This window comes from Sceloporus undulatus, chromosome 5 (genome assembly GCF_019175285.1).
Source record: "Sceloporus undulatus isolate JIND9_A2432 ecotype Alabama chromosome 5, SceUnd_v1.1, whole genome shotgun sequence".
Taxonomy (NCBI): Eukaryota; Metazoa; Chordata; class Lepidosauria; order Squamata; family Phrynosomatidae; genus Sceloporus; species Sceloporus undulatus.
The window spans coordinates 41084281-41223914 of NC_056526.1; the positions used below are offsets into that span (position 1 = coordinate 41084281).

Here is a 139634-nt window from a genome sequence, read left to right on the forward strand (position 1 = left end):
CAGATTCGGGGGTGACTCCTGGTTCAGCTATGCCAATTCACGTTATAACGCACATGTTTTATCACACCTGGTTGCCCTTCCGTTGCCCTTCCGAATCGATTCCAAGGCAAGTCACGTGATGCGGATTCACACAAAGCGGAGTGAATGCACATTGTATTACCACACCAGTGCATACCATGCGGATTCAACTATTCGAATTAGGATCCTTGCGCATGCTCAGTGCGCATCCTGAACCTTTTCACTTCCGGGGTGAACAAAGGAGCCTGGTTCCACTTTCACATGAATGCTAGCCTCACGTGAATGACTGCTTCATGTTTCTTCCTCCCTTCTATTTTCCCATCCCTGGCAGCCAAATTCAAATGGGGTCCTCCATGTCACAGCTCCCATCCATTTCAGCCACATGTACATCTATTCTCCTGTCATTCTCCTCATCCATTTCAGCCACATCTATATCTATCCTCTGTGTCAGAGCCCTCATCCATTTATTTTTATTATTAAGGAATTATTATTATTATTATTATTATTATTATTATTATTCACTGCAAAATAATCAATGTCGAAGCTGCAGGTTTACTTGGAAGTAAATCCTTTGGATCTGAAGGAGACCCATTTTGGAGGATTGAAGAAATGATTCGGTTTCCCTTATTCCCCATGCTCCCTAAAATACCACCTCCCTGAATCCAATCCACTCTCCTTCCCTTTGTAACAGTTGCCTTTTCTTAGGTTGCAGCCGCACTGGGGAGATAATCTGGTTTAACTCCACTTTAACTGTCCTGGCTCAGTGCTATGGAATTCTGAGAACTGTAGTGTCATGAGACATTGAGCCTTCTCTGCCAGAGAGCTCTTGTGCCTCACCAAACTAATAATTTATTGTTGTTGTTGTTGTTGTTGTTAAAATAATTTATTATTAATATTAATATTTTTAAAACATTTTTTTGTTTTTTTTAATTATAATTATTCTCCATGCTCCCTAATGTACCACCTCCCTGAATCCAATCCATTCTCCTTCCCTTTGTAACAGTTGCCTTCTCTTAGGTTGCATCCGCACTTGGGAAATAATCCGGTTTGACTCCACTTTCACTGTCCTGGCTCAGTGCTATGGAATTCTGGGAACTGGAGTTTGTTGCTCCCCCCAGCCTCTGATGGCCCCCTTCGTTGCTCGCATCTCTTCCCCCAGCCTCTTGTTTCATTCCCTCCATCCCTGTCATCTACCCTTCCGAGCAACAGAAGCAATTGGGGCAAAATTGCAGCACAGCATCATGGGAAATTTTGCCTCTTTGGAGGTTTGGGGGGCGGTGTACCAGGACGGAAGCAAAGTTGCATTCCACACCAAACCAGTTTGGAGTGAAATCGAAGTGAGCTTGAATGTGAATTCTGTGAATTCACTTTTTACCGAATTCACCAAAATGAGGAGTCACTTTGGATTCACTGCGGAAGCACCACGGAAGGAGCTCCCATAGAAAGGAATCACATGTGATAATACATCACGTTATCATGTGAATTCACATCATTGGACCCGCAGTCACATCAAATCTGAGCTGCAAAAAGCTGCAAAAACCTCAGTGTGATAAACATCTCTGTTCCTCCAGACCAAGGGGTATCCAGTGCCTCTCACAACAGAAGTACTTATGGGACTGGATAGGAATATGCAAAAGCTACAGACTCTCCAATGCTTCACTGAATAAAAATAGAGATACATTTGCATGCCAGCTACCCCCCTGTTCTCATGCCAACCAGGAATCACTGTCTGAGCGCTCCCACTTATCTTGCCAACACTCTTGGAGAAGGATGGGAGGGAACAGGGCCGTGAGTGAGAAGGAGGACAAGATAATATTTTAACTGTGTCTACATTACATGTTTATATTATTTTATACCAACTTATGATCATTGTGTCTTCCCAAAATTCACTGAATATGAAATTCAGTTGAAGGTAAATATTGTTTGTCAAAGCTCCAGGGATGGGCCAAAGACATTTTGCTGCCTGAAGCAAAGCAGTAAGTGGCAGCTCTTATTCATCCATATAAACCAAACAAGTTGCTTTGACATCATCATCATCATCACTACCACCACCACCACCATCACCACCACTACTATCATCTTCCTCAAGCAACTCTCTCCATCCCTGGCAGTAAAAATGAAACAGATACCTATCAGTTACCAGTTGGCTGCCCTTTCATGACACCTTATATCAGAAGCCATATCGTTCTATGTAATAAAAGGTCTGACCCTTGAAAGATCAGAACACAAACCCCTCAAAGAGCTGAACATCTTAGATTGCACCTGTGGGGGAATGACTATTAAGGCAATGTAAACCCAAGGTGTACCTTGAAATTTAGGTTAATATTGACCAGTGATTAGCTTCTTTGCATGAGACTGGAAACCATAAATATACTATCCCAAAGCAACTAACAGGAGAACTGATAATGATTTGATCTCCGTCCTGTTTACTGTGACCAGTGATGTAGTAGAGACAAAACTTGCAGAATCAAAACCCCAGGACCTTTTGATTAGCAGGAATTATTATATCAGAGCCAACATAGTGTATTGGTTTGAGCATTGGACTACGAATATGGAGACCAGGGTTCAAATCCCAGCTTGGCCAGGTAAACCCACTGGGTGACCTTGGACAAGCCACACTCTCTTAGCCATAAAGGATGGCAATGGCAACCCACCCCAAAGAAACTTGCCAAGAAACCCCTATGATAGGGTCACCACAAGTCAGGAATAATTTGAACACAAAACAACAACACAACAGTGATATCATACCCCCAAATCCCTTTAGATTTTCCTCTGAGTTCAGCTGCAGACCATAAAGCAACAGAAGTGAAAATCACACACACCCCCAACCCAGGCATTGCTATGAGCTATCTGTGTTGCAATCCAAAATATTTGGGGTTGGCTTCACCAGGATCTGGCAAGATCCATCGGCTTTGCAAAAAAATGACACACACACACACACACACAAACCTCTTCACAGTGGAGATTGACACTGCTGGAAAGTGTTTTAACACAATACAGCTGCCTACAGTTTTTTAATTCTCCTTGGGCCTACAGACATTGTCTAAGTGAGAGTTGCAACATCAGATCTCACTGACTGTGACATAAGGCAACATGGACCTATTCTAAACTGCCCTCCATAGAAACAGATGTCTCCATTAGTACAATAATAAGTAACTTTGACATAGACTATCTGAATGGAAGAAATATTCCATAATTATTCATTCCCAAGTTTAAAGGGGGGGGGGCATTTGTTGGGTAGAAAAAAATACCAGTGAGAATTTTGCAGATTTTTTTCTTCACTGGTAGTGTCCTGAAGTATTGCAGAGGAATTATTCTGTGGAGAAAAATTAGATATTTTTTTGCACATAAAACTGTGCAAGAAATGGGTTCATGTGCAGGAAACCTTTTTCTGCACAAAAAAGTTCATGTACTACCCCTCTTTCCACTTTTTTTTTTAAAAAACCAGAATAATTGCTCCTCAACACTTCAGGGTGTTTAAGTACAGGGAGAATACTATAGAAGAATATTCATTTTCTCCTGCAGTGTACTTTTGTGTGCATATTGAAAAAAATGGCAATTCCTGCTGCTGGTGGGTGGGATGGAAAGAGGAGAGCAGGGAGGGGAATGGCTGAATGAGTGGCGGGGGTGAAAGAAATAAAAATAGTAAGGAAAAATATAAGAGTATAAGATATAATTCCCATATTGTCAAGCTGGCTGGATTTTACTTGAATCTTAGCTAAGCTGTCTGGTACATGTTTATGCCATTAGCTAGCATATAGCATAGGTTCTCAGATGATATTTTTTAAAAAGTGTTTGTGAGAGATGAGTATACATTTGCACCACACACACACTATATACAAGAGATGCACTAAAAATTTATATCAGGTCCGTGCCACTTTCATTAGTATATCGGCATCCTAAGGCATAATGTGATTTGTAGTTTGATAAGATACCTAGAGGGTACAACTGTCAAAGGAGAGTATTACTGAACTAAATCAGTTTAATTGTATAGTGAAAGTAGCACTCAGCAGATCTTGTGAACTGTAGTTCAGGAGATTAGACTAGTCACAGATGTTTTGGGCTTTAGTTCTTCAAATCTTTGGCCATTAATCTAGTTGGCTGGGTATCCTGGGGTTTGAAGTGCAAAACATCTGGAGGACTAGCATTTGAGAATGAATGGAGTAAAGTCCTCCAGAGAAATATTGTACCTCACCAAGTACAGATCTCAAGATTCTTCAGAACAGGTCCATGACAATTCAAGTGGACTGAAAATTTTAACTATCAATACAAATAAACTTTATGTCTCTCTTCTTTGTAGAAGGCAAGATATGAAGGAAAATGGTTGCCCCTGTCATTCTGCAAGAAACAAACCAGATGCTTCCCCCAAAAGTTATTAATATTATTCCCACCATCCATGGAAAAAGCTCCAAACTTCCCTGTGTTATTTCCAACTCTCCCTTGACAGTTTTCTTTTACCTGGAAAAAAATCAATGTATTTTGCCATGCTAGGTCAGCCTCATTTGGGTCATCAATGCAATTTGACCCAAATAAAAAAAAACCACAAAAAGATATGATCTTGATGTTATCAAAAGGCCTGACTCCTACTAGCTATATCAAATTAAGTGGCATATTGCTTTTTCAAAGTTTCTTTTCTCAGCAGAATCCCAGTTTTAGAGCATTTGGTGTTTTATTTTGTGTTTCCTCTGATATCTGAATGCCACTTTCCAGCTGAAAAAGCAGCTTATGGTAAAGTACTATCAACAGAATCTTGTGGAATGCAAGATACTTATTTAAAAAGGGGGGAAATAGCTTCAGACCTCAACTGAATGTTTTATGCTGCCATTAATTCTCTTTAAGTTGCAGAACTAAAGCAATCAAGAGTTTATATTAGAAGTGCTTTTAAACTGAGACACATCACATTTTACAAAAGTGAAAATCCTGCTGCTTCTGTGACATCATTTGGAATGAATGAACCATGTTGGAAAGAACGAACCTATGGAGGAAGCTAAAAGTTGAGATTTTAAGTCTGTGAAATGCTTTATAAGGGAGAGCAGAGGATAACTGTTCTCACTTTTCACTTTCAAACTTGCACTTTTATGTGACACTTAAAAAGATACGAGGCCAAAATCTGCATATTTATGTAACTACCATTTTTAAGCATTGGAGTACCTTTCTCAAAATGTTCAGCATTTAGGGTTTCAAAGTTGGCCAGCCTCCTTGCCTGTCTGCCTTCCTTGACCTGTGTGATATCTTTTTCAAATAACAAAGCAGACATCTCTCTGTTATGGAACTCACTATAGGTTACTCATGGCACAGTTCAACATAACTGTCTCTTGCCTACTGCAATACATGTAGCAGTCATACAAGGCTTTTGCAATAAATAGTGCCTTTGGCTAATAAGTTCTGGGGCTTTCTAGTACCCATTAAAGTCATTTCCTATCTCAAAATCTCTGAAGCGGTTTGATATCTTTCATCCTATCAAATCTGTAAAACCCTAAAGCATTTCCCAATAAAATGTAGTTACAAACTAGTAATGCACATGTTTTCTGCCAAGGAAGAGCTAAAGAGCTAAATAAAGGTTACAATCTGAGCGGAATTACTTAGAGCTCAGGCAAACAAAAAGCAAAACAAAATCTGTCATTTGCAGCCTGTCACTGGCTTTGAGAGGTCTGGTGCTCTTGATCTTCATTGCACTAGAAGGATTCCTTCTTGCAGAAGCCAATGAGTCAAAGGACCATTTGAGGAATATTTTTACTCCAACAGGCAAGAAAAGAAGCTGTAGGCTGCAGGCAACAGGTATTGCATCAGATGAGCTGAGAAAACAGTACCTGGATAGGGTTGCAAGTCTGAGTTTCTCAGCTACTTTGTGACTTTTCCTGTTTGAACTTGGTATTTCTGTGGTTACGAAATATTCATTTACCTTTTTCCTGAGAATGCTGAAGAATCATTATCAAACCACTGGAGGAAACCTCATGTATACCTGAAAGGAGAACTGCATGAGGAGCTGTGAAGAACTGTGCCACCTTTGAGGTCCACAGGTTGAGTATTGTTCATCTTACATCCAGAGTCACAACTTGCCTAGGGTAGGAAATATGAGAAAATAGTACCCCAAATAGAAAAGATTCAATTGCAGGTTCAGCACCTTTCATCAGAGCATGGAAAAGTTCCCTTTTTGGACTAAAACTCACTGAATACCCCAGTCAGCATGGCTAGCAGCCATGCTAGCGGGAGAATTCTGCAAGTTGTAGTGGGGTTTTCCCCCATGTTCTGTATCTGAGATCTCCAGTATTCCTCAGAAGGAGGATCTCTGTCTGCCACATAAGCCATTAATTGAGATGACTGTCAAAATAATAGAGACTCTTCTGCAGAAGGGTTCTAGCTTCAGGAATGGGGAAAATTAGGGCATTGCCCCAACCTATAAGAATTCTGACCCCCCAAATTTCTAGAATTTCAAAGACTGAGATCCTGAAAACCATTCACACCTAGAACTCTTGTATTCACTTTATCTGCATTTCTGTGGTTAGTTTATCTGCCCCTTTTCATTTCATGCCTAAACTGGATTTCTAAATGCTCAAGTGAAGTTTTAAGTTATTGCAATGCTAAACATTTGGAGACTGAAGGAAAATTTCACTTTGGGGGCAGAATTCTTATGTGGGAGACAACGCTCTCATTTTCTTCACCCCATAGCTAGCTTGCCACCCTGTGTCTGCACAGCAGCTGTCTAACTACAGAAGAATGGTCTAAGGTAAAATACATCATATCACAGAGAAAAAATGACAGGGATATGGAAGAAATTTCTTTGATTCACATTGCCATGCCAATTATATAACCTTTTCCTTTTGGAGTCATGTGTGTACTGTATATGTGGTTTCAATTCACAAAATACAAAAGTTAAAAAGTGATCAGACTTTGAAAATATTAATTTGGTTAAAAATGAACCATAAAAAACACAACAGCACAATAAATAACAAATAGTTAATCCAGCACATTGGCGTTTATCACACCGGAGGAATTTCTCTTAATTTTGAATGAAAAGAAAGTGGGGCCAGAATGCGTTCACGTAAAGTTGCTAGTTTAGCAAAATTACATGAATGCTCATTGCATTCAAACTGGCTCCCCATTGCCCAAAAATAGCTTGCCATTGCCCGAATTTGTGTGTGGCAGTCTATCACGCAATAATGTTAAACCCCATGATTGCGCTCGGACTGACTTTCCATTGCCCGAATTTGTGTGTAGAGATCTATCACACAATAATGTTAAACCCCATGATTGCATTCAGATTGCCATTGGATTATACTTCCAATTTCCCTTGTCAGATAACTCCATTGTGCAAGTCTCATGTCACCTAACAATCAATCCTCAAACGTCTGTTTACAAGAGAGTAAGAAGGATGCCAGTCTTTGTGTAAGGCATTCCAGAGCCTGGAGGCAGCCACTGAGAAGGTACCCTCCATATATCTTTGAGGGTCGTGGGACAGAAAGAAAGGCCTCCTCGACAGATCTCAAAACACAAGTAAATTCATAAGGGAGTATACAGTCCTTCAAGCAAACCTGGACATGAGCTGTCCATAGGACTGGTTTCTGAGTAGGCATAAGTAGGATTGCTCTGTCAGTGGTGCAAAGAGTTTATGTTAAACTTTATTTCATAATTATTTCCTTTCATGGAGTTGACTTTCCAGTACAAACAGTTATCCATTCTTTTATTTAGTATGTAAATGAAGTAAGTCCACATGTTATAAATACAGTTGGCCCGCTGTATCCATAGATTTTTCATCCATGGAGTGAACCATCCATGCCTTGGAAAAAAAACATTTTTTTAAAAAAATCCAAGAGGGAAAACTTGATTTTTCTATTTTGTATAAGGGATACCATTTTACTATGACCTTGTATATAATGAGACTTGAACATCTATGGGGTTTGGTATCCATGGGGAATCCTGGAACCAAACTCAGTGGATATCAAGGGCCCACTGTAAATGATTATGCCCAATAGATACTTGAAAACATTTTCAATCCCATGTTGGGGGGGAGGGCATGATATAAATCAAAGGAAATGAGTGAATGAATGAATGAATGAATGTATACTAAGATTTAGTGTTGTAATTGCCTGTTTTTCCTCCAATATACCGAAGACTTTATCAAAATAAATTGCACACACACATACACACAAAAATGAATAAACTGTGTATTGATTTCCTGTTGAAATAAAGATTTTCATTAAGCCAGGGTTTTTTTCTTAGGAAGCAAAAGTAGCATTAAGTTTTGAAGCAATGGACTACTAGAAGGAGCTGGAATATATAAGATGTACACACAATAAACACTGAGGCTTTCTCTCCCCAAGAAAAGTGGAGAAATATAATTCTGTGGAGACTTTAAAAGTGGTTGAACAGAGCAAAAACAAGAAACAGTGTGCAAATATTTGCTAAGATGATCAGATGAGGAAGAGGAGCTTTTCTAGGTAATTAGTTTGGTGTTGCATTATTGTAGGTTGAAATTCTGGGGTGACTTATGACAGCTCTGCAACAGGGTGGAAAAGAGAGACCAAATTTGTTCAAGGAAGAAAATGATGGCAATATATTTGGGTTTTGTTTGTTTAAAAAATTAAAATACATGGAGGAGGTATTTTCTTTATCAGAGGAAGATAAAATAGGAGCAAGTCAATACCCATACTGTACCCCTCAAAAAATGGTTCTGAGGAAAGGTTGCCACCTCCTGTTGTGATAAACAACTGCTATCATTCAAGTTTGTTTTGTGTCTTTTTTAAAAAAAATACTGATTTTGAAGTCTTGACAATGACTTCCTTTGCTGCTGTTTTGAAAATGGTAGTAAGAATGAATGGCAGATATGTATGGTTAGGGGTGAGGTTAAAGTATGTTGTGGAGGGTGAGAGTATGTAGAAAATACATATGAGAATGTGGGGGAAGGGTCTGAAGAGATGGGGGATGTTAAGCAGAAGTGAGGGTAAGAAAAGAAGAAAATGTAGGAATGTAATAAAATGAGTTTGGATAAGAAAGAGTGAAGGAAATAAGATGGTACAAGGGAATAGAAGGAAGGGGGTGTGAAGATTGAAGACTAATGATGGATTGCAAGTTAAGGTTCACTGGAAGATTATTTAGTAAGTAATGTTAGAATAGAGTTAAAGTAGCAGAGAATAATTATTGTATGTTTATCAAACACTTACGGAATGTTTATAGATATGTTGATTATATTTGTGATGATGTATAATTGATAATATTTTAAATGTTCAATAAAAAAATAAAATACAAAAAAAGGTAGAGAGGGGGCATTATATAAATAATAAAGGGATTAGTGGTTGGGAATTCTGGATTACACCTGAGTCTTGAGATTCAAATCCTAATCTTTGAGCATCATGTTGTTGTTGTTGTTGTTGTTGTTGTTATGAGCCTTCAAGTTGGCTCATTTATGATGACACCATGACACCATCATAGAGTTTTCTTGGAAAGATTTATTCAGAGAAGATTTGCCATTGTTTCCCAATGATGCTGAGAGAGTGTGGCTCATCCAAGGTCATCCAGTGGGTTTCCATGGCTCAGCAGAGACTAGCCGTGTTCTTATTGTTAACTGACTTTGAGTTGGCTTCGACTTATCATGACCTCATGAATGAGACATCTCCAAGACATCCTAGCCTCAGTCATTCTGCTCAGGTCCTTCAGGCTCAGGGCCATGATCTCCTTGATTGAGTCTATCCATCTAGTATGCACTCTTCCTCTTTTTCTATTGCCTTCCACCTTTCCTAATATTATTGTGCTTTCTCCAGCAGTCATTTCAAGCCTCTGTCATTTTCTGCTAGTATTACAGTGTCATCTGCATATCTTAATTTGTTGATATTCTTTCCGTATGATGTTTCTGCATACAAATTGAACAGATAGGGTGACAGAATGAAGCCTTGTCTGACCCCCTTTCCAATTGGGATCAATTCTGTTTCTCCATATTCTGTTCTAATTAAGCCTTTCCCGATTTGAATTAGATAATATAGTTTTTATCTATGGATTTAGGGAATATAAGGATAAATTCTTTATGGGGGGTTGATTTTTTTATTTGTATCTATTTTGTATTTTCATTTACAACTTTGAAGTTGCTTACAATAACTGCTAAGGAGCAAGATTTCTGCAATCAAATCTTGCAGTGGTGCTTTGTAGGGAATATAAAATTTCAAGGGTATATATAAAATAGTTTCAGTATAAAATATGCAGTATTGTTGCTGCTTTTATGGTTTAAAGAAAAGTTTATAGAAATCTTTAAATCATTTAAACATTTGCAACTCAGTTTGTGATAATCATTTCTAAGTGGTCACATAGGACCCAATGAAGTGATACACTTTTTGATTTGTTTTTGTTAACATGGATGTCTCTACAATTAGATGTCTAATTAGACTTTAGCACTTTTAAGTCCCATTGATTTCAGTAATTATGTTTAGATTTTATCCATAAACAAGAAATATTGACCCATGTGAATTGACCCATTGGGCCCAGCCTCGATTAAGAAAAAGAGCCCTCACTCCAGTCCATCTGCCTTGGTCCAGGCCTCAGAGGGAGAGAGGAATGCTGGACCTGATCCCCCCCCCCCCCCCCTCCCTTCCCCTTTTGTGTCATGTCTTTTTAGATTGTAAGCCTGAGGGCAGGGAACAGTCTATTATCCCCTCTGTTGTAAGCCACCCGGATTCCCAGTGATTGGGCGTCATATAAATAAATCCTATTATTATTATTATTGGGCCACAGAAGGTGAGCCCCCATCCTCCCATCTGTTGAACCTATCCTTACTGTTTCAGACCTTCCCACACTGACAAGATAGATCTGAAGGGAGCTTCTATTCATATTGGCTTGAACATTCTGACAAAAAATCCATGCCAGATTCCCAGATCCCTAGACCTGGGTTTCAAGATCTGGCTTCTCTTCTTAGTTCCCCCATCTCATATTAAAAGCACTGCTATGAAACTTACATATACATTACATTGTGAAATCTTGACCCATCACCACATCTATCATTGCTCCCTTGGGCTGCTTTAGAGTAGCTACTGTAGATTATTTTCTTTCCAAAGCAAAGCTACAAGTCCCATGTGTTCTGAAAAGCATTGTTTGTAAAGGTGTTAAAATGTTTGCTTTTTCTGTTCAGTGGAGAACTTTATTTCTCATCCAAGATTATTTTTTTAATTGTTAGAGTTTATTTTAACTATTTCAATTACATGCTCTGGGGAATTGTGTTTACATTACATCATGTAATGTATCGTGATTAATGTCACTACCAATCCTTGCCCTTTTCTCACCTGACATCAACAAAGAGTGTCCCTAGGTGTAAGGTTTTGGCTCCTGGGATGCTCCTATCCTGGAACCTCTAAACCCACAACATTTGGCTTCCTGATGTAAAGGACAAGATGAATCCTTGGTTTCTCTCCTTCCACCAACACCCATACTTAGAAGCCAATTGGACTAGCCATTGAATCTTAGTTTATGACTGACAGTTGGACAGTGTCTTCCACCTCACATGAGACAGAAGGCTAGTTTAGAGAGTCCAGGAAAAGTTGTATGGCCTAGGCAGGTTTGTCTTTTAACAGAGAGAGCAGTCAGGAGACTTAGGGAGAAATCTAGAAAGTTTCTGCTGCTCACATCCATCATTTGAATCCTGAGATGATTGCCTCTTTTTGCCTAATGGCAGGATCAGCCCTGCTAACAAAGCTGGATTCCTGATTACATAGAACTTAGGCCCGAGACAGATGGGTCAAAAGGGATGTGGTGGCGGCCATACTAGGGTTCAGGAGCGTGCAGTAACTACATGCTCCCGAACTGTAGCACATGTGGGCGCCGCCATGATTGCATGGCCCTGCCCACGCAGCACATCACACAGGACATGTCATGACGCTGCTGGAGGGCACTTATCATGCCCTACCAGTGGTGCAAAAAGGAGCTCTGTTTCGGAGCTCCTTTTGGGCGTGTGCATAGTTGGTGCGGCAACCAAACGACTGCACCAGTGATGCAGAAGAGAAAGGGGCTGCCCCTTTCTCCTCTTTAGCGCCAGGGTGTCCGGAGGCATGAAGCCCCAAGGACACTCCTTTGCCGCTTCTCCATGGCCCAGAAAAACGCCGGATTGGGGCCACAGGGCTGCTGGAGAGCCTGCCCTGGCCCCAATCCAGTGCAAAAAGGGTGGGTGCAGGCTGCCCCTTTACAGAGAGAAAGACAGACAGGCACAGAAACAAAGATAAAGATGGAGTGGAAGTATTTCAAGGAAAGCAGTAAGCTGCTCTGATAGTATGAGAGCCCAGTAAATTAATCCATCCTTGAGTGAGCAAATTACAAAAACACTCCCTATTCCAGTTAGGCTGTTATGCAACTTATGAAGTGTACCTTAAGAACATTTTGATCCTGTGTAATCTAACATGAAACAGGCTCTCCAATCAAAATTTCTGTATTTTCTGGTCCCTGATTTAAGAACTGTCTTCCATTTCCATATTAGATTTTTTTAAAAAAAATTAAGGAAGTACTGTCAGGAATTTTAGGATGCTGGCATCCGGAAATCCCAAATCTTCACAGTACATATGGTGTAGCTTCTCTTGCTCTAAATGAAACAGTGGATACTTCCCAGGGAAGAACTAGCACTACCAACCCAAAGGCACTGTGCAATAGTTCTGTCATCCTTAATGGCTTTCCTTTCTGGCAATAAATAAAAAGAAAGCAACTTAAGGAAAAGACTGGAAGGTCAGAAAATGACAGAACCCCTTCCTCTGGCTCATATTTTATATTAGGAGCAATAAAAACAGCTGAAATGTTAAATTGGTGTATTGTGACAGGGCAGCAATGGAGACCAGGGTTTGAAGCATCACTCAGCCATGGAAATCCACTGTGTGACCTTAGGCAAGTCACATTCTCTCGGCCTCAGAGGAAGACAAAGGCAAACCCCCTCTGAACAAATCTTGTCAGGAAAATGTCATGATAGATTTGCCTTAGGGTCGCCATAAGTCAGAAACAACTTGAAGGCACACAACAATTGTGGAACTCCCTTCCTTTTGGGTAATCAAAACTGTCAGGCCTTTGGTTTTTAAAACTGTTTTTCATCTTCTTTTTTTAAAAGAATGCTTATTTTCTTTTTGTTTCTAAATTATTATTTTATTGCACATTGCCGGGGGGGGGGGGGACAGAAAAGTAATATTTAAATGCTGCTGTTAGTAGTAACTGCCACTGTTTTTACACTGTTTGCCCTTTCCATAAGGATTGAGACCAACAGCTTGTTCTGAACCTTTTGCCAGCTGAATTGCCACTGCACATGAATGACTGAAGTCGCCTCCTCTTGTTTTCCCTGAAACATCCCCCCACCCAGTGAATGGAGGTCACTTCTTATCCTTAATCCCAGCCTGCAACGCCAATCTTTCCCTCTTTAATCTGCTGGAACAGCTGTGCTGTGATTGCATTGTGGATTATGAAATGCCCATTTCCCACAAAAACAGCTGCTTACTGGATGGACGGCATTTAATAATCACAGAGGAGTTTGAAAGAAGTGGGGTGGGGGTCAAGGTAGTAAGAGACTGGGAGAAGACAGAGAGAGAAGTAGAAGGGGAGACAGAATGAGTTTACTTATCAGGAACCATAGCTGGAAGATGGGGGAAAGTGAAGGCTATGTCAGAGTCACACTTCCAATGCAGACTGAAGATTAAACAGCAGCAACTGTAGAAACCTCCAGAAAGGTAATTTGTACTATTGGTGCTATTTTGGAAGCTGACTATAATTCTGTAGGGTATTTGTGCCCTGTTGTAGTGAGAAGAGGAAGGCATTCAAAGAAGGAAGGAAGGAAGGAAGGAAGGAAGGAAGGAAGGAAGGAAGGAAGGAAGGAAGGAAAACAGACAGACAGACAGACAGACAGACAGACAAAAGCAGGGGTATGGTATATAGGGAGAATGAGAGCAATGCCTCATCCCAAATTAGACTTCTGCTCCCCAGGTAAAAAATTTCTTCAGCCCCCAAATTTCTAACATTGCAGTAACTTAACTTCAGATGATCATTTAGACACACAGTTTAGACAACCAAAGAAGGCACAAGGGGTATGAGAAGACAACAAATTAAGAATTCTATATTTGAAAGGTTTCAAATCTAGATTTCTACATTGCAGTGCTAGAAATTTGAAGACTGAAAGAACATTTCATTGGGGGCAGAATTCTTATTTGGGGCAGTGCCTTCATTTTGCCTTCTCTCCATAGCTGCATCCTATGGGAAGAAACGGGATCTCTTTCATATCTCCCCATCTGATCTTCCTGTCTTTCATTGTGAAGCCCAGCAACTTGTTCTGATTCTGAAATAATGTTCTTGCACAGGATGTCTGAAGAAAAAAATGTGAAAAGCTCTGGAGTGGAATGCAAAACCTTGTGGCTCTTGCAATAAAGATTAAATAGAATGTAGTATCATATTCTGCTCCAGTTACATTTTTTTTGCAGAATTTCTGCCTTGGGTCAAAAGATAAATTAATGTAATTAACCTAATGGAAGGAAAAATTGCTATCCTATTCTCCCCATAGCATCCCCCAATGCTGCAACAGTATTCAAGAAGACCGCAGTCCTCAGGAGAGACTTTCTGGAAGTTCTAGGTTACTGTAAGGAAAAACAAACATTTTCTTCACACAATGATCACTGTTTCTATTTCTGCATTTCATTTCCCTCTAATCTGTTTCCCATTTACTGCCCCATCCCAACCATATGTATGGCTGAATGTAACTCAGAATAAAACTTGTTGCATCTGATGAAGCTCTCACCATGATAAATTTGCTAGTCATTAAGGTGCAGGCAGGACTCTGTTGCTTTCACTGCCACAAAGTAAGATGGTCTTGAGATTGCTTAAATACATCTCTCTTTAGATCTAAACCACTGTGGGTTTTTTGTTTTGCCAGTTTACAAAGTGTATACGGGTATGGCTAATAAAAAGGCATGTGTATATATTCAAAGTTGCCCTGTCTCTTCTCTCTTTGTCCCCTTCATTTTTTGGTGGAATGGAAGGTAGGGTGAAATCTTCTTTTTTGTTACAATGAATTAAAAAGATCTTGAGTCTATGTGCTGGAAACTGTTGTTCTTTTCTAAAGGCACCCTCCTCCCCAAATCTCTTGCCACAGGCATAATTTCTCATCCGTGGATGCTTGACTCCGTGGATAAAGAATCAATGGGTATGAAGGGCTGACTGTACATTCAAATAGTGGTTTTATCTTCTGCTTGGAGGGGAAAATGCCTCTTTAAAAAGTATTAGTGTTAGTGTATCAACTATATACACAGCCATCTATGTATATGGGGTTTGACAAGACATTGGCCTCAAGGAGTTTCCAATTTCATTTAAGATGGCAGAGGAATCATGAAGAAAGACAGGCTGGGGTCACATAATGGCAACACAGTGCCATTTGAGCCTATTTCTAACCAATTTTGCATTAGTAACAGGAAGTGGCAGATGGATAATACAGGATTTTTGTTGTTTGTTGTTATCCACTCTCAAATCGATCTTGACCCATTGTGACCCTGTAGATGAGACATCTCCAAGACTCCCTGTCCTCCACTACTCTGCTTAGTTCCTGCGAGGTCATGCCCATAACCTCTTTTATAGAGCTCATCCATCTAGCATGCAGTCTTCCTCTTTTTCTGCTTCCCTCCACCTTTCCTAGCATTATCATTTTTTCCAATGAGTCGTGCCTTCTCATGATGTGGCCAAAGTACGACACCCTTTCTCTTGGCTTGCAGAGAGATTTCTGGTTTGAAGTATTCTAGGGCCCGTTTGTTTGATTTCTTGGCTGTCTATGATATCCTCAACACTCTCCTCCAACACCACATTTCAAATGAACTGATTTTCTTCCTTTCCACTTTCTTAACTGTCCAGTTCTCGCATTCATACATAGTAACAGGGAATACAATGGCTTGTATGATTCTAACTTTCATGCTCATTTCTATATCTTTACATCTTAGAATCTTTTCTAGTTCTTTCATAGTTGCCCTCCCCATTCTTAGTCTTCTTGTGGTTTCTTGACTGTAGTCCCCACTCCGATCAGTGTTTGATCCTAGGTATGAAAACTCATTTACTGTTTCTATTTTGTCATTGTCTAGTTTGAATATGTGTAAATTCTCCATAGTCATTATCTTTGTTTTCTTTATGTTCAACAATAAGCCTGCCTTTGCACTGTCTTCCTTGATCTTTCTTAGTAGGTGCTCTAGGCCTAGAAGCTGTCACTCTCTTACCAAAAAGAGAGGCAGGTGTTTTTTCAAGGGAGAGATGCATAACACAGGCATAAGCATTCAGTCCTCTGAAACCTTTTTCTTTACCATGGAACGTTGTCTTTCAAGACCCACTTGACAACCTCTTTTCCACCTTTGGGTGGTTCCTGTGGCATTATGAGACATTCTATGATTGCAAATTCTGCCTTGAGGCTACACACCTGTTTCATTGTTTCCACCATCATCCATGCTCTCTGTGTTTATCCTACTAGTCGAGGCATATTTAAAAAGAAAGCTTTTGTATCAGATTCTCTGTGTGTGTGTGTGTGTGTGTGCGCGCGCGTGTGTGTGTGTGTGTGTGTGTGTAAATGGAGCCAAAAGTACTACTGGAAGAGAGATCTCGTTGAATGAACCTGGAAAAATAGCTCAGTATCTCTTTTCTTTGTTTGTTTGCTTAATATTACTGGCTATGTGTGTCTATGACCATATTATTTGCAAGGGCCTGGTAGAGATAGTGCACAACTTTCTTCTCATGACAACTTCAGTGACTACCAATCTCTTTCTGGGAATAATTCAAAGTGCTGGTTATTATGTATTGGATTTTACAAGCTTGTGTACAAGTTATGTAAAAAACCAGCTGTCCTGAGTTTGAGATACACAGGGCAGGTTTTGTTTTTAGTCCCACTACCTTCACTAGAATATCTGCTTGGGACACAAGACAAGACCCTCTCAGTGGTTGCTCTTGGGTTTTCCCTTTCAAGTGCAGCTAGGATGTCCCCTGCCATGATTAGCTCCTGATAAAGGGCTTTGAATAGATGGTTGGTATATTTTTTGGTAAATGAAATGATTTTTAAAATTGCTTTTAATTCAGTTGTGCCTTAATATTATAATTAGTCTATTTTTAAAATATTTCAATGTAATTGCTTTTATTTATACTTTCCCCATATTGTAAGCCACATTAATTCTCTGTTCTGACAGAATATAAATACAGTCCGTCCTCGCCTTACGCAGGGGATCCGTTCCGGATCCCGTTGCGTAAGGCGAATTCCGCCTATGCTCGAGGAAAATGAGGCACCAGGGAAGGAGGGAATTGCTGGCACCTAGGTTCTATCTGAGAGATGGGTAAGTCAAATCTCTGTGTTAAAAGCTTTTAATAGGCACCTCACACTTTTCCATAGTGAACCCAGAAGTTCCTTTATTAGCCAGTGAGCAACTAACAAGGGGAGAGGAGAGCAGGTGGAACATGCTGCTGCTTCAATCTGGGACCATGGGCAAGAATCACAAGGGGGACAAGTACCCATATGAAGGGTACCTCCCTCCTCTCTTGCCACCTAAGGCTTACCAACAGGGATGTGAGCAGATGTGTCTGAGTCTGAGACTAAGACTGACATAGAGACTGAGACAGTGGAAGGTGGTGGTCACTCTCTGTCCCTTTCAAGTAAGGGGACAAGACAGTGAGAAGGTAGGAGGCCTCTCAATCCTTAGACTAAGGTTTGTTTTTTGGTGGAAAGGAGTTCTGAAGGAAAGGGGGGAGAAGAGAGGTGGTTTGACCCAACGTTCTCCATCACTCACACATGCACATGCACATGCACACACACACACACACACAGAGAGAGAGAGAGAGAGAGAGAGAGAGGAGAGGCTGTGGAAGTTTGCTTTTGCCTGAACCCTAGAAAGGGCAAAATTCAGCCCCTTGGACAGGTTCTTTAAATATTCACCACCAATATTCAGAGTGTATCCACCACCCCACTAACACTGGTGCCACTAGGTGAGAACCAAAGAACTGCTGCCGATCAGAGGAGACAATCCAGGGTCCCTTCCACATTAAACCATTATAGCACAATGATTCCACTTTACTGTCATGGCTGCATCCTGTGACTTAACTGAGTGCAAATTAAATTTGCACTTTGAATTCAGTTGGAGAAAGTGAAAGGAAGAGAAGAGAAACATATCATCATCATCCCACTTTTTAACTGCTTTTAAAATGTCATAGGACCTTATTGGACACTTTTTTCCTCATTATGGGCATGGGAAAGGGATGATCGAGGTCATGCGAGGCATTTTACTGCACACCAAAGTGTCCTCAAAATGGCCCCATTCCGTCACCTGGTGCCAAGCCATTCCCATTCAGGACTGAGGCACGTCCTTTGCCTCGGTCAGAAGTCTTCCGTTCAAGCCAAAAGATATGTCTCAGTACTGAATGGGAACAGCTTCGCTCTGGGTGACAGATTGGGGCCATTTTAAGGACAATTTGGTGTGCGGTAAAATGTGTTTTTTCTCAGCCTCATCCAGCTCCGAGCAGCCCCTTTCTGTACCCATAACGGGGGGAAAATGTGTCCGATAAGGTCCTATGACATTTTAAAAGCAATTAAAAAGTGTGATAATGATTAATCGGAACTGTCCCTGCCAAATTGGGGCTGTCACAAGTTGCATCTCTCCTATACTATGGTCTTTGGGCCCTATTCTTTAGCATTTCCTTCATTTATGTGTGTTTGCAGATATATATCCACACATATCTGTCTGTGTTTATATGTACAATAGCTTGTATACCCAAGACAGATCATATCTGTTTTTGGAAGCTAAGCAGGATCAGACCAGGAGTCTGCCAAAGAATACCAGATGTTGTAATCAACTGCTAAAAATATCTGGTGGCATTTTGTTTACCCACTAGCGTGCCAGTAATTGGCTCCATATTTTTACCTTTTGGAGTTTCCAGGTAAAGACTATCCCAGACCTCAAAATTTCAAGGCCAAAACCTGAGATCTCAGGATGACCTCTTGTGAGTCATCAGAGGTGGGCCCTGATGATGTAAATAAGGGTCAGTCCCGATGATGAAGCACAAAACATTAAGCATCAAACATGGTTACATAGAGTATGCCATTCAAATGTAGAGCACCAAGTTAAATGTGGAATACATAAATACACACACACACACACACACACACACACACACATCTTGGTGTGCAGCTCTGGCATTGTTGCTGTGGAGCATGAAGGGAGACCAATGCTTGCCCCCACCTGCCTGTTACATCCATATAAAAAAAAATTACTAAAGATTTTATGGAAGGACTGGTATGAAAGGAAGTCCCAGGGTTGACACTATGAGTTATTGCACTGTATGACACCCTAGTGATACCACTGCAGGGTAGAATGTTGGACTGGGTCCAGGGAGACCAGGTATTAAAATGCCTTAACAGCCATAAAGTTTTTTTTGAGTAGGAATGGAAAGTATATTCAAAAATACTGAGAAGAAGCCTTGACAAGAAGAAACTTCGCAGTTCAGGACCTCTGCACAAAATTCACCCATGATTGTTTTGCACAGAAAATAATGTCTGGAATTCATGAAGGCAGTTATGAATGCATAACCTAGAGTTCTGCATTTGTGATTGGTTTATATTCACAATACCTACATATTCACTAGTATGGGAGGGACCATGAAAGCCCCCAATCCTTACATGCCAGGCAGCAGTTGCTGCTAGCAACAGGGATCTGTTTCCCTGTCAGTTGAGAAGTGGCTGACTGGCATTTCCACCTCCTTTCTGCAAGCAAGCTCCAGGATGAGGGGGAACTGTGACAGAGACCCTGCTTCTGAATGTCGCACTAGATATTGCTCAGGGGAGGGGATAGAAAGATCAGTCAGCTGTTTTCCATTTGACAGGAAAGCAGATCCCTATTGCTCACAGCAGCCGTGGGAATTTGGGGTTGGGCTGGGAGACACACCCTAGCTAAAGTGGTTATGTAGCTAAGTACGTAATTCAGGATCACAGCCAGTATCTCTATACAGAAATATTATTTTCTGTACAGAAAATGTTGTTTCCTGCACTGAAAATGCTGTTCTCTGTGCAAAACAAGCACATGCAAATCATGCACAAAATAAATCCTGAATTGTGAATAGGCTTTGAAAACTGTTATGTGTGTTACTTCCTTTAAGAAGAAATTTAGGAAAGATTCACATCCCTATTGCTAAGTGAACTTGAACCAGTCACTATTTGGGTTGCTTTCAGAGTGAAGACAAGAGACAGAATGATGTAGTCATTTGACTATGACTCTGGAGAACAGGGTTTGATTCCCTGCTTGGCCATGGAAACCCGCTGGGTGACCTTGGGCAAGTCACACACTCTGATAGATTCACCTTAGAGTCACCATAAATTGGCAACAAATTGAAAGCACATAGCAACAACATGAATGAAAACTGGACAGAGTTTCTATACCTTTAATGGTTGTGTAGAAAAAGGAATTTCAGCAACTATTGCTTGTCATGCAACCAGGTAACAAACACCTTTAGTAATTCCTTCATCTCTGCAGCCATTAAATGTACAGAAACTGTCTCCAGTTTTCACTCTCACAACCCTAGTTTGTCAAGCTTATCTCACAAATTCGTGAGGTATTTTGAGAAATAATTTTGAGAAAGCAGAAAACCAGGTGTGATGTGTTGTATAGAAGGGGAGAATTGTCTAGAGGATGGCATAAGAGAAAGATCATGAAGGCTGGTGAAAGATTGGAAAGTTGGAAAAGTTTGGAAAACTCATGAGGGGAAAAAATGGGTAGTGGAAGAGAGAGTCATACTTGTAGGCCTTACTCTCTATATTCCCTCATTTCCTGATATCCCCAGATTGAGCAGGGAGGTATGAAAGGATGTTCAGCTTGTATGCATTTGTACATGGAAAGAATGCTTCACATAACCTCTGCTTCATCATGGTTCCCTGATCATATCTCCATTCCCATCTCACTGCTATTCATGCAGTTTGAGAAGCTTGCTCTATGTCAGTTCCTGATAATAGCAGGGGTTCTACTTGCTTTCAACCAAATAGAAGTAGAAGCCCCTTTCAGAACCTGCTGTTCAAGAAGAAAAGGTTGCAAACAGGGAGGATGAAGCCAATATATGCAGTGGTGTTGGGAGGCAAAGCTCGTATGTATTCTCACTACCCTCTTTGAAACATCACATGTGCCAGCTGAGTGCTTGCATTTTGCCTAGGCCAGGGCATAATGTATATGTAACTTTAAAAGACTTTCTTGTATTTTGAATTAACATTTCTTGGTACTACTTTCATTTCAGAGTTCTAAATCTCTTGGCTTCCTAAATGCCAAATGGCTCTCTTTCTGTATTACCCCCTTATTATACAATGCACCTGCATCCTACGCAGGTGCCTTTTACGTGGCTTTCAGCTTATGCTGAAAGCCATGTGACTGAAACACGTGACTGAAACACACACCGCACCACACTGCATGCACAGGCCCCATTATTGTCTATGGGGCTCAAGCATACACACTATTTGTTTTATGCCGGGGGGAGGGGGGCGGAACAGATCCCTGTGTAAAGCAAGGGCACACTGTATAGAGCCAATATTGTATTTTACTTTGTTTTGAATAATATAAAGTTTATACTGTACTCTACTGCATTATTTTTGCTGAATACAGTTACAAACGGGTGAAACAAGTGAATTTTTATTTTTCCTGAAAGCTGTAGTCTTTTTCTAAAAACAAACAAACAAACCCTTATAACTGCTCAAATCTCAAGCCAGTGGGGATTCAGGGACTTGTGGGCCAATTTTCCCCCCAAGCCCTGTCTCATATATGGTTTATTCTTAACTTTCCCTAGTTCTGAGTGGATCTCTCCTAATCAATAAGGGCAGCATGGGAGCACCTCTGGTGCTTGCCTGGAATCATAGAATCTGTCCAGGAAAGCAGCCAAGTAGCTGATAACGAGTCCAAATAAAGAAACCATCAACATGATTAACCAAGGAATTCCACACAGAGCTTGTGAAGTTCAAGCAAGCCTCAAAGAGCAGACTTACAAACTAGACAGAATCCAGTAACAAGGTCTGTGGTCAGTCAGGGTACCAGCCAAAGGGTCAAGCCAAGAGTGAAGTCAGGCAGTCAAGAAGGTCAAGGGTTACAGAAAAGCAGGTTCATCAGGTCAGTCCGTAGTCCAAAGGTTCAAACCGAGAAATCAATACCAAGAGTTAGGAAGCAATGTGCTTTCTCCAGAGAACTCAGATAGCTTCTGACAAAAGATTTGGTGTCATTCCCATGTTTTATCATCAGCCCTTATGAGTGCAGGTGGTCTTTGATGAGCTGGCATTTTGCATAAAGCCTCCTTGATTGCCAGAGGCACGCCCTTTCTTATCCTCTCTGGTTGAAGGTAGGTTATGTGATTCTTCCAGTTGTTCTCCTTGTCTTCCCTGCCTACAGTACTAGAAGGCTCTGCTGCCTGGAGGTTTGGCAGCTCAGTCTCTTTCAAGGCCACAGATTCTCAGGGCACAACTAGGTCCAGGCTGTGGCTTGGGTTTCAACTCAGAGTCCTCTTCTGTGTCATTAGCCAGGCTAGGCATGACAGAATCATAGAGTTGGAAGAGACCCCAAGGGCCATCCATCCAACCCCCTGCCATGCAGGAATATACAATCAAAGCACCCCTGGCAGATGGCCATCCAGCCTCTATTCAAAGACCTCCAAAGAAGAAAACTCTATCACTCTCCAAGGGAGTGTGTTCCACTGTTGAACAGCTCTTACTGTCAAGACGTTCTTGCCAATGTTTTGCTGGAATCTCCTTTCCTGTAGTTTGAATCCCTTGATCTGTGTCCAAGGACTTTATCGGACAAATTTTCCCCCGTTATGGGCAGGGGAAAGGGCCGCTTGAAAAAACATATTTTACTGCATCCCAAAGTGTCCTCAAAATGGTCCCAATCTGTTGCCTGGCACCAAGCTGTTCCCGTTTAGGGTAGAGGTGCGTCCTTTGCCTCAGCCCTGAATGGGAACGGCTTAGTGCTGGGTGATGGAATGGGGCCATTTTGAGGATACTTTGGGGTGGGGTAAAATGCATTTTTTCTTGGCCTTGCATGGCCCCATCATCCCCTTCCCATGCCCATAATGGGGGGACAATGTGTCCTATAAGGTCCCTAGTCTCTGAAGCTGCAGAAAACAAGCTTGTTCCATCCTCAACATGACATCCCTTCAAATATTTAAACAGGACTATCAAATCTCCTCTTGATCTTATCTTCTTCAGGCTAAATATACCCAGCTCTCTAAGTCAATCTTCATAGGGCATGCTTTCCAGACCTTTCCCTATTTTGGTTGCCCTTCTCTGGACATGCTCCCACTTGTCAGTAACTTTTTTGAATTGTGTTGCCCCAAACTGGACACAGTACTGTATTTCAGGTGAGGCCTGATGAAAGCAGAATAGAGTGGTACTGTTACTTCTGTCAATCTAGACACTGCCTGTTTCTTTCTTGCAGATGGAGCTTCAGAAGTTCCTTCCCTGGCGCCGTGCTCTTTTGGCTGTGTTTCTGAACCTGCTGGCCCTTGGCCTTTCTACCACATCCTTACTGGGCAGTTATTGGTGCGTTGGGACTCAGAAAGTTCCCAAGCCTTTATGTGAGAAGACAAAGAGCACCAACTGCATCGGTGTCCCCATGCCTCCTGAAGGTTTCATTGGCAATTCATCATTTCTGGCTCAAGATGTGGTGCACTATAGCTGGGAGACAGGAGATGATCGTTTTACTTTCCAGTACTTTCACACAGGGATGTGGCTTTCCTGCGAGGAGAACATAGAAGGCCCAGGTAATAGCTCCAGATGAGCAAAGCCAAGAGCCTTTTGGTCTTTTTGTTCATTTTTGTTGTTGAAATTTCATGTCACAATTTTATCAATAATGTCCACTTTATTCATAGGTTCCTCTTAGTGATGGGAAGGCTAAGAAAAAAATAGCGGGTATGGACCTATAAATTTGTATTAATATACATTTCTGTTCCCTCCACCCAAAGCTAATTGCCTAACTGGAAGACTTTTATATAAGAAAATGTACAGTACTGGATCACTGCAATTCCTAGAATTGGTATCCTTTTCTCATGTGTTATTATGGGAATGAATGCCTTTTATTTGCTTCTATGGAATGCTAGAACAGACAAAAATAATTTTCCCTATTTTAATCATGTTGATGGTTTCTCTTTCTTTCTTTTTATAAAATAGTTTTTGCCTGCTCCCTTTAAAGGCAAAACCAAAGGGATTCCTTACAGCTCTGGACCTTGTAGCTCCATTTGTTACAAAAAAATTAAAAAGTAAAAAGGAAATTCAGTCTGTAGTTATTATCTGACTGAACTGTACTTTTAATATACCAGACATGACGATTTTACTTCAAACAAAATTCTATATTATGGATATAATTCAGTCAGCAGACTTAAAGTAACAAAATGATACTCAGTCTGTAATGGATACTAATATCATTACTCTCTCTCTCTCCTTTCTTTTTTTAAAATTCCAAAACTCCCAATGGCTTCAAAACTTTCTGGAAATTTACACCTTTAATTCCTCTGACCTTTTCCTCTGTTTGGTAGTTGGCTGTTTGGGGAATCTGTTCTTTTGTGTTCATGAACTTTGATGGTTATGCAATTTTAGCTCCTTAGGATGGGTTTGGTGCCAATCCAATGATGAATCTGGTGGAATAAGCTTCCTACTGAAGGTTTTCTTTACCATGCAAAACTACCCTGTCCTATGGAGGGAAATCAGTCTGGAAAACCAGTATAGCTGCCATGTTGCTACAGCAGAATAAGTCTACATAAGAACACATTTCATATCTCAGTTTGGAATCTTTTTATTTTATTTTATTCTGCTTTATTCTACAGGCTTTCTGTATCATCTCTCAGCCCACAAGGGCCCCTGAGGCAGTGAACAAATGAAAATGAATTACTGTAAAACAATTGATTTTTTTAAAAAATTAAAATACTCTTTAAAAACTCCTAAAAACATTCTAAAAACAATCTTAGAACCTAGTTTGGAAATTGTTAAAAAAAATTCAGACCTTGAATGCTATGTGGAACAGCACTGTTTTGGCTGCCTGCCTGAAGCTTAAAAGAAATAGGGGCAGCCTAACTTTTACATCAGGCAGAGAAAAGAAAGCTCCCAGCCTTAAACATATTGCCATAGGGAAATATGGTATATAACAAAGACAGTAGGGTCTGAGCTGATTCTAAGGAAAGAATAGTTAATAATATATGAAAAATGATTGAAAAGTGTGTTTCTTTTGTGTCAGGGAATCTGCCATGGAGAATCATTGACTGATGAGAATCTTTGCATTTCCTTTCCAGGAAATAGCATTTCCTGCACACAACATAATAGAATACTTAGGCCAAAACTAACAAAATGAATTCCAACAGAGATAAATGTGAAGTACTTCATTTAGGCAAGAAAAATGAAATGTACATATACTGTATAGAATGGGTGACACTTGGCTTGAAAGGAGTACATCCAAAAAGGATCCTGGGGTCTTAGTAGACAACAAGCTAAACATGCAATTCTTGGCTGCATCAACAAGAGTGTAGTGTCTATGGCGGGTTACAGACTGCCCGTTTGGGGCGGCATGCACCTGCCCCTTTCCCCGCTGTATCGGGGCCTCAGCTGCCAGACCGACAGCCTCCGAGGCCCCGATCTGCCGCTTTCCAGGCTGCGGGGAAGCTGCAAAAGTCCGCTTCCCCGCGGCCTGGAAAGGGGTGTCCTTGGGGCTTCAAGCCCCAAGGACATCCGGCGATGGCGGGGAGGAGGAGAAAGGGGCCGCTGCGCCCAGCGACACAAACCCAGAAGGAGCTCCAAAACAGAGCTCCTTCCGGGGTCACGGAAAGGGCGCCTAGGGTGCGGCCCCAATATATCACAACCGTGCCGCCTCGTTTGGAGGCGGCGAGGTCGTGATGTAGTGATGGCGATGGCCGCGTGGAACGGCCGCCACCATTTTCTACGCGCAGAGCACATACTAGGGTTAGGGGTGTGTGGAAGCACTGCCCCTTCCTAGCCCTAGTACACGCTCGTTGCGTACTTTAAGGCCCATTTGTAACTGATCTGAGGCCCTGATCTGAGGCCAAGATCTGAGCTTGGAAATGTACGATTCTGGGAGTTGTAGTCCAGGGAAAGAACTTTTCCAAGCTCTGCTAAAGAGATGCCATTCTGTTTTTCACTAATGAAAAGGGATGATTTCATGCAATTTTTCTCGATTCAGTGGTGTTTTTTTGTTACACAGTGTAACATGGAACCCAAAGGTCTGACTATAGAACATTCTATAGTCTCTGACATCCATAGCAAAATATCTATAATATATCTAGAAAAGATCAGCCTATGAAACCCTAATGTGAAGTAATAATACTCTGGAAGCATTTCCACTGAAAGCAGCACAGTTCCCTAACAGGCATAAGATCAAAATATGAGTCAGCAGAGTCAGTTTTATCCAATCTCCCATGAAGTGGTACATAGGACTGTGCAGTTGTGGGTGAATGGGGAGGAATTCTGGATGCCAAAGACCTAAATAGAATGATACAAAGGGATTCAGAGAGATTAGTGTTGTAGGGAAAGTAAAGAAACACAACATTGTATTGGGCTAGAGAGGACAAAGTAACTTTAAAAAGCAAACCTTTATAATCTGTAGAGTCAAAGGCCTGAAGAGCAATGTAGTTAAGGAGGATTTTGCAACAGAGGATATGCAGGTCAGAAACGTCTTTATCAGCTGAGAGAAAATCATAAGTAGACTCGGCAATCATCTGCACTGCATATACTGGACTGTATACCCTCCAACACTTCATATATAAAAACCTGGACACATGTGGTTGAACAACATCAGAATTTGATCAAGATGGGGAAAATTATTAATGAAGAAGCACCCACAAATTACAAGATGCTGCAGCATTGCTTTCTAGAAAGCTATGGCACTACTTGCCCTTTGCATGGAGAGGGCAGTGAAAACAAGAGAGGAAGGCAGTGGAGGTATATGTCACCATTGCCTTTCAGAGCTTGAAAATTCTTTGGATTTGCACAGAAATTCATAGAATCTCCAAGCCAGCGTGGCCACTGATTGTACCAGCTGGGGGATTCTGGAAGCTGTAGTATAAAAGAATAACTTTGGCCCCACTGCCTTGCATGTAGAGCTTCTCATTTATGGTCCAGATGAGCCAAGAGCCTAGAAGAATTTCAGCAATACTAGATTCAAACATTTATGTTTCAACTTCACGCCATCTTTTTTTCCCCCTTTCAGATGAGACATGCCGCAGCTTCATTGAACTTTGCCCTCCAGTAGAAAGAGGTAAGAGTGAGAGTTTATGTTGGACTACAATGGGCCAATGCAAGCTTTAAGAATGGGCACAACTCTGCATCAAAAACCACATTGTGAATTAGTTGGACTTTTGCTGTTCCAAAATGTTATAGTCTGCATATGGAGGTGTCCCATTCCATGTCCAGATGCTAAATGAACTGGAAGTTGAATCTTTCTTCAAAACTGGTGATAGGATAGTATTTCCACCATGCCTGAAGGAAGTGCAGGATTAGGAGGGACAGTATAGGCAACTTGGCAGAGAGCATGTGCCTCCCAATGCATGCCACTAGGGCAATTGCCTCACTCTGCCTGATGACGATGAACTGTCTCATGATACACTTTTTTGATTGATTGATTGATTGATTGATTGATTTCACCTGAAAAAAAGATTCAAACTTCCTTCCCTATGCTAACCACCATTCCAATGGAAGTAAGTATTTGTCATTAAGAAAAACTGAGGCTGTTAAAATTCCCAGAGTACTTTCCAAGGCCAGGCAAATACTAAGGTATCCCTACTCAGCAGGGCACAAGTTCATCTCTTATGAGAAGCTGATGAAAACCTCTGGGCCATTAGGATGCCGAAAGGTCATCTAACCTGAATTTGAAAGCTTCTCCCTATCAGTCACCTTTCATTGCTCAGGGGAATGTGAGACTATTCGCTGTGAACAAAAACAGTCCTGCTCTGTTTCATACCATTCAACATTTCACAGATGATAAGCAAGACACATGTGGCCAAGTGGGACAACAGGGGATTAATTGGGACTATCCCTGCCAAATTGACATAGTTGGAAGGTCTGCAATTTGTGTGTCAGGAGGCAAATACAACATATCATCCATGTGTAGCAGACAACCTGGGGCCTTAGTACTGAACATCCAGGCTTTGCTGCCTGCTGGACTGTCAGATCAGGAAAGCATCTGTCAGGCAGCTGTGTGCAAATTCAGCAGGTTAATCTTTCACCTTTTATTCAGTGAGGACAGGAAGAAGAGAAGAGATTTCTGTGCTGTGTGGTTGTAACCCTGGCTGACTTGTGTCTTCTGCTTGCACACAACAGGCATCCTCTGGTTGTCCCTTGGCTCAGAGATAGTGTACATATGCTTACTGGTGATTAGCTTCATCCTCCTCCTGCTGGACATGTTGTACACAGGAAATCCAGTATGTGGCCTGAAACTCAATGCCTTTGCTGCCGTCTCCTCTGTATTGTCAGGTGAGAGCTTTCAATGGAGCATAGAGTGACCATTGGTCTTATTTCTCTTAATAGACCTTTACTTCATTGGCTGTCCAAGGATAATCCTATGTTTGAAGGTTTCCTTTACTTGAAGAGATTTCCAGACCAAATAAAAGAATCATAGGAAGGGGGAGAGAGAAGCCTTGAAGGCACATGTTTATAGGTCACTTTGTCACAGTTTTCTTCAGTACTGATAGATATATTGTAGATTTCATTTCTGGTAATTAATTTCCAGGGCCTAAGTAGATCCTATCCGATCTTAGATGCTAAGCAGGATCATCCCTGGTTGGTACTTGGATGAGAGATCACCAACAAATACCAAATGCTGTAGGGTATATTTCAAAGGAAGGAACTGGCGAAACCACCTCTTGAGTATTCCTTGCCTACAAAAACTGTCTGAAATTCATGGGGTCACCATAAGGTGACAGGCAACTTAAAGGCACATAGCCACACAATTAATTTCTACCTTTGCAATGTTACATTGTGTGTGCAAATTTTATGCAAATAAGTGTTCTCTCGGGGTGATATGCAAGTGCATTCGCCCAAATGTTGTGTGGATGAGGAAGGTGTTTTATGATGGAAACTGGAAGCAATCATTAAAGACAGCAAAGGCAGGCAGAGTCATATTTTCCAGAATAACAGCTGAAAATCAGAAGGCGATAGAAGTATGCAACTGTGATAGGTGAAATATAATGAAATAAAAAGAGAGGAAATGGGAAAGATGCCAGAAGATTAAAAGGGAAACAAGAATGACTTAGCGAGCTTCAAGTCATAGAAGCATTTCCTAAATCTTCAAATCTGGAAAAGACCTTCATTATGAATGGGGAGGCAGGGAGAGGCAATGTGTCTCTCCCATCTTAACTGTGATTTGAGGTGGGTTAATTTTTTTTTCTTTGCTTTCACTGTAGGCCTCCTTGGAATGGTGGCTCATATGATGTACAGTCAAGTTTTCCAGGCAACTGTTAGCCTGGGACCAGAAGACTGGAGACCTCACAACTGGGACTATGGTTGGGCTTTCTAGTATGTTCAATCTTTCTTATTTAAAATATGTCTATACTACTGCTCTTGAAATATTGTCATAAAGCTTGGGGAAAATTACATTTTTGGAATACAGCTTCCCAAATCCCTGGCCTTTGCTGGCTGGGTAATTCTGTGCATTTTGATCCAAAAAGTAACTTTTTACTCTAATTTTCTGTTCTGATTTTGTGCTTTTTCTGCTCTAATTATAGCCTCTTATCTGTTGGTCTGCCTGTGGTTTACCACTGCAGATGGTCTTCCAACATCTTGGATCTAGGCCCTGTACCTGAGCCATCCTCTACCTGGAGAAGGCAGGTGCATAATAGACCAAAGTCAACTGCTTTTATGAAGCAAATAAAAGGATGGTGCCTTTTCCCTTTCCATGCACAAATACTGATTAGACTGGAAGCTGAGTCTTAATTCATCACTGACACTTAGCCCTCTCTATTGCCTGAGACAACAGCCTCACTGTGCCTAATGTTAAGGCTCACCTTGACAAGGATCGAACATGGGGCCTTGTGCATATAATCTATTACCCTCCATTATGATTTTTTTGTCAAAACTGGTCTCGGGTAGTAGACCAGTCAAACCACTCATTAACAACATCCCCATGTTGTAAACTGTTTTGCAAAACAAAGTACCAGGACTTGGGAAGGGGAATCTTTTTTAACTGCAGCTCCTAGAACCCCCCACATAGTGATGATCAGGGGAGAGGCAGTGTGGCATAGTGGTTTCAGTGTTGGGACTATGACTCTGAGGACCAGAGTTCGATTGCCTGTTCAGACATGAAACCCACTGTGTGACCTTGGGCAAGTCACATGCTCCCAGCCTCAAACTTTCTCTGAACAAATCTAGCCAAGAAAACCCTCTGATAAGTTTATCTTAGGGTCCTGAAAAACTGCTTGAAGGCACACAACAACAAGGAACGACAGAAACTACCAAAAATAATTCTTCTAAATTCTACAAATTCTTGCATACTGAAGTTGGTTCATAGCCAGGGGCAATGTTTGTGCTTGTAAACCTCCCTTTGGTCACCTATATTCAAGGGACATAATCTACAACAGTTGTTGTATGACTTCAATCCCCTCTAGAAAATTCTATTTTGCTTACAAGTCTTCCATTCCAAGATGTTGGTTTTCCTGCAGTGTTTCTGTTCACTGTCATTCCATTGATGACTCATCCCTTGTCTGTTAATATGCTGTTAGGGACAAAGACCCTGAGGCTTTGCATTGGTTCTGTTTCTGTGCACTTCAGGGCTAGCAGCCAGGGCTGGCAATTTGCTTAATGTCTTGGGGCCATGGTTAATTTGTGGATTTACTTGCATGATTTGTTTCCCATTATTTTCACAAACCTGGAAGATGGCAAAATAGGAGATGAAAATGAGGGATGTGCAAAACTCTACACAGAGGTAGAATTTGTTACAGTGGTTACATCTTAGACATATTTCCTTGGGAAATGTTTAATTCTTTGGGTTTCTACTGATTTCAATGTGCCACCACCTCCTCCTTTACATCACCTTTTTCCCAGCTTTTGACATTATTCAAGCCCCACACTTCTTATGTATGCACACATGTATATATGTAAATATTTAAAGTATTTTTAACTCCAGGTGTGGCTTGCATATCATTAATGAAAGATGATCCCCGCTTGTCAATTTACAGTCTGAAAAAATATGGCACAAAAGGAAAAAGCAATGATGAGGAAGGAGGGGGGAAAGCAAGCCTTTTTTTAAAAAAAGCAGTGATAGTGGAATGTTTTTGCTTGAATGTTTCTCCCTTGTGCTTCAGGCTGTTAGAATGATGTCGATGGTAACAGGTAAGGCAGTAACCCAATGAAGTGTATCATCTATGCTTTGCTCACAGGCTTTGCTTTCTATATTTACTGAACTCATTACACTTGCCTCCCATTTTTCACCTAAGATATTGAAAGCTGCATAGTGGTTCTCCCACACACTGCTTTATCCCCCCCACAAAAGCCCTTTCTGGAAGGCTGGGTTAAGGGGTGGCGACTGGCCCAAAATCACCCAGTGAACTTCACAGTTGACTAGGAATTTGAACCTACAGGTCAACAGGCGTTGGGTTCAGGTGCCAATTTCTACACTGGGACCAGAGATGGGAAGGCCCAAAATAAAACTGGAAAAATTAGGGGGGAAATGGTTTTTTCTGTTTTTTTTTTCCTGAAGCCTCCCCCCCCCAAAAAAAAAATTGAAAAAATTGAAAAAATGAAGAAAACTTATTATGGAATGTTTCATTTTAGCATAATACCTTTAAGACAACATGTCTGTATATTCTGCAAATCATTTCTAAAACTAACTACAGTATCAGATTGTTCTAATTTCTGTGCACTGAATGAGGACAAGCAAATCCTAGGTTACAAACTGAACTCTCCAATGCAAGAGCAAGATGCATTTCTCCTTTTTGGGGGCACTGAAAGAATCTGGTCTATGTTTGGAAACACACTAAATCAAGAAATAAACATGTGTGAAAGGGTAGAGAAGCTTCTTTTAATCTAGGTACACCTTCTGTTTTTAGACATCCATTATAACTGTGATGATGACAAACATAACAAAGCAGAAGCAGAGACTGAAACTGATACTGATAACCAGGACTACATTCACACTGCAGAAATAATGCAGTTTGACACCACTTTAACTGCCATTGCTCAGTGCTATGGAATTCTGGGATTTGTAGTTTTATGAGACATTTAGCCTTCTGTGTCAGAGAGTTCTGGTGCCACATCAAACTACAATTCCCAGGATTTCCTAGCACTGAGCCATGACAGATAAAGTGGTCTCAAACTGGAATATTTCTGCAGTGCAGACGCAGCCCAGAGCTCGAAAAGTAATCTGATTAAATTCCATGTCTATTAATTGAGTCTTAGACCCTCCTCCATTTCAAACACTCCCCCCCCCCCCATTCTTTTAAGGGAATGGGTGCTTTATGTCTATTTGATACTGTGGCGATGAAATATAAATATTTTTTTCATTACTAATGTTTATTATTTCTTCTGTGGTTTAAGGTTTTTACTTTTATTTTTTTGCCTGTTCCACATAAACTAGCAAAACCAAAGTTCAGGAGATTATTACTCCATTTGTTACATTTTTTTTTAAATAAAAGTAAATTCTGTTTGTAATAATTGTTTGAAGACACATTATTTTAATATACCAATTGTAGTAATTTTATGACAAATCAATTTGTACATAGTAATATTTTATATTCCTAAAGTAACAGAGTGACTTGCAATTTGTATAAGTGCTAATGTTGCATTTTTTTCAATTTTTCCCAGAAAAAAAAACATGTATTTTTTCATGCCTCCAAATTTTCCAGAAATTTTACATCTCTAACTGGGATCCTCCCTGAACTGCATCGATTGCCAAAAAAAGAAACAGAAAAAACTAAAAATGGGACATTTGCAAAAAAAAAAAAAAAAGTTAAAGAGTGTGAAATGGATCTAAAAGGTGAATTTCCTCTCCTCCAGGATTCTTGGAGGGGTAAAGCACCTTTATTTTTAGCCGTGAAAAGGGCAGCCCAGCAATGATGGAGGGGGCTGAGGCCACAAAAACATCTGGGAAAGGGGCTGCACTTTGCCTGCCCATGCTCCAACCCTTATGTAACACTGCCTGTCCCATCGTGCCAAAATGGCCAAGCAGTAAGAATCTCCATCTTCATTGCTACATCCCCATAATGTATCAATGTGAATAGTCACCTCTCCATCTCTCATTCTCTATGCTTCTCTTTTTCAGTATGGCCTGGGCTTCATTTACTTGTTGCATGGCTTCTGCAGTCACAACTCTGAACACATATACCAAGACAGTGCTGGCATTCAAGCGCAACCATGAACTAGCCTGTGATGGGAGCTTCACAATAGACCAGGCCCAACACTGCCAATACTTCTTGCCACCTCAGTACCATCATCACCACAGAGAACAAACCAGTGGCTTCTACCCACACCGAGAAAAACCTCTCCACTCTATCTCTGAGGGTGTTGATTTTTACTCTGAGCTGCAGCAGAAGGTGCTACAGAGGGAGCCTGACCTGGAACTGAATGAGGTCTTGGGAAAGTCAGTTGGAGAAGATCCATGTTAGGGCTGACAGAAATGTTTAGCAAGGCAGTAAAAACGAAAATGACCTCTAAACAAAAACATTAGCCATATGTGAGCATCTGGCTTCTATTCACTCAGCCAGGGAACTGGAACTGGTGGCAAGTAGTCACTGTCATTGATGTACCTGGCCATAAGAACATAGGAAGCTGGCTTATACTTTGCAAATAACAAGAAGCCAGGATTCCCAACTTATCTTAATCTACTGTAAGAATGAGGCAACTAGCTTCATTCTTTGCTTCATTCAAATGGGCAAAACAAACAAATGAAACGAAACTGAGCTTCAGCAGACATCCAAACTTGGCCTTCTGGTTTATTGTTCCCAGGGAAGCCAGGATTTCTAAGCTAACAAGAGGTTGTAATTTGTTCCTGGTTTATGAACCTGACATGTTTGGGGACAACAAAACAAGACCCCAGCTGTAACTATCACACAAATCTTTCTCTACAGTTTGTTTAGTCAGCTTGTCTGAAGTAGGAATGAACAAGCTGTGTGCACCAGTAAACCAAGACAAGTCAATCATTCTGGTTTATTGTTATCTGCAGATGCAGCCACCAAGTCATATTACTGGTCTGTCTAGTTCAATATTATCCACATAGACTGGTAGCATCTCTCCAAAGGGAGCTTTCCTGCCATTATGAACAGCAGGTGGGATATACCCAATTTAGTTTGGTACTGTAACAAGAGCAAATATGCCTCCCCTCCCATATGTCATGGTCCCAATCCTATCTATCCCCATCCAGTGTTGGCTATTCAATTTTAATATATATCAGACAACAAGGGCTAAAGGTGTTTGGTTTGACCCTGCAATATAGCTCCAACCCATACCTACTGCATAGAAGAAACTGGTAGATAGGAAAACGGAGAAGTCACCCCAAGCAGATGCAAAGAAGACTATAATATGCACAGTAAATGAATGAATCAGAGTTGCACTTCATTTTCCTTCTTTAGAGAAATATACTGGATGGGAGAGGGGAAGGGAGATTACATCTGGATGCCAGAGGAATTCAAATAGGCGTTTCTGCCTTAGATTTGGAAAGGTCCACTCTGACTAGTTTGATTTGTTCAGACATCAATGAGTTCAGAATAAATCATGCATGTTTAATAAAAGACTGAGCCTTTGAATGAGATTGTACACTCTGCTGAATGATTCTTGGTTTATTTCACAGTTTCTAACCATAAAAGGTTTTGTGAGATTTACATCAGAGTTTGGCAAGGAGAGGAAAATGAAAAGCAAATGTATACCATAAACTTATCACAGGGCCCTTTCCAACTGTGCAATTATATCACTATGATTCAACTGACATGGCAATATGCTATGGAATTCTGGGATTTTAGGGCAAAGTATTTTACAATTTTCAACCAGAATGCTGTAGTTCCTCACAAAACTATAAACCCTAGGATTCTACAGGATGCAGTTATTATAATGGAATCATAACGCTATAATTGTGCAGTGTGAAAAGGCCCTTAGTTGGCATCAATCTAAAACATTCACGTAAACCCTCTGGTAAAGCAGGGCAGCTTCTAACTGAACAAAAGGAAGTGGGGAGGTCTCACCTGTGTAATTCTCCTACATTTTTCTTTAATCCAGTCTCATTGCAAAGGCAGCCAGACTCTTATCTCAACTCCCTTCCTCAAATTACTTCAATATCATTCAGTCCAGGTGTGCCTTTAAAAGGAAATAGGGCTACCACACTGCCTGCCATGTCACCAATCACCTTAAACTGAGTTTAAGTCTGGAGGTTAAGCCCTCTACAAATCAAGTCATGCAGAGCTCCGCGCTTTCTACCCTACATAGTTTATAGCCACAGAACTCTGCATGAGGTATCAAACTTGCTCTCCTTTTCCAAAGACCCTTTCAATTTGCTTGGTGGAGCTAGGAAAAATGAGACACACACCAGAGATATGCTATATACATGATATTTATTTGCACCATTATGGTTCACATTCAAACAATATACAGACAAGCTCTTAATTCAAACAATATACAGACAAGCTCTTAATTTAAAGTGCATACAGGATGTGGGGAAAGGATTCACATTATGGAGGGCTCACTGTCACCAAACAATGTAAGCCAAGTATATCAGTTAAAGGAAGAAACTCTGCGCACATCTAGGGCTGTGTAATACCAGAGTGTTTCCCTTCTGCGGAAACCTGAACAAATTAGTATTCCTTTACCTATTTTATTTTATTGTTTTATAAATGCAGACCAGGTCTAGAACACATTGGGGGAAGACAAGTGCTGTTTGTTTTGCTAGTATTTTATAGAGCTATTTACCCAAGCTTCTCTCTCAGCTATACGAACTCTCCAAAGGTCCAAGAATAAAACTGGGGTGGTCCTGATTTGAGGACTGGTTAGAGGATCAGTGTATGATGAAATGATATTTACAAGGGAAAAAAATTTATGGAGATAAATATTTCAAAAGACTAACATTCCCCTTAACATGGCCCTGATCCCATCGGAGTAAATGGAAAGGAATTAATAAACAGTCTTCATAGTGGAGACTTATGAAAAGTGGAATAACCTAAGGATTTGGCACTGAAAATAGATTTATTCATAAATGTTCTATAATTAGGGATGAGCAGTATGACAACCAAGTTTGTAGGCAACATCAATGAAAAAGCTTACAATGAACTCCCACAGGATTTCGCGCAAATATGCATGTCAGCATTAAATTGGCAAACGTACCTCAATGTAAACTTGACAATATAAAGCATAATGTATGTACAAATTATAATGTGAGGAAGTGCAAAGTGATATGCAGGGAGACAAAAAGTCCTAACTGCACCTACGATGGGGTCTAAGATACAAAATGGGATCTTAGGTTTGTATACCAATGGGGAAGTGGACCCAGAATGTAGCAGGCATGGAAAAGTTGAAACTCCATATTAGGGAGGCTTAGGAAAGGGAGCATAAATACACTTCCAAGGTTGGAATGTTTTTATATAAATCTGTGCTGCAACCATACCTTCAAAGGGTACCAGAAAGCTGCAGAAAGTACAAGGAGGAAAGCAATCAAAATGATGAAAGAATCAGAGCCTATAAGAAAGGGTTACTTTTGGGACTTTATAAAAAAAAAAAGCTAGGAGACATGATAGGAGCATATAAAGTTATACATGGACAGAAGTTTTAATCCCACTGTTATAGTACCTAGGGTCATCCAATGGTGAGAAACTAAGCACAAACAAAAGGAGGACTTCAACAGAGCACACAGTGATACTATGAAACTAACTACCTTGAGGTGTGCTGATGGGTTCCAGTTTCAATGACATGGCAGTATGGCTTTAAGTACAAGTTGGGAAGAACTACTTTAAGAAATGAAAAATTTGCAATGGTGAGGAGCTGAGTTTTCCCCAGTACCACAACTGACCTTATTTCACATAAAACAAATGGGACATGGTTCTCCCATGAGATGCGATGAACCTCACATCTGAAACTGCATATTGGGAAAGGTATCAAATCCCACACCCGCCAAAAAGATTGCCTACTCCCACTCAAAATCTCAGTAACTACTGTTCATTTGTGGCAAAAGCTGCAGCTAGGATATGGCCAGCACAACCCTCTGGAATAGCTGCTATGGCTGCGTATTCATCCTTCTAGAGGACCCGCAAATACCTCACTCTGAAGAGATGAGCTGGCTACTTCCCCACTACTGCAAATACCACAGCAGGCAAAAATCTGGTGCATTTGTTTACTTAGGCCCACAGCTCCCAGATGCCTTGCTTTGAGAGGCCTTTCCTCAGAGAACAGCACTGGACAGATGGCCATGGATTTTACCTGTGATACAGAAGCCACTCCTCCTACAATACCCCTTTCTGAGCAAAGATCCCTCAGAAGAAGGCAATAGGTTGAAGAACAGTGACAGTGGCAAGAGGGAAATGGTGAGGAGGTGAGAGCTGCAGGGTGCTGTGACAGAAGAAGGGCAACACTTTTCTTTCTGGTTTGCTGCCTCTTTCAGTCAATCATTGTGCTGTCTCTAACACAGCCTGGAACTGTGCTAAAATCTGGAAATGAGATGTGCTCCATATCCTTAGAGAATGAATGGACACAATTCAGTCAACACAGTAAAGTAAAAAAAAAAAGTGTCTGAATTCATTTGACAGGTGTAGAATGCAAAAACCACAAAATCTCTGTTGTATCTAAGAAAATGGCTTATTCTGGCTCAGAAGGGTAGGAGTTCTAATCAACATACCTGGGAGCCACCAGTTTGGAGAAGATGGCCCTGTATAGTCCAGCTGAGAACTGCAATTAGAAATCATTCCCAGAATAAATGCCCCAGTACTCCGATTTCCATCTATTACTTCCTTTTGCCAGAGGCAGAATTAGATGCTAGTTATGCATCTTTGTGATAATAACAGAGGTCTTCTTGCAAAGTCAGCACTACCCCCAGTTGTGTTGCACCAAAATATGGCAAGGCATTTTTCAGACACACACTAGCAATACACAAAAGCATTGCAATGAATGTTTTGTTATATGTTGACTGTTCAAAAGTATAGCAAACCACTGGGCATCTGGTTCCAGCATAATCAGGAGGGAGCAGATTTGAGGGAATGCAAGAGTATCAAATCCATCTAGATGGAGAGCATATGCAACACATTCTGTGTTACAACATACTGCATAATCCCATTTGGCCTTGATCAAACATTGGGGGGAAATGGGTGGGGGAGAACTGAATGGAACACAATGGTGACCCTAAAACAAAGAAAGTCAAAGAGATGAAGGAACCCAAAAGGTAAGAGTACAATAGGAAGAGATGCAAAATGCACAGAAATGTTCTAAGATACAAATAGGAGCTTCCTGAATAATTTCATAACTTAAAAATACAATATATATACATATACACATGTCATTATCTCTGCATTGATTTACATCTTCAGCCTACCTGGAAGGAATCACACAGGCAGGGAGTAGCAACAAAAGGGTCAAGCTGCATTCCTTCCAAGTCAATATGCCTGAGGAGTACTGGTACAGCCACTCCAGCATTACTCAGCTATTGGTAGCTGCATTTTCAGTCCACACTATTCACTGACTGAATGCGTCAGGAAGCCTGCCTGAGCAGGTTGTCTTGCTGATATCGAGAACCACATTTTTGTCCCATTGCTCCAAAAACCTGAGGAGTTCCATGGCTAGAACTTGGGGTGAGGGAAAAAAAGAGAAAGAAAGAGAGAGAAAGTCAGGCACACTAAAGCTGATAAAAGGCTTTTGCAGGACTCAGTCAAGAAAAACAGACACTCTAACTTCATGCAAGTCAGTGATAACATCAACAGTGTGTCAGGAATGAGGATGGGTTGGGCATGCTCTCACTTTGTGCCAGGCCCGACTCACATTAGCAAACAGAACCACGTAAGGTTAATCAGAAATAATGCATATAGATTCTCAACCGGATGGGTCCTTGTAAAGCAAGTGGCATCTTCCTCTCTTCCTACTGCCCCTAGCTTTCTAAGCATTATCGTCTTGTTTATTGAGCAATACCTTCTCATGATGTGGCCAAAGTACACAGCCTCAATTTAGTCATCTTGGCTTCTAAGGAGAGTTCAGGCTTGTTATAAGACCCATTTGTCTGACTTTTTTAGCTAGCAGAAGAACTCTTCTCCAGCACCACATCTCAAATGAGTTAGTTTTCTTTCTTACCATCCAGCTCTCACACCCTGACACAGTGATAGGAAATGTGAAGGTATGGATAATCCTTACGGTTTAGTTGTATAACTTTGTACTTCGGATCTTGTCTAGTTCTTTCATAGCTGCCCTTCCCAGTCCTTGTTTTCTTATTTCAGATTTCAAGCTCTATTCTGATCGAAGGTATGGGAAATCTTTCTTTCAATTTCCTCATCATCTACACTTCAGTTATGAAAAAAAAAACCTGTGGACTTCATTTTTGTTTTCTTAATGTTCAATAGTAACCCTGCCTTAACATTTTCTTCTTTGGCTTTCCTTAGTAATTGTTCCAAGTCTTTGTTATTTTCTGCTAGTAACATGGTGTAATCTGCATATTTTAGATTGCATATTTTCCCTACGATCTTTACTTCTCCTTCTTCCAAGTCTAAACCTATTCTGCATATGATATTTTCTTTTCAACAAGTTGAACAAACAGAGTGATAGAATGAAGCCAAGCCTGGCCTGGCCCTCTTTCTGATTGGGAACCATTCTGTTTTTTCATATTTCTGTTTTAATGGTAGTCTCATGTCTTGAGTACAGGTTACACATTAGATAAATCAAATGTAGTGGCACACTGATTTCTTTAAGAGTGATCCATAATTTTTCACAATCTATGCAGTCACAGGCTTTGCTATAGTCTATAAAGCCCATGCAATTTTTCTCTGGAATTCTCTGCTGTGCTCCATTCTCCAATGTATGTTTGCAATGCGATCCCTAATGCCTCTTCCTTTCCTGAACGCAGCTTGCACCTCTAGAATTTTACACTCCATATATGGTAGGAGTGGATATGCTGTAGAATTTTACACATTACTTTCTTTGTGTGAGAAATTAATGCAATGGTCCTATAGTTAATTTATATTAATTAAAGGAAAGAAGAAATATCTTCATTTGGTACAGGTGATCTGTACACTGCCTCTCTTTCAAGGAATGTAGGATCTTAATACATGACCTATGGCAAAAGGGTGAATTACTATGTGCTTCCTTGACAGACCACTAAATTGTGTCTCTTTGGAATTAGGTCAGCACTTCATGGTATAACTTGTTCACAAAAACCCACATAATCAATCATGGAAAGGGAATCAATTGAGGGAGTTATCTTGTACAGTACTGTATCAACAAAAAGGCACATGCCAACTAGCTCTAGGCTGCAGTGGCTTGAATGAGGCCTATTTTAATGTCTGCCTAGATTGCAAATAAACCACAGTTTAGGCAGGACTATCTAACCACCCACCTATCCAAGGGATCAGTTTAGGACTCTCAACTCTATTGCTCCCATACTTCTCTCAGTCCTTTACTTCTGTAATTTACTTGACATTCAAAACCAGTAATTCCTTTTTCTCCACAAAGAGGTCAGCCCTGTCACTTCTCCTTTGTCTTTTGTGAACACCTACCACTGTTGTAAAAGACATCTCACCTTGTGAGCAAAATCAGTGAATTTGATCCTAGAAAGAAAGCGCCTCAATTCCCCACGGCTGATTTTGGGATCTGTTTCCTTGAGGGGCACTTCTTGGCTCTGACTCATCAAGGCCCATCTCAGGCGGAGTTTGCTGACTGACAGAAAGCCCGGCTGGTGTTCAGAGGTGATGCTTGTTGTCACGGTGATATAAAATGCATCTTTTTGAAGATCATTGATTCCAACTAGCAGGCACAAAGGGTAGGGGGAAAATATGAGTGAGCATTAAGTAATTTGCCACATTCAGACTTGGCAGTCAGGCTAACTCCATTGGATGTTTCTAACTGTGCAAGGGCTTGGCTTCTAGTTACTGTACAGATAAAATCTAGGCACAGTGCTCAGTGGCCTGGAACTCTGCAATGAATACAAATGCCTGTGCAGATCTGCAGTCACAGCTGGCTTTTCAAACTTTGGCAAATGAAGCTAAAAACAAGGAAAAAAACCAATACTACGACAAAGAACTTTTGGTTCGGAAATTTTGGCATGCTTCACAAAAATAACCCAATGAGTTATAAATAGGATTTACATATAAAGCATTAAATGTGTGCACAAAAAAAGAAAGAAAGAGATTTCCTAAGACTCATACAAGCTGCCTAGAAAAACACAACTTGAACACCCTGAGAGTCTTCACAGCCTGTGTTATAAGGCATGACTGGAAATGTGCAAACAGAAAGTTCAGCAGCAGCTGGACGAGCAGCCGCTCCCAACTGGCTAGTTTTAATCCTGGCAGATTCAATCCATTTTCACTAGGACTTGCTATTTGACAGCAAACCTGGGAAAAGTTAGTTTTGGACAACTTCCAGAATCCCTCATCCAACATAGCCAGAGACCAGGAGATTCTGGGAACTGTAGTCTAAAACCTAGGTCCGTGATGGCGAACCCATGGCACGTGTGCCAGAGATGGCACGCGAAGCAATTTCCCCCAGCATGCGGAGGTTGGGGAAGAGGTGTGTGCCTGTTCCTCCTTCTTTCCAGCCATCCCAAGCCTTCAGCTGCCTCTCCGGAGGCAGGGGACAGCTAAAGGCTGGGGACAGTGCTGGGGCAGGAGGAGGAACAGGTGAGCACCTGATCCTCTTCCTCCCCCCTTGCCCCTCCCCCGGGTCTTCAGCTGTCTCTAGAGAGGCAGTTGAACGCCGGAGAGGGCAAGGGGAAGAAGTCCCATGCAGAAGTCCCACCCCCAGAGGGCGGAGGTCCTTCCCCCAGAGGGCAGGAGTCCCGTCCCCAGCACCAGGTAGCACCTGGTGCCAGAAGGTCTTTTAGGTTGGGTGTTTGGTCCCTAAAAGATTCACCATCACTGATCTATGTCCAGCTGCTAGTTCCCATTCATTAGACTCACTAAATCAATGGGATTGACAGAAGTGATGACATTGTTTAACAACTCAATGAGTCTGTTCTAAGTAGATCTGAAGAAGAAAAAGAAGAGGAGGAGGAGGGGGGAGGAGGACAATGACTAGGTCCAACTAAATGGTCAAAAGATCTTTTGTGCTGGGTTCAAACAAGGAGCACTTTGGCAGGGACAACATCCATAGCATCCTCAGTCTCCATGCCTATAGCTCTTACTCAAGAAATACAACTGTGGACAGTTCACTAGTAAAGGATTATGGACAGAAACTTTTCTGTTTCAGTGTCAGATTATCATAAAAAGGTAGTTCTGAGCCACTGTCTGTGATTTAGATCCAAGATTGTTTAGATCCCTTTGACTGCAAACTCTCAGAGGAAGATTAGCAGCCAATTCCCAGATCCTCCCAGTTGTTGCTCTGTCTTCCTGCCTATTGTTTTACATCCTCCAGGTCTTGCCACCTCCTCAACCGAGGATCAAGGGTGGCTTTTTATCAACATGTGCCATGAGGCACCCCTCACTGAAGAACCTACACTGTTCATGCCTCCATCATACAATGTATGCTCAGTGCCAGGTGCCTTTTGCCATGGGTTGGTAAAGTTCACTCCTGCTTCTGTGCCTCTCACCATTAGAACTGTATTACTCCCTTTGCACTATATAGTAACCACAGCACGAACAGAACTGCTGGCATAGACGTGTTCTCAGTTCTAGGACAACAGCATAAACTGTTGCACCACACTAGCAGGGTAGATTGCTATCCATGTCTTTAGTGTGCTCACTGCATAATCCTCTATCCTGCTCTGAAGGAAGTGAAAAACTCTGTAACCCATCTTTCACTGTGGACTCTCTTATATCTGTCATATCTTATATCTGTCTTATATCTGTTATATCAGTCCTAGCTATGCTGGCAGAAGCTTCTGGGAATTAGTCCAAAACATCAGAAGAGCCACAGACTGAGAACCACTGTTTATTTGACCATCAACAGTCAACAGTTATAAGAAACACAAAGGGTTAATTAAAAGGGATAAGAACCATGAACAACCTAGAAAGCATCCCAGCACCAATCCAACACTGCCCAACATGTATTAGGTTTTCTTTTTTTTTAATTGAAAATTTATTACAATACATATACAACAAACAAACAAACAAAAAAACCATAGATCACAGTAATATTAAAACTCATCAACCTAAATCTTCCAATTACTTGTGTAATTGGAGGTTTTCAGCATATCTTTGGACTTCTTGGGGTTTTATTTTATTTTTTCCCCTCCACACCACTTCATACTCACTGGAAGAAGCTGTCACTGTGCCTGTTGTATTACTCAGGTCCAAGAGGAGTGTGGGGAAAGTGGGATGTAGAAGATAAAGATGGTGGACTCTTGGGCTGGGCTCCTACATCAATGAGAAGAAAGAATGATTTATCCATTTCCTCCACAAATTTCTAATATTTACAAAAGATTTGGATCCAATCTACATTACTTACAGCCCCACTGAAATTACTGATCTCATGATAGTCATCCAAGAGCTTGCAAAAGTTGCTTTTTGGACAACTATTCCTTAAAGTTTCCCTGTCAGCATCTAACTAATCTAATTTCCCAAACCTAAATCTAACTTGATTTCATTAAGTGTAAAATGTCACCAAATTTATCTGAATCCAACCCTATATAAATCCTGGGGGGATCACATAATGGTAAAATGTTAACTTTTAATAAAATGAGTTTATTATGTTATTAACACTCATGGTATTTAATCAAATTACTTTTAACTATTGGATAGGCAGCTGTGTCAATCTGTTGTAGCAAAAACAAAAACAAAGCAAACAAAACAAAACAAGCCCAACTATGTCTTGTGGCATCTTCCAGCTTTGTCATGGGGTAAACTTTTTGGATTACCGTCCTAGTCATCAGAGGCATGAATTGTCAGTTTTAGTCTCACCCTTAGTCTCATCATAACCATGCACTTTAGAAGTTCAATTTGTATAGCTGACTACACTGAATTCCACAGGTTCTTTGCTGAAAACCTGCAGTGTCAGCTGGATGTGCCCTGATCACTGAAGTTGAAAGACAAAGATTAGTTAACATCCACTGTTGGGATAGGATACTTTTTAGAGGCACCAGTTCTATTCAGTCGTTCCTCGACATTTGTGGCTTTGACACTCACGGTTTTGATTATTTGCAAGGTCAAGGTCACTGTGCACACACTCCTCCTCCTCCTCATCCCTCCTGGGCTTTTCCCCTGGGGAGGGAAAAAGCCCAGGGAGAAGCTGGGAAGGGTGTGCCTGCCAATCCTGGCCCTTTCCAGGATGGAGAGCTGCCTCTTTCCCCAAGCAGCTCTCATGCCTTGGGAAGTGGTTTGGGGAAAATAATCCCCCACCCTTTTCCAAGACAGGAAGCTACCTGGGGAGATAGCTCTCTTGCCTTGGAAAGCGCTTTGGGGAAAGTGTTCATGCCCTCCTTCCTGCCCTTCCAAGGCTTCAGAGAGCTCCCTGAAGCCTTGGAAGGGAAGGAAGGAGCCACAAATACATGCTTCCCTGCCCTTCTGACGCCTCAGAACTTGCTAGAGCTATTTAAGACTTCAGAAGGAAGATGGGGGCACACACACACGCACTACTCTTGCAGGTTTTTTTACCTTTGCAGGGAGTCTTGTGCCCCTAAGCCCCATGAATGTCAAGGGTCGCCTGTACTTGATCTGTTGGCAGATAGTTATCACACCCAACAGAATGTGAATTTTCAAGCTAGAAACTAAACACAAAAACCAGAGTCTCTCCTGCTTACAGCATTCCCTTTCATCTTTGGTCTTCCCTTGTGTTCTCCCAACAGGCACTGCAGCTATCAAGTGCTACAAGTAACAGGTAAAACTCAGCCAGGATTAAAAATAAACTGGTAGGCTCACAAAATAGGGCATTCTGTGTAACAGCCCCATGCTTATCAAAGATATGTACAGTCCTGCCTCTACTAGCATTCCAGTGAATCTTGAAACTTTTTCATTATTTTGGAGTGGTATTTTAAACATGTAATTGGGTGTATTATGCATTTTATTATCATAATATTTTAATGTTTTCATGTTGAAATTGTGGTTTTATTGATATCTGATGTTTTGCAAACTGCTCAGGGTTCAAATCCCATCTTGCCAATGGAAACCACTTGGTGTCCTTAGGCAAGTCATGCTCTCTCAGCCTCAGAGGAAGGCACAGGCAAACCCCCTCTGAACAAACCTTGCCAAGAAAAATCTGTCATAGAGTCAGAAATTACTTGAAGGCACACACTTACAACATTTTTGCTGTAAGGGAATTGACAGATTTTTGCCCTGAAAGTAGCATAGGATTTTTATAATAAATAAAGAACATCTCATTTATTAAATGGATTTTTTGAGTTGAAACCAACATTTCAGTTTCACCCACAGCATTAGGGAAAATGGCTTCCAGGAAAAATATCATGGCATCTTGTGAAGCTCGAGCCACTCTCCTTTGCCTTCTTGAAGTGTAATGGCACACCCAATTTCCTTCTTATCTGGAGAGCCACACTCTCACTCACCAAGCTTTTCAAGATGGACTGCTTCTCGTTTGCCCAGAAGAGAAAGACAGATTTCTTGTCCAAAGTCATCACTGAGAGGGCATCTGATTTTTTCATGTGACAGGGCAGCTCATAGTTCCAGACAGGGAGACCTGATTTACCATCCACCACTAGCAGCTAAAAGCAGAGAGACTGAGAATAACACTGAGGTATTATGAAGAAAGGTGTGGGGAGGAGCAAAGGAAGCACAGAACGTAAACCAGCACAGTTAAAATAGCATTACATTCCAAGACAGTAAGACCTTGGAAAAGTTGCATTTTGGGACTAAAATGCTCAGAATCTCCTAGGCAGCATAGGTGGTAGAGGGATATATACTCATCTATAAGTCGACCTCAAGCATAAGTCAAGGGTAAGTTTTGGGAGCAACATTATGGATTTTGATATGGCCCGTGGATAAGTCAAGGGTCCTCTCTGTTCCTTGACTCAGTAGCTGTTTAAAGATCTCTGGCTATGAGGTAAGAGGAGCATGTGTGGGGACTCAGACTGGGAGGCAAGCATTCTTTCTCTCTCCCTCCCTCCCTTTCTCTCTCTGCCCTTGCCTCAGTAGCTGTTTAAAGATCACTGGCTACGAAGAAGGATGGGCATTTCTTTTAGGAGCTTTATAAGCAGTATTACCATATATTGCCCTGTATATAAGTCAACCCAGAATTTTGGAGTCCCAAAAAGTAACTTTTCCAAACTCAAGAGGCATTATAGCTTTGATTAGCAGACACTGGTGGTTGGGCAAACTCTAAGCAATAGTTACCCTTTTCACTCCCTAATTATGACCTTTCTCAGAGAGATATACCTCTTTTCACTTTATAATCCAACCTACACATTACACAGAGTAAGGTGATTAAATGCTGAACTGTACTGCTCCAGACTTCAGGTAGAAGGACATATTTTTAATGCTTCTACATATGCTCCCTGTATGAGATGAACCAGCTTTGGGTGGGCTACACTGAGTCCCTCTCTGTCTCCCTATCTCCCATACCTATAGTCAAAAGTGGCACGGTCTGAAATTTTGCAACCTCAATACTGAGGACCACAGTGGATGCGACATTAAATGTAAAAAATGTCTGTAAACATGCACATTGTTTAAAAATGAAAACTGCAGCTATAAGGTTGGGATGAGGTGCAACCATTCTGCTGTCCCAAGGAAAATCTCTTCTCTGAATAGGATGAGTGGAAATCTCTCGTTAGTGTCAATGTGAAGTTTCCTCAATGCAAACAGCAGGTTCAGGGGACTAAATTCAATCAGCCAGTGTGGGAAGAAAGGGTTAAATCCTCCCCCTCCTCCGCTGCTGCCGCCACCACTGTATGATCCTAATAATTATCAGCCCCTGCCCCTCTACACCTATGGCTTATTTGCATTTTTGAAATGTGGACAAAAGTAGATGAATTTAACATCATATTCTGCTTCTGGCTCTCAATCTTCATAATGTAGAAGAAACCTTCTAGTCAACTCCCCCAAGTCATGGCTTGAGTACGGATAGAAATAGTTGCTATTACTGACATTGGAGCCACTGGATAAAATGTGATTTCCACCATTACATCACAGGGTGGGGAAATCACTGGCCCTCTAAAAGTTTAGAATTACAGCTCCCACAATCCTCAACCCTTGGTCATGCTGGATGGGGCTTATGGGAGATGCAAGCCAACACACTGGAGGAAACATAAGATTCCCACCATGCTATACATATTCTCCTGGGGAAAAGACCCATTGTATCTAGGTGAAATTGTTTTTAAAATGATACACGGATTATTCTGTCCACAAACTAATGAATATACCTTTTTGGTAATGTTGCCTGCACTCTGTGCCTGAAGCATAAAGTCCAGGATTTGATCATTGCTGAAGTACCCTGGGGAAGGTTGGCTGCAAAAAAAGAAAGAAAGAAAGAAAGAAAGGAGGGGGATGCATAAAGCAACTATGAGAATGCAGGAGAAACAAGGAAGGCATCTTAAATGAACATATCCACACCCTCAGCAGTAACCTTCCTTCACCGGAGCTCATCTGCATTCCTGCAAAGCTAGTCTTTGCCAAAAGAGATCAGGCTGCTCATCCATCAAGTCTGCTATCCTGGCATGGGCAAAGATCATTTGTTGATGTAGGCAAGGAGAAAGAGAAAATGGAGCACAGACCTCCAAAACCAATAATTCCACAGCCCTGTACAATGAGAGGAAACTGTGTGGATGTAACTGGTTCCTTGTCATAAAGCATGACATTTTATTGCTGTCATTCTTAGCATAATTAGCAATCATGACATTAGCCACATGTTTAAAAATGCACCAGTACCCCCGATGATCCAAAATAAATTTCATATAAGCATGTGAGCAGTGCACATACAAACTGTTAGTTGCCAAACATATATCTTTGATCCTCTTCCTGGCTTTATCCTCACAACAAGCTTAGGAAGCAAGTCTGGCTGAGGGAAATAAGTGGTCCACGGCCACACTGTGAGCTCCTTGGCTGAATGAGACTTTGACCCTGGGTCCTCTGCTCCGCAGTCCTAGCCCAACAATTCTTGCTGTGACATGCTGTTCATCAGGAAAGGAAGAACTGATTCACCTGTAACTGCACTTCAGTAAACTGCCTTCCACTGGAAAGGTGATGCCCCCTGGTCCTGTCAGGGTCTCCTTTTTTGTGGATGAATGCTATACATGCCCAGCACTATGTGAACAGAATCCCTTCACACTCTTGGAAAGTATGTACAGTCAGCCCTCCATATTGACTTTTTTTATCCATGGATTCAAGCATCCACAGCATGACAATATTTTAAAAATATATAAATTCCAAAAAGCAAGCCTTGATTTTGCCATTTTATATAAGGGACACCATTTTACTATGCCACTGTATTTAATGGGACTTGAGCATTCATAGACTTTGGTATCCACAGGGGACCAAACTCCAATGGATACTGGGGGCACACTGTATATGTTAGGGAACAGCTGTGTGGCTGATATGTATCAGCACAGAGGGCAGAGCTAGCTTGTGTGACAGATCTGAGGCAACACTAACATGTTTGTTCACTCTGTGTGGTGCAGTGGTTAAATGCCTGCATTGCAGCCACTTACTCACAAAACAGAAAGTTGTGAATTCAATACCAGCCAGGGGCTCAGGGTTGACTTAGCCTAGCATCCTTCCAAGATCACTAAAATTAGTATCCAGCTTGTTGGGGGCAATTAGCTTACACATTGTAAACCACTTAGGAAGTGCTTAAGTGTATTGATAAGTGGTATAGAAATGCTATTGCTATTGCTATTGTTATGTGTGTTGGGGAAGCACCTCCAGAATGGATTTCAGATGTGCTAAGTGTAGAGGATCTAAACCAGTTAAACCTAAAGGACACACCTAATGTTCAGGCTATGGTTATTTATGCAAACATTTATGGTTTCATGATTCAAAAGGCTTGAAACAGAGTACATATGAAAGAGAACTTTCATTTCACCTCCAGCACAAGTGGATTTTTTTTTTAAATCTTTTGTATGCTCAGAGAGACTCTTCACAGAAGTCATAGACTGCTGGGGAATGCCCCTGACATGTATTAGATATAGAGAAGGGGCTGTCTCAGACAATCCCCATCTTTCAACACCACTTCCCCTTTGTTTTATGTGCACTGGAACCATAGCTGAAAAACGTCTGGCTCTCCCTTGCTGGCTAGGGGATTCTGGAAGTCTTAGGGCCTGTACAGACAGGCCAAAATAAAGCTGCTTCGGTTCTCTTTGGAGGTATGTTGTTTAAATGATGTATGCGTCTTAAGAGGCCAGAAGCTGTGCCAAAGCTGCGCTCCAGTCCTTAGAACTTAATCCTCACAAAAGTCTCTCCAAGCTCTGACTGGATTTGTCAAGTTATATCAAACAGCACTGTTTCCTGGAATGGAATAGTTTCTACTAGTTTCCCTCCCTCCCTCCCACAAGCCACCATTCTTCTATCTACTCTAAAGGTTGCGGGAGATTCTCTAGAGCAGACACAGCTTAAGCACTGGGGGTCTGACCTAGTGAAAATTGAGAGACTTCTCCAAATTCTGACAGTACAATGAATCCTGCTACCAGACTTCATGGTCCATTGTAGGCCCCAACAAATTCAGCAACACATTCTCTAAGAGAGTTTACAGCAATTATATATTTTATACATAGACAATGTATAATAGATTCATAATAATACCAAGTGATTTAAAAAAATTGCTTGGAAATATATGAACATCTTCACTCATCACCCAAAGGCCAACAAATGATAACCAATCAGGCTTCCAAAAGATAGACATTCCCTAGCCCAAATACAACTATCAAGAAGGTTGCACATAGGAGGGGTGTGTGTGTGTGTGTGTGTGTGTGTGTGTGTATGTAGGAAGGTATAAGTAAAGCAAGATCAGTATGGTACAAAGTTCTAGTACATCTTTCTTGTCTATGATGACCATGTGTCTTTTCTTTGTGTTTTTTGTTTTAAATACCCCTATTCAGCTCTCCTTGATATGGTTTCATTTAGCTTATTATAACCTCAAAAAAGCTAAATTAAATCATATGAAGGAGAGCAGAATAGAAGTATTTAAACTTAACTTAAAAGACTCAACTTAAAAGAGATGGCAATGGCAAATGTAATTGTTGAACAATAATCTTAAAAAACATCAAATGTCTGCCCACCTAAGAATGTTCTAAGTTGCTCTATGATGAGTTGCTGCTGGCTTTAGTAATGAGTTAACAATTTGATATCTTCCAGATTTCTTCAATTACATCTCCCACCTGTCCTAGCCACAGCTTATACTATTAGTTTTTTGAAGTAATATGTTGGCTTTAGTTGATGCTTTAAACAGAAGGATGGCAAGTAATTACTTGTTACTAAATATTTTTAATTTTATTTCATTTTTGGTTCTTGCTTTTTGCAAAATTATTTTAATAATAGAAAATGACCAAATATTCCCCCAACTGATTTGTCTCCCAAACAATATTTTACAAGTGACACCTAAACTTTATTCATTACACCTAAGAAAAAAGTAATGAAGTGACAGGACACTATATTACTTCAGCTGGGAATCACACTGCCCTTCAGATACAGATGAACTGCAAGCCCTAGCAGCCTTAGCCAATATAGCCAATACTGTAATGAAAAGTGCTGGAAGCCATGCAACCTGGAGGGTTGCATGGTTCCCCATCCCAATATCATAATGCTCTCATTACCCTCAAATGTAATGCTTTAGCAGTAACATGGTTACTTTTAAGATGTACTTCAAAGCTATGTTCCCAGCCAGCATGGGCAATTGTAAATAATTCTGTTGTTGAAGCTTCTACAGGACTATCAGGCTGACTAGCCCTGATTTACTGGGAATTATTGTAGGCCAGTTCTATTGGCACCAGAGAGAATGTGGCAAAGAGTGAGAAAGAGAACCTCCTTGATTGTATTTCTCAAGCATATGTGAGCATACAGAAAACAGAGCCAGAAAAAAAAACAAGAACTCATCACCTGTCAATGTCCGGCTGTTTCAGAGTCCAGCGAGGCTCCAAGTCCTGTCCTCTCAGTAATGTCAAACCATGATCAGTAGTGATGAGGAGGTCACTGCAGTTGCCCTCTGGAGATTTTACTGCCTGTAGGAACTCAACACCACCACTGGAGGAGGCAGAGAACAATGGATAGGGAACAATATTTGTTCCAATTCTTCTCAACTTGGAAAAGTTGCTTTTGGGGAGTATAACTCCCAAGACCCCCAGGCAGCAATTTTTCCAAGCTTTGAAATAATCTCAGTTTAGGAGGCTTCCTAAACCAGATGAAGCAAGTGCCACACACAACTTTCCATGAGGTTTCCCATTGCACATTCTTACATGAAACTTTATTTAATTTATTAAAATATTAATATCCCACATTTTATACAAAGATCTTAGAGTGACTGACTAAACAGGATTCACATCAACCTCAGCTAAAGAAAATGACACACTGGATACAGTATTTTGTTTGGATAAATAACCTCGAGGAATAGAGCTGCGATCAAAATGTGCCTTAAGCAAAAGTCAAGCACATTTGAGCATGTGAGTCCTCATCTGAACATTTGAAAAGTCAAAATAATTGCAATGAGACTGGCACTGTTTCTCAGAGGATATTTCAAACATTCTTCTTGAGAAGGAATTCTTGATGTCTGTCTTCATACTCCCCTGCCTCGGGGAACTCTAGAAAATTTATCTGTCTGCTAGATTTCAGATGATTCTTTTGTCCTGCAAGGCTGTTATAGTCAAGTTGTCAGTGCATCACAGACTTTCTGAGACTGTATGCACAGATCAATATGCAGGAACTTTCATGTTTAGAAAAAGAAAACAATTAATTGTGAACAAAATAAGTTTGAGTAATAGTAACTGTTATTTATGTAGTATACAAGCAAATCAGTGCTTTGTCGGGTATCTAAACCAAACAATGCAGACCTCAGTAAGTTTGCCTGCAGTACTAGAATATAATAAAACAATAGTAGAATCAAAAAGCAAACCAGTCCCATTTTAGAAAGGACCTGCCAAGGAATTAAACAAAAGAGAGGTCTGAAAAGTCCTACTATCAGTTGTTTTGCACTGCATTATAGAAATGGACAAGTTCAAGGGGTTGTGAGGTAACACAAGAAGAAACTTCTTAACTTTGAACAAGTACAACCATTAGAAAAGCTACAGCTGTAGATAATCAAACTTAACCCCTTAATCTTTGGACAAGATATTATATATCTATGGAAAACACTTCTGACAGGTATATGGCCATGCCATCCTCTCCACATTACATATATTTCAATGACCATTGAGCTAAAACACAGAAAATCAATATACTTTACTATGGAAGGGAGACAATATCCCACCTATAAATGTCAATAAGCTCTGACAAATTGACTGAGCGGCGCTTTTCCCATTCAGGCTCTTCTCGCTGCAGCACTGGTGGGAAGCTGTCACGGTTTCTAGCCTGAGCAAAGATATCACGCAGGGCAACTGCTTGGACATTACCTAGGTGACAGGAAAGAGCAAAGACCAACAATATCTTGCATATCTACAAAATAGGAAAAGAGTGAGCAACAACAGAAGCACAAGCACTGCTGTAGGTTCATCCCAGCTACTATCTACCAGAGCCTCTCTGTCTAAGTAAGTGAAGATGTGCTCTCGCCCTTTTCTCACTGTTCTTTTAAAATCCTGCAGGCTTTTTTTCAGTGAATTCCACAGCGTCCCTGGCCATAAACCCCTGTTCCATGGGTCTCCAAAGGAAATTGCAAAAGCCAAACAAGCACTCAGCACAACATATATACTCTTCCTCCACTAAAGTCAAAGCATAAACCACATGCATTCCAGCCCTTTCAAAATGATACTGCAAGTCCCTTTTAGGTTACAGGAATGTTATACACTATCCTCATTTAAGCGGTTAAGTAGTCTTGTGGAGGGAGGGGAGACATTACCTTTTTGTGAAAGGTTTATCTGAGTTGGTGCTTTCGCCTTTAAAAAAACCCAAGCCTAGCAATATATGTACTCCTGTAGAGCCAGCATGGTATAGTGGTTTGAGTATTACACTATGACTATGGAGAGACCAGTGTTCGAATCACCACTTGGTCATGGAAACCCACTGGGTGAATTTGGGCAAGACACACTCTCTCAGAGCTAAATAAATGTTTTATTTATTTAGTGCTACTCTTGCAGAGGGAAAAAACAAGAAATATGACTGGAAAAGTATCTTATATTGGATAAGTACTGCTTTTAAAGAAAAGGAGATGGGGGAGAGAAAAGGAATAAAAACTTTCCCTCTAAACAGGATCATGAAGTGCTACAGAGAAGAATGTCACTAATCAGATTACACAAAAATCAGTCAGTGTGACCAACCTCATGTTGCAGACGCCTCAAGCATAAGAATAATGGATAGGAAATATGAACTATTGCCTTTTGAGCTTGGGGCGGGGGGGGGGGGGGGCATGAATTGTGCACAAAAACAGATTGTGAAATAATGTCCCAAGACAGACACTGTGGAGTAAACTGTGCTGAGCATCTTTTCAAGTGCCCTCTATGTGAGTTTTATAACAGCCTTCTAGCATAGCTTAAGTTCTTTAGATCACAATTTTTGCAATAAATCAGGACCTCCAACTTGCAATTTGTACCACCTCATTTCATTGTCTATTGTTCTCTTTGCCTTCTTTTCTTTCAATATTTAGGCATATGTTTTCTGTCTCTTCCTTGAACCAGTTTCACACCAGCTATTCATATGACTCACTAGCTGCCAACTCAGTCTTTCAATCTTCACCAGCCCCAAGTTACTGGATCTCCAAACTATTTTCCATTGAGATTGGAAAGGGTACTATGTGACAAACTCAGCTCTTTTTCTAGTATAGAGGCAACTCTAAGATATCAATTTGAAATGACAGAACATCTTACCAAAGCCAAAGAGGATGTAGACTGCTCCATGGCTGGTGATGTGAGCCTGAGGGCCAATCAATTTTCCATTTCCATTTATACTGTACTTCACTGGCCCTCCCACAGGGTTTCCAGTTTTACCAGACACCAAGATGAAGCATAAGTCTGGCTACATAAGAGACAGAAAGTATATTGGATTGTGGTGATGGGTTTGTGTATTCATGCATTATCTTTGCCCCACAACAACAACAACAACAACAACAACAACAACACTAGTAGTAGTAGTAGTAGTAGTAGTATCCTGGTCTTTTTCCAGAACTGAGACTCAGAGTGGCTTCACAATATTAAAAAAAATTAAAAACATAGAAAAGAGGTGCACTGAAAAGAAATTAAATTATTATGATGTTAAAATAGATAGCTATTAAAAGAATACAGTGCGCCCTTCTTTTATGCAGGGGATCCATTCCAGAAACACACACACACACCCCAGGTAAAAGAAATAGCGCACATGCTCGAGTCCCATTACAAGTACAGCGGACCCTTGTTATACGCTGGGGTTTGGTTCCAAGATCCCCCGTGGATAACAAAATCGGTGGATGCTCAAATCCCATTAAATACAATGGCATAGCAAAATGGTGTCCCTTATATAAAATGGAAAAAGCAAGGTTTGATACTTGAAATTTATACTTTTTTCATATTTTCAAACCGTGGATGCTTGAATCCGTGTATAAAAAATCCGTGTATAAGAAGGGCTGACTGTAATGGGGCTCGTGCTCGCGGCGGTGTGGAGTGGTGGTGGCGCATGTGCTCCATGGGCACATGTGCCATTGTTTCTTCCAGCGTGCGGTGCTGTTTCTTCCAGTGCTGCTTTCAGCATATAATGCACCCGCGTATGACGTGGGCGCACTGTACAATACATTTTAAAAAGATAAAACTGTATAAAACACTTTAAAATGAAACAACATCCCAAGCTGGTCCTTTACAAGTATTCCATTTTAAAAGCTTGTCTGCTGGAAGGAAGTCATTCTGGTCTCCCTGGAAAGGAAGTTCCAGAGTCTAGGGGCAGCCGCTGAGAAGGCCCCTTCCCACGTCCCCACCAACTGATGGTAGTGGGATGGATAGAAGGGCCTCTCCAGAGGATCTCAGGGCCCAGCCCGGTTCATACAGGGAGATACAGTCTCCCAAATAGCATGGACCTGAGCCATATAGGGCTTTATAGGTCATAACTAGCACTTTGAATTGTGCCTGGAAACAAACTGGCAGCCAATGGAGCTGTTTCAACAGGGGTGTTCTGTGGTCTCTGTAACCTGCCCCAGTTACCAGTCTGGCTGCAGCTCTTTGGACCAGCTGATCCTAACACAATCCTAACACCAAAGACTATTCTTTCATTACACAAAATAAGCACAAACTGGGGAGCACTCAATGGAATCTGCAGAGGAGAAAAGCGACAAGTCTGAAAAAATGCTTAAAGTGTGTTTGTTTTATTATGTGTTTTGGTCTGTGTGTACTCTTAATACCTTCATTAGGGAGCTATTTAGAATCAAGCATCAGACATTTCAGAACCTGTTTTCACTTATCTAGCAAATGGTTTTGAAAATCTTGCTGAATTCCTGAAGTCTGAGAAAGAAAGCTGACAGGGAAAGGTGCACATGGGGAAGACAGTTAGCTATGCATCAATTATACCAGGTTGAGTAAGGCCTCTGTGCTCAGATCAGATTCTCCTTGCCATTCCACATATGGGATTAAGAGTCATACACACCTGTGTTTCTCCAATAGCCAGGACCACCAAATCACTGACCCTGTCTCCATCAATGTCAGGTACAGTAACAGCTGGAGCTGCCAAGGTTCCACTGGGCAGATGGAATGAATCAAGGGTCCAAACTGGTTTTCCTACAAAGATGGCATAAAATGACATCAACGTAAGCAGAAACAGTGAGATTACAAAGCAGGTTAATGAGTGTGTGGTTGGTGCCAGAGGGAGGAGAGAAAAAAGTCACTGTGTGTCTTGAACTTCAGTAAAGACCAGGTCAGACATATCAGACTCAGACACAATGCAGAAAGGATGCTCATCACTCAATAAATGCCTTGGGGTTTTGTTTTGCTATTAGCCTGGGTCTCCAACATACTACTCAATCATCCTCTGATCCTAGTGCTTCCTCACCTTATCTGCTGCTGTTGCTGTCATCTCTCTTCCTCCTCCAGCTGGGAAACAGAACATAGTACAAACAACTGCCTGAAATGGAAGTGGGACTGCCTGTCATTTCAGGCACTCAGCTGTGGAACGCTTTGCTGCATGATATATCAGAGCTGAACCTACTGATATGCTAGAGATAGACAGTAAGCTACAGGGCTAGATCTAATTGCTGGTCTAAAACAGAATATATCCATTGAATAAGTGTTGATTTATAATTCAGCAATTGATTCAATGAGTTTGCTCTCACTGGGACTAGCAACTGGATTTAGGTTAGAAAAAATGATTATACGTTCATAGCAATGAAAGCTCCTTTTTAATTTTGCATATGTTCTTGAGATACAAATAAGCTTTCCTGACTTTTTTGTTTTTTGATTTTCGTTTGGGGCATTTTAGAGTTCCTTCTAATATTTTCACTGTTCAGAATAACCTTCCCCAATTGGATCCTTCTGCATATGTGCTAGAATGCACTATATCTCAGCATCTCACCACCCCCCGCCCAGCATAGTTAAATTTATTTTATTTATTTCATATATTTGCCACCTTTCTCCCAGAGTGGGAACCAAGGCAGTTGCCAGACAGGGTCAATTAAAAAACCTGCACAATACAACCATTAAAATCATCTCATAAAACAATATAAAATCATTTTAAAAGATAAATAAAACATCTCAATTTAGAAGCTCCCCTGATTACACAATAAAAGCCTGCTTAAACAAAAAGGTATTTATAGCAGAAAGGAAAGCAGGGAGGGGACCAGCCTAGTCTCTTGAGGAAGGGAGGTCCAGAAGATGAGAGCAGCCACTAAGAAGGATCTCTCTCATGTCACCCAGAATGCCACCAAGAATGAGGGAGCTGCTATCCAACACATCTGGCAGGTACTGGGCTAGTGAAAGCTGGGTTAGAGTCATGACTCTCTGTGTCATGACTATTTAGAGAATCTGAACCACTTCCAACATATTGCTAAAAGGATAGTGCTGTGAGTATCTACACAGAAGTCAATCCTACTGAATTCAATGGGTCTTTTCCCACATAAATATGTAAATATCCTAGATTAGTCCCTCTTTTCTTTCTTTTTTGGACTGCAACACCTAGACCTCCCCAAGCCTGCATGGCAATGGCTGAGACAGGGGATTCTGAGAGCTGCAGTCCAAAAAAGGGAAACTTTTCCAAGATCTGGGCATATATAGTAGGGATAGACAACTGCAGCAGGTTCAGGGGCCTCTATGTAAGCCCTCTAAGGTTTCATGGATTTCCAAGAAGGCCAAAACAACAACAAGAAGGATAGTGACCAGAAGTCTACTTCTGCTTTGAAAAGTAAGCAATTTTTCAGTTGCAAGGGACTGCAATCAATTTAAAGTGCAAATTTCCACTCATAGATCCTCCCAGGAGAGGCATTTCATCCTTATTTTTGGCCAAAAAAGAAAAATCCAGTGAGTCTGGAAAGGCTGAGGATCAAATAATAATAATAATAATAATAATAATAATAATAATACCCAACTTTGGAAATCACCAGACTATGCTTTGTCCACCTCGATTTATAGAAATGCAACCTAATGAATATGAAGCCAAGTATTGTGGTTTGGACAGCTTTGTTGACCAACCTATTCCCCAGCTAATTATTTACCCACATTTATTGTGTACTCACCTGAGGAGGCACTCAAAAGGCTGAGAAATTTAGAGGTCCCAGTAATGAGGCAGACAGGCTCTGTTGAGGACATAAGATTCAAACCTTTACATTGCACACTTCGAATCTCCTCTTTAACATGACTGGACCACAGGATGGTGCCATTCATACCCGAAAGGGCCATCACTGTTACCCATGGCTGAGAGACACCTGAGGACACACAAACACATGTACACACACAAGATAGTCAAATCTCTTTGAAGTGTGACACAAATGTACCACTGAATTTTGCTACTATTTTCATATTTTGATAGGGTTACCAAATAATCTCAAATTTACACCATGGCATGAATTCATTCTCCTTGGCATCCATAAATCACGTTCCTATGGAAGCTTCCTCAAAATTAGTTCCGACTGCTAGCAAGATTCACTATCTCAAGTATGTGAGCTGAGGATTACAACCTTAAGCTACAAAATTACAGCCTTAAACTACAAAATTTAATACATTAATATCATCACCACCATCTATTTATACAGCACCCTCACTTTACGCCTTCTTCTGTACTGTCCGTCCCGCACACAAAGGTCCTCGGGGAAGAATTTACTTCAGTCTAAAAGATCTAGACTAACTTCAGTCATCCAGAGGGTCTTTTCTATTGCTGTTCTGAAGCTATGGAATGACCTGCCGGAGGAAACCCACCACATTTCTACTCTTACAGCCTTTAAGAAGGCTCTTAAGATGGATCTCTTCCAGCAGGCCTTCCCAATCTAGCTTCTCTCCCCGTATACTGTGATTTACGTCACTCTGTACACTAATATTTATCTTAATTTTAACACTATTGTATTTTATAGTTTTTAAATGCTGATTATTTAATTGTAATTTTTGTACAGGGATGGGGGGTTGGGAAAGGACTAATTTTTAACTTTATTGTATTTTCTATGTATTTTTATTGTTTTAACCCGCCTGGATTCCTTGTGATTGGGTGGGCTATTAATACATTATTATTATTATTATTATTATTATTATTATTATTATTACAAGAAAAGGAATAAGAAAAAATAGAATCATAGAGTTGGAAGAGACCGCAAAGGCCATCCAGTCCAACCCCCTGCCATGCAGGAGCTCTCTGCCCTCAGGTTTATAATCTAAAGACAGGACACATGAGGAAAGAAGATAGCAGTGGGGGAGAGGATTAAGTCCAGCAGAAAATGCCTCTTCTCTCCTTCCAAATGCAGGGATGTGGCAGTTGGGATGGAGGAAGGCCCTTTCATCTGTTTCTGGGCCTAGGCATGATGCATACCATGTCACCAGCCACATTCAGTCAGTCAGTCAGTCAGTCAGTCATTCTATTTATCTCTCAGCAAATGGGACTTGATGCAGCATAAAATTAAATACTACAAATACAACTGAAACAAAAATGAATAAGAATATATAACACACTGATAAAGAAAAGACAGAACGAACACACCCTAACCATTTCAAGTTCCTTCTGGAGCAAGTGAGGTGAGGTGCCATAGGCTTGCCTGAATTTTTTTTAAGTGTTTCCACTCTGAACAAAAAGACAACAGGGGGTAGATAGCCAACCTCCCTCAGTGAGGATTTACAATGCCTAGCAGTGGCCATCAAGAAAGCCTGATATGAAACTCAGTGAGACTGTATGTCTTAAATAACATGGTCAGTGTCTCACTGACTGTGAAAGAATGGCAGCAGTGCAAGAAGGAAAGAATAGATGTCGAACACTGTTAAACATTTCCAGATCTTTCAATGTAAAACTAGTTACAAGCTTCAGCTATGTTTTCTCCACAGCTTGTAACTACTGTGTCAATGAAGGGATAATTAAGAAAACAAGCTTATTCATCTTCAGGCTGGCAGCAAAGGCTCAAGGGAACAGGCCCTCCTGAAAATCTCTTTCACCATATCAGTCTTTCCCCTCTGCTGCTTCTCTGAGTTTTCTTTAGCTGAACAGTATGGTTTATGAATGTTTAAATATTTATTATATGGAATAATCACATAAATAAAATAGAGTTTAACAATCTTTGAAAGTGGTTGAGGTTTTCCTACCAAAGAGGGCATGACAAATTCTAAAGGCAGGCACAAATGCCTTCTCCAGAGCAAAGGAAAGTTACTTTTTTGGACCATAACTCCCAGAATACTCCAGCCAGCAGAGCTAAGGGCCCTGAATGAGTGTTCTGGATCTTCTCTGGGCTAAAACTTCACCTCATCCACCCAAATTCAATCTAGTGGTTCAGTTTTTTTGTGAAAGAACTACAAAAGGTCCTAAAGAATAAAGGTAAACAAATGAACATTAAGGTTAGAATCATCCAAGACGCTGTATTCCCCATCACCATGTACAGATGTAAAGCTGGACAGTCAAAAAAGCCAGTAAGAAGAATATCAACTCATTTGAGAAGAGTACTGAAGATACTGTGAACAGCCAAAAAGACAAACAATTGGATCCTTGAACAGATCAAGGCTGAAATCTCCTCGGAAGCCAAAATGATCAAACTGAAGCTGTCATATTTTGATCACATCATGAGAAGGCACAACCCACTAGAAAAGCAATCATGCTAGGAAAGGTAAAGGATAGAAAGGGAGGAAGACTGTATGACAGATTTATAGACTCAATCGGATCTGAATTTGCAGGACTTACACAGAGCAATGGAGGATAGGGGGTCTTGGAGATTTTAATCCACAGAGTCGCTATGAGACAGGGTCAACGAAATGCACAAATAGCAATCTCTTCTGTTCAGATACGGTGGTGCGTTGCACCACCCTTTTCCAATGTGACATGCTTCTAATGTCTTGGGACACAATTCACATCATTCTTTACCCCATAACCAACAGCTAGACTGTCTGGGGATTATGAAATCTTTAAATTCAACATCTGAAAACCACCAGATGGGGAGAGACTGCTTTCCAGTTTGTCTTCTTTTAGTATTTTCTAATACAGCTCTCTACTTTTGACCTCCAGACATTGGGCATAAAGTCAGAAGTGAACATGTGTGAATATGTAGCTTTATAGTATACAGTGTATAGGCTTTTTTCATACCATATGCGAGGTGAAGTCAGTGGGAAAGGTAACATTGTGGGGAGAGTTAGTAAGCACAGCCCTGTTTCTCCATCTATGTGTTTTCTGAACATGTAAAGTAAATGTCCAAAATGGGCTTCTATAACCATCCAAAACTTCTATCACATTTGATCCAATCTTTAGTTTTCACATGTCAACAATCCACAGCCCACACAAAAATGACTGCTGAATTATAACGTACTGTTTCTAAACTACTATATGGTCACATCATGAGAAGGCACAACTCACAATAAGAGGGCTGTCCACTTTGTCAGAATTGCCTACTCCTCAAACTCCACTACATGTGTGCTTCGTGCACACAGAATCAGGTTTGAGTGAGCACCCAGAACCACAAATTTGAGGAGAGAGCAGAAAGAGAGCCAAGTCATGGGGGAGAGTAAGTGCGCAAAGCACTCACTGAGAATAGGAATGTTCATGCCCTATGGTCTTGTCATGCATTTCTGGTCTCACACTAGGAAGTTTGGCTTTAGGAGCGGGAAGCAATGGGGCATAGTGTTTACTAAGTTCCAAAGTTCCAAACAGTTTAATACACACACACACACACACACACACACACACACACTGAAAGTATTGTAAAAAGTAACAGAATGTGATACAGCAGGGAGAGATTCTCCCCCTCCATTACAATGTCACAAATTTCTCCCACATCCCACTACTACAAAGATGGAGAGGGAGAAAGAAAGAGAGGAGGAGAGATGTTTGTACATGTTACAGATATATTATCTATACAAGCACTATGTATTGATTACTCAGATATAAACAGAGCATTTATACAGCCTGAAAATATTTATATAGCACAACAGTAGGGAATACACAGGCCTTAAAAGGTAGTTGGTTTTCAGTTTTTATGATATCTCACCATTGGCTATGCTGGCTACAGCTCATAGGAGATGCAACCAAAAGACATCTGAAGAACCATACGTTTCCCCCACCCCTCCCTGATGTGAATGAAACAAAAACATTGCCTAGACAGTATCCATGAGGACTGTGTTATTCAGCTTGTATTTATTTCTTTTCTAATTTTTAAACAATTGGTTGTGTGGAAAGAAATTAAGAGAAGGCTCAAAATCAGAATACCGTATTTTCCTGCATACAAGACGACTTTTTAGCCCAGGAAAATCTTCCTCAAAGTGGGGGGTCGTCTTGTGCACAGGGAAAAAAAAGCCAAGCCTGCCGGTGGGTCCTAAAGAGAGCCCGCAGCGGCAAGCCTTCTCCTGAAGGCAAAGGAGCCCCACGGTGCGTCCCTTCCCTTCCTCCCCTTTCTTCTTTCATCTCCTTCTTTCCTTCCTTCACCCTTTCCTTTCCTTCCTACCTTTCCTTTCCTCCCTTCTTCCTTTCCCTTCCTAGGTTTCTCTCTCTTTCTCCACCATTTCCTTCCTTCCCTCCCTTTCCTTTTTCCCTCCTTCCTTCTCTCCCAGACTCCCTCCCTCCTTCCTTCCCTTTTCCTCCTTTTCTTCTCTTCCCTTCCTTCCTTGCTCCCTCCCCTCCCTCCCCCTCCTGTCCTCCTTTTCCCGGGCGGTGGCATTCCTCTCTGGGGAGGGATGGCATGAGGTCTTTCTACCTTCCCTCCTGAGGCTCAGTCCTTCCCACGAGAAGGAGCAGAGGGTTTCCCGCGCTCTGCCTCTGCCTCTCCTTCTCCTCTTCCCTTCCCTTGCATAGGATGGAGCCTTGTTGGGGGAAAGAAAGAGCTCCGGAGTCACTTGGGAAGCAAGGACCCACTTTTTATTGCCAGGCAAAAACACACTGCAGCAATAATCCAATCTGAGACTGCTTTAACTGCTCTGGCTCATTGCTAGGGAATTCTGGGAAATGTAGTTTTGTGAGAGATTGAGCCTTCTCTGTCAGAGAGCTCTGGTGCCACAATAAACTCCAGTTCCCAGGATTCCCTAGCACTGGGCCAGGGTAGTTAAAGTCCTCTCAAACTGGACTATTGCTGCTCTGTGTTTTGGACCATTGTTTCTTTTCTTTGGCTAAAAAAAGAAAAACAACAACTCTTGGCACACAGAAACCAGCCAGTTTGCTCCTTAGGAGTCTAGCTAGAGGCTTTCTTTCTTTCTTTCTTTCTTTCTTTCTTTCTTTCTTTCTTTCTTTCTCAGATGTCTCTCATGCTGTATCTACCCCGTAGAAGTAGAATGCTCCATCCACACAGAAGCATAGGATTTGTAGTTTTTATAACACCTATATAATTTATAAAACTACAAATCCTAGGATTCCAATAGGAGCCACTTGAACTGCCACGGCTCCATCCATACAGAATCTCTGGGATTTGTAGTTTGGAGGGCCCCCCCCCCCATTCTTTCATTCTTTGGGCAGAGAAGGCAAAAGACCTTATAAAACTACAAATCCTAGGGTTCCAATAGGATGGAGCAGTGGCTCTTAAAGTGGCGTCAAACTGCATTAATTCTACATTGTAGATGCACCAAGAGGAAGGGCGGGAGGAATTGTCGAGGCGGGTGAAATAATGTTGTGTATGCTGTTATTTCAAAAGTGGAACACACTCCTTCCTCGGAGTGTAATGGAGTCTCCTTCTTTGGAGGTCTTTAAGCAGAGGCTGGATGGCCATCTGTCAGGGATGCTTTGATTGTGATTTCCTGCATGGCAGATGAAGAGGGTTGGACTGGATGGCCCTTGGGGTCTCTTCAAACTCTAGGGACATTATCAGAAGGCCAAGCCAGCTGGTTGAGTCCTAAAGAGAGCTTGCAGCTCCCCTGACTCGGGAAAAGGCAGCCAGCTAGCTGGGGCCTTCTTCTTTCTCCTCCTTTCCCCCTTCTTTTTCTTCCCCTCTTCCTCTTCTTCTTTCTCCTCCTCCTCCTCTTCTCCTCTTCTTTTTCTCCTCCTCTACTTTTTCCCCCTCTTACTCTTATTCTTTCTCCACCTCCTCCTCTTCTTCCCCTCTTCCTCTTCCGCTTCTTCTTTCCCTCTTCCTCCTCTTTTTAATCCTCTTTTTCCTATTCTTCTTCTTTCTCCTCCTTTTCTTCTTTCTCCTTCTCCTCTTTTCTCCTCCCCCCTCTTTCTCCTCTGCCGCTGCTGATACTGTTATTGTGTGCCTTCAGCTCCTTTCTGACTTATCGTGGAAGAGAGGGGTGGTCTTATACAGTGAGTATATCCCAAACACTCTATTTTAAGTTGTAAAGTTGGGGGTCGTCTTATACGCCTGGTCGTCTTATATGCCAGAATATACGGTAACTGTTATCATTTAAAAATGGAACAATAGTATGTATCCAGATGATGGCAAATCTCCTCTGAATAAATCCTGCCATGAAAACTCCATAATTGATTCGTCTTAGGGTCACCATAAGTCAGAAATGATTTATAGCGCTCAACATCAACAAATATTCAGGCTGCCAACTATCTGTCTATGACCACTGTAAGCCTACAGAAGTGCCTATTGTGGCATGATAGTATATAACTGTATATAGAAAAAATGTGTCACTGTATACAGAGAAAGAGAGTCAGCATGACATTATGGTTTCAGTGTTGGACTAAAAGCTGGAGAAAACCAGAGTTCAAATTTTTGTTCAGCCATAGAAAACCACTGGAGACCTTTGGCAGGTCACAATTTCTCAGGCAAAGAGAAAAGCAATGACAAAATTCCTCTGAATAAATCATGTTAACAAAATCTTGTGATCAGATCACCATTAGTCAGAGTCAACTTGAAAGCACAAAATAACAAGACAAAGAAATGTCATACCATTAGTTTGAGGATTAGATCTAAGGGTCTGCATGCTTACCCTGCACACTGGCATTTTTCAGAGCTGTAAAGGACAGCAGGATGTCAGGAAGGCCATCACCATTTACATCAAAAAGTTCTGGTGAAAACAGCACTCCACCTGAAAAATAAAGTGAGGATGGTTATTCCAGAAATTATTTCCCATCTATCCAAAATGACTTTCAAACATTCTCAAGATCTGAGAAGAGAAACATTATTCTGTTGGGCTACAATTCCCAGAATCCCTCGGTGAGCATAGCTAGTACCCAAGGTTGCTGGGGAATTCTCAAAATTGTAACTCACAACCATGCTTCAAAGCTTTGTTAGCCAACATCAATATCGTATACAGTACTGGTTATATTATTTTTCAATACTGCTCTCCAGGTTTGACCCAAGACATTTTTCTGCCTGAGGTAAAGGATTAGGCAGCATCCCACATTCTATACACAGAAGCTAACTAGACTAGTAGCTAGATCTTACCTGATCATGGGACAGCATCCTGTACTGTACCTGAGAACACCAAATCAGCATAGTGGAGAAAAGATACATTCATGGAACACACAGCTATATCCTTCCAGCACCTTGTCACTACGGTGGTGCCCTGCATCTCCCACCTAAGGCTGGAGTGTTTTCCTGCCGTTTGTGATTATTATGTCCACTCAGATATAATTCTTTCTGAACTCCTGATCAAGTGATCTGAGGAGACCCTATATAGACACACTACCAATAGGGATTTAATGATCTGAAAATCAAATGTCCACCTAGCACAACAAAAAACAGTCAACTTGATTCAGCTAATTAGCCGTATCTCCAATATAAATTCAACAAAAATGTTTAGATTTTCATTACACCCAATATATTTCTACATGAGGGTGAAAAGAAGCTATGATCAGCCCTGCATATTTGTGGCTTTGACTTTTGCAGCTTTGATTATTCACAGGTTTGATTAATGTGTTCTCTCTAGGAATCTCTAGGTCCTTCAGTGAGACTCTGTGGTCCACATCCACCAGAGGTCACACTGGAGGACCTAGAGATGTCTAGACAGAACACTTCTCTAGGCATTTGTAGGTCCATCAGTGCAATTCTTTGGTCAACTTTTGGCAGATGTTGACAATAGAGATTCTTAGGTAAAATGTTCTCTCAGAGGTTAAAAAAAATTTTTTTTTTAATTTGTAGTTTTCCCACTTTCACAGAGGTCCTGAGCCCCTAACCCCAGCAAATGTGGAGGGCCCAATGTAGTGGAACACATGATATCCTAGCTGAACCAAAATATCTTAAAACAGCAGCCTACAGGAATACAAGTGTAATTAAGTCATTGAATCAAAGACATTTCAAAATATCCTTGATTTCATTCCTTCACTATCAGTTCTAAAACAATACCACTTTATACAACTTTTGTTGCTTAGGCACCAGTTTTATACTTCATCTAAGTATCTTATACTTGGTTGAACAGACCCAGTATTGTTGACACTGACTGGCAGAAGCTTTCCCAGGCTCTTTACCAGCCCTACCTGGAGATACTGGGGACTGAACTTCTGCCTGCAAAGCTGACTTCCCTTAAACATGAAATAAGGAAAGGAAACTGTAGTGAAAAGAAAGTCAGTTTTGCCATTTTGATGTGATTCTAAAAGGGGAGAATGAGGGGCTTCAGAAACAAACATGATATCATTGTTATGAAAAAAAGCAATGTATCAAAATGGTATCCCTAGCTACAGAGGAACAAGTGAAACCAGCTTTTTCTTTTGGTAGTGAAAGAATGTAAGACTTAAAGCTGGATAACGGTTTAATCTCCTTGTAGGGTGGATTGACTTAAAGAAACTTAAATCAGCAGTTTAACTAATCAACTGGCATTTCTCTATTCAAATCATCAGATTTAATCAGTTTCCATGTGTGCGTCCTTTCCATGTGTGGGTCAAGCACTTTCATAAGATAAGTAGATTCTCATTAGTTACCTAACTATTAAAATACGTTGATGTCCATCTGAATAGAAACTTTTAACCCTGGGATGTACTCCATGCTTTTATTATTCAGCATAGCACACCCCATCTTATTCAAAACCTCATCAAATGCAGAAAACTGTGCATAATATTTCTACTTCCATATATATTTTGGACTTTAGCAGAACATGCTCTATTCATACTAAACTGAGATGCTGTTGTTAAATAGATACAGTTAATATTGTAGAAAGAAAATAATTTGAAATGTTTTAAAATTAGAAGCAGGAGCGATTAGGGAATGAGGCTGTGTGAAAAGAAGGTAGAGCAAACTGGGGAAATAATTACTTAAGCTTCAAATCTTAAAACCTGGTACAGTTGTAGCTTATTTAACTACGTCTGGGTTTCAAAATGCAGCACCCATAGGTGCCCAAGCACCCTTAATCATCTCTCTTGGAAAAACTGCTGATATATGAGGGGAAGTGTGTTGCCATATTCAATTTTATACTTTAATGGGTGTTGTCACAGATGTTCTTGTGTGGTTGCTGTCTGTTGGGAGGGTTACTATCTGTGATGTTAAAAGGAGTTGGGGGGAGCTTGCTGGACTGTAATTGTGTATGTGTGGTTCTGGTTAGTGTTGGCTTGTGTCTTGAGAGTATGTTTTGCCCAAACATGTTCTGGACATGGAACTGTCTGGGTTTTGTGTTTTTGGGGGGAATACAGTCTGGATTGGGAGAGGCGGTAGCTTTAAGCATTTCCCTCTGGAAATATTTTGTTGATGCACATGTTATTAAATCTGTGATCAGTGTACCCTCTGCTTTACACTCAATTTCTTGTCTTTCAGGATTAGCCAGGGCCCGACACAGTCATTATGTGATTAACCATGACCCCTATGGAAGCATTTTGTGATCAGAACCACAACAATTTATCAGATTTCAAAGTATACTCATATAACGAAATGTATACTGTTTAAGGCACTCGCCATCATTTGAATGTAATATAAACCTGTAGGGATTAGCCTACTTATATGGATGGTGATCAATAATTAACTGACAGCTATCCTTATTCCAGGATGGGAAAAGTGACTTTTTGGCATATAACTCCCAGAATTCCCCATCCAGCATGGTTAGCAGCCATAGTCACTATGAGATACTGGGAGTTGTAGACCAAAGAGTAAGTTCCCCTTTTCTATTTTTTATTTTCTTCTGTCAAATTCCTCTCATTCTTTAATTTTGGGACACCCATGTAATGAGCTAACTTTGCCCTGTCAGGTACTTCTTACCTGCCTCCTGACCCAAGTTGCGAATCCAAGTGTTATGCAAGTCTCTGGCAGGACAGGGAATGAGGAAAGCACACACCAGCACAAGGATCATGGAAACCACCACCGTGAGCAAAAAGATGGCTGTGCGGAAGTAAGGCATTAAGGAGTTAGTTGTCTTCTGCTCCAGGATATTGGTAGCCTCATTAGAATATTCCTCTACCACCCCCTCCGACAGGTGCTGCTTTGTCATCCCAACTTCCACATCTGAGTCCACATCTTGCATTTCCCCCAGGGAACTCTTTCCATTTTTGACTCCACCATTCTTCTGCAAGTTGAGGACCAAATCATCTTCACTTTCATCACTGTCAGCCTGGGTGAGAGGATCATATTCCCCAAGATCTGGGCTCTTTTTGCCTGAGAAGGAAGGGGAGAAATAACCAGCTGTTACTGATGTGATGGGGTGAGCTAAAGAACACTTTGCAGTCTCAGGGCCCCTAAAAATGATCTGAATAAAAGGATCCATCATCCCTTTTAGGTGATCATAACAAAGCAAAACAAAGTGGTGGCGGGAGCACTGTGAACCTAAAGATTCAGTGCAGGAGGAGGAACAGGAAGAGCTCAACCCGTATTGTTATACAATTGAAGCCAATTCCCATCAATCATTCTAGTCATTACAGTCCAACGCCTTCAAAATTTATAATTAGAAGGGCTCTCTGAGAAGCTACTGAACAGTTGCTTCATGCTGAAACCTATGTGTGCCAAGGTTCTGTCCACCTTGGCCCTTAACTGACAACTGACAACTGTCCTAACAATACATGCCAGATGGCCACACAGATAGTGTGAAGGACAGTATGCAAAGGGATCTTGTAGCACTGTTGAGACTAACTGTGCAAAGGAAGTTGCAGCATAAGCTTTCATAGACTTGGTCTGCTTCCTCATATGCATGGAGTGAACTGGAGTCCATGCATCTGAGGAAGTGTAGATTAAGGGCCCAAACAGACAGGCCAAATAAAGCAGCTTCAGGCCATTTTGGAGTTGTGTTGTTTAAATGACACACACATCCTAAGAGACCAGAAGCCACACCAAAGCCGCACTCTGGTCTTAAGATAGGTTCAGCATGGCTTCTGGCCTCTTAGAATGAGTGCATCATTTAAACAGCACATTTCCAAAGTGGCGTGAAGTTGCTTTATTTGGCCTGTCTGTTCAGGTCTAAAGTCTACAAAAGCTTATGCTACTACAGTGCACCCGTGTTATAGGCAAGCATGATTTACACGGACTTGAGCATGCACACTCAAGCCGCAGGGAGCGCACCCGCACAAGGGGCAGCGCATCCCATTCAAATGAATGGGGTGTGCACCTGTGACGCCCCACGCGCTCCCTCGCCACTGTGCATGAGCCCCATTCAAATGAATAGGGCTCCAGCATAGGCGGAATTCACCTTATGCGGGGGGGGGGGGGGGGGGGGTGTCCGGAATGGACCTCTTTTGCATTAGCCTCCCAGCCTGAGGCCGGCCATCGGCACAAAACAATACACATGCAAATCACTCCTGCATTCCCAGGCTCACACAGTATATATACACCAAACTTTTTCCTGGCAAAGCATTCTCTGAAGATGCCAGCCACAGATGCTGGTGAAACGGTCAGGAAGAAAATTTTCTAGAACATGGCCACATAGCCCAAAAAAAACCCAAAAAACCATGAATGCCAGCCATGAAAGCCTTCGACTTCACAAACCCCAGCTGATAGCAAGGGCCCACTGTACTTTAATTCAGAGCCTGGAAATTTTACTTTTTTGAATGGCAAGTCCCAGAATCCACCTACCTCCAGCTCAGGAGGATTCTAAGAAGTGTTTTCTGAAAAACCAGTATTCCCAAGCTCCAGTCTGACTGCAAACCAACATAGTGTAGTGGTTTGAGCATAGGACTTGGACTCTGGAGGATGGAGTTCGATTGCCCGTTTGGCCATAGAAACCATCTAGGTAACCTTGGGCGGGTAATACACACTCAGCTCCAGAGAACACTTTGATAGGTTCACCTCAGGGTTGGAACTGATTTGAAGGCACACAACAACAACAAAAACTAACTACATTCTCTTCATGTCTTCCTCATCCAAATTATAGTCATGCTTGGTTTAAATGGTCTTTCGCTGGCTTGGTCTTACTCATGCAACAGCGGAAGTGACGTGACAAAATTCTGAGTAGAAGCATTGGGTTGCTTCACAAGTTGAGGAAAGCTTTTTTAGATTCTCCTGCACTTCTTTAAAAAAAAAAGCCTTTCCTGCAAGTAGAACAATTCTAAACATAGTACATCAGGGAAAGGTTCTGTGGGAGGACAAGCATGATCCAGTCCACTCCCTGTTGTAGTTTCCTACTCCCAGAAAAGTTTTCACATAGGGATATTTTAAAAAATAATAATAATGTAATCATGTGTTTGAAATACTACAAACTGTTCTACAATTTTGAAAATGTTACAGTCTCATCCTGCTGCATGCATTGACCACACCATAGTAATTAATTTCCATAAAATAGGGAATGGATCCCCTTGCCATACTCACTTACAAAGCAATTTTCCCAAGAAGAAGAATAATGTTCAAAAGACTGAAGAAATTAAAGATATCCCCCCCCCCCCCATTAGCTGGGACTGCTGTTGGTTTAAAAGGAGGGGAAAGTGTTTGGTTGCATGCAAGTAGATGTGTGCATTTTAGTCTGTGTATAAAGGAAACCCATTCGGCTGGAGTCCATTTGGCTGGAAATTTGCTCTCATTATTTGAAAAGGAAGATGAGAAGGAAGAATTTAAAGAGGGAAGAAGAGGGCAAATGGGAGGAAATGGTAAACTACAGAGTCTATAGGATAAAGAAGTTTCCAGAAAGGGGCTGTTTTATTCTGTTGTAAAAAAACAAAGTAAGTTTCTTGATCCAACCTAACACCTTTATTATGGCCTAAACCTGTGTTTGCAATCCATTTCATCAAATGATCAGTGTGTGGAGGTTATTAAATGGACTGGATCAGCCTCTCTGTTGGAATAACCACTAACAATTGCAGTTTTCAGCATTCTTGTGAATACTTGCTAACTACTCTAAGAAGACAAGGACTTAAGGATATGGGGGAAATTAAAGGAGCAAGGTGTTGAAGCAAAATGTCCCCTTTATCTGATAGATGGTCATACTCCAATGGAAGAAATTCTTCTGCTTATTAAGCACTTCCATAAGAGGAAACAAATCTTCTCTTTGCTTTTCATTTTTATTTGTTTGAAAGCCATCCCAGATTCTAAATTAAATCCAACTGTACAATCTAACTCAAGCTGTTGTTGTGTGCCTTCAAATAATTTTCAATTAATGATGACTGTAAGGCAGGCCGATCACATAGGTTTCTTGCCAAGATTTGTTCAGAAGGAGTTTGACTTTGCCTTCCTCTGAGGCTGAGAGAATGTGACTTGGCCAAGGTCACCCACTGTGTTTCCATGGCTAAGCAGGGATCTGACCCCTGGCCTCCAGGGTCATAGTCCAATGCTCAAACCACTAAACCATGCCGGCTCTCACCCAACTAGAGTAAATGCACTGATTCAATGGAAACTTGGTAACTCAACACTTGTATGATGATTCAGTAGGATACATCTACACTGTAGAAATAATGCAGTTTGATACCACTATAAGTGCTGTAGCTCCATCCTGTGAAGACCTGGGATTTATAGTTTTACAAAGTCTTTAGCCTTTTCTGTCAAAGAATCCTGGTGCCTCACAAAACTACAGATCCCAGGATTGTGTAGGATGGAACTATGGCAGTTAAAGTGGTGTCAGACTGCACTATTTCTAGAGTGCAGATGCACCCTAGGAACTAGATCTAGAAAATTATCTAGAAAGTATATCAAGCAAGTAACTAGCAATCATATGATCATATACAGAAAGTAACAGTGTTTTGCAAAACTGACTTTACTGACAGATTGACCGAATTGCTAAAGTGCTAAATAGAAGTCCATGAAAAGAATTGTCTCTATCACACCAACATTTGCAAAACACTGTCTATTACATTCTGCATATGATTATATAATTGTTAGTTAAATTCTTGATATTTTTTGGTTTGTATAAGTTTAGCTCATTATATTGTTCACAGTTATTCTCTGTATGCTCTTTAGTTACTTTTTCATTCATTTTTTTATATACTTGGTATCCTGTTTTTTACATACTTGGTATCCCCAAGTTTGTTTAAACACTATTTTTATACTTACTACACTGCTTTCCAGTTTGTTTTTGGTTTATCTCAGAGCTCTGAAAAATTGCATTTTTGTATGACAACTCCCACAATCCCTCCACTTGAATTGTATTAGACAAAGTAACTGTTCCAAAGTAACTGTTCAGCACAGAAAGACCTTATCCTTCCAATAGATACTGTCTCACCTGGAGTTAGATATAAGGAAAAAAGAACACTTTGTTCCTTAAACCAAAGGGGGAGGGAGTCACATTATTGTTTCTCTAGTATGGCTGCATGGTGGATGACAGAACAGCTGTCTTGAGCAGCATTTTATAGCTTCTACAAATCAATGGAATAATGTCAAATTGCCCTTCTCTTGTGTGCGCCTCTGTAACGAACTTGAAGCTGGTGCCAGTCAAAGATGAAGTAGGAAGGGCAGGACTTGATGCCAAAAGAGTTATTAGCCCAGTTGCAACGCAAGCAAATAACAGAGCTTTCTCCTTCTTGCTTAATTTTGTCACATGTACTACCTTCTCTTGTAAACTCAGATTTTCTCCTTGTCTTACAGCTGGCACATCCCAGAAATCATTTGTTGCCCCCAGATTACGGAGTGACCTGCCGGAAGAGATACAACCGCTGGAAACGCTGACGGCATATTAAACAACAATAAAGACACATCTCTTCCAGAAGGCCTACCCAGTCAATTTTAAAACATGATTTTTTAATCTGTATATTTTAGGGAATGTACCCATATGAGTGTACTTCAACAGTTTTATAGTACTGTGTTTTAACTATTGATTTTATGTGTTTTCTATTTCATTATTTTAATATGCTGCACCTCGCCTTGAGCCAAGGTGGGAAAGAAAGAAACATTTTTATTTATTTATTTCCAACCATCACCCATTTAACATCTAAAGGTTCACAAAAAAGACAAACATAAAGAATGTCTAGCCCTTAAATGCAACTTCATTTTATCAACATATAATAACTACCTGTCTGTTTCGCTTGTTGTCTTTAGTTTCCTTGTGGGTGTGACAAGAATCTCGATCAAGCTGCACTCGCAAATCCAACTGCTCAGTTTGATGTTCCTGTGCTTTTGCAATACTTGCTTCTTCAAAAGCCACTATAAGTGACTGTAATTGATTATGTGTAGCAGAAACCAGATCTATTTCTTACATGGAAACAGTTTATCTTGCACTGACTGTGTGGAAGGCACTGTAAACTAGAGTAGCAGGTGAAAATATATAGATATGGTTGATTTTTAAAATATCTCTGTATAAATATGTATATGTAAACCTGAGGCACATGCAAGTTCTTTGCTAAAGCCTACAAGGCTTAGATGACAAATGATACTGTGTTTCTCGAACACTGTAAGAGTTCCTTGCTTTTCCTTTACATGAAAAAGAGACCACAAACTCGCCATTCAATTAACTTCATATCATTGTCTCTATATCAGTATGCGGGGTTGCAGCCTTTACACCAATTAAAATGCAAAAGACGACAAACAGGTTAAGTGGTGTGACTAGAGCAGCAGAAAAATACTGGGCAACATATGCCAGGGTGTAAGAAGGAATGTATTATTAATTAACCTTGCCACCTAGCATGACAAGCTATTTGGCTCAAAATAACAATTACTTAATTACAGGGAAAGCTCCTGGAGTTTCAGAAGAGGAGGAGGAAGAAAACTCACAACACAACCACAGCCACAACCCATCCAAGACTGTTACTGACACTAGAGGGTTGAGGTCGAATTATTTGGGTACCCTCTGGCAGCAATCAGTTCCCCTAGATGGATGTAATGTCTCATATACTGAATGTCAACGATGGCACAAATAAAGGTTGGACAGTGGTACTTTGATGCAAGATGAAGGTCTGTCCCAATCTTGACCCAGAAGAACAAAGATTACGCACACGCCACACCCAGATGCCGCTCTTTTCCAGATCCACTTTCTCCCCTCTCCCTTTCAGCAGCAAGGCAGTATAACCATTTAGATTCACAGAATCATACAGTACTTTCAAGAGACCACAAGGGCCATCCAGTCCAGCCCCACCATACAGGAACTCACAATCAGAGCATCCATAACAGATGGCCATCCAACCTCTCCTTAAAGACCTCCAAAGAAGACTTCAGCACAGTCAGAGGGAGTGTGTTTCACTGTCAAACAGCTCTTACTGTCAAGAAGTTCCTCCTAGTGTTGAGGTGGAATCTCTTTTCCTACAATTTGCATCCATTGCTCTGTGTCCTATTATTCTCTGCAGCAGCAGAAAACAAGCTTGCTCCATCCTCAGTATGACACCGCTTCAAATACAGTATTTAAACAGGGCTATATCATTTCATTTCTTAAGCTTAACTTCTCTAGGCTAAACGTACCCAGCCTAAGTCAGTCCTCCCAGGGCATGGGTTCCAGACCCTTCACCATTTTAGTCACCCTCCTTTGGACATGCTCCAGCTTGTCAACATACTTTTTGAATTGTGGTGCGCAGAACTAGATATAGTATTCCAGGTGAGGCCTGACCAAAGCAGAATAGGATGGCACTATTACTTCACTTGAGCTAGACACTATACTTTCATGCAACCTAGAATTTGCAACTCAGCCTCCAAGATCCTCCCAACCATTTCCCTCAGGCCCATTCCTTCTCCGCTCCTTGCAGGCAGGGGCATCACTAAGAAGGAGGGGGAAGCGGACTGGAACCGGTGACACCCTGAAGGGGGGGAGTGACACCACTGCTCCCCAAATATCTGCCTTTTTGCAGATATTGGCTGTGGTTTTCCTCTGTCTCCCTTTAAAATGCTGGAGCTCAGTGAAAGAGATGGGGTGAGTGGGGTGAGGCTCAGGAGAGGAAAGGAGAGGCCCCATGTTTTCTTAAAATTTTAAATTGAAAAAAATTAATTTTTTCTTTTAAATTTTTCTTTCAAAACATCACATCTCACCAAATTTTCACTTTGACTACACAAGGCTAGGTACATGTAAATAATACAGTATTTAGGTGGTGCATATGATATTGTAATGTACATAAAGGTATTATTTCAACTTTGCTAGTTGTTCACATCACAACTATTGCCATAACATTCAGTGGTATACAGAGTTTGGTTGTTGGACTACAACTATGGAGACCATGGTTCAATTCCCAGCTGGGCCATGAAACCTACTGGGTGACCTTGGGCAAGTCATACTCTCTCAGCCTCAGGGGAAGACAATGCAAACTCCTCTGAACAGCTCTTGCCAAGAAAACCCCATGGGTCACCCTAAGTCAAAAAGGACCTGGAGGCACACAACAATAACAACAACAAACAGGAATTACAATTTATGAGTTAACATGACTATAAAAACCATTACTAAGGATTCTGAGCGATGTGGTGTAGCGGTTTGAGCACTGGGCTATGACCCTAGAGACCAAGGTTCGAGTCTCTCCGCTCGGCCATGAAAACCCACTGTGGGACCGTCATGTTCTCTCAGCCTCAGAGTGGGGCATGGGCAAAACCACTTCTAAACCAGCCTTGCCAAGAAAACTCTGGGACAGGCTTACATTAGGGTTACCATAAGTCAGCAATGGCTTGAAGGCTTTTGTTGCTGTTATGCTGCCTTCAAGTTGTTCCTGACTTACAGAAACCCTAAAGCAAACCTATCATGGTGTTTTCTTGGCAGGATTTCTTCAGAGGAGGTTTACCATTGCCCTTCCCCGAGGCTGAGAAAGTGTGACTTGCCTAAGGTCACCTAGCATGTTTCCATGGTTGAGCTGGGAAATGAGCCCTGGTCTCCAGAGTCATAGTCCAACACTCAAACCATGTGCATCTGAGGAAGTAAACAGAAGTAGGAAAGCTCATGCTGCCAACTTCTTTCTTTCAGTTAGCCTCAAAGGTGCCGCAAGATCTCTCTACATACTGATACCACAGATTAACATGGCTACACCTTGAATTCAAACCCTGCTTGCCACTGAATATAATGGCATATACACATCCCTCCACATTGACTTTTGCAGATTTGACTATCCATGGATATGATTAATATGTTCTCTCTAGGAATAGCTAGGTCCTCCACAACTCTATGTTCAACTTTAACCAAAAGTCGAACTGAAGGACTTAGAGATTCCTAGAGAGAACACTCCAGGAGGCATTTGTAGCTCTTCCAGTGCAATTCTATGGTCAAAGTCTGGCAGGTGTTGACCATAGAATTGCACTGGAAGACCTAGAGATTCCTAGAGAAGTGGTTTGTCAGGTATATCTTGAACTCAAACCCTGTGTACCAGTATAATTAATGTTAACTATACATAGTTTAATGTATAGTTTTAATTGTTATTTGTTTAACTGATGTTTTAAGGGGAGAGAGGGAATAATTGGGTTACTATGTATGTATCATATGGATTTTTAACCGTAAGCCACTTCGATTGTCCTTGACAGAGAAGCAGGGTATAAATAAAGCTTCTAAACCCGGCAAACATGGAGGGACAAGTGAAATGGCACCATGGGTTTCCGTGGCAGAGCGGGGGATTTGAACCCGGCTCTCCAGATTCGCCGTCTAACACTCAGAGCACAATACCACACAATAACAACAATAAAATGGTGTGGTAGGGAAGGAGAAGGTGTTCTAAGGTGGGTGCAGGGGGTGACACCATGAGCTACTACAGCACAGGGTGGTGCCAACCCTATTGACTCCATTGGCTTGCAAGGGCAGGCTTCCTACCCTCCCAACAACAGACCCTGGAGCAAACCTCCGTCGCCATGGCAACCCCATATTCACCCCACCCCACCCGCCCCTCATTTGCATCCCCCTCATTTGCATCCCTGGCGCCAGAGATGACGAGGAGGGCACCTGCCAGGACCAGGGTTGGCGGAGGGAGGGGAGGCACGGGGGGCTGTTCCAGGTTGGGACCCGGATGTTTCAACGTTCTCCCCCACAGAGGAGAAGAAGAAGCGGGAAGCTGCTGCTCTTCCTTTTAGCTCCTCTCTCCCTCCTCCGCGCCTGGAGCGTCCCAGAGCCTTCCTTACCTGGCAGCTTCAGCGCCCGCGACAGGACCGTAGCCATGCTGGAGGTGCTCACTGCGCCTGCGCCAGCCCCTCCTGCCTCCTGGGAAGTGTAGTTCTGCGCTGCTGACCTATAGAGAGAGAGAGAGAGATGGAGGGAGGGAGGGAGAGCACCAACATGGTTTGAGCCTTTTGGACTATACCACTCTGGGAACCCAGGCTTCAAGTCCAGGTGGGTCATAAAACCCACCTTAGGGAGAGTCACACTCTCTCAGCCTCAAGGGATGGCCATGGCAAACCTTCTCTGAAGGAGCCTCGCCAGAAGTCGGGAAGGACTTGGAGGCAGACAACAACAACAAAAGACCTCATATGTGTGTGTGTGTAATTTTTATATATATATATATATATATATATATATATATAATGTGGGTATTATATAATTTATAATATAATATACTGTATACTGTATGTGTGTGTTATATATCATATATTTTATATATAATATGTATGTATATATGTGTGTGTGTGTCTATATATAGATAAAATATATGTGTCTTATATATGTGTGTGTATACATATAATGTGTGTTTTATATATATTGTATATTTTATATATGTGTGTGTGCATATATATATATATATAATATGTGTGTATATATGTATGTGTGTATTATATATGTGTGTGTTTGTGTATTATATATAATATGTGTGTGTGTGTATAAATGTATTATATATATTATATATTATAAATTGTATATATATAATATGTGTATATATGTATGTATGTATAATGTACAGTATATATAATGTATGTGTGTGTGTACACATATATGCAGTAAACACTCAGAAATCAACTCTCAGTCATGCTCAAAACGGAGGAGATTGGAGAAAAATGAAGGGCCTGACCAAGTAAAAGCTAAAAGGAAACCACCCCTAGAAATCTAAATCCATGCTTCTTAGTCATACCCGAAACAGAGGGCATTTAAGAAAAATGTAGGACACGACCAAATATAAAAGCCAGCTCTCATAGAAATCTAAACCCATACTTCTTCATCATGCTCAAAATGGAGGACATTGAAGAAAAATGACCAAGTGCATGACCAAAATAACAGCTACAAAGATTCGTAAACCCCTTAGGGAGTGCTTAAGTGCACTGATAAGCGTTATAGAAATGTACTTGCTATTGCTATTGCTCTATATATGTAAATTCATGCTTCCCAATCAGACTCAAGATGGAGGACATTTTGGAGTTCCTCCTGGACAGAGGAGGGTTGGAAAATGGAAGACATGTCCTGGAAACAGAGGATGCCTTGTCACCCTTCTTGTCTTTCTCTAAATCACTCCAGGGAGCCAGAAGAACCTCTGGAAAGGAAGGCAAGGCATATCCTCTGAATTTTCTCAACTCCTCTCTTTTCTAAAAGGAAAGGGTTGGAAACAATGGGAAGCAGATGATAAAGCAAGGAGTGGATCTGGAGGGAATGGCTCCCAGGAAGAGAGATGGGACATGACTCTTTATTTTTGTTATCCTCGGCTGCATCCACACTGTAGAGATAATCCGGTTTGACACTGCTTTAACTGCCATGACTCCATGATATGGAGTTCTGAGAACTGTAGTTTGTAGTTTGGCACCAGAACTGACAGAGAAGGCTAAATAGCTCAGAAAACCACAGTTCCCAAAATTCCACAGAACTGAGGCATTGTCTCACAACAAACTACACATCCCAGAATTCCATAGCATGGAGCAATGGCAGTTAAAGTGATGTCAAACTGGATTATTACTGTAGTGCAGATTACTATTATTATTACCCTTTAGTTATATAATGCTGTAAATTTACACAATGTTGTACATACAATCAATTAAAATAGATAAAATAAACCTGCCTATGGCACACATTCTACAAAATAATTAAATATAATACCTATTAGTACATGTTAATATTCAATAAAATACGACAGACAACAAATTAAAATAACATTAGATAACAAAGCCCCTGCTTTGTTGTTTCTGATTTATGGCAATCCTAAAGCAGACCTATTGTGGGGTTTTCCTGGCAAGATTTGTTCAGAGGAGGTTTGCATTTGCCTTCCCTGGCGGCTGTGAGGGTATGACTTGCGTAAGGTCACCCAGGTCCATGGCTGAGCCAGGAATCGAAACCTGGTTCTCAGAGTCGTAGCCCAACTCTCAAACCATTATGCCATGCTGGCCTCTTTGGCAACCCTGTCATGGGGTTTTCAAGTTTCTTCAGAGGGGGTTTGCCATCACCATCCTCTGAAGCTGAGAGAGTGTGACTTGCCCAAGGGGAAAGCTCTCTGCTACTGGAGTACTTTCCCAGAGTGACAAAAGTACATATTTCCCTCCCATCAAGGCTCAGGATGTTTTGCTTTTACCTCTTGAGCCTTGTTGCTTCCTTCTTTCCTGTGCAGAGCAGCAGTTCCCCTCTTCTTGGCAACTGCACCTTCACCCTCCTCATCTTCTGTTTCTTTCTTTTCTTTTCTTTTTTTGTGCTGCAAATATTAACATCAGTAGTTGTTGTCCCAGGCGTGTAAACATTAATCCCTCACTATTGGACACAATTTTGACATGCAGCCAAAGGCTGACTTGGCTACAGCTCCCCGGAGTCTTGCAGTTTGCAGAACAAAGCTAGCCTGACCTGAAGCAGCCTGTTTGAACATGTGTATGGCAGCAGGCCTTTGGCCTAAACCAGAAGTGGCTCTTCAAAAAGAATAGCATCACTCATGCCAGAATAAAAAGAAAAGATAATGTGATGTGCATTGGATTGTTTGAGTTCTGTGTGTTTAGAGCTCACTGGAAGTTACTGGCTGACCTAGGTCCAAAACAGACTTCAGAAATCATTCAGTTTGAGACCGCTTTAACTGCCCTGGCTCAGTGCTAGGGAATCCTGGAAATTGTATTTTATTGTGGCGCCGGTGGTCTCTGACAGAGAAGGCTAAATGTCTCATTGAGCCAGAGCAGTTAAAGTGGTCACAAACTGGATTATTTTTGCAGTGTGTCTTGGACCCTTGACAAATTCTTGTTCACACTCCTTTATCCATCTGAAGAAGGGAGACTAGTGTTTATAAAAACTAAACAAGTAATGGGGTGTCTATAAACTTATATGTTTTTTAGGGTTGTTGATGCCTCTCACCTTTTTGGTTGTTTGTGGCCTATGATATAGGTCACTATTTTCACTTCTCCAGGGGCCATTTCATGTTTTTGTTGTGTTCCTTCAAGTCATTTCCGACTTATGGCAACCCTAATACAAACCTATCGTAGTTTTCTTGGCAATATTTGTTCAGAGGAGGTTTCGCATTGCCTTCCTCTGAGTCTGAGAGAGTGTGATTTGACTAAGGCTACTCATTGAGTTTCATGGCCAAGCAGGGAATCAAACTCTGGTCTCTGGAGTCATAGTCCAGCACTCAAAACGTCTATGCCAAGCTGGCTCTCCCTTTCATACAGCACCGTTATACCTAAAGGACACACAAATATCTTTCCCTGTCTCTCACATTAAACATACAATACCGTTAATACAATACTAACAACAGAAGGACACTACTAAAGAATACAATGACATTTATTTATATATTTACTTATTTTATATGCTGACTTTTTTCCAGGCTGGGACCCAAAACAGCTTCCATAAGACATTAAAAACATTTACAAAAAGTTTAAAATGAATTTTAAAAATACTACATTAAAGCACTATAAAACTGATTAAAATCATACAAAAGTTAACATAAAAAAGCATTATTGTAGACACTGTAAAATATTACTAATAAGACATTATAGTGTTGTACACTATATGCATCCTAATGGCAGGGCTGCACCCTGTGGCAGCTGATGGACCTATTTTGGTGGAGCAGTAAATCCAAATTTTTATTCCAAACTTTTAAAAAGCTCTCGAAGGCACTATACCTGTTTCGAAGATAAAGTTCAGCACCTTGGACAACTGCTTGGAAGTTCAGTCTAAAATCTGGAGTGCATTCATCTCTCCCACTGAAATTGGAGTCACCAGTCTTTACTGACTGGTCCTGGAGCCCTTGCCTACAATGCAATCATAGCATTATAATTCCATTTTAAATGTCATGCAGAATTCCTATGCAATCCTGGGATTTCTAGTATTAGAGCTATTGGTGCTCTCTGTCTGTGAATTCTAAGAACCACCATAAACAGTAAATCCCGGGATTCCATAGGATGTTAACATGGCAGTTAAAATGGAATCCTAATGCTATAATTGTGAAAAGCCCCCTAATGAATCAAGGGGTCTGAACAGAAATTTGCTAATGGATACATGGAACACTTTCCCAAAGGCCAGGATCTTCCAAGGGCCTCATAGAGGACATACATACCCTTACTGTGATATGATTCCCACCCTGCTATAAAAATGTCATGGGAGAAATTTGGGATATAATTCAATAAATGAAATATTGTGATAAGGTCTGCTGAAAATTGATCATATTTCCAAGTGAACATGAGTTCACATTTCATAGTGTTTGTCTAGGAACGCATTATCATAGAAGTGTTGATTCCACTGCTTTCTGACAAGCTTCCCAGAGCCCTTTATAGGTCACAATGCAGCAATTTTCACTGTTTGTCGTTGTTATTTTCTAGCTTATTTGCCTCAATGTCAGAAGAATCAACCCCCCTCCAAAATGTAATCTTGCTTAACCTGTGTCAAATGAATACTATTGATAATCTCAATTACAGTAGATCCATTGAATCAATTGTTGAATAGTAAATCGATATTTAAGTAAATCTTATTAATTTAAATGGGTCTACTCGAGTTGGAAGTACCATGACAATTTAGGCCACTAGATGAGAATATGATTGTATGAAGGTCACAAGCATCACTTGGCTAGTACCCATGAAATCTTTGTTGATTAATACACATCCTTTTCCCACACTTTCCTCATTCCTAGCTCTGCCCCATCCTGTAGTAACACCTTGTTTTTCATAAATCTTTGCTTATTCCCAGAACCACCTTTACAACATTAATAACAGAGAGAGAGATCCAACACCATATTTTCTTGCATAAGATCCATTTCAAGTGGATACTGCCACTACTTTACCTCTGCTAGCCATGAAAGACCACTATTAAGCTCACTTCTGAGGGATAACATGCGGACTGTAGATTTCCCAATTCATATTCCTTGTAGATGCCATGTTTCTTTACCTCTCAGTAAAATAAAACACTGCATCTGTATCAAAGGTGGAATCATGCAGCCCTTAAAATATTATTGGACTAAAACTCCCAAAATTCCTCACCATTGGCTATGTTGACTATGATTTCTGGAACATCTGGAGGGCCACATGATTTCTACCACTGGTTTAACTGGACTCAGTGAGACTTTCCTCTTAGTAGATATGCATAAAATTGCACAGTTGGTGTTGATCATAGTAATCAAAGGATTAAAAATCCAGAGATACTGTAGTTGCTGTGATACAAACACAGAAATAGGAAAGCAGAAACCTGGAGTCAGAGTTCCTGCAGGTTTTGTTTACTTTTATCAAGAAATACAGAATCACACTGATCTAGCAAAGTCGCTCCAAATGTCCTCCCTATCAGAGCTCTAGAGGTTAGATCCAGCCATATGTTGGTCATGCTTCAGTCCTATTGAAATGAATGCAATACATTAGGGATTACTGGTTTGGGGGCCACTGATCACAGTGAGAAATAAAAGCATGGTCAACTTAGTATGAATCCAGTCAACACAAGAATTTCAGATGTGAGTATAATTTCAGATGTTGGATCTACATTCAGAGGAATGCATACAATAGACTGAGACAGGTATACTCAACTTTCTGCCACCTTTATTGGAAACTTTTTTCATGCCATCTTTCCTTCACTTTATCAGGTTTCAGGGCCATGTACAGCATAAAATAAACACAAAAAATGAAAACACCATAGACAAAAAGTGAGAACATGGTAGACAAAAAAATAAAAAATACTAAAACATGCTCGTTCAGGTCAATAAAATGTGTTAAAATTCTTTGCTGAATACTTTGGTGTACTTTTGCTTGGTGATTAAGAAGCTTGTTTATGCTAGGCAAACATCTTGCAGAAAGGGTGTCCTTGCTGAGACAGATCTCCTTCTCCTTTTAATGGTTATTTGTACCTCTGGCGGAACAGGTACATGGAGAAGCGCCTCATTAGGTCATTCTAAAAAACAGGAAGGTTGGTATAGAAGAAGGCGAATCTTCATGTTACATTGCAAGGTACTAGAAAAAAAGTCACTGAATATTTTAAAAAGCATTTTTTTCCTTTTCTCTTTAATTGCTGTCCTGTATCCTGAAAATATTTTCTGTGTAAGCTCCCCACTTACATGGATGTGGGTTAGGTGACTATCTTACTTAACATAAGAAGGAGGAATTCATCAGGTGTCTCTACAACAGAGTTTTATTGTGAAGAGCATATATTTACAGAATGTTACAAAATGCCCAGACATTGCTTTCTTGCTTTGCTAACCCTCAAATGATTTTGTACTCCTGTTCCTGTCATGTGCTATTTGTTGTTGTTGTTTGCTTTCAAGTCTTCTTCAACTTACATCAACCCTAAGGCAAACCTATCATGGGCTTTTCTTGGCAAGATTTCTTCAGCGGAGGTTTGCCTTCCTATGTGGCTTAGATGGTATGGTTTGCCCAAGGGTCACCCATCAGCTGAGCAGAGGTTTGAATACTGGTTCCCAGAATCTTAGTCCAACATTTAAACCATTACATCATGCTGGCTCTCAAGATATATCACATTTTAAAAAATGAATAATTCTGTATAGGCAAGAGAGATATAGAATAGCTGCATCATGTCATTTGATTGGCCCCTACTCCTCACAGCTGACTGTCTAGATTCTAGACTCTAGTAGTTGTAGTCACAGTTCATGTATTTAGACACCATATTTCTTTTAATTACGTTGAGTTTTAAGTAGTTCATAGAGCAGACATTTTAAATACAACATTTTAAGTACCTACAGTTGTAGTCACAGTTCATAAATTCTGACACCACATTTCTTTTAAGTACATCGAGTTTTAGGTAGTTCATAGAGCAGGCATTTTAAATACAACATTTTACATACAATCCTCTGGAGCAGTGGCAGTGTAAGAGTTTTACACTAATGAAATCAATGAGAAGTTTGCCAGCAAATTAATGATATGGGGATTATCTTCTGACAGTCCATCCTCATGTTGTTTAATTTGTGGTGAGCTGTGTGCATTTAGCACGGTGGCCATGACATATTAGCCAACATCAGAACAACCACTTTAATATTGCAAGTGCTGTAAGTGTAACCACATTCATTCACTGAGATATATACTCTGCAAAGGGTAATGGAACACTATCCTTAATAGTACTGCTACATTACCAGACGATTATTTGGGCAAGTTCTTAGCACGTACTTAGTTATGTATCTTCAAAATTCACATTTTCTGGTATCACAGAGCTGAGTCTTAAATGCATAGGAGTTGTTGATCAGAGCTTTGCATCATTGCTGTTTCATTAAGTGCCTTCATCCTGTTTTCTCAAGTTGGATGCTTCTAAGAATTTATGTCGTCTTCTTTCCGCTGAATGATGATTAAGGCAACTGCATTGTGTTTGCTCCTTTGAAATGAAAACAGCTGTGAGAAATCCGTTTGATCCAGATTATTATTTGGGTTTCCTTTAAAATTATTTGTTTGTTTCTCTTCAGTCTTTCCCTTGGCAACCTGAATTGCTAACGTATCCAGGGACAGGAGGAATGCATCTTAATAATAATAGCTTTTGAAACTGCTTTGATGTGATTTTGATCCTATGCTTTATTTTTTTACTCTACATGATTCTACCTTATGCTACAGAGAATATATGCCTAGGTTTTATTAAAATATACTATGCTATATTCTTCAGTAATGCTGTTGCAGATGAAAAATAATGGTAGGGATCCTAAGGATGCCAAGGAGAAACTAAAAGTACCTAGCCAAATGCAAGTAGCAGTCAGAGAAAAATAAAAGAAATTACTTCTCTTCTATTTAGGCAGAGGGGGTGCAGAAACTTTAATCTAGTCACTTTGCTTCTAGCCAACAGGTGAATACAGGGCACAGCAGAGGGTGAGCCCTGGCATTACAAGAACTGTGAATGAAGGAGGAAGCTAACTAAGGCAGTATAAGACCAGCCCAAAAGCCAGGCCTATGGGCAGAGTCAGGGTGCAGCATCCTGACGACTCACACCCTGACTCCGCCCCTAGGGTACCATGATGCCGCACGCTGCTCCAGATGATGCACAGCATCATGACACACCTCCAGCGCTGCATCCAGATGACGCAGCACCGAAGGAGTGTCATACAGCTTCGCCGCAGCGGCTATGGTGCCCTTTGGAGGGCACAAAAAGGAGCCGCTTTTTGCATCCTCCAAAGGCTGGAATGGGGCTGCAGCATGAGGTTGCCATGGGCCTGATCCAGCCAAGAAAGGGGCAGCTTCCCGCTGCCCCTTAGGGGTAGTCTGTATAGCCCCTAAGTAAATACATATACCACCCCCCTTCCCTCCCCTGAGTCTTTGCAAGCTGCTGCTTTACTAGCTAAGCTGGAGATTTACACACAACTCATGCCTGGAGCTGAGCTCATCAGAAACTGGAGAATTGGTCCTTTTGTCTTCCATCTGGCAATGACCAATGAAAACTGGAGATTCAGGGCCAGGCCCTGAGTTCTGGCAACCCTAGTCGTCTCTCATGTTCTCTCACAGTGGTCCAAAACACACTGCAGAAATAATCCTGTTTGAGGCCACTTTAACTGCCCTGGCTCCATGCTAGGAAATTCTGGGAACTGTAGTTTTCTGAGACATATTTAGTCTTCTCTGTCAGAGAGCTCTGGGGCCTCAATAAACTACAGTTCCCAACATTCCCTAGCACTAGTATCTAGAATAAAAGTGTTAATTTAAAACAATTTAAACAGCAGTTAAAACAAGGTGGTGGAGGTGGGGGTGGTGATGATGGAGGAGCAGAGTCACCACTGCCATCCAGCTGCCACTGAATCTGGGGTAAAGAACTTCACAGACTTGGATCACTACAATGGCTTTTGCTACATCTTGTGTTTCTTTGGAAATCTCTTAGGCAACAATTTTATACAATCTTGTGGAACTCAATGGGACTTACTTGTGAGAAAGCATACACAGAGCTATGTGAGGTTATGCAACTACTGATAAAGTCTGCTTGTGTTTAATTTGGCAGTTCAGGAACTTGGAAAGAAGGAGAAAGCATGGGCCCAAATCTTCATACTCCTTGTTTATTGCAACAGAAATAGTTTTGGCATAATGTATCTGAGATGAAGTAATCAACAGAGAATTAATTGGCAATCAGTTTGAAGCAATGTGGGGAACAAATCTATGGCAAGCAAGTTGCTGATTCTGTCTTCCACAAAGGAAAAACTGTATAGTGGAAATTGAAGGAAAGTAAGCGAGGGGCTCTATCAAATGATGACTGTAACTGCCAAAGAACTGTGAGGACAGACAGGCAAGGAGCCATGGACCAGAAGGTGCTGCTGAACAGGAGAATCAACTTTGAGCAAGCACTATGGGGTCAGTGACTGACATTTGCAGTTCCATACGGTTCCCATGTGTTGTTGAGGGTGTGCAAGTGTGGGGGGAGAGATGTTCAGCTTGGGAGGGTGAGAGAGGAACAGCTGGAAGAGCAAGCAAAGTGTGGGGAAACATATGGCATAGGGCGAAGAAGTGAGAAAAACATCATTCATGACAAGCTGAGGTCCAGACTGGTGGCCATGTGAGAAGAGGAGAGGCAACAGAGACTTGCTGGGAGCCTGACCTCAGAAGAATTGACCTTTGGAATCCAGGTACTATTTGAATACAAGCGTCATGCCCTTCCTTGGCAAAGGATAATTTGTGTCTTCCATAGGTGATGGACATTACATGATACATTTAAGCTTCTTAGAAATTCTGCTGGGTGGCTTATGGAAAATAAACAAGCAAGAAAAATCTAGATGGAGAAAGTATCTGAAAGAATCATTTGAACTTGAATATATGTGTTGTTCTTCATAAGTGTGGGGGGGGGGGATGCTAAGAGAAAAAGACTCTGTATCTGATGTTCTGACTATGAAAGTACAATTCCCCAAAAGATATAGATGCATATCTGTGTTTTGAGGTAACTATGCCTCTGTGGAGGGATGTCCACCGGAAAAAGGCCACAATATTTTTCTCACTGCATCAACACTTGTATTCCTTCTCAGATGACTAATTGCACTGAGCGTGGAGTAGACCCTATTTTAGTATAGATAATAAGCTTCACCAGTTCTAGAGAACAATCTGTCTATTGCTGCTTCTATTTCCAGGACACCCTAACATAACAATACAATACAACATAACCCATTTTCCAAGTGCAAAATAATCTTTGATCATTAGTCCTGTGGGTAACTTCTAAGAAATTAGTCCCATTTTGCTCATCAGTTGTATATTGACCTTTAAAAAGTAAGTCCCATAGAATTCAGAAATCTTATGCATGTCTTCTAAGAAGAAAGCCTCCTGGAAATCAGAAACACTTATGGTTGGGTATGTTAGAACTGTAGTCTACAAAGTAGTAAGCTAGTGGGGAGCCTGAAATGAACTCATGATCATTGAGCTGTAACCTAATTATATGCATTGCTATGTAATCAGAGAACAGGAGCCCAGTATATAATTTTATTGCATCAAGTTCTATGGACAAAATTGTGGAAATGTTTTAAAGGTTGAAAGATACAAAGACTTGCCTCCAGCTTTGTTGAAAAGCCCAAAAGCTGCAATTTCCCAAGCAAACTGTGTACACATTTAATTTCATATTTTGAGTACAAACTCATACGCCCTCATTAAATCTAGCAACTGAGCTAATTCTGATGCATTTGCCATCAGATCTCAATTACCTTCATGCAGCATTGTAGAGCAAGCTACATGACAAGAATGCATTTTCCTTTTCACTCTTCAGATAGATGTGTACTTAAAGGACTTGCGTAGGGGCTGTTAGTTAACCTCAACCATTTCTGTTTAATTATTACATTTCTCAACTTCTCAGGAGTTAAAGCTGGGTGGATGGTTCATGAAGTTTAAAACCATAAGATATAGAAATATGATAGCACATGAAGGTTCAAATATCAACAGAATTTTTTAAAAATAAACAACCAAGGGCACTTTCAAACCACACAATTATAGCTCTCTAATTCCACTTTAATGGCCAGGGTTGCAGCCGATGGAATCCTGGGGTTTATAGTTTGGGTAGACATTAGGACTCTCTGGCTGAGAATTCTAAGTGTTCTTCCCTAAACTGCAAGTCCCAAGACTCATTAGGATGTTGCCATGGCAGTTAAAGTGGAATCATAGTACTATGACTGTAGAATATGAAAGGGCCCAAGAAAACTCACAGCCAAAAACTAGAAAGCCTTTTAAAAAAGCATAACAAACCCAATTTTCTGCCAAGGTAAATCTGAGTCAGGTGACCCAGGACAGAAGTGAGGGAAGAGAGCCATGTACCACTGGGTCCTCTCTCACACACAACAGGGAAATTATTTAGACCAGCAGTGGTGAAGTCACAGAACAGAGTTGTGAGATTTTGGATACTGTATAGACTCCTTGCTCTGTCATTCCATATTTCTAATCTGACTTGGAACCGCAGGGTGTATCTACACTGCACAGTTACGTCAGTTTGATACCACTTCAATGGGACAGATCCCCATCCCGTGAAATCCTAGGATGTGCAGTTTGTACAGATATTTAAGATTATTTAATGTGCTCCCTTGAACTTTACTATTATATCTCTTTGGAACCAGCATGGCATAGTAGTTTGAATGTTGGACTATGGAGTTTATCAGACAAAGAAAACTGGAAATATAATCCAATGGCAATCTGAACGCAATCATGGCGTTTAACATTATCGCATGATAGACCACCACATGCAATTTCAGGTAATGGGAAGTCAGTCCAAATGCAATCATGAGGTTTCACATTATTGCATGATAGACTACCACACACAATTTCGGACAATGGCAAGCTATTTTCAGGCAATGGGAACTAGCGAATTCACATGAATGCATTCTGACCCCACTTTCTTTTCATGTGATAAACTCCTATGACTCTGGAGACTATGGTTCAATTCCCCGCTTGGCCATAAAATCTACTGGGTCATTTTGGGCAAATCACATTCTCTCAGCCTCTGGGGAAGGCAATGGAAAACCTCCTCTGAAAAAATCCTGCCAAGAAAATGCATAATAGGGTCCCCATAAATTGGAGATGACTTGAAGGCACACAACAACAATAACTAGAAGTCTATGTACCTCATGAAACTACAGTTCCCAAGGTTCAGTGGGATACAGCCCTGGCAGTTAAAGTGGTATTGAAGCATTATAATTGTGTAGAGTGGATATATCCTGGATTTGAAGATGTGAAGGTCGCAGACAGATCTACAAGGGCAGCAAGGGGGAGAGAAGATTGGATCTTCCTCTCCCAGGGAGAATATGGCTGCAACCTGAATGACTAAATAGCCTGAGAAGCTATTTCAACAAGATTAATCAACTAAGCCGAAGACTCCTTATCAAGCATGTAGGTTTTCAAGAGATGAATTCCAAATGTTTGATCCAATGGAGTCTACTGACACTGTGAAGCAATGTGAGCCCAATATGACCCAAGTAGTGACTCCATCATACGTGTTTCTATAGCCATATTTATGATCAAGGTATTGTTAGCCTAAATCAGAGTAGATTATTCCAGAGCACTACATATAGCCCAACATATCTGGGGGGGGGGGGGGGTAATTTTCCTGCAGAAATCAGAATCAGTTCTTGGTTGCACTGCATTTTATGTATTTGTTCAGGAGAACAGCCTTAAACTATCATGTTGTAGCAAATACAGGAGAGGTGAAAATGGCTAGTATTTGAACATCAGAAACAGCTGCAAATGCTGCCTGGCATTCCTGGAATTCTGAACACAATGCTCTTAATTCCAACCCTTTCTGATGCTGCATCTACACTGAAGAGTTAATGCAGTTTGACATCGCTTTAATTGCCATGGCTCAATTCTGGAATTTGTAATTTTGTGGGAAATTTAGCATTCTCTGACAGAGCATTCTGGTGCCACAACAATCTACAAACCCCAGGATTCCATAGGATGGAGTCATGCCAGTTAAAGCAATGTCAAACTGCATTAACTCTGCAGTATGCCAGCAGCCCTGGAAAGACCTTATACTGAGTTATACTGTAACAGAACAGGAAGCTCTTCTATTTAGTTCATAAATTGTAGTCATAGAAATCTGAATGAGACAAGAGTTGGTTAAAGAACTATAGCTCTCTTTAGCAACACTAGAGTTTGGAAGTAATTAATGGCAAATAATTAGTTACCTTTGGATAAATTATAACATGGAGGGACAAAGCTGTGCATGACAGAAATGTGTGCTTTGTGGCAGTGGCTTGTACAATTCAGATGGGGTTTTGGAAAGTAAAGTAGAGTAACTAGTTACTTTTGGGGGAAAAAAGTAGAGTTATTTTGGGGGGGAAATGTGACTATAGCATTAACCTAATACCTTCAAGTCTTGTAACTTTCACCACTGCTAATTGCTTTTGCAAAGTAATTTCCTATGCTCTATAGCAGTATTTCCCCTTTCCTGACAAACAGTCAAAAGCAAATAAAAATGGAACTTACTTCCTCATATTCTTGTATTAAGTACAGCATGTTCTCATTAGGCTGCAGAAGGTAGAGCTCTCTTGGAAAGGAAGGCCATATTTGGCAACAGGACAGAATAACCTTGAATATTTGCAGCTGTATTAGGAAAATCTAAGTGTTCTGTTGTACTGTAAGTACAGAAATGGAGGGGGTGAACATTTCCCCATTGCCTGCACAGAGGCACGTCAAATCTTGCTAGCTGTGCCTTTGCTTATCTGCCTTATGTAAAATTAAAAGTGATTGAAAAAAAGCATACATTGGGGAGAAAATGATGAACCAAACAGGAAAACGTGAACCCTGGGAAGAATGGAAGCTCTTGGCACACTCCTTTGTATGTCTCTTGGCATCCTTTTTTGCTGCAGAGTCTTGAATCTTGGTGATCTGTTAGCACCACATAAAGCTAGGAAAGTCTAGGCACAGTTGCCATTCTAGCCTGTGGGAGAAAGAAGAGCTGAAGTGCTTGAGCAATGGGGTTAAAAATGAAGGATTATGACCAGAATAATTTCTGATTTCCCAGGAATCTTTTAGGGAGCTCACAGTTACTGGAAGTTTGCTGGAAAAGATGAGCATTAAGTCGTGGTGGTCACACCACATCCAACTTCATGCGGGGAGGGATGTTTATGAAGGTTGTGTTCAAATTTCTTGCTCACACAGTTCAAAAGACATAACACGATAGTCTACTTTAACACCTTTGAGACTTTCTAGGAAACGGGAATTCCTAACATAAGGTTTCATGGACTCCATTCCACTTCATCAGATGCTGCATCCATTACTCACAGATTGGTAGACATGTGTGAGTGTAGATTTCTTTTTGCTTGTTTGTTTGTTTCTAAACCAGAACTTATTTAAAACATTTATATCTAATCTTTCCATCAGATCAGCCTTTCCAAGCTCTCTCCAAAAAGGATGGACTAGTCTATATCCACCATAAACTCCAGCCAACATCACCAGGGGTGATGGGGGTCATTCCACAGAAAATGTGTGGGTTACCCAGGGTGCATCTACAAATAACCTAATTTGACACCACTTTCACGGCCATGGCTCCATCCTACAGAATCCTGGGATTTGTAGTTTTGTGAGGCACCAGCTCTCTTTGGCAGAGAAGGCTAAAGGCCTTATTATTGGTGGGATACAGACCGCCGAAAAGGATGGTCTCCCACTGCCCTGGTTTGCTATGCAGCAAAAATTGGCAAGTTATTTTTGCGGTGCGGTTGTGACGCCGCAAGGCGCCAATGGCACACTTGCGGCATCACAAGGGCACCGAGACGTGCGGACGCTAGGCGTCCGTCACGTCAAAATGGCAGCACCTGTATGTACAAGGCGCCGCCATTTTGATGACCTCATCACGTGCGAGGGGCGAGGGGCGTCTGAAAGCGCTGCCCCTCACACGTCACGGCGGCGCCCCATAGGGCCCATCTAGCAAGCGCCCTAATTATGTTTATTTAAATCCAGCCTTCCTCCCAGTACAGGTACTCAAGGCGGCAAACAAATCTAAAACAGTCCAAGTTAAAACACTATAAAACATGCAAAATACAAGTTTAAAAAACAATTCAACAATTCAAATAACTCAAAGCATTACATTATTAAAGTTTAAAGTTTAAAACTCTTTAAAACAAAAAAAGATCATCCATGTCATGCGAAAACCTGGCAGCATAAAAACATCTTTATCTACCACTGGAAGGACAACAGGGATGGAGCCATCCTGGCCTCCCTAGAGAGGGAGTTCCAGAGTTTGGGAGCAACCATTGAAAAGGCCTTTTCTCTTGTTCCCACCAAATGCATCTGAGAGGGTAGTGAGACAGAGAGAAGGGCCTCTCTCAATGACCTAAATATTCTTGTGATTCGTACAAGGAGATACAGTCCTTCAAAGAGCCTGGATCCAACCTTGTAAAACTACAAATCTCAGGATTCCATAGGCTGGAGCTACAGTATTTAAAGTGATGTTAAACTGCATTATTGCTACAGATCCAGGTTGTATCAGATCTACAGTCAGTTAGAACTACAATCCAGGCAAAGTTGGGGGAATAGGAACAATACAGCCAACAAGAAAACATAAAAAATATTCTACAGAGGTAGATACGTTTACTCCAGCCCCAAATCATTCTTTAAAAACCCATGTGCAGCTGCCTGGCAAAACATAAGCAGCAAAGCTGTCAAGAAAGGCCTCTAGGGAGGGTTTTCAAAACTGTTTGTGCTGCATTTGAGAAAAGCCTGTCCTGTGTTTTCCATCCTTCATATTTCAAACAAGGCAAGAAAGCTTCAGTAGGAAGCAGGCAGTCCTTAAAATATTCTGGTCTCAAAAGTCTTAAATCCACTTGTTAGACCCCACTAGAGTACACCAATTGAATCAATTGCTGAATAGTAAATCAACACATATTTACAGCCCATTGATTCAATAGGTCTACTCTAAATGGTTAAAAACCTTACAACTTTAAATCATGATCTTACATTGGAACCAGAAACAAACAGAAAGGCTGTGAAAGTATAATTATTCTATAGTAATATGGTCCAGATCTCATACCCAAAACTAGTGTGATTGCACCATTCTAAACTGACTTAAATTGAATATAAATTCCAAACCCAACACCAATGAATGGTTTAATCTGCAAGTGTTTACATGGGACATAAATGACCATTCTTAGGCCTGTTACAGACAGCCAAAATAAAGCTGCTTCGAGTCACAGTGGAAGTATGGTGTTTCAATGATGCATGCGTCCTAAGAGTCCAGAAGCCACACCAAAGCCACGCTCCAGTCCTTAGGGCTGGAACATGGCTTTGGTGCGACCTCTGGACTCTTAGGACGCATGCATCATTGAAACACCATACCTCCACTGTGACTCGAAGCAGCTTTATTTTGGCTGACTGAAACACAGCCTTAGATTGGAATTCTCCTGGAATGAAAAGAGACAGCACACAGTGCTCACAATGGCCTCTGTGAACCTCATGCAAACATACACTTATGTGTAGTGCATCGTGACTGTCTGTTTTAAATGAGAAGTGACTCTTTTTCTCTTCATTTTGGCCCATATCTGACTATTATTATTATTATTATTATTATTATTAACTTTTATTTATAAAGCGCTGTAAATTTACACAGCGCTGTACATACAGTCTTTTTAATTGGACTACTGGTTTTCAAATTCTACATCCAAATGCCCTGTGTTTTTTCTCCCATACTTTGTCTGATTTCCTGACCTCTCAGCAGTACTAGAAGATTAGCCAGTGACAGTATAAACATTAAGGAATTTATGAGCATTGATAAGCTCTGACTCCTAGTTTCTTGTTCCAAAAACCAGGTTTGCCAGCTTCTTATTTAAATAATACCAGCCTCAGGAAAGAATGAAGGCAGGTGGAACAAGAAGGGTAGAGAATGGGTGAGCAGGGCAGTATCAAATACAGCATAAGTTAGCCCTGACAGAAAATGCCAGGCATTTGGAGGATTAAGGGCAAACAGATGCAACCTGTGAAGGAAAAAGCCTAAGGAAATCTGCTGGATCACAGATGGAGCTTGATGATGCCAGAGGTGGATTTTTTTAAAAAGCTTTTATTAAGGTTACAAGTTGCAAATGCAATATAAAGACGAACTGTAAAAGCGAACAAGAAAAACACACCATTACAAACAATATAATATAATATAAAACATTTGTCAGGCTGGCTTTTGAATTTCATTAGTTTTTCAGCCCTGGTTACTCAGCACTAGTTACTCGTAATCCTCAAAATTTCACAGATGAAAACTGGAACACAAGCAACATCAGTGTGTGGTCAGAATGGTAAAGGTTATTAATGAGGAAGAATGCACAAATTAAGAGAAGCTGCAGTGGTTTGCTTTTGCCTGAGTCTACTGGGAAGAGCAAGGTTCTGCCTCTCCTGTCTTCTCCATCTATCTGAGCTCATTGAATACAAACTACTTTTGCATTTCAAATTCAGTTTGCTGTAACTGAAGTAAACTGAGGGGGGGATGGGAGGAGGAGAGGAAAAACAGACATTTTAAAAGCAGCTGAAAAAATGAGACAACATGGGATTAATCCAGACTACCCCAGCCAAATCAGGATATGGTTACATACCCATTTCATCAACTGCACCAGTAGACATTCTTATTTGCTAAGACCCAAAAGCTATTGACAAAATCCAGTCATTAGTCCCAACCAGAGTAGAACCATTGAATCTACAGAACTCCCATAAATCTTGAATTTCCATTTATAGAATGAGTCTACTCAGTCTAGTTTAGTTTTATGAACTAGGTTTGTGCTATTGACAGTAATCTCTAGAGAGAGTTCAGGCTTGAATTGCTCTAGGATCCTTTTTTTAGCAGTCCACACATTCCACAGACCTCTCCTCCAGTAAATTTCAAACGAGTTGATTTTCTTCCTATCAGCTTTCTTCACTGTCCAGCTTTCATAATCATAAATATAAATTTTCTTCAGATGCCTAAACTTTATTTCTAAATGTCCATACTGAAGCTCTAAATTATTGTGATGCTAAAAATTTGGGGGCTGGGTTAAAATTTAATTTGGGGGTGAAAAATTCTTATTTGGAGTGACAATGCCCTAATTTTGGTCCCTTCCCATAGCTACACTCTGAGTGGCACCTACACTGTGGAAAACTCTTCTTTCTCTTTATTATACAAGTTTCAAAAATTCTTATTTATAGGCACTTGTTGAAGATTGACCTATTTCTGAAGCTTTCCCAGTGTGGTCCATTATATATTTTATGGATAGTGTAAATATTGTATATTGATTTTATGCATTGTTTTGTATTGCATGTTTTATGGTAGTTTTACACGGCTTTGAAATATTTAGATGTCTGACTTATTAATATTCATTAACACATAAATGCATAAATCAGCAAGGTATCTGAAGGGCAAACACAAATGAAACAATTGTTTATCCCAGTATTAAATTGTGAGTGGTTACACACAGGGGAATAGCATTTTTAATAAATAATACTACTGTATTACTTAACCAGAACACATAAAACTCAACAGGAATTTAAAATATCATCGTATAGAGAAATGAGACAAGTGGGGATTGGTCTCAAAGGGCCTTGAAAATACAGCATCTGGGATTTGCGTTTGAATTTTTTTGCAGTTTTATTTTTTTATAGAGCCTGCGATCAAGAAGGTCAGATTTCTGAGCCCCAGATGTGAGAGAATTTATTGCTGCCTTTTATACCATGAATGAAGAAAGATCAAAGTCACCTATTCTCATAGGACTAGGACTGCAATGAAGTAAGGATCTGTCTGGCATCCTCTTCTTCGGTATATTTTAACCGAAGAGATTTGCTCTGCAGTTTTTGTCTTTTGATATTACAGACTTTGGTCTCTTCTCTGCTGGGAATGGCCAATCAGACGTTTTCATGACAGAATTAATTTTAAAAGGAAGAGCTGTTTATTTGGAAAGGAAAATGATCAATTATTAATAAGAATTGATAGAGGAAGTCACTGAGGATATTATTACTCATGAAATATGGTACGACTGATACTTCAAAAAAATCTTTACCAACTTGTAGAGAGCAAAAGTGTGAGTATGTGTGTGAGAGAGGAAGGGAGGGAGGGAGGGAGGGAGAGAGAGAGAGAGAGAGAGATGGCAAGCACAGATGAGTAAAATAGTATCAGAGAGCTAGAAAAAAGATTGCTCTATGAATGTGTACTTCCAGATTTATAATGGAATTATATACATGGTTATGCAGGGGGGGGGAACCTTACCATGGGGCTTACTTCATCAATATATTTAGGACAGCAGGATGTATTTTTTTTGTCTCATGCAGCAACCCCATGCTCCTGAACCCTAATACAGAGCGGCGCCACCATCATGGCAGCCTCTGGTCCACACGGAGGCCGACATGATGACACAAGCACAATGGCATATCTGCACATCGAGTCGCCGCACTTGCGTCACTGACATGACACAGTGCACCAATGGTGCACTGATGGCAGCATCTGCATGCACCCAAAAGAACCCGCTTTTAGCGGGTTCTGTTTGGAGCGGAAGGAGCCTGCACGGTTTGGTTGCTGCAGGCTCCCTCTGGAGGGAAAATGGGTGGCTCCAGACCGCCCGTTTGGGGTGGTCTGTCGAGCCCCCTTAGTTACATCATTGGTTCTTGAATAGATTCAAGTTTGCATACCTCTTAAATACAGGTCAATCAACTTTATGAATTAGAAAATTGTCTCATTTTGCTTTTCTCTTTCTCCTCCCCACACCCATCTGAGTTACTGTCCATATCAGATGGAGATATATATTATAGAGAAGGGCTGGGAAACCATCTGACTAACCAGCTTTTTCCTCTGTACTTTGCCATTCTCTCCCAATAGAGGATATTCTTTGATCATCAGTCAGCAGCAAATTGGAAATATGGATTGAGTTTCCCTTATCTGGAATTCCAAAATATGAAATAACCTGAAAACCAACACTTTTTTGCATGGGTGGCTGAGATAGTGACACCTTTGTGTTCTGATGGTTCAGTATACACTAGCTTTGTTTCATGCTCAGAGTTATTATAAAGATTGTATAAAATTACCTTCAGACTATGTGTATAATGGGGTGAGCTCCCATCGCTAGTCCCAGCTTTTGCCAACCTAGCAGTTTGAAAGCATGCAAATGCAAGTAGATAAATAGGTACCACTTTGGTCAGAAGCTAACAGCGTTCAGTGCAGTCATGCTGGCCACAAGACCATCTGAGCAGTCCTCGGACAACACTGGCTCTTTGGCTTAGTAACGGAGATAATGACCGCCCCCTACGGTCAGTTATGACTAGACATTCATAGCAAGGTACTATCTTTACCTTTACCTTTTATGTGTATAAGGTGTAAATGAAACAAATCAATTATGTATTTAAACATGGGCCCCATCTCCGAGATGTTTCATTTTATGGACATATATGCAAACACATGTACTCCAAAATGAAAAAAACCAAAACACTTCTCGTCCCAGGTGTTTCAGATAAGGCAAACTGAACATGTAGTTGATTTTCAATGTGGAATTTCCATGGAGATTTTCCCTGATCCCTTCCATATGCTTTTAAGCATAAAACATTAACTTGGTACCAATTGTAGAACATGGGTCATTCAGAGGGAATTCGATATTGGGTAGAAAATGTTCCATCTTCTTCTCTCCAGTGGTGCAAGAGATACTTTAAAAACACTGGTGTGGTAGGGATAATTTTGTTCATTTGAAAATGTAAAAAAAAAAAAAAAAAAAAAAAAGGGGGGGGGGGTCCACTCACATTTGTGTGGGGTGTTGTAAACAATTCAGATGTGAGAAATCCATTGATTACAACTGCACTTCTCCTCAAATCAAACTGTTTGTCTTTTAATATTAGTAGTATTAACCTGACCACTATGAATGAATATAATGCAAGAAGGAGGTAACTATATTTTCTATAATGTTGAAATGTTCTCACCTTCATCTATATGTGAGCCAACTCCCCATAAATCTTTAAGGGTGCAAAGTGTCTGGCTTGGACCTGTTCCCAGGCTATTAGGAGATGAAGGTCATACTTCATTAAAAATTTAATTTAGTTTTTTCAAGGTTTACCGGAAGGCCAAGCAGTTGACACATGAATTCTGACTGCATAACCATTTGGAATTCTTACTTTCTCATTGTCTCAATGAGAAACCCTGCAATTCTGATAAATAATTATATAAATCTTATGAACTCTTGCCAGTAATCCTGCTTCATTAATAGTTAGTCTTCTTAAGGCAAGAATACATTCTTCCACAATTTAGAAAAAAAAGCAAAATTTATTCAGTTCCTGACCACCTCTAGAAGCTCTTGTTTTTGTTTTAGTCAGATGGCCATTTGCAATGCAAAATGAGACACATAATAGTGAATCAATCCCAAGCAGACCCTGGAAAGTTTCCCTTTGGGACTACAGCTTTCAGAATCCCCCAGCCTGCAGGGCCATTGACAAAGGTCTGGGAGCTGTAGTCAAAAAAGGAATGGTTCCAAGCTCTGGTCACCAGCTTTTTGTGGAAATTTATACATGCCCCTCCCTCCCCCCCCCCCCCCCCCCCCACCCATGGACATTGATTTGCATCAAATTTCTTATGCAAATACGGGGTGATGTTTATTAAAGTACAGTTTACCTGAATGGAGGGAAATCTGTGACCAATTTACTTGTGTGCCTCCTAAGTCTGCTGTCTAGTTGCTAACTGTGAAATGACATTTTCAAGGTTCCTAATCTCTCTCCCCATGGATCTGTAGCTATAAATCAGATTTCAGCATTCCATCTTCCAGTATTCCTTTAAATAGCCAACTATTCTGTACAAAAGAGAACACACTCATCCAGCTTGTTAAAGAATCACTTCAGCCTCAGCTCATATAACCTTCATTCATTACACCCTTTTACCCAGTTCATGTGAATCAGACCTGATGTGTGTATTTGTACACCACTAAACACAGTACCAAAGTCTTAGAAGCCTAAGAAGTCATCAGGTTTATTGACAGGGCTCCCCTGCTCAGTACAGGTACTGTGATTCAGGATGTAGCTAAAGCATGGGCATCACTAAGAGGTGAAAGGGGGCACAGAAGGCACCAGGTGACACTTCAGAGGGGGTAACACCAGGTGGGGTAGCTGCTCCTGTCCATTCCAAGATGCCCCCCTTCCCACTTTCCCACTGAATGAAATTTCTATAGAGAAGATTACAATAATACAATTACAAACAGTGACATTCTTTGGAACATTTGGAATAGAATTTGCTGTTAAAATTCTGTTTTGCTAGCCTCAAATGATAAAGTCCTTCATCTCACTATTGTGCAATAGGAAATTAGAATAGCTGGCAGATTAGGAAACAGAAAGATAAGTAGATAACTAAACAGACAGGCAAAAAGGGAAGTGATAGAAGTAGGTTAGTGCTTTGCCTTCTTATCCAGTTATTAGTTAGCAACCCTTGCATCTTCACATTCACACTTAATTTATATGTTTGGTGACTTCCTGTTTGGTTTTCCATGCTGTTCTCTGCCTAACCTACAGCCATCATCATCATCATCATCATCATCATCATCATCATCCTTCTTCTCCATCTCCATCCTCCATCAGTAAGTAAGTGGAAGGAATCAGAAAGAGAGGTAGACCACGTGTTAAATGGATGGATTCAATTAAGGAGGTCATGGGTATGAATCTGAAGAAACTGGGAAGAGTAGTGGAGGGCAGGGGCTCTTGGAGATGTCTCATCCACAGAGTCACTATGAGTCGAAATCTACTTGAGGGGGCAGTTAACAACAACAGCAGCAGCAATAAAATGCTAAAATAGCAATTAAATTGAAATTCACACCTTGTGGAAGTCTTTCTCATTTTTTACATGGGGGGGGATTTGCACCAGGGGCCACACCAATGGCCCTTATGGGTCGTACGGTTCTCACTGTTGTTTGACTTATTGGTTTTTGATGGAAAGAATTGCCCATAGTGGTTGCACTTTGAAGACCTCTTTTATTTATCATTTATATATAACACTGGCAGTTAAAGCAAATGTGTAGAGTACAGGTTTTTTTTCTTCGCCAACAGACACAGATTGATTGATCCAATATATAAGATTCGAGTGAACAGATAAATAGTTCGCCCATGACAGATTAATTAAAAAGAAAACACTCAACATATCAATAAAACATGACTTTCTACTTGACAGTTAGGATTTAAATTGTTCCAAGATAAAATTAATTGTGTCTTCCCTTTTTAAAAAGTCAAATATTCTTCCCTCTTCCTACATTTATTAAAATAAAATCAGTGCATGCATTCATATTGTAAACAACTATGTATTTAGTCAAGCTGGATTTAAAGGTGAACCCATCTGACTCCAATTTTCCACCATTACTCCAGCCAAAGTACCCCTTTGCAGAATGGTATTTTTTCCCAGAGTAAGGGAGCAAAATAAATGTTCAGTATTATATTAACTTTACTGTTCTAATGACCTTGACCTAGTAAGATCTAATTTCACCAAAACTGTCCAAACTAGGGTCAACCTGAGTGTTATGTTAATACCACCCCAGTTTTTTCTTAAATATGCAGCAGCTTAAACAAATATTGGGGGGGAAGTGTAATCTTTCGTTCTCTGCAGTGATCCTAACAAAACAAATTGGCTCTCTGAAAGTGATTTTCATGTGAATAGATGTTTCCTTTGAAATGCAAATATATACAGGAAGGGAGGGAAATAGTTTAAATCCCTCTCCCTCTCCCTCTCCCTCCCTCCCTCCCTCTCTCTCTCTCTCTCTCTCTCACACACACACACATGGGGAGGGTTTTTTTCACACCACACAATTAGAGCTCCATGTTTCCCCCTTAACTGCCAAGAACAGAATCCTGGAATTTTCAGTTTAGAGAGGGGTATTTAGAGTTTACTTCTACAGAGTTCTAACTACAATCCCCAGGATTCCATTGGATTCTGCCATGGCAATTAAATGAAATCATGGTTCTCTATAGTGTGAAAGGGCCCAAAGAGAGTATACACAAGAAAAAGAGATAACGTCCACAGTCCTGAAACTGCTCTGGCTAATTTATTTCACACTCACACACACACTAGCCATTAAAGTTCCTGCAGAATTTCAAAGTTAATTTTGCAAAGGAAACGTCACAGTATGCAAAGACTCCAGTTAGGTTTATGCTACAAGAAATACAGTTGTCCCTCCATATTCACTAGGGTTAGACTGTAAATGAACAGATATAGGATGGGTGACACCTGGCTGAATGAAACTACATGTGAAAGGGATCTGGGAGTCCTGGTAGACCACAAGTTGAACATGATTCAACTGTGTGATGTGGCAGCTAAAAAGGCCAATGAGAATTTAGGCTGCATCAATAGAAGTATAGTGTCTAGATCAAAGGAAGTAATAGTGGTAATCTATTCTGCTTTGGTCAGGCCTCACCTGGAATATTGTGTCCTGTTCTGGGCATCACAATTCAAAAAAGATGTTGAGAAACTGGAGCGTGTCCAGAGGAGGGCAACCAAAAATGCTGTTTCCTGTGCAAAACAACTGCATGCAACGTTTTTGGACAGAATAAATCTTGATCTGCAAATAGCCTTCAAAAACTGTAGTTTTCAAAGAAAATGGCTAAAGTTATTCACTGATTCCTTTGAAAAGAAAATTAGTGAATAACTACGTTCCTAAGCAATTCCTCACTATCCATATAACACTGTATGGGCTGTAGCACATGTTATTTTGGCAACTTTGAACTGGATCTGATATTATCAAAATTCAGAGGGGTTTTTTTTTTTAATTTCTTGCAGCAGCAGCAAGGAGAAGATGAAAGTTCTGATGATACTTATCACAGGTGCTCTCCCATTTCTCTTCTGCTATCTGCTACCTGTCACCAGTGGTCAGAAGGACTTTCTGAATCAGATTGAGGAGTGGAACTACAGAGAAGGAGGTGAGAGGTGTCAGTAATTGAAGCAGAGGCAGAATTTGGAAAGTCATGGGTATAGCTATGGGGGTGGGTAGAAAAATTAAGGAATCTCCCCCACAAAATAAGAATCCTTCCTCCAGTTCACATTCCCCTAGTAACTTTACCAGTTCCTTTTCTTTGGATACCTAAATAGTACTTCTAAATATTCCGCTGATGTTTTATGAGAAGTTAGGGGAACGGAAGGAGAATTTTATTGGTGGGAGAATTCTTATGGAAAGCAATGCCATCATTCCCACACCCACGGCATAGCTATGCCCCTGGGGGCAAGAGACTTGTGTACAATTGCTTTTGCAGCACTGTAAGGCCACCACATATGCACTTAGGATTCCAAATAAGAATGTTTTTGATAAAGCTTTGACCGAATCCTGTACCTCTGAATTCTACAGTACAGGAAAGTAAATTATGAACTCTATTTTAGACTCAAAACACTTTTGAAAATCTGAGGGAAGCTCTGGACCCTTTCGCTGGAGGTGGAGAATGATTATAAATATAATTTTAGAAAGAAAGAAAGTCTGCTTTTTTCCTCCAGTTCATGGACCTCCTGGACCATGGATTAAGAACCCCTGATATAGACAAATATAGAAAAAAAAACCATTGTTAATTTGACTATTTGATTACTGACCATGAGTGAATTGTTATGAAAAGATTAAGAATTAGGTGTGTGTGTGTGTGTGTGTGTGTGTATGTGTGTGTGTGTAGATATATAGATATAACCTCCATGTTTCCTGGGTGGGCAATTCATTTACAAGGATAGAGGTCAAATTTTAGTGCTCTGCAAATGTTATTAGGGAGAAATGGCAGTATTTAACATTTGAATAAGAAAGACAATGGAGATAGGATGAGAGCTTTAGACCAGAAATGGGCAACACATTGCAGTGGTTTTAGACCAGAACTCCCATAATTTTCCCATGCAGACAGGATTTAATGGAAGTTGTGCTTCAGACACTGAGGAGTTTATCACACGGGAGGAATTTCTCTTAATTTCAAATGAAAAGAAAGTGGGGCCAGAACGCATTCACATGCGTTCACTAGTTCCGCGAATTTACATGAATTCGAATTGTGTTCAAACTGACATCCCATTGCCCAAAATTGCATGTGGTAGTCTATCACACAATAACATTAAACCCCATGATTGCGTTCGGATTGCCATTGGATTATACTTCCAATTTCCCTTGTCTGATAAACTCCTGAGAGTGCCCCATTTGCCTGTTGTTGTTGCTGTTGTTGTGTGCCTTCAAGTCATTTCTGACTTATGGCACCCTAAAGTGACCCTATCATGGGGGTTTTCTTAGCAAGATTTGGTCGTGTAGGCTTGCCTTTGACAAGAGACAGTGACTTGTCCAAGGTCACCCAGCAGTGGTTTATTCATGGCTGAGTGAGGATTCTAACCATGATCTGCAGAGTCCAGAACTCAAACCACTATACCATGCTGGCCTACTATTGCTCTAAATTTAATTGGCACAGAGATTGGGCCTGGTGGGGTTCATGATGAACATTTTTCTCAGGCGATCTAATTGAAAGGCTAGCAGATTTGCATCCTGCTGCAGGCACATATCCTTGTTCCACTGCTGAGCCAAAAGATTTCAGCCAGACCCTGGATAAGTTTCTTTTCTGGACTACAAGTCTCAGAACCCCCAGACAGCATGGTCAAAATGCAATTTTTTAAATCTCCATCCTTGACATGGGAGGCCATTTCTGCACACTTCCTAACGTGGCTCATGAGATTTGCTGGCAGGAAGAGTGCTGTGAGGAGAAGCACCTCACCATTAAAAATTGTGACAGCTGTCCTTCATGTTCCTTTTCCTCACACACACTTTTTTTTCTTTGCCATGGGTAGCAGCTGCAGCAATGGCTAAGCTGTCCTTATGGTGATCCAGCTACCATTTTGTTTGTTCTGTAAAAATCCAGATTGCCCCATCTTCTGGGGCAAGGTGGGAGGAACAAATGCAGCCAGGAATAATTGTCCCAAACCCCAAAACAAATTGGCAGCCCTACCTCCAAGTTTTTCTTTAAAAAAATTATTAAGCATTATTAGAAAAACAAAATCTCTTTATAACATTGTGGGCGGGGGTTGCGCACCCTGCGACATCTTGGACTCACATGGCCACTCAACTCCAGGCATGGGTTACAAACTTGCAGAATTGAGAGCGGCTTGGATGCTCTCAAACTTTACTGAACTTTTCAAAATAACACCCAAACAAAACCCCAAACATAAACACAGTCTCAAAATAACTTTCTGTTTGTTCACGGTGACTCTTCTCCCAGCTCCACTCTCAGCCCAAAGAACTTCTCCAACACCTCCAGCTCCGACTAGTCTCATTCCATAGGCACTGGGACCTGTTCCCAAAGTTCTCCCTTTGGGTCCCACCACTCCCCTTCCAGAGTTCCTCCTTCCTTCTTCCTCCACTCCCCTTCCTGGGGATATCTAAAGTCCCCCTCTTCTTTGGGGTTCCTTAACTTTACCTCCATGTGTGGGCCAACCCTCAGTAGCCCGTGCCTTCCTTGGAGAGTCACAGGACACCCTTCTCTCTGGGGGCTTCTCGTTACTTTCTCTAGCCCTGCTCCGACTGCCTCTCCGCATCCCGTTCTTCCGCATCTTCCCCTCCACCATGCACTCACATCTCCCGTACCTTTTATACCTCTCCCCAAGGGTTTCACCTCCTCTATTTCCTCTTCCCCTGGGTCCTCCTTTCCCTCTGATTGTGTCTCTGCCCAACCAACCCTCACCTCACCTCCCCCTCCCTCACGACAAACATCTCTTTCATACTACACAAATATAGCATTTCAATGCCTCTTTAATTTGATTGTATGGAATGTTGGGATTTGCCTGTTTCATGAGGTATTTAGAACCTTCTTCCAAAAAACTCCACTATCAGACACAACTGCAAATCCCAGAATTCTACAGATGCAAGCATAGCAGCTAAAGTGGGATCAAAGTGCTATAAATCTGTAGTGAGAAAGAGACAAAAGTGAAACAAAGAGTTCACTGGCATCATATGACTCCAGTGTACACTCATTCAAACAAAATAAAATTCTGTATTGCAACTTCTGTGACTTCTAAGTAGGAGAGACAACAATAAACATGTATACACTTATTTTTCTAAGATGATATATAAATGCTACATAAATTGATATATGTATTTGTTCTGTGCAATTATTCTGCTTTCAGAATCCAGATTTCCAAAGAACGAGCACATTTCTGGCAAAGAAATATAAATGCAAAGTTAATTATTGTTCTAATCCCCTAAGCTAGCACCCTCCAGATGTGCTAGACTGCAGCTTCCATTATCCTCCTCTGAGGGGTCACATCTGGAGGGCACCAATGAAAAAAGCTGTTCTGTGTGCAGGTCTGAATATTTGTCCTCAATATTTGTCCTTCTTCCAGAAGGGATGTCAGTCATGCCCAGCATGCCTAATATTGCCTTTGAACAAACACAATTATTTCCCCAGATGGCCTACTTATTTCTTAGTGGAACATGACTGTGCCAATCAGTTTTTCCCCTTTTTAATTTTTTTTCTGGCTACAGTCCTATGCCTACTTAACAGAAAATAAACCCCACTGAACTCAGCGGGGCTTACTATTGTTGGAGAGCAACTCCCAGCATTCCTCACCCTCTGGGCTCATAACATCTGGGGAGGCTGCATGCCACCCATCCTCATCTTGGGCCTTCAAGCCTTGAATGCTCAGGTAGTATTTTTAATAGGTGGCAAACAGCATTCTGTCTTTCATTCCACCACCACCACTCCACACACATATACACATTCTAGTCTGTAAAGGATGTGCACTCCCATCTCCAGAAATAAAGCACAAACATTTCCACTGCATTTTTAAAGAGAGCACTAAACCCATAACAGCTGTCACCCAGTGAAGCAAGCATATCTCACTAAAGCAGCTCTTCTTCACGCCTGTTATGTGAGGATGAGATAGTGGCCAGTGTCAGAAAATGCGCTGTAGTACTAGAGATAACATCCTGGTGTTTGGCTTTTTTAAATTGTCTGGGGAAACTTAAAAAATACTTGCTTCTCTTCATGTCACCCCACCTCCCTCTACTCATGCTGTATTTATTATAAATATTTATATTCCACCTTGCTATGAATTGTGCCTAAGGCAGCTAACAACAATAGCAAGTGCAAAAACATCACAACAGTAGATACAAAAATGTCAATAAAAAGTCAAAACTCAGGTGAAGAGGGGATCAAATGCAAAGGTAAGAATCAGTGAACAACAACTGGGTCTGAAAGATAGCAAACCACATAAGCATTGGCAGGATGATATAAACAGCAGAAGAAGCAATATTTGGGAAAGAATAATTTAAAAATTCTTTGCAAAGGTTTGTCTAATTGCAAGAAGGTTTTCAAGCAAATGCTATTGCTGGCAGTCAGGCAGGCATGCTAGCTTCTTTAGGCAGAGAAATTCTTATTCCAGGTACAACTAGCAAAAGCAAATTCCTTCTTTCTTATTTCCACTAATTATAGCTCAGAAACTGGTGACGCGAGATGTCCAACAGAGCCTCTATCGGTATTTCTACACTGCATAGTTATAGCAGTTTGATGCCACTTTAACCATGGCTCCATTCTATGAAATTGTGGGGTTTGTAATATGGTGAAGTGCTTAGAATTCTCTAGTCCTTCCCTATGATGTACAGCATTAGAGGTCTTAGACAGAAAATGTTAAGATTTTCATGAAAGTACAAATCCAAGGATTTCCCAAAATAGGGCCAGAGCAATTAAAATAATATCAAAGTACTGTAATTGTGTAACATGGGCATATTCTATATTTCCATAAGAGCTGAAAACCTGATCCTTTAAAAAAGGAAGAGGAGGACAGAGCTATTGTTTTCGGGATATTAAATGTATCAAGTTTTGCACACCTGATAGCAATATCCATTTTTTACGATTAACCTTTGGAAACATTCTTTTTGGACTAGAAATCCAGGATCCTCCAGGCGGCCTAGTTACACTGACTGGGGGATTTGGAGAGTAGTAATCCAAAAAGTAATTTTTCCAAGCTCTGCTCCAGATTACCCACAAGTATGGTTATAAATACAGCGTGCTTTAATCTATAAAAGCAACGTGTATTGGTAAAATGGGTTAATAAGTTATTTGTTGCTTTTGAAAGTTTCTCCCTCACCTTTATGGTCATGAAATTTCTGGTATTACAGCTGATAAGGTCAATATTCAAGGTGTAAAGAGTATCACCCGCATCCTGGAGAACTGGGGGAACAGCATCTTTTGGCAACTGAAACATACTTTGTTGAGTCACCCCAATGCCCTACTGCCAGAACTTTCCAGGTAAGAGTATAAATAACATTAATTATCTTTCCTCTTTTTTTTCATGAGATAAGTTTTCTCCACTTATCACCTAACCAGAAAGGAAAGGCTGATGGGGCTCCTCTATTTCATGATCAGCACAAGGGCACCCAAAGGCCATGAACAGCCTGTAGGCCCCAGATCACCAATTCTTGCTCTAAGGAGAAAGTAAAATTGGTAGCTAGATGTCTAGTTTTAAGACTGTGAATCTAGGATTAATGGTGGAACTTTCTAGAATGGAAAGAGGTGTATCTGATCTGCTTCAGCTTCCCTTACCTCACTAGCTAGCTAGCAGATAGTTCACCAAGAAATTGGCAAGGCCCAAGCTTTGGAAAGTCTTAGGACCTGTGACAAGAAAATGATCCTTGCTCTTTCATCATGATCAAGCAACTCCTGTAAGGATATTTTGTTCTACAATATTATTTTAGTAAACTAGTGCTGTGAGCTTCTGTACCACTGCTCTTAAGAGTAACTACTCTGAATGCTCATAGTTATATAAATGGAGGAAAACAACTTTAGTTTATTGTTTTAGAAAATCCATTCAAAAATTGTGTAGAATTTCTAAACTTGGTTACAGAAACCCCTAAAGCCACTTTTCATGTGTGCAAGTCTGTTCAGGCAGTTGTTGTAGACATTTCATGTGCTGCTTGCCTGTTTCTAGCTAGAAGAGGTAAACTCAGAAAGTCATCTCAGAGACATCAGGAAAGAAGGAATGCCTAACAAGAGTAATCTGCGCATGGAATTGGAAAAGACAAATGTCAAAACATGAAGAGCTGTTTATCTCACCCTTGCCCCCTGCCCCTGCCCTCCACACACTGCTTGTGTTTACTCACTATAACATTGTTGCTTTAATTTCCAACAAGTTCACAGTAGAAACACTTACCACTTGTTGACTGAACTGGTCTCTATACCGAACCTGCTCTTAATAAATTTCCATATATGATTATTTTTAATAAAAAATATTAAATGCCCATTTGATCAAGAATTGAAGCATTGTAAATAGGAGTTCAATTCCAATTTAAGTTCACTACAAGGTTTTTGTTTTTTTTTTAAATGTTGATTTGGTTCAAAGTCACAGAGGCAAATTGTTAAAAATATTTCTGTCAGCTATCAGTTCAGCTATACTATAGCCATTTTGAACTGGCACAGACACATTTCATACACAGTGATGTCATAAACTTTTATAATTGCAGCATCAATCCTCTAAAATGAATAGAAAGATAAATACTGAATTTGAGAAGAAAAGTGATGTCTTTAATATGCTATTTGCATGAGCTAGAATAGCATCCTCTTCGTGATAAGAAGAGTTCTGCTGGATCAGATCGAAGGCCTACTTTGACCTACATTCTGTTCCCACAGTGATCAACCAGATGCCTGTGGGAAACAGTGCAATAGTGCTGTCCCATTTATGTTCCTCAGCAACAGGTATTTGGAGGCATAGTACATCTGACTCTGAAGGTATATGTGTGTCTTTAAGTCACTTGTTCAAGGTTTTCCTAGACAAGATAACTTAGAGGTGGGTTTGCCAGTTTTTTCCTCTGAAAAATAGTCTACAGTATCTGGTATTCATTGGCAGTCCCCTATCCAAGTGCTAACCAGGCCTAACTCTGCTTAGCTTCCAGGATCAGATGATGATCCAATGCCTTTGTGGTATTCTTATTGCCATGAGATAGAAAGTGAGGAAAACTGATAGAAAGAAAATAATCTAATCTGAGATGTAGTGCTGGAGAAGAGTTCTGTGGATACTATGGGCTGCTAAAAAGACAAATCAATTGTTCCTAGAGTAAAGCAAGCCTGAACTTTGTCTAGAAGCCAACATGGCTAAACTGAAGCCACAATGACTAAATTGAAACTGTTGTATTTTGGGTACATCATTGATAGCTAAAAAAAACATTCATGCTAGGTAAGGTAGAAGGTAAACATGAGAGTGCCAACACAACTGATAGTCCTGAGGAGAAATCTGTACTTAGGACAAGAGGCTACAGTCAGAACAGAACATAGAGAAACAGAATGGTTCCCATTGACAAAGGAGTCAGACAAGGCTGCATCCTTTCACCCTATCTGTTCAACTTGTATGCATAACATATTATACGAAGAGCAGGCTTGGACACAGAAGGAGGAGGAGTGAAAATAGGAGAAAGGAATACCAACAATCAAGCAACTACTAAGGCAAATCAAGGAAAGAAAGGCTTATTGTTAAACATAAAGAATACAAAAATGATGACCATAAAGAATTTACACAAATTCAAACCTAGACAATGAGAAAATAGAAATAGTAAAAGAGTTCTCATATCTGGGATCAAACATTGATAGGAATGGGGACTTCAGCAAGGCAATCAGAAGAACATTAAGAATGGAGAAGGTACCTCTGGCGCCTTACAGATGGGCCTAAGCGGCGCCGTCGTGGCGCCAGGAATACGCACGAGGGGCGGCGCTTCCGGACGCGCCTTGCCCCTAGTGCGTATTCCGTATGGCAAGATGGCGACGCCCTATACAGACGGGCGCCGCCATTTTGACGTAACGGACGCACAGTGTCCGGACGTCTAAACCTGGAAGAGCCGTCGCGAGTGCGCACTTTCACACTTGCGGCGGCTCTTCCGAGTTGCCGGAAGGAGTGCGATTTCTGCACTCCTTTTTTGCAGCACGGGGGAGTTGCGCGGTTTGGCTGCAGTGGCCCAAGACCGCCCCTTTTGGGTGGTCTGTAACGGGCCTCTAAAAGAACTAGAAAAGATCCTAAAATGCAAAGATATACAACTGAGCACAAAAGTTAGAATCAAACAAGCCATCGTATTTCTTAATACCATGAATGAATGCAAGAGGTGGACAGTTAAGAAAATGGATAGGAAGAAAATAAATTCATTTGAGATGTGGTGCTGGAAAAGAGTGCTAAGGATTCTGTGGACTGCCAAAAAGACACACAAATGGGTCCTAGAACAGATCAAGACAGAAATTTTCTTTAAAGCTAAGATGACTAAGCTGAGGCTGTCATACTTTTGGTCACATCATGAAAAGACACAACTCATTGGAAAAAACAATAATGCTAGGAAAAGTGGAGGGAAGTAGAAAGATAGGAAGGCTGCAAGCTAGATGGATGGACTCTATTGAAGAGGTCATGGGTATTTTTTTCTGCCTAGTCTCGTACCTTACATTTCCCCTTGTTGAAATTCATGGGCATGTCACAGAGGACCTAGGGCAAGTCACACTCTCTCAGCCTCTGAGGATGGCAATGGCAAGCCCATGCTGATTAAACCTTCCAAGAAAACTGTATATAGGCTTTCCTTTGGGTCACTATAAGTCAGAAATGTCTTGAAGGCATATAACACATACACACACACAGTTCATACAGTTCATACAACCAAGTGGTGACACGGTGCAGCACTTTTAAATGGATGGTCATCTGTGAATCACATCTTGCAATGCATTCTCTGATAATAATAAATAATAATAAAACTTTATTTATATCCTGCTTCTCTGTTACAAAACAACCAAAGTGGCTAATTAGGTATAGTGTGAAGAATTATTTCTTTCCCTCTGTCCTGATTCCCTACTGCTCCCTGCTTCAAGTGGATGACCATGGGTTGTATTACTATAAGAGTCAGAGATTCCCATAGAGCAGGGTGGAAATAATTGCATTTCCCAGCAGTTTTGCTGTTGGTTATGTGGGCTAGGGGTCCTGGGTTTTCTATCTGGAGGGCTGCATGAATCCTGTCTTAAGAGTATGAAATTATCATGCATAATTCAGATCCCTCTTCCCCAAAAGAAGTGGCTGCCCAAAAATGCTGGGGAAAGTAGAAACAAAGCTGCTTTGGTGGACTGGGGGGTGGTTAAGGGAGAAAGGCAAAAACGATATAAGAAATCCATCCTGTTTCCAGTAGCTTCTTGAAATTAACCCACATATTGTGGAAGTGATCAAGTGAAGATTTGAATGCATAAAGCTTTCAAAATGTTTCCTGTTTGTTTGCTTATATTTTGAAACATTTATAGTACTGGCTGTGAACAGGAAATACTCCCATGTGAAAAATAAGCTCTTAAAGTGAATGCAAAACTGAGTGTTAGTGCTAGTTAAGCGTACAGGAGTCTCTAATGGGCTGTTTACATAGGAGGAAATGTCATGCTAAATATATAATGAATGCCCACACTAATATGTCTCCTGAAGATTACAAAGGATAGGTTTGTTTCTTTCAGATGAGAAATGTTGTCAGAAACCGTTGCATATGTTTTTAAGCACACAGGAATAAATTACATTGAAATTGGTGGGGCTTGCGTCTGTGTAAATATGGTTAAGATGGTACTGAAATAGTGCCGTGTGCCAGAGATAATTTGGGTCAAATTTCTCCCATCTTAACAAAACAATGTTTATGGTCTTCACAGTCTACTTTATACAATGTCACAGCTAGCCCAAGCTACATGGCTGTCTGAGTCAAAGCATCAAATGCACACACACACTGAATAAATTAAAGTTACCTGGCACCCAAAGCAAGCCAAACTATTTTGGTTTATGAAGCTGAAAGACTTGCATGCACCTCTCCCCTTCCCTTACATTGCAAATTTGTTGTTTCTTGTTGTTGCATGCCTTCAAGTCATTTCCTAATGGCACTTCTAAGGCACCTCTAAGGCCACGCCATGGGATTTTCTTGGAAAGTTTCTTCAGAAGGGGTTTGCCATTGCCATCCTTTGAGGCTGGGAGAGTATGACTTGGCCAAGGTCACCCAGAAGGTTTACATGACTAATCTGGTATTCAAATCCTGGTCTCCAGAGTCCTAGTCCAGTGCTCAAACCACTACACCATGCTGGCTCTGCAACATTAAAAATACAACACTAAAACATCTACAAGTACAATTAAATAAATAACTGAATAATTTGTTCCCCTTCATGAGAAGCAAAATGTATTGCAAAGCTGGCTGCAGTGGTGGCTGATGACTCCAATGTCAGTGGAGCAGTGAATTGACTCTAGGTTTAATTCCAAACTTTAAAAGAGCAATCTAAGGCATGGAACCGGTTTTGAAGATAGAGTTCAGCACCATGGATAGCAACCTTACATTCAGTCTATAATTTGGAGTGCACTCACCACCACCACTGGCATTGCACCCACCAGTCACCACTGGCTGGCCCTGTGGCCCTTGCGCACAACACAGTTATAGCACTATGATAACAACTGAAACTAGCATGGCTGCAGCTTATGGAATCCTGGCATTTGCAGTTTGGGGAAGCCCTTTAGTTCTCTAGCTGAGAATTTTCCCATGATTCCATCGGAGCTCTTTTACACCACACAATTATAGTGCTATGATTCCATTTTAGGGAATCTTGGGATTTACAGTTTAGAGAAGGGGTTTTAGAATTTTCCACCAAAAAGCTCTAGTGCCTCACTGAACTGCAAACCATCAGGATTTTACATGATACAGCTGTGACTGTTAAAGTGGAGTCCTCATGCTATAAATGTGCAGTGTGAAAGGGCCTAGGATGTTGCCATGGCAGTTAAAGTGGGAGCACAGCACCATAACTGTGTAATGTGAAAGTGCCTCTGCATTCTTTCACACCCCATTCACACAGATGTGCAAGCACAAAGGGAAAACTTGTTCAGGTTTTCATAAGGGGAAAACTCTTTTCTCAGTTCAACTGCTGATTAGAGAGAAGAGTGTTTCCTTGCCTGGGTGGAAAAAGGTCGAGTTTAAGGTGAGATGTCTACAGCAAAAGCTGGCTAGCTAGATGGGCAGCCCCCTTCAGTTGCATCTGGTCAAAGGACATGGGGTTCTCCATGCTTATTGTAACGGTTGTCAAACTAGATCAGTGGTTCCCAATCTTTCCTATGCCCCACACCCCTAGTAAATGTTTTATTAATGTCCACACCCCCTACAAAAGTAATATCACATTTGAAGACAAAGAAGTCTTATTTCTAATTTTTGAATCACAAATTGTACCACATACAATACTGCGGGTGAACAAGCTGAACTTTTTTTAAAAAAGCTTTTAATTCAGTGCATAAAATGCAAATCTACATAAAGCAATTAGATTCTATATTTTTCAGAAAAAATGAGTGAGGACTCATGACTCTTCAGGCAAGGATACAAGCCATTCTTTACACAACCACCTGAATCTCCATCTTGCACCCACTGGGAGTGTAGGTACCCCAGGGTGGGAACCCCAACATAAATGGAGGGCATTAACATGCAGGCACTGCCATGTGAATTGTTAGTGTGCTAGCATGTTTAATTGTAATTGACTCAACTAATTTTCCCCCCATAATGACCCATAAAAAATTGCACTGGCATATCTGCCTACCATACCATTGCAATGTGATGATTTTCTACCCATCCTTTCTTGCACAAAAAGTACCTCTTTTCAAAGTGCCCCCATGTGATCAGATCTGTGTTTTGCCAAGCCAGTTGTTTTTCCTCCCAAACATATTGTAGGAATGAGTGTTGCTGCAGTTTTTAACTTTATTGTGTGAGGTTACTCAACCTGTTAAAAGAATGATTATTTCACTCTGAAAGCTGTTGTAAATACCATACTTCACTGGATGAGTGCATTACTGGAAGAAATGTTTTCTATAATAAAAGTGAGAATAAAGTCATGTTATAGTAACCTTAGAACATTAATACAGTATGTTACTGAATTCAAATTTTGGTTATTGGAAAGGAAGGGAGGGAGGGAAGGAGGGAGGGGGGACTCTTCAAGTGTCACTGGGATGTACATGTATATGTGTGTAAACCCATAATATGTATTGTGTGTGTGTGTGTGTGTGTGTGTAATATTTCTATCTTGACTTTTAGGATAACTGCCTACCCAAGAGCTCCCCCCCCCCATGTCCATAAACTCCATTTATTTTATTATTACATTTATATTCCATCTTTCTGTAAATATATATATATTCAGATACTCTGAAGATGCCAGCCACAGATGCTGGCGAAATGTCAGGAAAAAACTCTTCTAGAACAGGGCCACATAGCCCAAAAAACCCACAAAAAACTATATTCAAAGTGCCCATAACATAACAGTCAAATAATATCAAATACAGCTGAGGTCTAAAAACAAACACATGTAAAAACACATCATTTTTTTTTACAAAAAGCAGGCCCTTTCATCAATAAAGCAGCTTAAAGGTCAATGGACTGACTAAATGACAGCCCAGAAATAGCATCAAGAAAGCTCTATCTTGTTCATCCCTGCCCAAACATGCTCCTGAAGAGCTCTGATCATGACATAATGAAAGGGAACCATTCACAGCATTAACAAAAAATATTATTTCACTAGCATCTGCAACTGATTGCTCTTTGTCAACTATATGAAGCACAGCAATACCTTGTGTGATGCCACTGTTTTCCTCATGCCAGGTGTATTTCACTGCCATTGTGAGCTCTCATAGCTAACTTTGGTTTAAAACAAGACAATTCCTGGCTTGCTCCCCAGGGCCAGCCTTGTCAAGATATCAGGAAAAGATTTCAGGCAGAGAATTAAAGTGGAAGGGGCCCATTTCTCCACCACTGTGTTTCTTCTTGTTTTTTTTTAAGTGCAGAAAGTGTCAGGGGAGACAAGTTGCAAGTAGCAGAAATCCACCTGAGACTGAACCACTGCAAGGCTAATGGCAAAAGCAAAAGTATACTCCTGTTTGTTCCATATGGGAATAAAAAAATTCTCTGTCTGTGGCTAAGAGTAGGGAGAAATTCTTTCATAGGGACTTCCCCAATATCAAATTATTTGTAAGAGTAATAAAACAAACAAACAAAACCCACCAAAAACATTTAAAGCTGAGTTTAAATCTAGGATGGGGGTGTTGAAACTGTGGTCCTCAAAAAGTTGCTGAATCTCATCATCCCTCATATTTGGCTACATTGGGATTCATATTGGGACTATGGTGAGTTGCAATCCTATACTATCTGGAGGTTCAGTAATCACCCAGGGATAGTAGAAGGTAATTCTTGATTGTTGGGGAGTTTTATGAGTTATAGACCAAAAAGAAACTTTTTTTTCCAAAGCCTATTTCTAGCTGAGGCTAATTCCTTCCTCTTGAAATAATGACATGTTCTTTCTTTGTTTTATCTTGCATTCGCCTCTCCTTTGCTGTTTCCGCTGTCCTGAGTTCTGGATAGTAAGTTCATTGTCCCTTTCTACTCTGTAAAGCATCCTGCATACTGAAGGAGCTATAATTATTATTGTTATTAATTTTGAATTTTCATCTTCTATCAGTTAACATCAATCATATTTCAGTGTTGAATGTTCTTCTAAGCAAGTATAAGGCTTGCATTTTGGCATTAAATGTTTGTGTGTGTCACATTTTCAAAGTCCATATTACAGCTCAGGGCATTTAATGTGAGATATATCAAGTGGGTGATGCTGTTTCTTCTTGTATTATTTTTTTAAGGCCAACACAGATCAAAGGAATCAGGTGGGAGTGAAATTTGATGGGTCACTGGGGAGGAATCAGTGCTAACCAAGAGTCTCATAAATGCCCTGGAGCATCTTTCCATCAGCAACCTCTAACCACACAGATTGCTGTGGCACGCAATCGCTCCTTTTGCACTGACTGAGACATGTTGTCAGCCAATAGTTACCTGAAAATATAACTCTTCAGAGCTTAAAACCAGGGAGAATCCTGGTGAGCATTCACTTCCATGATCATATTGCACCCTGTCCTGTCAGGGCTGCGGTGTTTATTAATTTGTTTCTTAGAACCATTCAAAATGATCTTAGTGGTGAGCTTTAAAGCAGTCAATGGTTTAAGCCCAAGATACCAATAGCACAACCTCCTCCCTGCCCTGCTCTGAGATGGATAAGCACTTACTGACTGCAGTTGTAGCCTGGAGACCATAGTTTAGTTTAGTTTAGTTTAGTTTAGTTTTCTATTGATAACCACTGTGGGGCACATCAAGCTCAGAAACACCTTTAAAATTTCCAAAAGGTTAAAACCCTATGTGGCCAAAACTCTATCTTAATTTTTAAAAAATTAGGTATCACAGGTAGAGGAACTGCATCCTCTTTAGAAACAAAGCTTCTACTCCTGGACACCTCTAGGGGTAGAAAAATGTAATTGGGGGGACATCAGAAATGTTCTGGGGATACACTTTCCAACTTCAGGGGGCGCATGTGGTTGTGGGCTACACGTTACATGCTAAGATCCGAGGTAAGGGTCTTCTTTGTGTCTGAATAGGAACACAATTGATCCCCAAGACAGGGCCAGCTCTGCCATTACAACTATTGAAAAGAGAAAGTGCTGGGGGGGGGCAGTACAAGCTGTTCTTCGTTCCTCCATCTCCTGTGTCCCTTAAACTAGCATACCCTTCACAGTTGCATCAAAGTACCCTACCCCATTGCCAGTAGTATGTGGAACTGAGGGGAGTGGTACCGTCTTGTCCTTTGCCAGGGTGACCAGATGCCCTCCTTTTCTTGGACATGCCCTACATTTCAACCTTTTGTCCAGGAAGGATTCCAAAATGTCCTCCAGTCTGAACATGACTAAGAACCCTATTGAATAACATCATATTTGCTGTTCTCCTTCGAGAATTGCATCACCTTGGCAGCTTGTCCTCACTGCAAATAGGGGATAGGATGGATCCTTCTACAGTTCTTTTTTTGTAGGAGAAGCAGCAGGCAACACTTGCACCTAGAGCTCAGGGCACATTTGTTTTTTGGAGGGGAAAAGGACAGCAAATGTGTTGGGCAATGGGCTGCTTGAGGACATAATGGAAACGCTGAAAGGGTGTTTTCCTTAAATTCAGCACAGGACAAATGAAAGGAATAATTTAAATGATTCAGTCAAGGTTTGTTGCTAGTCTAGTACAATTTTAAACATTTATCGTGATCAGAGTTCTATAAGTATATTGCAAGCCAAGAAGGCATTTTAATGAAGATAAGTTCATCAGAAAAATACGGTTGAGCATATAATAAAATACAGTATGTGTAATATAGATGTAAATAAACCATATGAAATGGATTTATATTTCTGATAGTGTTTTTTAGCTTTTATTTTGTAATGTCCCACATTTTTCTTGAATGTCCCACATTTTATGGTGCCTCATCCTCCTCTGCGGTTATGACATCTGGTCACCCTGCCTTTGTCACAAGTTGGGAAATGACATGTCCATCTCTAGGACAAGTCAAAGGGCCTTCCCAGGGGGTCACACCTAAACTTAAAGTGTTGTATTCTTACCCCCAAGAGGCTAGCTTGGTGCTCTCTTGGCAACTTTTCACTGTAGAAAAAAGACTTTAGTTTGGCAGGGGTTTAAACAGTTTTATTATCTCTTGTCTCATCTGCAGCACTTACATTTATGACATTGTTGCTATTTTAAAAGTTATTGCATTTCATTATTGGCTTTACTTGCTGTTAGCCATTCTGAGAGATGTGTAGGCAGCTTCAAAATGAGACATAAGGGTTTTTTCTTTAAAATAAAGACCAGCCCCTCAACATTATGCATTCCCCAATACTGACCTCTTTTTATCCACAGCCTCCGCCCTGTGTCTGAAGCAATTGACAACCTCCTGAAGCAAGTACATTCAATAAAGAAGAGGCTGGCGGAGCTGAATGAACGCCTTAACGTCATGAGCAAGATCCTTTTCCCCATCCGATACAAAGCCTTGAGGAGTCAGAGGCTCAGCAACATCCACCTGAGGAGACAACCAGTGAAGCAAAATAGGATGTACATACGGAGGCGAGCACAGATGAATTAACTTCTTTTCTGCAAAAAAAGAAATGCTGCATTTTCTCTATTGCCATGACTCTTAAAGTACAATAAAAAGCTGACTAAAAGAAAATGTGTAGCATATTATTTCCGAAGATGTCTCTTCCTCATGATTAACACAGGACTATATCTCTTTGTGATTTTGCACAGAGTGGGCCAAATACATTTTGTGCCTGAGGTGGAATAGCAAATGGCACACACACACTCACACACACACATCCAAGACAAGGTGCATAGTAACCAAAGAGCTGAGATATTCTGGCACCTGTGACAACAACAAAAACAAAAAACCATATCTGCCCCTCTCTGGGAGGAGAGAAGTAGGTATTGGCTTGTAACCATTTTTATGCCTCCCAGACAAGCCATCTGAAGCAGCTGCCTTGCATTGCTATTGATGACAGCAACAATTCTGCTTATTGTGAATACTATATGGAAACTAACATTTCCAGATTTTTCTTTCTGTCATGCAGGGGATTACACTGGTCCAACCTGAATAGATCAGACATGCACATGCTTAGAAAGCTTTAGAAGTTGACTTTAAAATCTGCAGTTATCACACAGGGCTGCACAATTGGTGATCCATGCCTTCTCTTTTCTAAGGATTAGATGGTTCTTGGGGAATGTGTATGCCTTTTAATGTCAGAAATAAGGTTCCATTTCAGAATATTCTTGCCCCATAGAAACGATACTCCTACTTTAATAAAGTTCCACAAAACAACCATTTTGGCTCTTATGAATGCTCAGTTTGTCTTGCAGACTAGTGAAAAGCAGCTGTGATGGACACAGAGACCAGCTCTCCTTCCTGGCAGCCCATAGTGTAAAGTTGAAGTCTAGATTACATTTCCAGTATTTTGGAAGTGGGATGATTTTTTAAAAATTGTTTGTTTGGGTGGGTGATGATGTTATGTTCCTTCAGGTCAACTCCCATTTATGAAGCCCCTATTACAGGGTTTTCTTGGCAAGAGTTGTTCAGAGGGGGCTTGCTTGCCATTGCTTTCCTCTTAGGCTAAGGCTGGACATTGATCATATCATGCATTTTGCTGTAGCTGGACACCAGATACAGATGTGTAGCAAAATTTCTATCTGTGTACTTGTCACATATGATGTACCCTAACACACAGTTGACTTCATGCCTATTCCTTCACAGGATCTCATTGGAGCCTTGGAAGGAAACTCCAGCTCCCAGAATCCCCCAGCCAGCAATGTCAGCAGTCATGTTAGTTTTCTGCAAATGGTCATCTAAACAACAACAAACAACAAACAGCAACAAACCATTATGTAGAGAGATCTTGTAGCACCTTTGAAACTAACTGAAAGAAAGAGGTTGGCAGCATGAGCTTTCGTAAACTGCAGTCTACTTCTTCAGAAAGCATCTGAGGAAGTAGACTTAAATCTATGAAAGCTCATGCTGCCAACTTCTTTCTTTCAGTTAGTCTCAAAGATGCTACAAGATCTCTCTACATACTGATTCTACAGACTAACATGGCTATACAGTACTGTATCTTTGAACAAGAAACCATGTTGTTTGCTATTTTGTAACATCTGAAGTCACTTCTATTGAAAACCTGCCACTTCTAAGTTTGTTTGTGTGTTTAAAGGAGGATCCGTTCCTACACAGGGTGACCAGATGTCGTCCTTTTCCAGGACATGTCCTACATTTCACCCTTCTGTTCCAGGAAGAGCATGGCAAAGAAGCCCATTGAGCAGCACCACTTTTCCTTTGAGAAATGTGTCTACTTGGCAGGCTGTCCTCACTGCAAATAGGAGAAACAGGATGGATCCTTCTAAAGTTCTTTTTTATCCTAGAAGCAGCAGCAGACAAGACTCGCACCCAGAGCTCAAGGCATGTTTGTTTGTTGGAAAGGGAAAGGGCAGCAAACATGTTGGCAATGGGCTGCTTGAGACCACAATGGAAATGTTGAAAGAGCGTTTTCCTCCATTTCAGCACAATGGACAAATGAAAGGAATAATTTAAATAATCCAGTCAAGATGGTTTTGTGGCTAGTGAAGTATAATTGTAAGAATTTGTCTTGCTCAGAGTTGTATAAGGAGTTTATCACACTGGGGCTAACTTCAGCATTAAAGAGAGATTAAAGCGCATTTAAAACATCCCACAAATAAAGCAAAAACAGCAAATAATTCTGCGAATGATTATCACAGGCAATTGTGAAAATACAGCCATATTGAAAATGCATTGTCACCAAAATCCCGAAAGTTAAAAGATTTGCGTTAATGCTTCTGTGTGACCACTTGAATGGCGGGTTTTGTGCGACGTTGTGTGAAATCGTTTCATGCAATGACACAATTTTCCCGGGTATTCATGGGATAAACTCCCGCTTTCCTTCGTGTGATAAAACTTTAGTAAATTATACTTGAGAGCCAGGATGGCATAGAGGACTAGGCCTCTGGAGATCAGGGTCCAATCCCCACTTGAGCACAGAGAACCCACTGGGTGGCCTTGGACAAGTCACACTCTCTCAGCCTCAGAGGATGGCCATGGCAAACCCCACTCTGGAGGAATACTTGCCAAGGAAAGCCTACGATAGCTCTGGTGCAATAACTTAGGGCCAGAATTGCATCGCCTGGACCCCTGGCAGTTAACACAGTATGAAACCGGATGTTTTCTGCAGTGCGGATGCATCTGGTTCCTCTCCCTCCTTCCCTGCTTTTTCTGCTGGGCCTGCAGCAGCTGCCTAACCTCTGGGCGATCTCTCTCTCTCTCTCTCGGAGGCGGAGTTGCCTCGCTTCCCTTTTCTCTTGGAGCTGAAGGGCTGCGCAGCGGAGCCACTGGAACCCAGCCATCCTGAACCTATTATGTTTGGCATGATCAAAAATGCCCTCTTGGGCTCGGCGGAGGTCTGGCCCTGCCAAGTCCTCAGCAAGGGGGAGAAGGTAGGAGGGGGTCGCCCAGGGCTGCGTCCACACGGCAGCCACAATCCGGTTTGATCCCTCCTGAGCTGCCAGGGCTCCATGATATAGAATTCTGGAAAGAGTCCCTTGTGGTTTGTTTTGCAATAGTCACTTTTCCAGGCTTGGGCTTACAAGAAAGAGAAGAGAAAGAAAGAAAAGAAAGAAAGAAAGAAAGAAAGAAAGAAAAAAGAAAAGAAAAGAAAAGAAAAGAAAGCAGACAGGATCTCCACGGATCCCTACCCAGGACCCAATCCTCTGTTGGTGGGAAAGTGACAAACAACCATTCCCAGAATACCATAGCATGGATCCCTGGCAGCTAAAGTGGGATCAATTGTTGCTGCAGTGTGGACGCAGCCTCAGCCTCCAGGAATGAGGGAGCCTGTTCTTCAGTTTCCCACCAACAGAGGATCGGGTCCTGGGTAGGGATCCTGCCTCCCTTCCTTCCTTTCTCCCTTTCTTTTTCCCTTCCTTCCTTCCTTCCTTCCTTCTTTCCATCCCTCCTTCCCTCCCTTCCTCCTTTCTTTTTCCTTCCTTCCTTCCTTCCTTTTTCTCTTCCTTCCTTTCTTGTAAGCACACACCTGGAAAAGTGACCATTGCAAAGTGACTATTGCAAGGTGTGATGTGTGTGTGTGTGTGTGTGTATGGAATGCCACCACTCAAGTTGAAAAGAATGTAGTCTTGGGAACACTGTGGCCCTCCAAAGGTTGACAAACTAGAATAATAATAATAATAATAATAATAATAATAATAATAATAATAAATGATTTATTTATAGCCCACCCAATCACAAGGAATCCAGGCGGGTTACAACAATAAAAATACATAGAAAATACAATAAAGTTAAAAATTAGTCCTTTCCCAACCCCCCATCCCTGTACTGTACTAAAATTACAATTAAATAATCAGCATTTAAAAACTATAAAATACAATAGTGTTAAAATTAAGAAAAAATTAGTGTACAGAGCGAGGTAAATCACAGCATACGGGGAGAGGAGCTCCTTGGAAGCCAGCAACACCATCAAGTATGTGGAATCCTGGGACTTGCACTCCAACCCCATATAGAGGGACTTTGCATACTGGTTTTCCAGACTTCACAGGGCTGTGCCTTTTGAATTCAACCACTAAGGAAGTATGCAAAGAGGGGTCTTGTAGTAGCACCTTTCAGACTTAACTGTGGGAAAGATGTTGCTGCACACGCTTTCATAGCCTTGGGGGGCATCTGCAGCTGGATACCACTTTAAGTGCTGTAGGTTGGACTGGGGTCTCTTCCAATGGTGATTCTATGATTCTAGATACTCCTATGGAGTCCTGGGATCTACAGCTTTAAAAGGTTTTTAGCCTTCTCAGCCATAGCATGTTGGTGCCTGTCAAAACTACAGATCCCAGGATTCTGTAGGGAACTGGGGTCAAACAGCATTATTTCTACAATGTAGGTGCACCCTTGGTCTATTCCACGGTTCACTGTACATCTGAGGAAGTAGACCAAGGAGATTACCACACTATATTGTTATAATGCTGCTATTCCATTTAAACTGCTCGGGCTGCCTCCTGTAGCATTCTGGGATTTGTAGTTTAGGGAGTGGCATTTAGAATTCTCAGCCAGAAAGCTTTTAGGCCTCACTGAACTACAGATCACAGAATATCCCAGGAGGCAGTCTGCACAGGGAAAGCAGAATAGCAGCACTGTAAGTGTGTCGTGGGGTAATCTATTTATTCTAAACTTAGGCTACAACTTCTTTCACAGAATTAGTTTCAAAGGTGCTACAAGATCCCTTTGCATACTGATATCCCAGACTAACATGGCAATGTCTCTCAGTTCTACCCACATATAGAAGGCCACACTATTCTCATACTGTTGTGTGTATAAAAAATTGATTTTGACTCATGGCAACCCAATTTTAGAATTTTCCTGGCAAGGTTTGTTCGGAGGAGGTGAGTCTTTTTCTTAGGCTGAGCGAACCAAAGAATTCCAGAAAAAAATTAGCATCTGCTTTATAGACTATAGCAAGGCCTTTGACTGCATAGATCACAGAAAGCTATGGAATGTTCTTAAAGAAATGGGAGTGCCACTACATCTGATAGTCCTGAAGAGGAATCTGTACTTTGGACAAGAGAGGCAACTGTAAAAACAGAATTCAGAGGAACATAATGGTTCCCGATTGGCAAAGGGGTCAGGCAAGGCTGCATTCTTTCGCCTTATCTATTCAACTTGTATGCAGAAAATATCACACAAAGAGCAGGCTTGGACACAGAAGAAGGAGTGAAGATAGGAGGAAGGAATATCAACAACCTAAGATTTGCAGATGACACCCTACAACTAGCAAAAATCATCACAGATTTTGGGCAATCTCTTTAGTGATTGTCCCAAGTCTGTGATGTTTTCTGCTAGTAGTAGCGTGTCATCTGCATATCTTAGGTTGTTGACATTCTTCAGTAAGAATCTGACTTTCTTTAGTAAGAAGGGAGTGCAAAGGCAGGTATAATGTTAAACTTAAAGAAAACAAAAATAATGACCACAGAGGATTTACATAAATTCAACCTAGGTAATGAGGAAATAGAAATAGTTAAAGATTTCCCATATCTTGGATCAAACACTGATCAGAACAGAGACTGCAGTCAAGAAACCAGAAGAAGATTAGGAATGGGAAAGGCAACTGTGAAAAAACTAGACAAGATCCTAGCCATTGCCTTCCTATTACAGTGGAACCTTGTTATCCGCTGGGGTTTGGTTCCAAGATTCCCCATGGATAACAAAATCCGTGGATGCTCAGGTCCCATTAAATATAATGACATAGCAAAATGGTGTCCCTTACAAAAAAAATGGGAAATCAAGGTTTGATATTTGAAATTTATACTTTTTTTGAACATTTTCAAACCGTGGATGCTTGAATCTGTGTATAAGAAATCTGTGTATAAGAAGGGCCGACTGTACCATATATGGCTGTGAGAGCTAAACAGTGAAGAAAGCAGATAGGAAGAAAATTAATTCATTTGATATGTGGTGCTGGAGAAGAATGCTGAAGATACCATGGATAGCTAAAAAGACAGATAAGTGGGTCCTAGTACAGATCAAGCCAGAACTCTCCATGGAAGCCAAGATGACTAAATTGAGGCTGTCATACTTTGGCCACATAATGAGACTGCACAACTCATTAGAAAAGACAATGATGCTGGGGAGGATGGAGGGCAGTAGATAGATAGGAAGACCATATGCCAGATAGATAGATTTGATCAGGGACACCATGGGTCTGAGCCTGCTGGACCTGCTCAGGAAGGTAGAGCAGGGGTCGGCAACCTCCGGCCCACGGGCTGGATGCAGCCCGAAGAGGCCTTTCGGCCGGCCCCTGCCCACTCCTGCCGCCGCCCGCTTGAGGCTTTTCGCCGCTCCGGGTGCCGCCATTTTATTTCTCAAAATGGCGGCAAAGTCTCGCGAGACCTTTCCGGAGGTTGCGTGAGACTTCACTACCATTTTGAGAAACAAAATGGCGATGGCCTAGAGGCGAAGTCTTGTACAACCGCATAAAGGTCGCGTGAGACTTTGGCAGCCCCTAGGAAGCCCGCTGCGGCCACCGGAGCCCTCAAACAGGACTCCGGTGGCAGCAGGGGGCCTCTAGGAGGCCCGTTGCAGTTGCCGGGGCCCTGCTACAGGGCTCTGGCAGTGGCAGTGGGCCTCTGGGAGCCCCGTTGCGGTGGCCGGGGCCCTGGGAGGCCCGATGCCATAGCCGGGGCCCTCCTGCTACAGGGCTCCGACGGTGCAGCTGGCCTCTGGGAGGCCCGTTGCGGTGGCCGGGGCCCTCCAAGAGGGCCCCGGAGGCCCGCTGCCGCCACCGGAACCCTCTTGGAGGGCCCCAGCGATGGCAAAGGGACCGGCAAAGAAGAGGAGGCCTCCAGCGCTGGCGCCCCCCCCCCGCCAGCTTTTTTGCCCGGCAAAGAGTGGGAGGCCTCCAGCACTGGCGGCCCCTGCCGGCTCTTTCCTGGCCTCTGACAGGGCCTGGGGCCCCGTCAGGGGCCGACAAAGAGGAGGAATCCTGGCCCCCGGAGGGTGGAAGCTCTGCCCCCGGCATGTGGCTCCGCCCCTGGAGGGTGGAAGCTCCACCCCCAGCATGCAGCCCCGCCCCTTGAGGGTGGAAGCTCCACCCCTCAGCTTCAGCCCCCCAGTTGTCTGAGGGACAGCAACCCGGCCCCCGGCTCAAAAAGGTTGCCTACCCCTGAGGTAGAGGATAGCGGGGTTTGGAGATGTCTCATTCACAGAGTTGCCATGAGTTGTGATCGACTCAAAAGCAGCTAACAACAACAGACAACAAGAGAGAATATAATTTGCCCATAGTCATCCCACTTGATTTCCATCTCTGACTGTAGATGTGTAAACTAATAATAATAATAATAATAATAACATGTTTTATTTGTATACCGCTTTTCCTATGATCAAAGCGGTTTACAGCATACATATGCATATACAACAAAGCAAGTAACAAAAAAAAAACCAAAAAAAAAAAAACTCTGCTTCTCTCCCCTCAAGATGGAGGTCGGGGGAGGGCTCTTCTTCTTGGCAGGCAGAGGCCTGTTGTTTCTTGCCTGCTTCTCTCCCCTAGGCTGTATCCATACTGTAGAAGTAATGCAGTTTGACACACCTTTAACTGCCATAGCTCACTGCTATGGGATTTGTAGTTTTGTGAGATACCTAGCTTTCTCTATCTGTAGATGTGTAAACTAGGCTGTATCCACACCGCAGAAGTAATACGGTTTGACATAACTTTGACTGCCATAGCTCAGTGCTATGGCGTTTGTAGCTTTCTGAAATATGTAGCTTTCTCTGTCAGAGATCTCTGTTGCTATGTCAAACTATAAATCCCAGGATTCCATAGGATGGACCCGTGGCAGTTAGAGCATTGTCAAACTGCATTATTTCTGCCGTGTAGATGCAGTCCTTGTCTTCTAGAGCCCTACTGCAACACCACTGGTTCTCTTAGACACACATAAGGCAGCTACATTGTGGAAGCTAAACAGGTCTAGGTCTGGTTAGATCTTGGATAGCAAACTTCTCAGTCAATAATATTCAAAGGGTGCTATGTAGATGGCATTTGGCTGCTTTAGCACAGGCTCCAGAGGTGGCTTTTAAAAAGAAAATCCATAATTAAGGTTATTGTTGAGCAATAAATGCTCCAGATGGCCTCTCCCAATATACTACGTGCTGCCATGTCCCAGGGTTGCATAATGTCTGGGGCCACTTTTCTTCAAAAGGAACAAACCTTCCTTCCTATAAAAGTCAATGTTCCCCACTTTCAGAGATAGACCAAAGTCCAGCTGTGCCTTTTACTACACTTGAGGCACCCAGATAGTTTTCTTCATTCACACAGCCTTTGTTTAGGCTGCCCAAGTTCTCTGGGTGGCTCACAAGTTTTTAAAATATAATATAAAGCCACAAATGCCCCTTTAATCATGCATTAATTTATAGCCTTAAAATACCCCATATCAGAGAGAAATAAAAGTGGTTTTAGTGGCAGCCAAATACCAAAAACAAAATGCAATGGATCCTGTCTCACAATTTTTAAAGGCCTTGGAAAATAAGATGTTTTCCTCAACTGGTAGTGAAATGGCCATCAAGAAAGTGCCAGATGAACCTCTGAGAAGGTCATTATTACTGTGCCTCACATTCATCTGCAGCCACTGGTCTGGATGGGGATACATACCTCATGCTGCCATTGTAGGATGATACTCTGTGTAATTTGGACTGGGCCACCAGAATTTGCTTTATTTGGGAGGGTGCCCAGAGGAGATCCTCAGAAAAGCATCTCTAGAATTGGATAAGTACATGAGGGAGAATCTGATCCTTTCTTCCTCCCCATCATTTACTGCACAATCCAGTCTCACAGTACAGTCAGTCCTCCACATCCACGGATTTTTTTATCCATGGACTCAAGCATCCACAGCTTGAAAATATTCAAAAGATATATACATATCAAAAACCAAAGCTTTATTTTGCCATCTTGTATAAGGGACACCATTTTACTACGCCATTGTATTTAATAGGGTTTGAGCATCCATGGATTTTAGTATCCATGAGGGATCCCAGAACCAAATCCCACTGTAATTTGGTATTAGGTTTGCTGTCATTTTTATGACAGGCCACCAACTCTCAGCTGCAGCTGCTGAATCTGGCCTTGTTGGGCATATAGGAAAGTACAAAACATCCTCAGGAAACACACAGGACAGCATGCCAGTTATATTTGTGGTAGAGATAATGATTCACAATTATCTGCAGAGGAACCATGTAGCTTGTCCATAGCATTTTACTCATCAGGATGGGTAGTGAAAGGCATCTCTTAAATCCCCTATAGCTTCTTTGTGTAATCTTGTGGATCTGCAGCCATCCAATACAAATAAAATGGTATGTTTGATAATGTGTTCATTTTCTCTTCCCTGTATGAAACTAATTTCAGACTGAAGAGAGTAATGTGTGAAGAACTAAGTGCTAGGGCCAAGTGGCATATGATATTAGATCAAGCAGCGTTATTATGGCCACCAAAAATCATAACTCTTCTTTCCACAGAGGGAGGAATGCAAATTACTTGCTGTTTCACAGCTAGATATGTCCCCTTTCCTACTCTGATCAGTACTAATATACATGTTTTCCTCTGCCACTTCTCATAATCATATCCCCCCGCCTTCCTGGGAGTTGAAAGTGATGCTTTAAACCTAACAGCAGCCCTAGGTGAGGCACAAAGCTTGATTCAATACTCAATTATAGTTATTGGAACTGATCAAGTCCACAGAACAGGAGTGGGAGAATTGTATCTCAGGTGTTGAATGTGGCTCCAAACCTGTTTTTGAAGCTCCTAATCCCCTCTTTTGTTCCTCAGACCACCATTCACGTTACATACATTGCAGTGCTATGATTCCCACTTTAACTGCCATGACTCCATCCTATGGAATCATGAAATTTGCAGTTTAGGGAAGAGCATTTGGAATTGCTGTCTCACCAAAATGCAAATCCATACGGTTTACATAGGATGTTGCCATGACAGTTAAAATGGAATCATAGCACACTGCTGTCTGAACCAAATAGGTGTGACCTTGTGTCTGTTATATGGAAGATTTTTTAAAAGACACATTAAACCGCTGACTCTGCTTTGCAGTGGCTACGTTCCTACCTCTCGCGCAGATTCCAGATGGTGATACTGGGGGACAGCTGCTCCTCTATGAGAGAGCTGACATCTGGCGTCCCTCAGGGCGCCATTCTGTCCCCCATGCTGTTTAACATTTACATGAAGCTGCTGGGTGAGATCATCCAGAGACATGGGGCTGGGTGTTATCAGTACGCTGATGACACCCAAATTTATTTCTCTATGTCTTGGACAGTTTCAGTGACCAAGGAGGGCATATCCCCCCTGAATGACTGCCTGAAGTTGGTAATGGATTGGATGAGGGAAAATAGATTTAAGATGAATCCAAATAAAACGCTGCCTATTAGCTTCTGGGCACAGTACAAGGTGTTGGTACTCGTGATAGGTAACCCCAATCTGGGTATGGAGATAAGTTTGCCAGTTCTAGATGGGGTCACAATTCCCATGAAAGACTTTTCCGCAGCTTGGAAGTGCTCCTGGATTCATCACTTCAACTGTCTTCTCAGATTGATGTGACAGCCAGGAGTGCCTGTTATTAGCTTTGGCTGATAACGCCAGTTGCGCCCCTACCTGGAGCAGCGGGACCTAGAAACGGTCATACATGCTCTAGTAACCTCTCGTCTTGATTTCTGCAATGTGCTCTACGTGGGACAATCTTTGTGCCACGTCTGGAAGCTCCAATTGATACAAAACATGGCAGCCTGCCTGGTCACCAGAAAATCCAAGTTCGGCCATATTACACCCATTTTAAAATCATTACATTGGCTGCCTATTAGCTTCCGTGCACAGTACAAGGTGTTGGTTATCACCTATAAAGCCCTACATGGCCTGGGTCCAGTCTACTTGAAGGAATGCCTCCTCCCATACAGTCCTTCCCATACACTCCAATCCTCCAGGGATAAACTCTTACAATCTAGAAAGATTAGACTGGCAGTGACCTCCCGGAGGTCCTTCTCTGTCACTGCTCCAAAAACTTGGAATAACCTGCCAGAAGAAATTCGCCAATTATCCTTGCTCAAGGCTTTCAAAAAAGCAACAAAAACCTTTCTCTTCCGGCAGGCCTTCCCCGATTGATAATGTCCAGAACCAATTGAATCCCCCTCCTTTTATTATTTTTCTTATTCGTGGTTTGTTTATTCATTTTGACGTATTGTTATGTACTTTTTAACCATGTTTTATTGTTTAATTTTATACTTGGGTGGGAGGGTTGGGCTGGGGTCTTGTGGGGCTTGGTTTTTTTTATTGTTGTATATTGTATGCTGTTACCCGCCTCGATCCCCAGAATGGAAGAGGTGGGATATAAATAAACATTTTATTATTATTTTATTATTATTATTAAGTGTATTTTACAGCTCATCTCTTTTGGTCCAGTGCTTAAACTAGGAGTGAGAGGTGCTCCAGATGTTTTTGGACAGCTGCTTCCATCAGGCGTAGCCACACAGCCAATGGTGAAGAATGGAGCAGTTGAAGTCTAACAACATCTATAGGTAGAATTCAAAGATATAGCCATGTTAGTCTGTAGAATCAGTATGTAGAGAGATTTTGTAGCACCTTTGAGACTAAGGAGTTTATCATTCACCTTTCTGAACCAGCTCCAACCTCCCAGGCTAGCGCTGGGATACGGGATGGAGGCAGGGATTATCACACACTAAATCGCCGCCAAACTACCAGCCACCATCAGCCTGGGTTCGAGCCGGGTCCCAGCCGTGCTCCATCAGCACTTTTTAGAAGTTGGAAGCTTTCAAAATAATAATAATAATAATAATAATAATAATAATAATAATAATAATTTTATCCCACCTCTTCTGGCAGGATTGAAGCAGCTCACAATAAAAGTGAAAATACAATAGTACAAGATAAAACCCACCATCCCTCCCACCAACACAAAAGTGCTGGCAGAGCATGGCTGGGACCCGGGCTGATGGTGGCCAGTGGTTCAGCAGCAATTTAGTGAGTGATAATCCCCACCTCCATCCCGCATCCCATCTCCAGCCTGGGAAGCTGGAGCTAGTTTTAAAATGTGAGCGATAAGCTTCTAACTGAAATAAAGAAGTTGGCAGCATGAGCTTTCATAGACTTCACTCTACTTCCTCAGCAGCATGATTCCCACCCATTTTCAACATACGCAGTTGGTGTCATTATGCCCAGAACTGCTCTCTCCTTTTTGGCCCAGAACTAATGTATCTGGGATCTGTCTACAAACTCACCTCCAGATTCAGAGGCCAAGTGACTCTGAATAGGTGTTGCTGGAGAATAATAGCAAGAGGGGGCAGTTCTCTTCTTGCCTGCCACGGGCTTCTCAGAAACATCTGATGGCCTGCTGATAAGAGCAAGATGCTGAATTAGATAGACCTTGGCCTGATATCCAGCAGGACTCTTCTGATCTTATGTTACATGTGGTGCTGCCTTATGAAGTTCAACTTCAGTGGCATTCCAGTCTATAAAATGAAGCATCCCAGCTAGAACACCACACCGACATTCTGTTTTGAATCTCTCTTTGTATATTACACTGAGCAGCCCTTTTTAAAAGAAGTCTTCAGCCCTGATATACTGTCCTGCCCAAATAATGAACAAAAGCCTATTTGTTGACGCATTTTCTGTTTTTCCAGAATAACCAGCAGCCTCATAGCAGCTGCACATCATGCGCTAAGATTATGTGGTCTGTGCCAATCCTTCTTCCTCGCCTTTCCCTTCTCAGTAGCTTGTCAAATCCACAGTTTTCCCCAGGTGCACTCGCACACCTCTCCTGAAGCCCAGCTAAAAGAACCTGTTTATCAAGTGCTCCTCCCTTAGCCTTGTTCTATTGGAAAAATGACAAGGAGTGCTTAGAGACAAACCGGTGGCAGGTCAATCAATATTTGATTGCCTTACACATTAGCATGTAAATAATGAAAGCAAATACAAACTTACAACCAGCAAACATTCTTGGCATGTTTTTAAAAGCAACTGATTTATACAACCTGCAATTTATACAACAGCTTTAAAACCTTTGGCAGCAGCTGTGAAAAGGATAAAAATCAATGCAAGGGGCTATTAGAAAAGGGACAGAATATACAATTGCAGTATTGGGAAACATATGAAAAGCAAAATGTCTGTGCACCCTCCAGATGTGTTGGACTACATCTTCTACCATCTTCTGCCAGAGTGGGCACTGTGGTCTCAAATATCTGGAGGGCACTAGCTTTAGGGAGGCTGTGACAGAGATTTGCAGAATGACCCATGGTGTGAAGAATGTGGATATAGATAGGTTTTTCCCTCCCTCACACAGCATTAACTTTGGGGTCATCTCATAAAAATAATTTGCTAGTATATTCAGGAAAGATAAAAGAAACTGTTTTTTCACCCAGTGCATAATAGGTACGAGGAATTCATTGCAACAAGATGCAGTGATGGGCTGAAAGTGAACTTTCTTTTTTGTGGGCGTTATTGATTGGAAACTGTGGGAAAGAAAATGGTAGACTTGGTGAGCTTTTGGACCTCCAGCCAGTCTAGTCTCTTCTTCAAATCCAGCTACCTCCAACCTGGTGTCCCTCTGATATATTGGATTACGACTCCCATTTTTTTCCAGCAACATCTCCAAGGCAAAGAGAGAAAAAAGTGGGAAATGAAGTGTCTCCTTAACTTTCTAGAAGCATTTCTCTTCAAGGTACTAGCCAGCCATGCCCTTCTTTAAAATTTGCATCCCATTCTCAGCTGGTTTTCTGATTCAACTGACATTCAGGATTCTATTACTAATAAGCATACTCATTCCTCACTGACCTGCTGCAGGAAATGCCCCTTAGATTTTGTTTTTAAACATTTTTGCTCCTTTTACAAACCTTCTACAAACCATTTGTCTTAACCATGTTGAACCCCCTCCCATGCTTCTCAGAGTTTTTCTTTCTTCTTTTTTTTTTTACAATGTTACTCGATATTTACTCAATACATTGACCTTGATGTGGTCATTTTCTGCTTTGCATCATTATTGATTATCTTCTTTGTACATATAATATTCCATACAGATTTCAAATCTAACAAAAATGAAGGGCTCTTCTCCTTTTGTCTACTTCTCAATCTAATATGATGACTAAAATTATGAAATGGATATATAGGATATACTTTCTATGAGATAAAATAAATTCATAATGTCATACTTCTTTTGTGTTTGTTTCCTAAATAATCTTAAATCAATATATCTTTTTGAATCCCAAAAATATCTTCCCAGTATTGTAATACTGGAAGCCAATCTTCTGTCAATTTGTCCTTTGATTTATTGTTAATCATAAATGTTAATCTATCCATTTCTTTTAATTCTTGCAGTTTTAATAACCATTCTTCCAAGATTGGAGGATCTTCATTTTTCCAGGCTGACCTAATGAAGCATAAGTTCTTATGATGTAATTCCTTGGAATTTGCCAGTTGTTATTGCTTCCTTCTCCTCTCAGTCCAATCCTTTGGAGGGCTGTTTGTAGTGGGACAGTATAAAAATTTTTTAAAAAGAACTACAACAACAAACACCATAACCTGTCAACAAGTTTGCTCCGTCTGAAGCAGCCCTTGGTTATCTATCAAATTATCAACACCAGCCGTGTTTAATATTACAGATAATGATCAAGTTTGATTTTCTCTGATGCTTGACTGGTATGTGTACATGTTCATTTCATTTCCTCTGAGTGATACATAACTGTAAGGAAATGTGTAATGTCTAAAACAATTATATCACTGACCAGTGTGTTTTTTCTCTCCAAAACTATACATTGAATATGGCAACCACATTTGTATGATCTTCCTTGCAGGGGTCTTTGAACTGCAGGGATTCCTGTATAGTGCTTGTTGTGGAGATTGACTTATTTTTCTTCCAAGAGACATTAGGGTTTTGTCTGTCTGGGAATTTATTTTACTGTGTTTTACTAGGACGAAGTGGCCTTTGAGGAAAGGACATATGAAGGTGGAAAGTTTGCTACAGTAGAGCTTACTGGAAAACCGTTTGATGAGGCCATCAATGAAGCTGTACTGAAACTCCTCAAATATGTTGGAGGGAGCAATGACCAGGGTAAGAAGCTTTCAGTGAGAGATCAGATATTCTCCACTGCCCACATCTCCAACATGCACACAGATAAGCTTTATTTAGATTCCTGTAGGATATGGTATTACAATACTTTAGTCAGGAGGGAGGGCTTTGGGGAAGTGCCAGAGCCTCTTCCAAAAATTCAGTTGACCCAATTCAGTTCATGGGCCAGAGATTCCCCTCTCCTACTTTGCATGCTTTCTTGATTTCCTTCATTCCTCAGCCATGTAATTGTATATTTGCAAGGCCTGGGGGAAACCCCACTACCTCCACCACAAGCCCTTTCTACATGCAGAATTGGAGCAATTCAATACCACTTTAACAGCCATTGTGCCATGATAAGTGGATTTTGGGGTTTGTAGGTTGGTAAAAATTCTCTGCTACATTGCTGTAGCCCAGTCCCATAGACTACAATACTATATCTCTGTAGCAGAGAATTCTAAATCCCTCACCAGACTACAATAATAATAATAATAATAATAATAATAATAATAACAATAACAATATTTTTATTTGTATACCGCTTTTCCTATGATCAAAGCGGTTTACAGCATACATATGCATATACAACAAAGGAAGTAACCAAAAGTCCTCAGGACTCTGTGGTATTGAGCTGTGGCAATTGAAGTGATAGCAAACTGTTTCAACTGTATCATGCAGATACTCCCAGAATCTGTGATTAGTGTTTTTCTTCTAGGAGCTGGGATGGGGATGATGGCACCAGTCTGTACCACTGTGTTTCCTGAAGATGATGGATCCTTGAAGCATAAGGTGAAAGTCTTGTTACGAATCCCAAGCCAGTTCCAGGCAAATCCTCCTACACCTACTGATGAGAGCATTCAAATTGAAGAAAGAGAGGAAATAACTGTTTGCTCCACGTAGGTATCCTAAGCGAGTTCTGAGAGAAGTTGGCATAGTCATCCACTATTTTATATTTATGAGGATCTCTAGACTTATTCATAGGCTGTGATTATAAATATATTGGAGGTGGGAGAGTGCACTAGCTCCTCTCTCTTCATCAAACCTTCTACTGCCCCATATGTGTGGAAGGCACCTTTTGTAAATGAAGAGTCTCCGCTCTCTGTGGAGGATATCCACATGATCCCAAATACCTGTTTTCAGTTGTTCCAGATCGTGAGACAAGACTTTATAGATAGAAAAGGTTTTCTCCCCTTCCTCACAGGTTTACAATTCCCAGATCAGCAGTGCCTGAACAGAATTTCTGATCATTTGACCAAACTACAGCTGTAGCTACAGTTTTCTGTGGAGATGAGGAGTTCTGAATTCCCAATTCACAGAGGAAGGATGTTGCCTTTTACTTTTGTAGGACAAGAAGTAGGATTGGTTTACATTTCACAGAAATGTTCACATCCTTGAAAAGATCAGTGTGTGCACTTCTGGAAACATGGCCTAATTCTGGCAGCATGGCTTTATGGCCATCATGGTTCCATTGTTGAAATGCAAACTGGAAATTCTCTATGACAAAACATTGCATTGTTGACTTACATGACACTGTAAAATGTCACACACTCTGAAAGCACAAGTTAATAAGTCTTCATTTGTTTCTTCTCAGAGCATGCAGCCAAGATTAATTAAATAGATCCCTGTCCTGTAGCCAGGATTCAGACCTCCATTGTGAAAGTCATAATGGAATGCTTTTGCATGTTTGTAGTGTACCCATTTCTTTAGAATATGCTAAGAATGCATATCCTGAGCAAAAAGTACTGTGTATACTCGACTATAAGTCAACTTCACGTATAAACTGAGGGCAAGTTTTGGGGCCGAAATTATGGATTCTAACATAACCTGTGGATAGGTCAAGGGTAAAACTTGGAGGCTCCTTCAGTGTGTGCAAGCAAGCATCAAGAGAAAAGCAGCAATCAATATGAGGCTTCAGTGTTTCAGCCTTAACTCCCAAGAGAGCAAAGCGCTCGGGTGGGAGAGGGACTATTTAACAAAGAGCAGTCAATCAGTCACCAAGGACTCTATCAGCTTGGCTCAGGAGAGAAAGAAACTACATGGTGAAATCTGAAAGAGCTGCTATCACATTACCATACTGACCCATAAATAAGTCAACCTAGGATTTTGGGGTCAGTTTTTGGGCATAAAGTTTTAGACTTATAGACAAGTATATTGTATATGGTAGTTCAAAGAGCAGAGCTTGATCGAATAAGTACATGTTATGTATGGTGCACCCCAGGTGTGTGTGTGTGTGTGTGTGTGTGTGTGTGTGTGTGTGTGTGTGTATCACCCGTATCTGTTTTCCACTATACCTGTTAGTGTGTGATTTGGGTTACACACTACACAATTATAGTGCTATATTCCACTTTAGCTGCCATGGCAACATCCTATGGAACACTGGGGTTTGCAGTTTAGAGAGGTATTTAGCATTCTCAGCCAGAGCATTTGAATGCCTTAACTACAAATCCCATCATGCTATAGAATGTTGCCATGGCAGTTAAAATGGGATATAGCACTATAATTCTGTAGTGTGTACATGCCCTTGGTTAGCTATTCAGTCCTAAATGTTTATCTCTGCCCAGTGGAGGATCTATGCACTTTTTGAGCATGAATTTTGAACAACCTTGTCTGGACATTGAAAGAGGGATGCATCTGCCTTTCCTACTTGTCCAAGTTAAAATATGCACACAGATGTTGGGTTTGTTGATTTAAAGTCAGTTCTTATTTTTGCAATCCCTTCCACAACCTAGTACCTTGTCATCCTATGGCCACCCTGTCTGTGGCTTATGGGAGTTGTAGTCCAAAGTATAGGAGGGTACCCGTGTAGAAAGTACAACTTTACAACTTCTCTTATGCCCCAGGGGGAGATCTCTGTTGATCTGTGGGAATCTGTCATAATTACCATTTTTGAAGAGAAAATATCCTAGTATTAAAATGCTAATGATGCAAGAAGGCTAAAGAGCAGAAGTGAGTTAGTTGAGCTATAGTTTTGAACCACTAGGGCAGTTCCTCCACTCTTTTGCAACAGTGTTCTATCAAAGCCTAGAGTGCCAAATCTATGTGTAACACAAACAACTGTATGGAGAATAAATAGACTTGTCAGTTTCGATGTGGCAGCTCTTTTGAGCAAAGCAAGAGGAATGTGCTATTGCTTCCAGTTGGGGAGCAGGTTTGTGCACATGGAGGGAAGTGCCATTCTAGATCATCTAAACAGAAGTGGCCTTTCAGTGTCACTCTCATGTCATGAGAGAACTAAACTTTATTGTGATTATTGTGACAGTGTCTGCTATCATGGATCATCTTTCAAAATGGATCTCCCCCCCCCAACTCCATCCAGGAGAGGGCTGGGGATCAACTGTAATTATATGGACACAGTGAATGGAATATGAAGCCGTGGTTTCCTCATTCTGTCTGACTTCTGACATGGAATGTCATGTTAGGCTTCTCCAGCAAATGTTCCCTTCAGATCAGTTGCCTTAACTGTAGCAACACTTCATGCCTTTATGGTAGATGATTCTCTTGAATGACATCTCGGGAAATTGCCACTAAATACACATGTCGATTCTGGCCATGACTGACACTTGGTCAAATAGAAGCTGATCCTCTTTTTTTCCTCCCGTGCCTCCATTTTGTTTTTTAAACCAAAGTCCCTCAAATCTCTTTTCATGGACTCTTTCCCCATACCTGGGAATGGGTTAGATTTGTCATTTGACTTAATCGGATGAAGTTTGTGTTTGTGAAAAATGATGAGTTAAAAGGTAGGTTAAATGAGACATGTTTTGCTTCTTGAAGCACATTATCAATTTTATATGCTGTACAGTGTAAGCCACCATCAACATTTCTTTGATGTGCTAACAGCCTTTTAAGGTGTCAGCTATGTCATTAGAAAGTCAAAAGAAACCCTATGTCAGCCTCTTCAGTCTGCTGCTAAGTGTGTAACTAGACATAATGTCAGAAGAGTGTATGTCCTGCTGTATGTTGTTTAATAGCAGCAGCTGCTCCTCTCCTCTGCAAAAATGTGACTGGTACTTTGTAGACAGCCAGCATGGTGCAGTGGTTGGAGCACTGGACTACAGCTCTGGAGACCAGGATTTGAATTCCAGCTCAGCCATGGAAACCCACTCAGTGACCTTGGGCATGTCATACTCTCTCAGTCTCACAGGTAGACAAAGGCAACCTGCCCCCCTGAACAAATATTATCAAGAAAACCCTGTGATAGGTTTGCTTCAGGGTTTCCATAAGCCAGAAATGACTTAAACATAGACAGCAACAACAACACTGGGAGACAAGTGTCATTCACTAGTTGAACCACTGCAGCTGCAGAGGAGTGGGTCCCTTAGGAAAGTTTGAGTGTTGGACTATGACACTGGTGAACAGGGTTCAAATCCTCGCTTGGCCTTTGGACAGGGCCTTTATTTCCTTAGATGCAGTTTCTCTTTTGGATCTGTCCAATAATCCTCCAGTATTATTTTTCTCTTTGTTCATAGGCAATTTGGAGGCTATGCCAAAGAAGCAGATTATGTGACTTATGCAGCCAAGCTGACTTCTGCCTTGGGAGACAAAGACACTTACCATAAAGACTTTTATTTTTGCAATGGCTACGATCCTCCTATGAAACCTTATGGGAGACGCAATGAGGTTTGGTTCTTGAAAAAGTGAGCAATCCAAGAAGCCTTAAGGTGGCAGAGGATAGGAGGAAGGCATCCTCGTGCTTGATAGGATGTGTTTGCTTTTGGAAGTTGACTCAGTTTTGGGTTGTTGCTTTGTATCAGAAGAAAGGTGATTTGCTTTTTCTTTCATATTTCTTTCATAAAATATGAGTGCAATTTCATTGACTGCTTACTGTCCAAAACAGTCACATGCCAAGGCATCTTGCTCAATACAGTTTAAATGAACTTCATAAATGAGAATTCCCTAGCACCAGAGCAAAGAACCAATTTGATTTTCTCTTGTTGAAGAACAAAGTACCCATTCATACTAACCTATCCTTTTCTGCATTCCACCAGTTCTCTTACTCAAAAATTGAAATACAAATGACACCAGTTTTCTGAAAAGGCCCTGCTCTTTGACTGAATATGTTTACATTTCCCTTTGACATGTAGTCTCACAGTGTTAAACATTGCTTTCTCCAAAGCTGCCCAGAGAGATCATACGCCAGCTGTACAATTTGCAATTCAGCAATGTTGGCATCTGGTAACAGATGGGTATTTCCTGAAGGCATTATCAACCTGTGGCAGTCACCTGAACTGGGAGAGAATTTCTGTCCATAGTCCAAATCATCCCCAAGAGGAAGTTTTGAAATATGGTGCTAAAATAGCTAATGGACAATGTTATACCAAGGATGCAATTCATTAAGTGCCTAAACTGGGTGTCCTTAAATTTAAGCCAGTTTTTGTAGCCTATTCCTTACAGTAGCAACACTGGCTGCATTAAAAATGAGTAAGAACAGAACTTTGTCAACAGCCTCCACCATCACCTACTGCCATGCAGCATTGTTACACCATTGGAGAAGACTTGCATGGAATCCCAGAGGCACTTTCAGATGGAGCCCTTTGTCCATGGAATATAGCTTCTCTTTTTAAAGACTTTAGCAGAGCTAGCCACAAGGAACAGTGTCTTCATCTCTGGGGAAGAGAGGCTTGAGATACATTTCTAAAAAGTATGCAGGGTTTGGTTTAAGTGCTGAAAGACATTACACAAAGACTATGGCAAAAAGAAAAAAGGATGAAAGGAGAGGTTGAAAAATAGCATAGTGAGTGACTTATGATACAACAGATAGTGATGCTGCAGGCATCCACCCTTTTCTCTGTTTTGTAATTTGTTTTCTTCTGCTTTCATGCTTTTCATACTTTGCTCTCTTCTGCTCACTCATCCTCATTCCTCCTATCTATGTTCTATCCAGTTTCTCCATCTTATATCCTCTCTCTCACCTTTATGTTTTCATTCTCCTTTGCCCATTTCCACTAAGCCAAGGATAGGCAACTCATGGCCCTCCAGATGTGATTGGGCAGCAACTCTCACCAGCCCTCACTCTTGGCTCTCCTGCCCAAGGCTAATAGAAGCTGCAGTTCAACAACCACTGGAGGGCCACACATTCAAGAATCTTGCAGTAAGTCCTCACCACTACACCCCATCTCTCCTTTTCCTTTTTGTCTGAAAAGCAGTTTTATAGGGTAAATGGAGTTCTCTTGTCTCAAAAACATAGCAACAGAAAGTTTGGTGTTAAATATAAGCTAAGAGCTAGTCCCATATTTCAGGCTGAGTTTTAAGGCTGACTCCAAGGAAAGAAATGGCATCTTTCAAAATAGCACAATGAACCATTCTTGTAGGCCACCTTGGGATCCATGCTGATACAAAAGTAGATATAAATTAAGTAGATAAATATTGTAAGGATTTGGGATGGAACACAGCATATTGATGGATGGGTGCCTTCAGAATGCTAACAGCACTTTTATTTTGCATCTATTTCATAGTTTCAGTGGTTGCATATAGTCTTTGGATTGTGGTTTGCTTAATGAAATCCCAGTTCTTAAAAAAAAAAAAAAAAGATTGTGTTGCCCTCACTGTTGTTTGCAATCAAGGCAACTTTGACTTATTATGACCCTATCAATGAGAGATCACCAGGTCACCTGGTTATCAACAGCTCTGCTCATTTCTTACAAACTCAGGGCTGTGAC

General features: G+C 41.1%; 3 protein-coding genes across 4 annotated transcripts; 2 read left to right on the plus strand and 1 right to left on the minus strand.

Moving 5' to 3' along the window:
* The first annotated feature begins 13608 nt into the window (after positions 1 to 13608).
* Positions 13609 to 34698, plus strand: GSG1 (germ cell associated 1). Its single transcript, XM_042469040.1, has 6 exons — positions 13609 to 13691; positions 23418 to 23742; positions 27192 to 27239; positions 28301 to 28453; positions 29383 to 29494; positions 33234 to 34698. Exons 2-6 carry the CDS (start codon positions 23418 to 23420, stop codon positions 33574 to 33576), a joined length of 981 nt encoding a protein of 326 aa, XP_042324974.1. The 5' UTR covers positions 13609 to 13691; the 3' UTR covers positions 33577 to 34698.
* Positions 34699 to 35492: 794 nt separating this feature from the next.
* Positions 35493 to 79411, minus strand: FAM234B (family with sequence similarity 234 member B). The gene is made up of 14 exons (XM_042468333.1): positions 79282 to 79411; positions 76919 to 77025; positions 67766 to 68158; positions 64572 to 64670; positions 57773 to 57961; positions 55696 to 55826; positions 53958 to 54105; positions 52409 to 52550; positions 51046 to 51189; positions 47379 to 47463; positions 45570 to 45725; positions 43326 to 43428; positions 40659 to 40882; positions 35493 to 38721 (listed from the first exon to the last, which is right to left on the minus strand). The coding sequence occupies exons 1-14, from the start codon at positions 79362 to 79364 to the stop codon at positions 38716 to 38718; spliced, it is 2010 nt and encodes a 669-aa protein (XP_042324267.1). The 5' UTR covers positions 79365 to 79411; the 3' UTR covers positions 35493 to 38715.
* Positions 79412 to 120650: 41239 nt separating this feature from the next.
* On the plus strand, positions 120651 to 137788 carry HEBP1 (heme binding protein 1). Of its 2 annotated transcripts, none has more exons than XM_042468269.1 (4): positions 120651 to 120807; positions 132843 to 132981; positions 133694 to 133874; positions 137445 to 137788. In XM_042468269.1, exons 1-4 carry the CDS (start codon positions 120730 to 120732, stop codon positions 137614 to 137616), a joined length of 570 nt encoding a protein of 189 aa, XP_042324203.1. In that variant the 5' UTR covers positions 120651 to 120729; the 3' UTR covers positions 137617 to 137788. The 2 variants fall into 2 exon arrangements, with proteins under 2 accessions (XP_042324203.1, XP_042324201.1); XM_042468267.1 differs by lacking the exon at positions 120651 to 120807 and adding an exon at positions 130392 to 131595.
* The last annotated feature ends 1846 nt before the right edge of the window (positions 137789 to 139634 follow it).

Excerpts from the sequence above, each read along its gene's own strand:
- GSG1 (XM_042469040.1), top strand. The coding sequence starts at position 23,418 with ATGGAGCTTCAGAAGTTCCTTCCCTGGCGCCGTGCTCTTTTGGCTGTG. Across the intron at positions 27,240-28,300 it reads TTGCCCTCCAGTAGAAAGAG|GCATCCTCTGGTTGTCCCTT; the intron begins GTAAGAGTGAGA and ends TGCACACAACAG. Across the intron at positions 29,495-33,233 it reads GACTATGGTTGGGCTTTCTA|TATGGCCTGGGCTTCATTTA; the intron begins GTATGTTCAATC and ends TCTCTTTTTCAG.
- FAM234B (XM_042468333.1), bottom strand. The coding sequence starts at position 79,364 with ATGAGGAGGGTGAAGGTGCAGTTGCCAAGAAGAGGGGAACTGCTGCTC. Across the intron at positions 77,026-79,281 it reads GAAGCAACAAGGCTCAAGAG|GTCAGCAGCGCAGAACTACA; the intron begins GTAAAAGCAAAA and ends CTCTCTCTATAG. Across the intron at positions 55,827-57,772 it reads CCTTTTGAGTGCCTCCTCAG|GAAAACCAGTTTGGACCCTT; the intron begins GTGAGTACACAA and ends CCATCTTTGTAG.
- HEBP1 (XM_042468267.1), top strand. The coding sequence starts at position 131,401 with ATGGTAGACTTGGTGAGCTTTTGGACCTCCAGCCAGTCTAGTCTCTTC. Across the intron at positions 131,596-132,842 it reads TAGAAGCATTTCTCTTCAAG|GACGAAGTGGCCTTTGAGGA; the intron begins GTACTAGCCAGC and ends GTGTTTTACTAG. Across the intron at positions 132,982-133,693 it reads TGGAGGGAGCAATGACCAGG|GAGCTGGGATGGGGATGATG; the intron begins GTAAGAAGCTTT and ends TTTTTCTTCTAG.